This window comes from Amia ocellicauda, chromosome 6 (genome assembly GCF_036373705.1).
Source record: "Amia ocellicauda isolate fAmiCal2 chromosome 6, fAmiCal2.hap1, whole genome shotgun sequence".
Taxonomy (NCBI): Eukaryota; Metazoa; Chordata; class Actinopteri; order Amiiformes; family Amiidae; genus Amia; species Amia ocellicauda.
The window spans coordinates 17,543,868-17,645,517 of NC_089855.1; the positions used below are offsets into that span (position 1 = coordinate 17,543,868).

At 40.2% G+C, this 101,650-nt stretch overlaps 9 protein-coding genes across 18 annotated transcripts; 6 read left to right on the top strand and 3 right to left on the bottom strand.

Annotated features, from left to right (window-relative positions):
- Positions 1–253: 253 nt before the first annotated feature.
- Positions 254–11,263, top strand: rubcnl (rubicon like autophagy enhancer). Of its 6 annotated transcripts, none has more exons than XM_066706416.1 (17): positions 254–370; positions 574–728; positions 1,551–1,619; positions 2,786–2,903; positions 3,411–4,100; positions 5,328–5,422; positions 5,645–5,849; positions 6,024–6,116; positions 6,569–6,632; positions 6,974–7,109; positions 7,555–7,697; positions 8,059–8,123; positions 8,522–8,760; positions 8,993–9,054; positions 9,500–9,653; positions 9,975–10,065; positions 10,620–11,263. In XM_066706416.1, the coding sequence occupies exons 3-17, from the start codon at positions 1,605–1,607 to the stop codon at positions 10,730–10,732; spliced, it is 2,283 nt and encodes a 760-aa protein (XP_066562513.1). In that variant the 5' UTR covers positions 254–370; positions 574–728; positions 1,551–1,604; the 3' UTR covers positions 10,733–11,263. The 6 variants fall into 6 exon arrangements, with proteins under 6 accessions (XP_066562513.1, XP_066562517.1, XP_066562514.1 ...); XM_066706420.1 differs by having other exon boundaries at positions 2,789–2,903; XM_066706417.1 differs by lacking the exon at positions 254–370 and having other exon boundaries at positions 430–728.
- Positions 11,264–13,055: 1,792 nt separating this feature from the next.
- Positions 13,056–20,962, bottom strand: lrrc63 (leucine rich repeat containing 63). Its single transcript, XM_066707596.1, has 10 exons — positions 20,900–20,962; positions 19,996–20,142; positions 18,992–19,471; positions 18,554–18,697; positions 18,075–18,235; positions 16,850–16,948; positions 16,330–16,466; positions 16,097–16,180; positions 14,604–14,837; positions 13,056–14,266 (listed from the first exon to the last, which is right to left on the bottom strand). Exons 2-10 carry the CDS (start codon positions 20,090–20,092, stop codon positions 14,074–14,076), a joined length of 1,629 nt encoding a protein of 542 aa, XP_066563693.1. The 5' UTR covers positions 20,093–20,142; positions 20,900–20,962; the 3' UTR covers positions 13,056–14,073.
- A 2,584-nt stretch (positions 20,963–23,546) lies between these two features.
- lcp1 (lymphocyte cytosolic protein 1 (L-plastin)) lies at positions 23,547–37,736 on the top strand. The gene is made up of 16 exons (XM_066706422.1): positions 23,547–23,669; positions 29,416–29,508; positions 30,044–30,207; positions 30,919–31,048; positions 31,310–31,442; positions 31,619–31,700; positions 33,420–33,585; positions 33,710–33,852; positions 34,156–34,251; positions 34,573–34,768; positions 34,907–34,985; positions 35,119–35,233; positions 35,853–35,986; positions 36,177–36,300; positions 36,445–36,569; positions 36,873–37,736. The coding sequence occupies exons 2-16, from the start codon at positions 29,442–29,444 to the stop codon at positions 37,003–37,005; spliced, it is 1,887 nt and encodes a 628-aa protein (XP_066562519.1). The 5' UTR covers positions 23,547–23,669; positions 29,416–29,441; the 3' UTR covers positions 37,006–37,736.
- A 576-nt stretch (positions 37,737–38,312) lies between these two features.
- On the top strand, positions 38,313–46,929 carry cpb2 (carboxypeptidase B2 (plasma)). Its single transcript, XM_066706423.1, has 11 exons — positions 38,313–38,422; positions 41,302–41,377; positions 41,688–41,812; positions 41,945–42,053; positions 42,944–43,045; positions 43,232–43,336; positions 43,819–43,929; positions 45,287–45,377; positions 45,691–45,893; positions 46,206–46,290; positions 46,612–46,929. The coding sequence occupies exons 1-11, from the start codon at positions 38,352–38,354 to the stop codon at positions 46,797–46,799; spliced, it is 1,266 nt and encodes a 421-aa protein (XP_066562520.1). The 5' UTR covers positions 38,313–38,351; the 3' UTR covers positions 46,800–46,929.
- A 1,114-nt stretch (positions 46,930–48,043) lies between these two features.
- On the top strand, positions 48,044–62,277 carry zc3h13 (zinc finger CCCH-type containing 13). Of its 4 annotated transcripts, none has more exons than XM_066706424.1 (21): positions 48,044–48,231; positions 48,667–48,798; positions 49,586–49,695; positions 49,978–50,092; positions 51,700–51,808; positions 51,933–52,060; positions 52,539–52,577; positions 52,695–52,846; positions 53,265–53,462; positions 53,586–53,756; positions 53,945–54,258; positions 54,572–55,024; positions 55,327–55,605; positions 55,746–56,229; positions 56,335–56,441; positions 58,114–59,442; positions 59,802–60,305; positions 60,452–60,598; positions 60,917–61,117; positions 61,320–61,483; positions 61,708–62,277. In XM_066706424.1, exons 2-21 carry the CDS (start codon positions 48,682–48,684, stop codon positions 61,876–61,878), a joined length of 5,292 nt encoding a protein of 1,763 aa, XP_066562521.1. In that variant the 5' UTR covers positions 48,044–48,231; positions 48,667–48,681; the 3' UTR covers positions 61,879–62,277. The 4 variants fall into 4 exon arrangements, with proteins under 4 accessions (XP_066562521.1, XP_066562522.1, XP_066562524.1 ...); XM_066706425.1 differs by having other exon boundaries at positions 48,673–48,798; XM_066706427.1 differs by having other exon boundaries at positions 48,045–48,231; positions 58,114–59,289.
- Positions 62,278–63,984: 1,707 nt separating this feature from the next.
- cnot11 (CCR4-NOT transcription complex, subunit 11) lies at positions 63,985–67,608 on the bottom strand. Its single transcript, XM_066706431.1, has 7 exons — positions 66,946–67,608; positions 66,421–66,585; positions 66,019–66,171; positions 65,548–65,750; positions 65,119–65,321; positions 64,879–64,975; positions 63,985–64,360 (listed from the first exon to the last, which is right to left on the bottom strand). Exons 1-7 carry the CDS (start codon positions 67,262–67,264, stop codon positions 64,163–64,165), a joined length of 1,338 nt encoding a protein of 445 aa, XP_066562528.1. The 5' UTR covers positions 67,265–67,608; the 3' UTR covers positions 63,985–64,162.
- Positions 67,609–67,829: 221 nt separating this feature from the next.
- On the top strand, positions 67,830–70,271 carry rpl31 (ribosomal protein L31). The gene is made up of 5 exons (XM_066706432.1): positions 67,830–67,961; positions 68,606–68,712; positions 69,169–69,294; positions 69,920–70,032; positions 70,206–70,271. The coding sequence occupies exons 2-5, from the start codon at positions 68,606–68,608 to the stop codon at positions 70,235–70,237; spliced, it is 378 nt and encodes a 125-aa protein (XP_066562529.1). The 5' UTR covers positions 67,830–67,961; the 3' UTR covers positions 70,238–70,271.
- Positions 70,272–71,210: 939 nt separating this feature from the next.
- Positions 71,211–88,750, bottom strand: tbc1d8 (TBC1 domain family member 8). 2 transcript variants are annotated; one of them, XM_066706429.1, is made up of 20 exons: positions 88,381–88,749; positions 84,888–84,998; positions 84,451–84,569; positions 83,671–83,899; positions 83,159–83,399; positions 82,613–82,820; positions 81,429–81,626; positions 80,947–81,099; positions 80,445–80,595; positions 79,932–80,146; positions 79,253–79,370; positions 76,758–77,043; positions 76,478–76,607; positions 76,287–76,385; positions 75,758–75,826; positions 74,966–75,206; positions 74,362–74,427; positions 73,996–74,076; positions 73,561–73,667; positions 71,211–73,226 (listed from the first exon to the last, which is right to left on the bottom strand). In XM_066706429.1, the coding sequence occupies exons 1-20, from the start codon at positions 88,505–88,507 to the stop codon at positions 72,792–72,794; spliced, it is 3,384 nt and encodes a 1,127-aa protein (XP_066562526.1). In that variant the 5' UTR covers positions 88,508–88,749; the 3' UTR covers positions 71,211–72,791. The 2 variants fall into 2 exon arrangements, with proteins under 2 accessions (XP_066562526.1, XP_066562527.1); XM_066706430.1 differs by lacking the exon at positions 76,287–76,385 and having other exon boundaries at positions 88,381–88,750.
- A 2,371-nt stretch (positions 88,751–91,121) lies between these two features.
- Positions 91,122–94,059, top strand: pdcl3 (phosducin-like 3). The gene is made up of 6 exons (XM_066706433.1): positions 91,122–91,229; positions 91,655–91,775; positions 92,029–92,119; positions 92,521–92,664; positions 93,095–93,303; positions 93,596–94,059. The coding sequence occupies exons 1-6, from the start codon at positions 91,224–91,226 to the stop codon at positions 93,736–93,738; spliced, it is 714 nt and encodes a 237-aa protein (XP_066562530.1). The 5' UTR covers positions 91,122–91,223; the 3' UTR covers positions 93,739–94,059.
- Positions 94,060–101,650: the final 7,591 nt, after the last annotated feature.

Below are 101,650 nucleotides of genomic sequence, written 5' to 3' on the forward strand. Positions count from 1 at the left end.
AATCACCCCTCAGGGCTGTGTTCCCTGTATTTAAGCCCTTAGCTAGGCTATCCTGCGCTTGCACCAACCAGTTATATTGACACTATTTAATACTTACATTGAGGATATTACTCTCAATATGAACTTGTATGAGCTCATTTAAATGTAAAAGCTTTACAAATACAGTCGTATTGTGCACACACCTGCACGTCGCAGTTTGTCTTTAGTTTGCAGCAGATGGTGCAGACACGCCCAGGCGTTGACCGACTGAACCGATGCTGGAGTGCAGACGGTTCCCCATTTCGACAGGAAACACTCAACACATCGCTAAAACTGGAAACATTCACAAAATAAAGGACACTGAGACGAAGTCAGTTTAAGAACAGAAAAGGTGCGTGCTTTTGTGTTTTACATCTGTCTCAGCGTTTTTGTATACAAGATACTCGATAAACAACTGGATATACTACCGCATACCGGTTTCCCTGTTGTTCGTTAATATTCTCTGTTGGTGTTAATTTAGTGGACGCGTGTGTCACTCGGCTCTAAGTGAAGTAAATACACAGGCCGTGTCTTTGTGCACCTTGGCTGCTGCAGAGACCTGCCCCTCAGCTGATGGTGAAGACAGGAAGGACAGGTTTGACTGACTGCCATTTGCTGAGGTAACCAGTTTGCCCGAGAGCTGCCGGGACAGACGCACTTAACACCCGCCGCTGCAATACCGTGCCACCCATCTGCCCATACATGCGCCGGTAAGTCTGCCCTCTTTAATCATCGACTGATACTGAACTTTTCAAAAGTTTGGCAGCTCATTTTGTGTAACCCAGCCTATAGAAACCACGTTTGCTTGTTTACTAAACGTAGCCTACTCTACAGTACCGCACCCGTCTGTGAAGAGGTTACATTGAAACCTTTCTTTCTGAAGTGCTGGCCGACCTACAGAATGAGCGCTTTCGTCCACGCTGGGCGGATGATCACTTTCTCTGGCAGAGTCTGCTCGTTATCTCCCCGCAGCCAGAAAAGCGCCGCTTCACGATTGAAAGCTTTTGCGGTTATGCTTAGTTTTGTTTTTGTCACGCCTAAATGTTCTTTACAAAATATAATGTGACGAATGTCGAATAGTTGTAATGTAATGTTTTATAAGTAGATCCAGTAGAGTTGAACTTCGGGAAATCTCATCTGTAAGTTGTTTCAGCTAATCGGAGTATATATGCATGTACTAACTTTATTTTGTAGACTCACGTATATGATCAAAATAAACATTACAATTGGTTCAAAAGTTATATATATTTATTTCTATATAAAGTCTTTATAAGAAAATCATATAACATTGGTTGACAGTGCTTTACCACTGTTCCTTAAACAACCAAATTCATTACCACAGAATTGAGTTTCTGATCTAAACGAAATATGGATGCAGCTTAGTAATGCACTTTTTAATTTATCTTCAATAATATGTTTCATGTACCCTTTTCAAAAAGATTATGAAGCAATACAAAATGTAAACTTTACAAAATATTGAGGATCATGCAGTAAGAATCTCTTGTACTGTTTCCTCTCTGTCTGGTGTTAAGTAATGGATTCATGGCACATCTGGCACACCGAGTCAAGACACTTAAAATAAATCGATGGATCAGCAAATGGTAAGTCTTAAGAGATGTTTATTTTCTGTTATAATTGTATTACTTTAAGGTCCTGTTTCAGAAAGACAAGTGGGATTGCAAATTGCAGAAGTGAATCCACAAATGTGTTTACTTAAATCTGCTCTAATTGTAATTTTTAAAGAGATAATACAATTTTGACACACTGATCTCTTGCATTTTTAAACTGTAAATATTGTTAAAAACAAACCATATAATTACAAAATAGATTTAAGGTTTGTGCTAACTTGAGATCTTGCCACATGGATGTTGTTATGTTGAGCAATTCAGTTACAAAAATAAAAATTTAAACTCATGGCATGTCATCTGCATTGATCACTTTTTGTATTTGTTTCTCTGCTAATTAATTTTAAACTTTTTAAATCCAATTGTCTATGCTTTTCACTTGATCTTTGCTTGAGTCATGCCAACTACTCCAGTGAATACTGTTCATTTAAACCTTCCTCCAGACGATGTGTAAGTAAGTAAGGCAAAGAGTGACTACTCCAAATAGCTATGAACTCAATGCCTCTGCAATGGGCTTCAGAGCAGGGTGTGATGCTGACTGGTTGCCTTTAAGTGTACAAAAACCTTCTGTTCTCTTTGCAAGAAAAAAAGCCAACAGGGTGAAGTGGAACATGACTGAAAGAAATGCAAGTAAGATGTACATTAGCAGGAAAGTGTAGACGATCTAGATAGTGGCTTTAAGATAAGATGTATGTTTATTTTTAAGATATCCTGATTGCAAGTATTTTTAGATATACATATATGGTCTTCTACTCAGTATGTGCTGTTGAATGCAGAAAAGTGCCATGTGAGCTCACAATAACACACGCAGATTGTATATCAAGCACAGTAGCGTTGAAATACAGCAGCAAGTTTATGCATGCAAATAGCCATGGTATCATATTTTCCATATTTCTACAGGAATCCCACATCACAGGGTTTAACCGACTTAATAGCTTTGCTGCTTCTCATGAGAGGGCTGTATCACTTCACTATTCACCCAAATGTCTGCTGCCATTTAGGCCTGGCTAACTGTAGTTGCACAGTGGGTTTATGCCGTGGACTGCAGGTCTCAGAGAGCTAACTTTATGGCAATCATTAAGAATTGTCCAGTTTTTGAATTCCTGATTCCATCTCTGTGCTTCTGTGGCGTTTGCTGTAAGCAGTGCGACCGTGGCAGTGCTGTGCTCTCGCGGCCTGACTGCGTGACGGGACCTCCTGACACTGTCTATAAGAAGCCCTTTCCTCCAACTCAGATGCCACTCACCTCTATGCTAGCAGGTACAATACAGGCAATGGACCTAGTTGTCTTCAAAGAAAAGTATTTTTGTTTGGTTTTGTTTGCATACTTTTGAATGTATTGACTTTTTTACCTCTTCGTTCTCTGATGTTGGCCATATTTACTATTGTTTCAGTTTGCTATGTAGTCTGCATTTATATAAAAATGTATAGCATATTTAAAATGAATTAAAAATGTGTGCCCATGGGTGGGCAGATGTATAGGTTAAGCAGTAAACCAAGATGATATAGAAAGGAAGCATGACATTTATATGGCTTTTGTGGTTCTCTGGCAAGTTTTATTAATGAGACTGTCAAACTAGCAAATGCTCTTTTACATTCCTAGCTTACATTTTCTGTGGAATTCATTAAATGAAAAGAATACCTACTTAACTAACAAATCCAGAACTCGCACAGTGTAAGAGTACTTTCTATTTTCATTCTTCTCTCTCTCTTCCTTTCTTTCATTCTTTCTGTATTGTAAGATTTGTAAGATGTAATTTGTTTCAGGGGAATTCTCCAAACCAGCTGTAATTGGACACTATAGGAGACTATCAGCCACCCCAGAAACTGTGAAGGAAATCCTCATATCGGTCCTTGAGAGCTCGGGGGGGCTGAAGTACAAGCCACTTCCACAGATGTCCCCACCCCGCACCATGCACAGCAGGACCAGCTGTGCACGGGACTGGACTCGCAGCAGCGATGATGACCTCTCTGAAGGCAGTTGGAGTGAAAGTGATGATGGCTACAGTGAGAAAGAGAATGCAGCACTTAAGAAAGAAACCACAACACAGCAGACTTCTTCCCAGTTGGATCCAGATGAAGACTGCTATTATCTCCCAAGGAGCAGCCCAGTCATTTCTCGCAAAAAAAGGTTTGCAGGGCCTAGGCTCATCTCATCACCTGGAGAAAGGTCTGTCTCTCCATCAAAACAGCTGTCAGCTTCTCCACACAGATCCCCCTCTCCGGCATCAGTGGACTCATTTCTGAAGGACAGAAAGACTTGCAACCCCCCCCTTCAGGAAGCCTCTTGCGAGCCTGATAAACCCAGGAGCACCTCACTCTCGGCCAACCTCAACAGGCTTTTCCCCATCGGGATCCAGTTCCCCTTTAAGACTTCAGCATTCGTAGAAGGAGCGAGGCGTTCCCCTGAGGAGGGCTCCAAGCCTCGCTCTCACACCGACTCCTTCATCCACCTTGGTAATTACCTCATGAGTCAAGTATATGACAACAGTTTTCTATTTCTATGATGCATTCGTTAAGTACAGATGAGTTCCAGCTTCAACTTGAATTATTTACTGGTTTTATTCATTTTTGAACACAGTTTTCGCAGATTAAATAGATTGGATGCTGGGATTATGGGACAGGTTAGGAAGGAAGTTATTTCTTGTTTGTTAGTTGTTGTCAAATTAAATTGAAGTGTTTTTTTGTTTTTTTTTCTTCCTCTGTTGTGTTTAACAAACCTACAATGACTTGAATATTTCAGAATGTTGTCATGTCTCTTTTCAGTTAGCTTGTTTTTGTTCAGTTAACTGCTTTTGGACTGCAGTGTCTGATCATCCTGATTTGAAGCCGGTCTGGCATTGTGGCATTGCCCTCTTTAATGAACTATGCCCCTCCCTTGCCCATTTGGAGGAAACCCAGGAAACTGCTGCTTCCTACAGTCCTCATGTACAGCAGTCTCTGTCCCTGGAGAAAGGATTGCTGCACACGTATCCCCACAATGATTTCATCACTTCCCCTCTGGCGATGTGCATCTCTTCCGCTTACTATATGTGAAAGTGGTCACGAAACTCACGCAGAACCCAACCTGGTTTAAGCACCTAAAGAGTTGTGAAGCCACTAACCCTGAGTGATCTGTGTGACTTACATACTTAATTAATAACTTTGTGTAATACTATGACACAATGCTGTTAAATGAAGGAACTGTTTGAGTACATTTAGTTACATAAACTATTTTGAGGTTCTGCTTAAATGAGCCACATAAAAAGGAAATCTAGGATTGCATGAAAATATTGTTCTGAACCCATGAGAAAAAAATGAATTACTGTGGCTTCTTTCACAGGTGTATTCCTGTGTGCACTTACTTTACTACATAACACTACTTTACTACAGGTGTATTCATTTTACACCTGGAAGTGTTTAGGGGGACGTTATCTTTAGGAATTGTGACATTCTGGCCATAGTAAGTAAAAATAAACAATCAATAATTTGCCTGTTGTGACAGTTTCAGTTTGCTCAGCTTCTGTATTTTCAGTCACAGTCATTTGATTTCACATGGTAAACAAGCCATAAATGGGGGAACAATGGAGCGTTTTTGTAAACTTGCACATTTCTGTTTTTCTTTCAGAAGTCACTGGGGTTTACACTGCAGGGTGTGAGAATCGCAGAGGCGCTGTTGAAACTGACCCTTTCTCTCTGTTTCAGCATCTTGGAAGGATGCTGCTGATGTGAGCAAAGAACCTCTCAATTTTGCCAGCTCCCCTGATGACATTCTAAAGGCAAGCAGTGATCTTGACAAGGTGAGACAATGGCTTTCTGTATTACTATTGTCACATTCACTCACCTCCTGAGAGCTTAGATTAGGAATCTTCTTAAGATTCAATACAAGGTGTGACATTGACTCTAGTATCTAAAAATTATGTTGATAAATAATTTTCATCATTATGCGTCAAAACGCAGACTGGACAAAAAGCAAAAGTCTGGCAAGGTTTCCTATAAACGGGTGTGTGTTTGGCCCACAGGAGAACGCCCACTTCATCATTGTGGACATGGTGCTGTCTGCGCTGGAGAGCGTGAAGTGGGCAGTGCAGAGTCACAGGGCTGGGGAGGCTGCAGGAGGGCAGCCAGGCTCTCCCTCGGGGCTGCAGGATGAGGAGCACAACAGCAGCGGTTCCCTCTCCAAGAAGCACTCGGAGTCTGTGGCTTCCTCGGACAGTGGCTATGAAGGTAGTTATTATGGGGGATACAATGGACAGAAATACTTGCACATTAAATCCTCACTACTAAATTCACAAGAGAAGATAACTATAATATTTCAGTTTAAACATTTGCATTATGTTTTATTCCTATATATATTACTAATATACTGATGGATTGAGTTGTTTTACCCTCTTTTTGTAGGGTATCCTGCAACACAGTCCGAAGCCTTTCTTTACTCTCCTGTCTCTGTCCCCCACGTTCAAAAGGAGCCAGAGGATAATGCACCGTACCCAAGTAGGTCACCCGTTTTCATTTGTTTTGGCCAACACTGATCACAATCTTTCAACGAAGGGGACGATCACATCACTCCATTTAGCGTGGACTATAAATGAAGACATAACTAATTTCAATCATGAAAATAGTGTCTATCGCACTCTGTGGCTTTGAAACAAGTCACACTTCAGGGTTATGTGCCTCTTTGAGGGCCCTTGGTTGAAGTTTGCTGATGTCAGTGAAAGCTACAGAGAGCAGTTAATAGAAAATAACTCTGAGGTCTGTATATTCTGTAGTTTTCAGTAACTTTTTTTCTCAGAATGTTTGGTGCCTTTTTCACACACTACAGTATCTTGATAATGACTTTTTGGATGTGCTGCTAGTCTGATACTTCTTTGCAGGCATCAATTGATGATATCCAGTGAAACTTGTCGTATTTGAGGTCATGATCACCTCCACTCTTTCTTTTCTAGATTTAAGTAAGTTCGAGAGAAACACACTCGCCCCAGACCTTGGCACAAGTTCTTCCTTGAGGAGGTATACATTTCATTACTACTCATTTCAGTTAATTAAACTTTCTCTTTTATGTGTATTTTTAACTACAGTGTCTTTTGTGTGTTTTACAATGTCACAGATGGAAAATATGGAACTGGAACTATGTATAAAGAATGAGTAAGAAAACCATATTAAATCATTAGCTGAATATATACTGAACAACTATAATCTACTTAGATTACTTGGTTAACTTATGTTTATGAGCATCTCTAACTATCTGGAGCTGACTTCAGCAGTAGCTCTTCCACACATAAAATATTATTAATAATAATAAGTTAAATGGGAGAAGATTGTGATTTATGTCTTGACTTGTTTTCTTGTAGTCCCTCCATAGCCCCCACAAGCCCCTTCACAGCAGAAGTGCTAGCTCAGCAGCTGGTGACCGTGTTCCGGAAGCAATGGTTACACTTGGAGAGGCAGCCGCGCAGCTCCTCCAGCCCGGGCCCAGCACTGCAGGAAGTGAGTATTCACTGTGGTCTCATCACCCACATACTGTCTGACCTTGGTAGGCTGGCTACAGAAAGCAGCGGTGTCGACTAAACTGAATTAGTTTGGTGATAGTCAGGGGGAAATTATTTTAAGAAGGGAAAAAATAATGAGCAGAGACTAGCGGAACCATGTCAAGTGGTGTTGTTGTCAAATAGCCTGGACTTTAGCTCCATTCAAATGCTGCTGCTTATTTGCACCAGACACATGCTGTTGACTGGGAACCAATGTTTGGGTGTACATCAGTTTTATTTTAATTACACTTTACTGTGATGCTTGAAAGAATAGAAATATATATTTGCAAATTCAAGTTGATGACAAACCTATCCAGATCACCTAGGCTTAATGCTTATATTAGCCATTTCCCTGTATCCAATCTAGGCCTGTTGCTGACTAAGCCCTACATGGTTGTGTTCAGTTTTTCCAGAGCGAAGCAGGCATGCCAGCGGAGTGCAGCGTCTCTCTGGCAGAGGAGATTAAACTGAGGTCCCGAATGCGTGGCACCTTGATCTGGGCTCCTCCTCGCTTTCAGATCATCTTTAACATTCACCCTCCACAGAAGTGAGTTTGCAGGGTTTTTTAAGAATGGGGAATACGGCTGGTTTCTAAGTCTTGACGTAGTCTTATATGTGACCAAACCAAAAGGGGACTTCCTAATACAATGCCAAGGTGCTGTATTTCATGGCACAGAATTGTTTCAGCTTGTCTTATTCATGTTATGTCAACAGGACATATGAGACAATAAAACTGAACATTTTAATGGAAATGCTCATTGTGGGCTTCTGTGTGATCTAAACAATAGTAGAATTGGTAATTTCTTAATATTGGCTGTTGAATGCATATTTAACAATATAATTGCTGTTTAGACCTGAATGGAAAATGCCAGAGTGTGTCTCACAGCCTCTGGTTTGTGTCCCTCCAGGCGCAGTGTTGTTGTAGCATCTCAGCACTACCTCTGCGCCGGCTGTGGCACCGAAGTGGAACCGAGTGAGTATCATTCCAGCCAAGTGCTCAGAGCAGTACTGACGAGTGGTTTTCACAGTGGGGACCAGACCTTAGTAAATTAAAAAGGAACATGTGCCATATTTACAAGCAACAAACAGTCCTTTAATGCACTGTGGTATTTGGGGATTTGAAAAAGATTAACAAGTTGAGACGGCCATTAAAACAAAATTACAGTATGAGGCCTGACCTTAAGTCATTCATATTAGTACTTTCTGAAAATAGAGAAAACCTTACTCCCAATTAGATTGTTGCTTATATATTTTGTATCCTTTATTTAAATACACCCATTCAAGTTCCCAGAAGGAGGAGGGTTAATGTTTCTGAACCCAATCTAGACCTATCTAACTATGTTCCATCCCAATGACTGTGTTTTCAAACAGAGTATATTAAGAAACTGCGCTACTGTGAATACCTGGGGAAGTACTTCTGTGACTGCTGCCACAGTGACTCGGAGTCTTCCATCCCCGGGCACATAGTGATGAAGTGGGACTTCAGCAAATACCCAGTCTGTAACTTTTCCAAACAGCTCCTGGACAGCATATGGCACAACCCACTCTTCAATGTGTCTTGTATTAATAAAGCACTGTACAGCAAAGCAAAGGAGCTGGACAGGTTCAGGGTAAGTGCTTATTAGCAATAAGCCAATTAATCTTTGGTATTCTGGAAACACAGGGTCTTATAATCGTTTTGAATCAGTTTTAGGAATAATACAACGGCATTTCTGTGTTTCAGACCACTTCAGTAAAGTCATGAATGTAACAGTTCGTGACCTAGGGTTCACATACAGCCCCAGTTTAATAACGTGCTCTTGCGCCACATTCCTGTTTATTTCTTTATTCTACTTTTCACAGGAACTTCAAGAACAATTGTTAAGCATTAAGAAACTGCTGGCAACTTGCAGATTATCAAAAAGGTAAATTACTTTTTATCCTAATTGTTTATTCCAAGAAGCTCCTCCTTTCCAAGGTCTTTATTTTTGTTACCATCCGTAAATCAAATGCATTGAGTTATCCTTAGATTAAGGAAGTGTGCTGTTTGCTTTGGCTAAGTTTCATGTCTTCCAGATTAAACTGATTCTGAGGGCATGATAAAAAACTAAAAACAAGCACAACCACTGAAATTTACACTGTACACACTCACTGTACACACTGTACTGTAATAATCTTACTCTGGAAGCTGTGTTTAAAAGCGGTCACTTTAATGAGGTTATTTTAGGAGTGTGATTTTGTATTCTCTGATTAAATCTATTTCAATTTTTCTCCCTAAGCGTGATGTGCTATGGTTAAGTGTTCTTTTGTGCATTAATATTATTCTTGAGTGGGATTGTAGCTTATAATGGCTCGACTTGTTGATCTCAGTGTCCTGCAGGAGATTGAGCAGCTTCCAGAGCACCTGACTCACGAACAGCATCTCTTCTCTTTGGAAGACCTGGTGAATATCAAGCGTGGCCTGCTACAGACCCAGGCCAGAGCGCTGCTGAAACTGGCGTCTGCTCATGTGGAGATCTGTGAGGTAATTAGCTATTCCAGTAACAGTGGGGAAAATAAAAATGAATTTCATTAACCTGTCATACTAACTTTTCTTTGAAAATGTCTTTACGATACATTTTTTTGATTAGGTCATTTTTTCCAAGATGCAAGTCACATGTCACTTTAACTGTGATTTCAAACAGTTTCTCTTTTCTTGCTGAAGATTTTTTATCATTTCCTGTCAGGCCTATTACAGAACTGTGATCTTAGACCTCTGCAGCTGTGTGTCTGTAAGATCTGCACATGCTTGTGCTATTTTAAGAGCAATTTTGTTAAATTCTTAATAAGCTATTTTTCTCCCTAGCTGTGCCTCGCCAAGGGGTTTATCTGTGAATTTTGCAAGAGCAAAGAAGTGCTCTTTCCCTTCCAGAGAGAAACTTGTAAACGCTGTGAAGGTAAGAGTTAAGCAATGAGGAAGAATGTTTTGAATGTTTGGCAATTCTTAATTTGATGTATTTAAATGCATGGAAATTTAAAAGTGCTTCTCAAAAGTATACAACATAAATAAATATCCAGGCCACATAAAGACTATGCAGTATTTTTCTGCAACCATTTACAAATAGTGCATGTGATTTAATATACCCAAAATAGACGATCCTTTTCATAGTTGTAACAGAATCTGCTGACCAAGCAGGACTTCAGATCTCTAACATAGTCTCTGGTTACACTGGTGCACTATCAGAGAGTCTACCTACTAACCAAGTAGGAAAGCAGGGTCATGCGCAGTACACCAGAGATACTAACAGAAATGCAAATGTGTCAATGGCGCTTTGTGTATTAGTCATTTCATTAGGTTGAATAATGTCACTGTTTTTAAAAAGGAATTTAAGTGAAACATGCCCTGAACAATAGGAGCTATCTAAAGTCCTCAGCACATGTGACCAGAATCGCCTGGAGCACAGTCAGGGACATATATGCAGTGTAACTGACCTAGGATTTTTTTCCCCAGAATGCAAAGCATGCTTCCACAAGTACTGTTTCAAAGAGGAAGACTGTCCTAAATGTATACGGATACAGACTCGGAGGAAACTGAAGGACTCTTTCTCTCTGGACGTTAAATAACCCACAATCCAACATGAAAGTCTTCAGGGATGTATGAAAGCTATCCAATTAGTAATGATGAGGAGCATCTTGTTTGTGTAGTAATGCTCCTCATTTTAAACGCATTATGACATCCAACCAGGATTTAAAAATATCTAGTTTTGCCTTTGTATTTTCTGGTTGAATTGCAATTAATTTACAATGAAAATGTATTCCGAATACTGAGTATTCTGAAAGAATGTGGAATGCATTGTGCATCTAATTCTCTAGCAGTGTTATTGCTGCTTTATGTTGTTTTAAACTGTGTAAAATCTTATTAAAGGAACCACTTAATTTGAAATATTTCTTGATAATAAAAAAAGTAACAAATTACACAACTTTCCCATTGAATCTGTTGTTATTAATGTATTTGCACTGAATGGAAACTGATAATACCCACATATGTATGTTTTGTGTTTTGCTTAACCCAATGTCAATGCATTGATCCACAAGATAAAGGTTTTGTATAGATGGAGACATGGATCTTGCATTAAATTAAACCTTCCTCTTTTTAGAACATCATGCGTCAGTGTGTGGGTCCTATGTGTTTCCATTCATTGTTATTTGTACCTTGCACCTTGTAAGTTTATGGATGTGCATCTGTTTTCTCTTCCTTTTAGCACTGAAGACATTTTAAAAAGAGGAAGTTATTTTTTGATGTCAGTGTTGTGGCATAGAATTAGTATGATCTGGGGGAGATGGGTGGCATTGTTGGTAATTTTAATGTTTGAGAATATAGTATAGTTTCATTGTAAGTCTGTGGGTGATTTTGTGCATTTTAGTCACCTAAAACAACCCCAGAGACCACACTAGAAGCATTTCATACTGGAAATGTATGATGATCTATAAGTAATGAGAATGCTTAATGTTTTTTAAAGTGTCTTGGTCTAATTACTGTAGCATTCAACCAAGCATGGTCATTACAGGCCACATTTTCATACAGGACTAGTCTTATTCTAAATACCAACGCTACGTTATGCCATTTTCCAATGAGAAGCACAGAATCACAAGCATATGATGTCTCGCAAGTCTCGAAAGTCTCAGTGTAAAAGTTGTCAAAACGATTACATTTTATTTGGACAAAAATCTTCAAACAGTAAAACTGAAAAAATAGGGTATGGCAAACAATCAAAGGTGACCAGAGATGTTGCCAGGAGGGGGAAGTACTAAGAACAAATATTGCTACTCTCTGTAGTTTAAGGCTCTTCAAATGAATGCATACAAGAAAATATATTTTTTCAGATCGAATATATGTCAGTTTTGTGTTATCTCCACTAGGTGGTGATGTAGGGAAACAAAACCCAAGTTTATTCTTTTATCGTCTGGGGCTTTGTCAGGTGATTATTGTTTTAGATGCCTGCAGCCGACCACATTGTGTCATTAGTCTGCAGGTGAGAACATGCAGTCTGGTTCTCTTGCAGGACATTTATTAACATTATTAGTCTGAATAATATTTTAAATTCTAGTTATTATCTGTAGATACATTGTCTGCAAGTGACAGTACGTTTTGCATGATATATTACTGGATATGTATTGTTATGGTAGTCTGCGGGTTCATATCAGTGATAATTTGTAATCAAAGTAGTAGTACTACACTATAGAAGTAGTGTGTATCGGTAATAGTACGTAAAATGTAAGTAGATTTAGTATCTATAGTAATATAGCAGGTATGTTCAAGTTCATGATAGAATGAAGTATTCATATTATTCTTCAAACAATGGAAATAGTCCATAGAGTAAATAATTTTTTACATCATCTTAATACAAAAAGTATATATAGATAGACGGCAGACAAATGCTACATTTAATTTAAAAACTAAAGTCTTCACTGGAATCTCAAAGTAGCAGTAATTGGTTCAGCTGATTTGTTTAAAATAACAGGTAATTAACACTGCTCTTATCCAAAGTTTCCACACCCCATGTCTTAACTCAGTTGAAACAACTAAACTTGAATCTGTGCTCGGCATACTCTGAAAAAAATATAATTAATAAATAATTATGGTTTAATGTCCAGTATTTATTAAACTAAATGAATCTCCAAGTATGAGATGTATGAATACATTAAACTACAGCTGTATTATAGATTATTTTAAACGTCTGTTAAGATATGGGCAGACCATAAGGAAAGCAATAGAACTAAAACAAAATGCTGATTAGAGTGCTTTGCAGAGTATACCCTTGCCCACACATGGGTCTTGAGCAGGTCCCATAGCGCTCGTTATCTTGACACCTTTGCAAAGCTCAAATCCTTTATCTTCACCTTTTCAGAGTTTCCTGTTCAGTGCTCGACTCTTGCAGGGCTCAGCTGGCTGCTCTCTGTTCAGTCTGACATCTGCCAGCTTTTATTCTACTTAGAACCACATCTTCAGTCATAATTACAAAAGATTGTTAATTATTTTTGCAACCCTACAGATTTCTGAATTCACACATTTGCTGCTGTTGTGATCATAAAAAGACTCCAAAAACAACAGTGTGAATTTGTAATTTATGCACATGCATTGAAAACTTACAATTGTCACCCACTAGTGAAAACATTAGATTACACAATTGTAGAAGTATTAATAATACTGATGTAATTCAGGTTGGCGGAAATTGTATATGGTTAGGGTGTAATGGGGAAAAAACTATGTAATGTATAGTTCCAAATTAAAGAAGATTGGGGAAAACAAAAAACAAACGACCTAAAAAATACCTGCAAAAAAGTTATACTAAACAGTGTTGTGCCTACATGAGCGGAAATGACATGCTGTTCTGAGGAAAGTCAAAGGAAGTACAGATTTCTCTTAAGTTAAAACTTCTGAAATCTCTAAAGCAAATGTTAAACTTCCCGCAGTGTTTTAATGAGGCTTAAGAAAATAAACCCTCAAGGTAAACCCACTGTCAGAACCCAGCAGCATCTATCTGTAATAACTGCCTTTCACACACAACCGCCTGGGGCTGCTGGGAGTTCTCAAAGAGACGTATCCCATAAACCCAATACATATTATTGCCATAAACGTAGAAAACAGACTTTTGTATACAAATACTTTGCACACTTCTGTTTAAAAAGAGAAGAAGAACTGTCTCGTCTAGTATGACTTCCTAATTATGATCTTATCTAAACAATTTATTTATAAAAACATGATTTTTTTTTATTTCTTGGACGACACAATGAAATGATGGATGATCCCTCTGAAGCTCGTGTGCTATAAAGCTGACACTATTTCATCAACAAATATACGCATTTGCCACAATTTTCTATTCATTCAAACAACACATTACCACATACAGCGAAAGGGCTCGTATCTGGTATGAAGGCATTTTTCCCCCTGCTTTTTTTCTCTGCTATGAAGAGGACTCTCCGTAGAGGACCTGGACGAGGTTAGTGGTCTGAGTGCTGAACTTCTTGTAGCAGGATGGAGAGCAGGCAGAGAAGAGGAAGGGCAGTTTTCGGACTCCAAATATCTTCTCACAGGGCCTGATCAGCTTTAGTCCAGGACCAGACATGGGTCCTTGGCAGCAGTCACAAACTCGCACACTAATGAGGCAATTAAATTAATTAATTGATGAAAAAGATATCAAACATACAAAAAGGTACAGTGAAAATTGTACTTATTTGAATAGATTTTTAAACCTATATTTAACTTTTTTGGAAGTTAACATGATTGTCTTGTTTTCCTATTGGACCAGGCTACTGCAGTGGCCCGATTGGTATTGCTACCGGATAAAACTGCAATCACAATCAATCACAGCAATTCAAGAGTAAGAAGAGGTGAGTCACATGATCAAAAGTATTGATCTTTTAAGAATTAGCAAGTGGCTGGGAGAAAGTGGACAAGGATGGAATATATCCTTAGAAAGGTTACAGTGCTTACTTATTTAAGTCTTGCTGAATGTCACTGGGCAGGCTGCTGTGGCGCCGGTGGCTGGTGAAGAGAGTGAGGGCTGCCAGGTGGCTGAGCCTCTGGGGCTGGTTCTGAGTGCTCTCTGCCCAGAAGTACGGGTGCATGTAGTTATTGGTGACTCTCAGCTGCTTCAAGGTGAGCCTCAGGGCCCCACAGGGTAGGGCGGCCAGTTGATTCCCCTCCACGTTCAGATACTCAAGGGCCCTGCAGTTGAAAAGGTGAATTGAACTGAATTTTAAGAACAGAACATATGACAAGGGCAGTTAAACCACAGAGAGGACAAAGGGGAACAAGTCATAAATAAAATACCCAGTTCTTTAACTTATTATAAGCACGGTGAAAGCTTTACAGTTTAGCATTGACTACCGTACAAAGCCATCAAAGCTGAGAGACAGGAAGAGAAACATCCTTGTGTGTCACCAAACATTTCTAAAGCATTGTACACAATCACCACTGCCACAGGGACAATGTTATCATCCTCCCTAAAAAAGAACAACTAGTCTTATACTAGTTGTACCAGCAAATACAGTGTCTGAGAGCATTATATATATGCATCATCCTTGTAGATCGATTCTGACCTGGCGCTCTTGAAAAATATGTATTTGTTTAGCAGAAAAAATAGGGGAGAGACTCGTGGTTGCACTGGACTGACTGCATCCCTGCGCACCGCTGACTGGAGCAGGGACATGGCAGTGCAGGAGTTCTACGTCTTAGAAAGCTTTGCCCAATGTAATGGCAATGCCACATATAGAGCACATAGCAGTGGCACTGTTGCTCCATAAACAGGACTGCAAAAAATGGTACTGTTATCATCAAAGGCCTTTTCTACCTAGTGTTATGTAAACCCTTCAGCACATGTGGGTAAATTCAGTCTCATGCAGCCAATTAATTGACATTCTGCATTTGCACAACATTATTTCCCCATTTCACTTCCTCTCCTTCAGCTCTGAGAAGTCTTTTGCTTAAACAATTACTTGGTATGTATACCTTATACCGAAAGCAGCACAAACAACATGGTGTTTTGTCACTGTCCAGCAGGGTTTAATAGGTCTCTATAAATACCCCAGTTTAAGACTTGGTTTAAATTGCTCCAAACAGAAAAACAATGAGAGCCATGTGAATATTTGGAGCACAGGTGAACTGAAAACCAGAACACATAATCCAAGCAAATAAAAGATACTTTTTTCTTATTGGGATGATCTATTACTGCCAGCAACCACCCCTTACCGAATAATCTAACACTGTTATTCTTATCTCTGGGCCACCTCAAAGGTTTTTACATATAAACTGTCAATGGTTTAATTACTGCACTGTAAATAAACACAATCTTATGTAAACCTGGCTGTGGCTTCTTTCTTGTTCCACTCCACTTATTCAAAACTCTTTAGACAAGTTTTAATCTATATTGCATTGTTATACTTCATTACAGAAACAGTTATTTTCTTTGGAGCCACAAACATTACCTCAGATTCTTTATGTCATTGGGGACAGAAGAAATCAAATTGTAGGAGATGTCCAGAAACTGCAGGCATGGTAAAAGGAACAACCTGCAACAATAAGAAACCAACAGATGCATTTGTATTTAAAGTATTTTGCTTTTTGATGATTTCACTTGTTTAAAAGTGTTATTACAAATACTAATTGTCTGTTTTTACCTGTGATGTCGCTAATAAATGTGAGAAATCCAGACTCTTACCCAAGAGGAAGACAGGACACCAGGCAGAACGACATCACAAAGGTCTTCAGTCGGGAGAGTTTGTGTATGCCAGTTGGGATCTCTTTAATGGGATTGTCCCTTAGTTTTAATACCTCTAAGTAAGGTAAGTCATATACCTGAGAAAGTTTGAAAGAGAGTTATGCTATTTTTAATTTTTTGATAGCTTTTATTGTCTTCTGTTTTATTTTCTATTAGATGTAATATTTCCCACATAATTATTAGAAAAAACAGACAAACAAACAAAAACAACAACAACAATAATACTTATTGTCCATCCATTCAATGGCCAATAATTTCTGATTGAGCCTCTTCAGGCGCAATGTTTTAGGCCAGCTTGGTATTGTTGTTCAGAGGCGTCAATAGCAAGTCAAGGGTGTTTGCTATGTTGACATAGACTTTAGTTCCTAATGTTTCCAGGAAGTAGTTTCATGAACGTCTTGTATGTATTCATCTCGCCCAGTAAGCCATGGGTAAAAACACACACAACCCAAGATCTCACCTCAGCAGGAAAGATGCTCAGATCATTAAAGGACAGGTTTAAATACAGCAACGTTTGTGCCAATGGTGTCAGGTCAGGAACTCGAGCTATGAAATGGGCCTGGAAGAGAAAGGGAATAGTATAATTAGTATTCTAAAAGACTAATTAAAGGAGCATCATTTGTCTTTTTCTTTGACCTATTTAGTTTCCAATTGGTTCCGTTTCATATCCCATTGACTTAAATTATCCATTTCCTTTTCTATTTGTATTGTTTACACTATCTATCTACTGCAGGTAAAATGCAGTCGCTTGTACAGGGGAAATAGTGATGCGATCGATAAAATATTAGATCAAGTAAAACGTTAAACACATAGAAAAAGACTTACAAAAAAACGAATAACAAGAGTATAAACCATTACAATTTACTGTTATTCTCAATAGCAATTAATGTCAACTACTGAAAGGGAAGGGTGTCTAATATTAACACATTTCAAAAGCCGAGGGGTTAGTAAACAAATTGCCATAAATGGAGATTTGCAAGGCGCAGGAAAAGAGAAGTAAGGCCATTTTCAGTTGTCTTTGGATTGGTCTCAGAGGGCTGTATAATATTTTACTTTAGGTCTTTATCACTGACTGGCACTTATTCTCTCAGACAGTCAGACTATACATGACTTCAAAGCAGAGACGAGTGCTTGTTTGTCCTTCGATGACTTCCTCTTTCTATAGCACTGCACAGTGTTTGTTTGGGGTTTTACATTTCTGTTGTTATCGTTTCTGCACTGCGAGGGCTGCTCCCATTTATTAAATCATGATGAATCAGTCTTATGTAACAGCGCTGTACAACAGAACTAGACTTAAGTTGCTCAGGTATGTTACATTACCTGCAGACCTGGCCATAATATCTCACAATATATGAACAGTATAAACACACAGTACACAAGAGAGTGCCATATTAGATTATGCTGAAGGTTATGGGAACTTAATGCTTGTGGCTAGCAAAGCTGTTGTGGATGTGGCACTCATGCCCTTTCAGGTGGTCTCTTCAGCTCGAGCTGTTTGCTCTGTGGGCTAGTTGTGACAGAAGAGGTGGGAGTCCACACAGTGTACATTTCAGAGGATGAGGGGTCGGGCCACTTTCACGATCAGTTAGGCTATATTCTGCCTGCACTCAATATTGATTTTAATAAGTTCATAAGCCAATTACAATATAGAGGGATATAGATCATTCCAAATTGAACGTCTTCACCTTCAGACTCAGCAGAAGCCCTCCTTGCACCAGGCAGTCCAATATCGCCAGCTCTGAGGGGGATATACCGCCATGTTGCTTGTCTTGCAGAAAGGGAGACTGGCTGCAGCGAAAGCCCTGAAAATACCGCGTGGTAACAGAGTTCAGAAGGATTTCTGATCCTAGAGGGAAGAACAACAGAAAGACAACAATCTTTACTATCCCTGACGTCATTCAAGCATTGCTTTTTCCATCTGCAGCCCAAACCACATAATCTTACACATTTAACTGTTTACTCACGCAATAGTAGTCCAGGTAGTGCTAAATGATTAGGTTAAATGTTTTGTATTGAGGGTCACAGAGAGCATTTATTCTTGGGTAAAAAATGTTGCGTTCTGTTCACCATACTGGCTTTCTGAATAGCTGCAGATGATTGAAGTCATTAAAGAAAACTTGGAAAATGCTAATATGCATAACTTTTACTTTCTGCTATTACTTGCCAGGATACTCCAGTGAGGTGGTCTGATGAGCCTGTCTGTCCCCAGGCATGAGCCCCCCACTGGAGTCATGCTCAGTCTGGGACACGGGCTCCTCCTCAGGGCCGGCCTGGGCCCGTGCATGCTCCCGGATCAAAGCTGCTATTTCTTCATGAATGAATACACGCAAAGAGAAGAAATGAAAAACACAGCCTGTAATTATGCTTGTCCTCACATAGAGAATATGCTTAAAATCACTCAGTATTGTCAAAATTTGAATATATGTAGAATCTGAATGAATATGAAGAAGTAAAACTGGCAATATCAAATTAATTTAAAACATAAATAAAAAGAAGCTTTGCCCTGGTGTTTATTGGCAATTGATGAAATCATACACGTTTGGCCTAGTACAACTCAAATGGATTAACTACAGTGTAAAAACATCATATTAGTAAAAATCACCATAAATGATCTGTTTCTGGGGTTTCCTCGATGTAGCCACTGGCACCGACTCACTGGACAGCACATGGGTAGAGATTTCCGATTGCCTCCCTCTGTGGAGCTCAGCTAAAAAGAGCTCTATCAGTTTTTTGTAGTTGTGGCGGGAAAGAACAAGCTGCTTCAGACGTTCCCTGTAAAGCCTTGGGCAGGAAGAGGGATCCTCCAAGAAATCATTCAAGGTAAACTCTGGCAGAGAATAGAAATGAGGGTCTTCCTGTAGCACCCCCAGGAGATGCACCCTTTGCCAGGTCCGAGGAGGTCTGCGAGGGAAGTGGTCAGGTCCTTTAGGAATTACAATCATTTTATTCCCTGGACTGGGAACAGCCTGCCAACCCGTCTCAGAGTACTGTGCACTTGTAGGAGTACAAGCTAGCACCCTTTCTATTTGGTCATCTTTAGTAACTTTTCTTTGAATAGGAGCCAGTGGATCACAGAAGGATGCTGAAAAACAAGAGAGGGGACAGCGAGATGGCTTTTTAGATTAATGAATCATGATACAAAATTTGGTATCACCTCTTGCTTCAAATAATATACATGCGCATATATATATATATATATATATATATATATATACATATATATATATGTGTGTGTGTGTGTGTGTGTGTGTGTCAGATTGTTCATTTATTCTATGAGATTTTGACTGTTTAATAACCACCATATTTCATTATTGTGTTAGAGCCATCCTACTACACATTACATAACTTGTCTAATGGTGTAATCTAAGCAGCATTCTGATCCCAACATGTTTTGAATGAAATGCATGTGCCAGTGGCAGTGGTTAACAAGTGAAAAAGTTGTTAGCTTGAAGTTTTTTTAGTTCCTACAGAGTGTGCAGAATAAGTCATTCATCTTAGCAATGGCGTCCTCATTCAGTCATTCATTCATTAATTCATTCATCTTGACAATGGGGTCCTCATTCATTCATCAATTCATCCTGGCCCTCAAAAACCCCCAGACCTCACCCAGGGACGTAGCGGGGGGAAGCGGAACTGAAGGCCGGAGTGCTGGCAGGGTCTTGGGTGGTAAAGGCCTGCGGAGGAGCTTAGTGTCTTCAGACATCCTGAATGTGTCTGCATGTAGTGTTCATGTCCTAGGAAAGACAACAGCTACTGCACAAAGAGTAGATAATAATAATAATAATAATAATAATAATAATAATAATAATAATAATAATTAGTTATTTCTTAGCAGATGCACTTATGGTGCGACGTACAAAACAAAATCTTTACCATAATATGAGCAAAACTGGATGAGCCTAAAGACTCAACAATGTATTATTGATATTATTATTATTGCTACTACTACTATATATATATTTTTATATAGTGCACTTCATGACACTCATGTTTCTAACAACTGGTGATTATTTAGCAGTCAAATATTATTTTCTTAATTTTACTGAAATATACACACATAAATAATTACAAGCTGCAAGTTTCTGTTTCTGATTATATTATCAGAGGAAATGTACGAATAAGAAATAATACCTATGACTCCTTCACAGTTAAATTGGCAATCCCGTCATTGATCAGAAGCGAGAAATCACACTTGCCAAATTGCCTAATACGTTTTTTAACGAGATTTGTGAAGTATTTCATTCTCTAACAAGCTGACATTTGTTGTGAATCGGACTATGTGTACTACAGCCAACACAGTGCCGTGTGCATCAATCTTATCCGAGGCTATTCCAGGGCCCGTTCACTATATGTTAAGTACATGTATACATTTCACATTAAAACAGGCTCTCACGGAGAAATACGGATTGTTTATATCAGCCAATCGTGGGTTATGTATAAGTTGTATAAGTTCACTTTTCCGAGCTGGTTTATGCTGCACAAGCTGTATAAGAGGTTGATCTGAACTTACGACGCGGCTCTTGTTGTCCGGCAGGATCCTGGTGTCCGGGGAGACGACCCTGGCAACGGCGCGCAGTGCAGTGCGCTCTGTGCTCATGGCCTGGCTGGTGTTGAGAAATGCACGTCTAAACTGCAGACATCTATTACTGCAATCCAAAAATACAAAAATCACTCGTTATTTTAAAAGATATAGTTTTCGAAACTACAACGAAATGCATGGCAACATCTACATACACCGATCAGCCATAACATTATGACCACTGACAGGTGAAGTGAATAACACTGATAATCTCGTTATCATGGCACCTGTCAGTGGGTGGGATATATTAGGCAGCAAGTGAACATTTTGTCCTCAAAGTTGATGTGTTAGAAGCAGGAAAAGTGGGCAAGCGTAAGGATCTGAGCGACTTTGACAAGGGCCAAATTGTGATGGCTAGACGACTGGGTCAGAGCATCTCCAAAACTGCAGCTCTTGTGGGGTGTTCCCGGTCTGCAGTGGTCAGTACCTATCAAAAGTGCTCCAAAGAAGGTGGCCTGGTCTGATGAATCACGAGTTCAAGGTGTTGACTTGGCCTCCAAATTCCCCAGATCTCAATCCAATCGAGCATCTGTGGGATGTGCTGGACAAACGAGTCCGATCCATGGAGGCCCCACCTCGCAACTTACAGGACTTAAAGGATCTGCTGCTAATGTCTTGGTGCCAGAGACCACAGCACACCTTCAGAGGTCTAGTGGAGTCCATGCCTTGACAGGTCAGGGCTGTTCTGGCGGCAAAAGGGGGACCTACACAATATTAGGCAGGTGGTCATAATGTTATAGCTGATCGGTGTATTTTGCAATGCGTTTCACATTTGTTGAGATTCTCAACACTTCATAATAATTTTCCATCTTTGGTCTATGTTTTCTAAATGCAAATATTAAGATTAATTAATAAAAATTCAATCAATGCGTTATTTGACGTATACAGATTTATTTTAAAGACTTCTGCTTATCTAATCATTTAATAAACACTGATGCACTGAAACTTAATTTAAATGGAGCAAACAATGTATTAAAACTAAAAATCGAATTGGTTCTTCAATGTATTGGTGAGTGCACTGTGATGTTCACTTAATTCCCAATAAGATTGCCTTGTCTAGGACCCTGGCATGTTACAGTACATTTAAATACAGTTATCAACCCCATACCACATACATTTACAGTATACAGACTTCATAGTAGAGTCTCCTTAATGCTTTATCACAATCATAATAGGAAATGGTCATAAGTTGATGTTTGGATTTGTAGTGTTAATGCTGTAGTACAAGCAGCAACAGCAACAGACGCAAACACTTTGTCACCCTTAGTTCAACATACACATTTTAACCATTAACAGGAATTTGTATCAAATCTATAAATAAAATGTATTAAAAAGTTATCTCTCAGAATTTTCTCATGCCAGTAATATCAGATTACTTAGTCTAGCGGTAGGGTAATAAAAAGGTTATTCCAATTGTCCATCTTCTTAAAAATGGGATGCTGTCAAGTATACAAGATTAATTATTGTATGTGCATGCGCATAAGAGTATGAAGGGGAGAGAGGGTCAGAGTCTATTTGTGGGAATAAAAGTCACTGTGTGAGTCATTAATCAACCAGAAAAAATGAACTGGCATCTGTTGAAAGACAATCCCATTGATTGTGTTTTTCCTTAGGGTGAGGGAAAAGGATACATTGTCAATGTTGGGTTGATGAAATTTGCATTATCTACCTGATAGTATACTTGCCCTGAAGGTGCAATGAATACATCATAAGGAGCAGCCATTTTAAGCAATGCAACATAACATCAGTGGCTGCTAATGGATTTTGGCTATTTTGAAATTCTGCTACATGTCCACAAAGCAGTCTATCTAGTCAGTAAAGTGATCCTTTCAGCATACACATCAGACTGACACAGATGTAGCACATGTCTACATTTATTACATGATATCTCACATAGATGTATGTCAAAGTCACTTGAAGGTGACCCAAACCATGAACTTGAAAAGTCTGATTGTAAATGCATGTTGTTAATTCCTATCTACTGTGTCTATAAGCTGATTATACCCACATTCAAAGAATTGTTTACGATGTGTAGTATGTATTAGATCATGGTCATGACACTACATTCATTCAAGTGGATGGGTTTTTACATGTATCCCTTGATTTAGTCCGTTCTGATGTAAATCATTAAAGAACTCTGTCCTATGATAGGATTTAATTAACACTGATATAACTGAACAATTCCCGCGACCCTCACCAGGATAAGCGGTTTCAAAAATGGATGGATGGATGGATGGATGGATGGATGGATAATTGAACAATTTTACCATTTGTACCAGCGAGGAAGGTGCTTCCTGAAAAAGATGACCCTCCTTGACACACATATGTGCTCATTAAGACCTCTTTAATATCATTAATTTATCCTCATGTATATCAACACTGTGTGTGCTTCAAAGCACTTCCACTTATGCTGGACTTATGTTTGTCCCAAGCTAACAAAAGTATAAAAAAGTATTTCACAGGTATGAGAAAGCATGAATGCAAAGCTTGTCAAAATGCGCTTACTGCCACCATATTGCCTTATAAAGACAAAAAATCTTTCTCTCGGCAATTGATGTGTCACTTCCTTCCTTCTTACTTTGAATATATCACTTGTTGCGTTTACTTCTACTGGCGGTCCTGCCTGTCACACTGAGAGGGACACAGAGACTTTCAGCCCTGTGCAAATCACACAAGAGCAGTCCAGATCCATTTTAACAAGGTAAATTTTGAGCTTATTGCTTCTTTCCTCACTCCAGCTGGGTTGTGGCATTTGGATCAGTGCTTTGGGTTGTGCTGTTCTCTGCCCTGCCAGGAGTTAGATAAAGCACAGGTTAACTGTAAGCTCAACTGTCAGTTGAATGCTGAAACTTCTGCACAGAGCTCAACAGGAAGACTGCGGTCTAGCTGTGAAACAGCCAAATGGCTGATATGCATGCCGACTGATTTCTGTCCTTGTCCTAAAGGCATCTGTAGAACATCTAACATATGCATCTCTTAGCAGCAATGCTTTTTGGGTGGATTTCTAAATTGTTCAGACTGTAACTTACCAGAAGATTGTAACTGTTTATTTTTTAATTGAGTTGGTGTGGTACGGCTGTGGTGCTTACTTACTTTGGAGTTTAAATGCATTTGCAAAGATTTCGTGGCTCCAGTTATGGCGACAGAACGTGGGATGAGTTTCTGAGTGTAAAAATGTGTATTGGTGCTTTCCTATTATAGTTATACTGCATTTTTTTAAAAGCAAGGTATATAGTGTACATTTTACTGTGCTCTATGGCTATTGTACTGCAATGTTTTTGGAGTTCATATAAGCAAAAATATTTAATTACATATTTCATTTAAAATACTTTCACTCAGACTCTGATTTGATTGTTCTAATCAGCCAAAGAATCCAGATATATTCCTTTAAGATATGCTGTTTTAATTGAATGTGTTCTAAAATAAAGTGCCCTTCTTTAATGTATGCAATTAGCATTGTGGATAACAGACAACGATCGTGCTGCCAATTTAAAGCTCAGGTGTGATAACAGGTCTTAATATAAAGGAATGTGATTTTCCTTATTTACAGGAATAGCCAGTTAAAAGCAAAATAAAGGCTGTAGTCCATTCATGCAAACATTGATTTCATTTGCAGATTTTATATTTGCAAGTAGACTGCATGCCTTGAAATTAGCACGCATTCTTGTACAGGACAGTTTACAGTAGGTGTAAATTCATATTTCAAAATTGCTTCTCTGAGCTCTAAAACCAAATGGAATCTAGTAAAATAATAGTTTTTCTGGTTTTGTTTTTAATTGATTTAATAACAATAATTCACCTTATACTGCAAACATCTCCAGGATAAGCAGTGTAGAAAATGGATGGATGGATGGCTGGAATTCACCTTATGAGTGTGTCTGTTGTAACTAAACCTCTGTCAGATCTCACACAAATTAGTGTAGAAAATACTAAAAGATTTGAAAGCAATAAAACAGATGTGAAATAAATAGATGATAAATTCCATACAACAGAAGTGGAGCACAAAGCCATCTTTCCTCAGCTTATTTCAAGAGATATTTAGGAACTAATGGGAGGACAACGCCCTAACCCATTTTAGGTATGACACCATGAGGAAGTCGGAGGGAAGATTCTGAATTAATCTCAAAACAAAAAACATAAAACAGACCCAGTCCCGGTGACACTTTGATATTTTACATACAAGAGGTGACCCTTTTTTAAGATTTAAAGATTTGTTTTTCGCCCATTAGCAAATGTAACATTAACAGAATCCAGGAAGCCACTACGATATTCTCACACTGCGTTATACCTGAAGACGATGAACATACAAAAGCCAAGCATCACAGATATTGATCAGTGTTGCAACACAGGCAGTGTGTCAGTATCACAACTTTTCATGTCTGGCAACATAGACTATGGAAAACCTATGCCATGGAATTTTTTTGTGCTTGTACTTACTAGCTAAGGTCCGAAATGCTTTTCTCTAGGTTGGAACCGGTGTAGTATTGGACTAATGTGGAGACTGATAAATACTATTGACTATTGATTGCTTAACAAAATAATAATATACACATTTTTATACTACATGTCACACAGAACAGCATTTTATTTTTTACCCAGGAAATGACAGTTATAGATATCGTTTGATAGCAGATAATAATAGTTAGGGTCTAGAGTTGTTACAGGTTGTTGGCTCTGTTAACATACACATTCACTAAAAGGGATCTTACAAGTATCACTTCTGCTATCAGTTCTTTGGACACAGTATTACTAAATAAAGCCTTTGATGGCATTTACCTAATAAAGTAAAATATTAGGAATGAATTGGAACTGTCCCTAATTGTTTATTGCCTAACAGAGCAACCACTGTATGAACAGCCTCCTTTCACTCGGAGCAGTGAGTCTAGTTAAGTGTACATTCCTTGGTTTCCTCTCTAAAGGGCTAACAATGTAATCTTAGAATGAATAGTGTTTACTACCTTGCCAAATAATGGAACTATGATCATTACTGAATCTACATATTTGGATATTATGATTGTTTTTTGATGATGATTATTTTTCATCAATTTGTTTGGGTAGGCATTTAATTGGGAAAGTACCATAGAGTATAGATGTACTCCTGTTTATTGCAGAAAAAGAGTCTGGGATTTTTCTCTGACAGAATACTGAGAATTTAGGGGGAAGACCAGAACTAACTTTTGAGTACAACATATCTTTCTTATAAAACAGTTCTCTCTTTTAGTTTCATGTAGTTTAATTAACAGTGATGGCCATTCCTTGCAGTAATTGATCTTAAAAACATCTCAAGTCATACCCGGGATGACCAACCCTGGTCTTGGAAAACCACAGTGTCATCTGATTTTTGTTTTATCCAAACCATTAACTTCCTTATTGAATAGATTATTGATCTTAATTATCCAAAATGACCATGTGTGATTGATGATTTAGAAGAGGGTTCTGCAGGATTATGGTTCTTCGGGACCAGGGTTTGCAATCACAAACATATACCATTGCCATCTATTCTCAGAATATGTGACATATTTTCCTCTTTTGTAGTGTGTACTTGTCTCAAGACCAGTTTATTTGAGTGATGTCGATGCTTTTATTACAGTGAATGTTAATTTCTGAAGCTGAGATGTACCCTACACCGGAGTTGGGGTTATATTGTTGTTTGGATGTCAAGGAACCTTTTTGTGTGCCACTTGACAAATACAAATAACAAATAGGAAGTTTGATGAATAGGCATAATCATCAATACCGCATCAGAATCAATATGCATGTGAATCGCAAATACTTCCATAACTGTCTAAATATAAATAGGTAAAGACTTGCTTTAATGTAACAGGACTGAGTCTGTTACAGTGACATCATCAGAGTGTTGCAACCCTGTGGTGCTACGTCTTGTAACATAGCAGGCTTGTCACTGAAGGGGCAGTGCGAATTAGGTTTTCGGAAGTGTGCCTGAAATGGCAGTTTGAATCCACACCAGGGTCTGACTGCACAAATGACATGAAGATGCCTTACGCTTCACAGCTTTTGTGTTTTCAGAGGTCAGGTCCAAACAGTAAAGTAGAAATGTGTGATATATTGACTGGAAAGATATCTTGATTTTGTGTAGGAAGACTTATTCTCATTTTGTATATATATATATATATATATATATATATATATATATATATATATTTTTTTTTTTTTTTTTTTTTTTTTATTTTTTTTGTGGTTAAGCACATTCCACATGGGTAGTGCTATGCAGTTCAGTTTAAAATGGCCGCTTCCTGTGATGTGATCACTTCCTGTCAACTGAATCTTCATCAGTGCAACAGCACGTGCCTCCAAAGCGGTATAGATTGTATGAAGCAGCAACAGTACACCAAATTAAAAAGGTGGATTAAGGGTGATTAAATCATCTCAGTTCTGCTGTGAAGCACCTGTGTTTATGAGAGTAACAGGTAATACATTTTGATTGCAACATCTAATAATATTGAAGTAGTGCCAGATGAAATATTACATGTTCCCTTTTGCCACTGAAGGAAATTAGCATAAATGCATGGTGTAGGTTAGAATGGGTGTCACAGGCAGGTAGATGAGTTTGATCATATACAGTGAGGGAAAAAAGTATTTGATCCCCTGCTGATTTTGTACGTTTGCCCACTGACAAAGAAATGATCAGTCTATAATTTTAATGGTAGGTGTATTTTAACAGTGAGAGACAGAATAACAACAAAAAAATACAGAAAAACACATTTCAAAAAAGTTATAAATTGATTTGCATGTTAATGAGGGAAATAAGTATTTGATCCCCTATCAATCAGCAAGATTTCTGGCTCCCAGGTGTCTTTTATACAGGTAACGAGCTGAGATTAGGAGCACTCTCTTAAAGGGAGTGCTCCTAATCTCAGCTCGTTACCTGTATAAAAGACACCTGTCCACAGAAGCAATCAATCAATCAGATTCCAAACTCTCCACCATGGCCAAGACCAAAGAGCTGTCCAAGGATGTCAGGGACAAGATTGTAGACCTACACAAGGCTGGAATGGACTACAAGACCATCGCCAAGCAGCTTGGTGAGAAGGTGACAACAGTTGGTGCGATTATTCACAAATGGAAGAAACACAAAATAACTGTCAGTCTCCCTCGGTCTGGGGCTCCATGCAAGATCTCACCTCGTGGAGTTTCAATGATCATGAGAACGGTGAGGAATCAGCCCAGAACTACACGGGAGGATCTTGTTAATGATCTCAAGGCAGCTGGGACCATAGTCACCAAGAAAACAATTGGTAACACACTATGCCGTGAAGGACTGAAATCCTGCAGCGCCTGCAAGGTCCCCCTGCTCAAGAAAGCACATGTACAGGCCCGTCTGAAGTTTACCAATGAACATCTGAATGATTCAGAGGAGAACTGGGTGAAAGTGTTGTGGTCAGATGAGACCAAAATCGAGCTTTTTGGCATCAACTCAACTCGCCGTGTTTGGAGGAGGAGGAATGACCCCAAGAACACCATCCCCACCGTCAAACATGGAGGTGGAAACATTATGCTTTGGGGGTGTTTTTCTGCTAAGGGGACAGGACAACTGCACCGCATCAAAGGGACGATGGACGAGGCAACAAAGGAGTGGCTCAAGAAGAAGCACATTAAGGTCCTGGAGTGGCCTAGCCAGTCTCCAGACCTTAATCCCATAGAAAATCTGTGGATGGAGCTGAAGGTTCGAGTTGCCAAACATCAGCCTCGAAACCTTAATGACTTGGAGAGGATCTGCAAAGAGGAGTGGGACTTTATTGAGATGCGTTTTTCTGAATTTTTTCGTTGTTATTCTGTCTCACTGTTAAAATACACCTACCATTAAAATTATAGACTGATCATTTCTTTGTCAGTGGGCAAACGTACAAAATCAGCCGGGGATCAAATACTTTTTTCCCTCACTGTAGACACAAAAACAATTGAAGTTATTTCTAGCGGCTCTTAGACGGTTGCAAATGAACAGTGCTGAAGCAGAAGTTGTACCTTAGGGGAAGTTTCAAAATGAAACTCAAGGGGAACTTATGACCATATCTCATGAAATACAGAACATTACTGTTTTAAAGTCAGCAACTCATTATTTTCTTACTGAAGGAAGTTTCTAGGTTAAAAATACTGTTGTTATTTTATGGTTTAAGGACTGGGCAGCATTGTTGTTGTACCCTTGAGAAAGGTACTTTACCTTATCAGCTAAAAACTCATGGATAATTGTATGTAAAAAATAATGGCATATATTGAAACAACTGTAAATTTCCCTGGATTAGGATGTATGCTAAGAAATATAATTAAAAAAAATAATTAAGGAACCAAATTTCAGAAGGGATGTATATTTGAAAAATATTATATTCAATTTCTGTAGTTTTTCCACTAGGTTGGGGGGAGAATATTTTTTGCAGAATTGCATCCAAATATAATTTTTTTTGCTTAAAAAGGATTTGATGTGATTTCAGGTCTCGGTTGGTGAACACATAACAAGATGGCTGCACCTGCCCAAATCTCCCATGACGAAATGGAGGAGCTCAGAGAAGCTTTTTCAAAGATTGGTGAGACACTGAATACATCGCAGGCTTCTCCCCTACCCCGTCACTACAACTACTAGCATAACAGTGGATAACCCCTGTGCTGCTCACTGCAAGGATATCATCCAAAGCATCCCTTTATCTGTTTGTTTGTTCAGGGGTTTATATGTGTGTATATGATCAAATCAAGAGAAAAATTGCTGAAGCTTCTTTTCAAGTTTATTCTATTAGGTCTGTGTTACAAACTCATTTGCAACTAACTAGCACTATAGACATCATGAGTAGCCATCATAAAAAGTTTGGTTTCTTTTTATACTTTCTTTTTTAAACCAGTGCACTGATTCACGGTTGGTGCACCCCAGATCAGGTACCCTCTTTGTGTGTCAGTCGAGAATATTGCCAATTGTAAGTAAGTCTTTTCAGCTGTTGCTTTCAGAGGAAGTGTTGAGGCTTAGGGCTGCCCCCCGATATTTTAGATTTCATCATGTTTTGTCAGGATGTCTGTGAACTCTGGGTATTTTCATATATTTTGTTCGGCTCTGACATACCCTTTTTCCAGATGTGGACGGCAACGGATTTATCAGCGCCAACGAGCTCACTGACGTCTTCAAAGCCGCCAATCTGCAGCTGCCTGGCTACAAAATCAGAGAGCTCACCCAAAACCTCATGTGCACTGGAGACTTGAATAAAGATGGCAAGATCAGCTTCGATGAGTTTACAAATGTGAGTCCATTCTTTTTATTTAATTGGAGCAGCACTGGACAGAGGTCATCAGAGTGGGCTGACAGGTTCCCAAATCTTGTGAAGGGAGAGACCATTTCAGGAGGTGCTGACAAGATGGAGGCCAGGGAGACAAAACAATAATGATAACAGCTTTGACCATAGTTCTGTAAAAACTAAAAGCCTTTGAAATCTACATCAGTTACGACATTGTTGCTACAGTTGCTATACTAAAGAGTGGCATGCAGTCTATGAGTTATTTTAAAAAGCAAACATGAATTTCCCGTCTGTCCTTTTAATTGATGAGTAATTCAGGAGTTTTTGTAAATTTCCTTTCAAACCCTAAAGTTATACCTGTGGGTGAATAACAACACAAAGTAGGAAGTGTTATTATATAGTTGCAATCAAGCTCATAGTATTCAACCACATTGATGGCATGAGCATTGGATGCCTGGGGCATATGGTTCCACATGATACTGTGTCCTCTAGGGGCTTCTAGAGATTCATCGAATTACATCTTAATACTGCCTCCATCCCTGGAGTCTTCAGAACCATTTCAAACATTTCGATACATCTGATCTATCTGTGATTTATTATGAGAATATATTTTCTAAATTCCTCTTTTTTCAAACCACAAAGAGTATGGGATTACAGAGTGTATGAAAGTACTCTCTGTGCTTAAATGATATGAAAGCATACATTCCCTCTTCACAGATGGTACACAGTCTTAAAAGCACAGAAGTTGCAAAGACATTCAGGAAGGCAATCAATAAGAAGGAGGGGATCTGTGCCATTGGTGGGACATCAGAGCAGTCCAGTGCAGGGACACAGCACTCTTACTCAGGTATGTGTGTGTCGCTTTCCATTTCAGTCTTTTATAGACTGACATTAGAAGCTAACAAGCTATTTTCTCCATTGTGAAATGTACCCTCTTTTCTCTAACTCCCAGTAAACTGCAGCTAATGCTCCAAATGTATGCCTAAATGAAAAATAATAATAACAATTGGCCATATCTTTGTGACCAGCTGATTGTTCTACAGAAAAAAGAAAACAAAATCACCTTAATAAGTCAACCTGCATCATTTACACCTTTTTGTATCTCCAGAGGAGGAAAAGTACGCCTTTGTTAACTGGGTAAACAAGGCCTTGGAAAATGATCCTGACTGTAAGCACGTTCTCCCCATGGACCCCAATACAGATGACCTGTTCAGAGCTGTTGGCGATGGCCTTGTTCTTTGGTATGTGTTACCAGTACCTGGTTTCATAGCAATGTTGCACACGGAGCACAGGAGACACAATGTCTGTCACTGCAAGAGCTCCTAAAACATAAAGACTCAGTTCCTTTATTGGGCCATCATGACAAAGTTAATAACACAAACATTTACATGACTTCACCTTTTCCTTTATTTTCCAGTAAGATGATCAATCTTTCCGTTCCTGACACCATTGATGAGAGAACCATCAACAAAAAGAAGCTCACACCTTTCACCATACAGGTAATGGATGCATGAGATTAATATTATTCTATGTACAGTACTGTGCAAAGGTTTTAGGCAGGTGTGAAAAAATGCTGTGAAGTAAGAATGCTTTCCAAAATAGACATGTTAATAGATTATAGTTATCAATTAACTAAATGCAAAGTGAGTGAACAGAAGACAAATCTACATCAGATCCATATTTGGTGTGACCACCCTTCAAAACAGCATCAATTCTTCTAGGTACACTTGCACACAGTTTTTGAAGGAACTCGGCAGGTAGGATGGCCCAAACATCTTTGAGAACTAAGCACAGTTCTTCTGTGGATTTAGGCAGCCTCAGTTGCTTCTCTCTCTTCATGTAATCCCAGACAGACTAAATGATGTTGAGATCAGGGCTCTGTGGAGCCATACCATCACTTCCAGGACTCCTTGTTCTTCTTGACGCTGAAGATAGTTGTTAATGACTGTCACTGTATGTTTGGGGTCATTATCATGCTGCAGAATAAATTTGGGGCCAATCAGATGCCTCCCTGATTGTATTGCATGATGGGTAAGTATCTGCCTGTACTTCTCAGCATTGAGGAGACCATTCATTCTGACCAAATCCCCAACTCCATTTGCAGAAATGCAGCCCCAAACTTGCAATGAACCTCCACCATGCTGCACTGTTGCCTGCAGACACTCATTCGTGTACCGCTCTCCAGCCCTTCGGCGAACAAACTGCCTTCTGCTACAACCAAATATTTCAAATTTTGACTCTTCAGTCCAGAGCACCTGCTGCCATTTTTCTGCACCCCAGTTCCTGTGTTTTCGTGCATAGTTGAGTCGCTTGGCCTTGTTGCCACATCAGAGGTATGGCTTTCTGGCCACAAGTCTTCCATGAAGGCCACTTCTGACCAGACGTCTCCGGACAGTAGATGGGTGTACCAGGGTCCCACTGTTTTCTGCCAATTCTGAGCTGATGGCACTGCTGGACATCTTCCGATTGCGAAGCATGATGTGTCTTTCATCTGCTGCAGTAATTTTCCTTGGCCGACCACTGCGTCTACGGTCCTCAGCGTTGCCCGTTTCTTTGTTCTTCTTCAAAAGACCTCAGACAGCACATCTGGAAACCCCTGTCTGCCTGAGAGAGACCTTGCTGATGCAGTATAACTACCTTGTGTCTTGTTGCTGTGCTCAGTCTTGTCATGGTGTATGACTTTTGACAGTAAACTGTCTTCAGCAACCTCACCTTATTAGCTGAGTTTGGCTGTTCCTCACCCAGTTTTATTCCTCTTACACAGCTGTTTCTGTTTTAGTTAATGATTGTGTTTCAACCTACATATTGAATTGATAATCATTAGCACCTGTTTGGTATAATTGTTTAATCAGACACCTGACTATATGCCTACAAACTCCCTGACTTGATCCCTGAATTGATGCTGTACTTCAATGTATGCATTTCGTAAAAAGCAATTGATTTTCTTATTTTCTCTTAGTGCAAAGATTACATTTTCCCAGACTAATGTCTAGGTACCTTTTATTTATTTCATGTAATGCCCTTAGTTACTCAAAAAGATCACATTTTTGGTAATCGACATAGTGATAGTCAGGAGGTAGTGGCCAATGCATTAGAAATTCATACAACACAGCTTTACAACATCTAGTAGTTCAAAGACCTTAGCACCCGATTCAGAAGAACATACACCCTATGCATAAGTGTACTGTCTGAAGGAGTCTGCTGTACTGTCTTATCAGGAAAATCTGAACCTGGCTCTGAATTCTGCCTCTGCCATTGGATGCCATGTGGTAAATATTGGAGCTGAGGATCTGAAGGAGGGGAAGCCCCACTTGGTGCTGGGTCTGCTGTGGCAGGTCATCAAGATCGGGCTGTTTGCAGACATCGAGATCAGCAGGAATGAGGGTAAACATACACCATGAATGTTTTAGACTATTTTACAGTGGTTAATGTGATGAATGGGTCAAAATGACCAACCTTAGTTGAGGGTCATGACATCCTAAATGTTTGTCACTGTGTGTGTGCGCAGCACTGATCGCCCTGCTGCGCGATGGGGAGAGTCTGGAGGATCTGATGAAGCTCTCTCCGGAGGAGTTGCTGCTGCGCTGGGCCAATTACCACCTGGAGAATGCAGGCTGCCCCAAGATCAACAACTTCAGCTCCGACATCAAGGTCAGCACTGCCACGCGTCCACAGGGATTTACATTCATGTAAAGAAAACTCGAAACACACTTTCTGCCGTTTTTGTCTCAGGATTCTTCAACCCTCTCTACAGATCGCCATTGGCACCTTTACTCACGTTTACAGTATATATTAAAATCTATCACTATCATCAGTGCACAAAGTTATAACTGTATAATCTAAAAAAACTGCTGTTTTTTTATCATACTTGCAAGCATTATTTTATACATTTACACATTCAACAGCCAGCACTTCTGCACAACTGCTAATTTATCTTTCTCTTACTCTCTGAAGGACTCCAAGGCCTACTACAACCTGCTCAACGAGGTTGCACCCAAGGGAGATAATGAGGAAATCCCCCCAATCGCCATTGACATGACAGGGTTAAGAGTAAGTCTACCTGGTCTGAGTAAATGTGTTTCAAATAATATTCCACCCAACAGAGACTGCCACCAGCTTCTGATTCCATCAGGATGGATTACTCAGAAATTATAGACTAGGATATTTTGTAACTTGCAATGGAGATGCCGAATATATATTTTAAAATACTCTCTAAATGTAAAGAAGTCATTGTACAGTGTAAAATGTTTGATGTGGATTGGTTTCTATGAATTTGAACACATATCTGCCAAATCATGTCTGCTTATCTGTTAATCTTAATAAACTATTAAATAAGATGTCAGATCACCTTGTGACTTTCCTTTCCCTCAGGAAAAGGAGGATATAAAGCGAGCGGAGTGCATGCTGGAGCAGGCCGACCGTCTGGGCTGCCGGCAGTTTGTCACAGCTAACGATGTCGTCCGTGGAAACCCAAAACTGAACCTGGCTTTCATTGCCAACCTGTTCAACAGGTACCCTGCCCTGCAAAAGCCAGAGAACCAGGACATTGACTGGAGTGCACTTGAGGGTGAGTGCTACACCTTCCTTATGATATTTCCCCAGAAGATAACTATGCGAAATTTGCTGTTAATGCTGTTTTAGAAAAAGGCATGATTTGTTTGTTTTTTTCAATGCCATCAACATATCAATGCTATGACCTCAAAAGGTGAGACCAGGGAAGAAAGGACCTTCAGGAACTGGATTAATTCACTGGGTGTCAATCCACGTGTCAATCATCTCTATGGGTGAGAATATACAATGATCCCTCTAAATTTACTCGTAAGCAATTTGATAGAGATGTTATCTGAGCCTGATGTGGCCATCTGTGTGCTGCATGTTGTTCTGTACATTTGAGTGACATCAGTGCTGTGTTTTTAGGGATCTGGCAGATGCAATCGTCATCTTCCAGCTATATGAGAAAATTAAAGTTCCAGTTGACTGGAGCCGAGTGAACAAACCCCCTTACCCCAAGCTTGGTGGCAACATGAAGAAGGTGAGACAAGCCATTCTAGACAAGAGAAATGCCAAGCTGTGGCACAGAAGAACACATAATAGAAAGATTAATAAATAGGCATTGAAGTTCATTAAATCCATCTAGGGGCTGGATTAAATCAAAACTTTGACCCACCCACTAATAGCAAACTACACACCTGTACATCATAGCGGTTATATTTATGATTAGAAGAAAGTGGCATCTTACTAAAAATGAAGCCACAACTGAGTACAGTTCTGTATTTTTCTATTAGTGGGTGGGTCAAAGTTTTGATTTCGATCTCCTAACCCCTCTGCATCTTGTGAGTGCAGAACATCATCCCATTCCTCTGTATCAGACACACTTTATATTCCTGCTGAATTGGCTGGTGAAGACATTTGTGCCACAAGATTATTTTGTAAAGCTATTTGGTTAGAAACTATGAACTTTAACTGTAAAATAAGCTGTAAATAGGAAAGGTGGTCACCTGGGGCAGTCACTTGAGATTTGCAAATGTATAACCTTGAACCACAACTAATAGTACTTTATTGATAAACAGTTCAATATACCTCATGTGAAAATCCATTATGTTACAGTAGTAAATCTAATAGGTGCTCTTTTCCTATATTCTGATTCCAAGCTGGAGAACTGCAATTATGCAGTAGACCTGGGAAAGAACGAGGCCAAGTTTTCTCTGGTAGGAATTGCTGGACATGACTTGAATTCCGGAAACCGCACGCTAACCCTGGCTTTACTCTGGCAGCTCATGAGGAGGTAATGTCAGCAAAACAAAATAATAATATTAAGAACAGAAATGTAACTGCTGAGCCAATAGAACTCACAGTTATTGCGAACACAAATAATTTACTGAATTGGTATATTACAACCCAAAGAAAGACCTTTTATGATGTTACAGCACCTACCTCTCAGTGTACTTAATGCATGGATTTAAATCTTCCCTAAGGTACACTCTGCAGATCCTAGAAGATATTGGCGATGGTCGTAAAGTTAATGATGACACCATTGTGACCTGGGTCAACACCACACTGTCAGAAGCTGGAAAGAGCAGCAAAATTTCAGGCTTCAAGGTAAGAAGTGCACCACCCAAACAGCTCAGACTTTACATTACAAAAGACGTGTTATTTCAACTCAAATGTATATTATATAATTTGCTGAATGTGATTCTGCACACAGATGTGGGGTGAACAGCATGATTTGTTTCTTTTTCCCAGGATGGGCAGATAAGCAGCAGTATGCCAGTCCTGGACCTGATTGATGCCATCCAGCCTGGCTCAATCAGATATGATCTGTTGAAGACAGAGGATCTGACTGAGGAAGAGAAACTCAACAATGCCAAGTATGTGGATTTACACACTGAAGGGTCATTTCTGAGCATTGGGGGTCATTGGGGGAACAAGGCACAAGTCACGTATTATCGGTTATGCTAAAATAGTGCTGTGTGAATTAAGATTAACTTGATGTTTGATTGAGTGAAGCCTATACCATGCCATGTGTTCCAGATAGTCTCTTTAGTCTTGTCACTGAATACCCCAAAAATCCATTTGCTTAATTCTTGAATAATTTTAATATTATTATAATTATTATTTTACTTCTGCTCTAGACATAAATAATCCCCCTTACATCTGTGATTTATTTTTAGATATGCCATTTCTATGGCAAGAAAGATCGGTGCCCGAGTGTACGCCCTGCCTGAGGACCTGGTGGAGGTGAAACCCAAGATGGTGATGACGGTGTTCGCTTGCCTCATGGCCCGTGGAATGAAGAGGGCGTGATGAGTCCAGCAGCACACTGTCCCGGCTCACACCTGCACCCTCGGCACCTGGCTCACACTCCCCTGACTGGCTCACACTCCATGGGGTGATCAGTGAATAACAATCACGCCTAAGAATCTAGTGAACACAAACACACACATGCACACCCTCTCACTCACACCTCACTCTCTCACCAAGTCTGGAGCACTGATATACATTTTTGTTTTAAAGGTGTTGTCAGTTTGCTCATTTAAGAGTTTCTATAAAATACAGTCAACGCTTGTTGTGATTACACAGTGCTTTGTGGTTGAAAAAAGTAATATTGTTTTTATTATTTGAAATTAGCAGCATATTAAATCTATGGAAATGTGTTTATTTTGGTCTTTGTCATGTGCACTTCAAAAATCCTTATAATATCGTTAAGGTATCATTAAGACATAGCTGAACATTAAAATCCACTGGAATCTTTGACAGAAAGCAGAAATATGTTTAATACTTTGGAGACCAATGGTGCATTTCATAAAAGACATTTTCCATGAATACTACGTTCACATTAACCAGAAAGGATTATCAAGCAAATTAATCAAGTGAAAGATCATAACTATAATGCTGTATTAGAACTGAGAGTGCCTTCTTTTACAATACATAGAAAAAGAAAAAAAACATTCTTAGTTTTATTTTGCAGCATTCCTGATATTGTCACAGCAGAACTGTTGCCAGCTTTTAATAAAAATACATCAAGTGCTGTTGAATTGTTTTTATCAAAACTGTGTCGTCTTTGCTTTGTTTTTTTTATTTGTTTGTTTTTTAAGCATGTGTGGTGATCATATTACAGCGTATCTTGGTGACAGAGAAAAAGTTTATTTGCTTCCTATAAGACTTAATATACATTTCTCACTTTAAATAACTGCCCTTTAATCTTATAAATTAAACTGATTAGCATATACAATTCATATTATTGACTAGAAATTCTTATCGTTATTCCCAGTATATTTTATGCCATTTTAATGTAGTACATGCAGATGATTTCCCTTTAATGAATTTGACATTATTTCACACACCACTGACATTCAATCTAAACCATATATATATTCATAATCATGTGTCATAATTATATATATGTTCTCATAAACAATACATAACCTAATCTGAACACTCTACTTATAAAACTTACTTGCTTTCATTGTGGCATATGCACACAACTGATACTGTGGCAAGACACTTGCCACTGTTTTCACTCATTTTACAGTATATTACTAAAGTTTAACCAGAAAACAAACAGTTCTCCTCCTAAATCAATAGGATTCTACAAGGAAGGTAACTTATTAGGTTTGAATCAGTTGTTAAAAGTCAGAGAGCTAGTGAAAATGAAGCTTCTTTTGACAGCTGCCTTTTTGTCTTTTTGTCTTTTTGAACATTGCATATTCCTGCAAACAAGGTAAGTCATATTGAATTATCTGTTTTATTTGTTTATTCGAAATAGAATCAAAATTTTCATGAAGTCCTGTACAAGAACTAAATTAGGCTGAAAGACAGTTTTACAACAGAGACATGCTGAGATATAATTTCTTTACATAACTAGGTTTTAGATTTAATTAGGTAGTTTGCATTGTAGATATAGAGGAATGTTAATCATTTTTAAAGGTTGGTAACTAAAGAGGTGACATTCTAATAAATAACTAAAAAGGGTAATGCCAAGTCATTCGATGCACAAAGTTCAAACTCTCATGTATTGTGACACACCATGAGTATCAAAACAAAGCCTGTGCTTTACCACAGCTTGATAGACAGTCACTTTATGTGCAATGGGATGACAGAAAATTGGACAATGATCAATTGTTGACCAAGACTCCAATGAAGGCCTTTGAGTTGATTTAGATTGTAGTCTAGGTTGGGGGTTTCATTTCAGTTCATTTTAATTCCAAATCACACAAGGCAGAGATGTGTAATTCCACAGTTACAACTAATCAGCACAGTTACCTTCCTATACATGTGAGAATGTGATATACATTGAAGACTGCTGGACATTGTGGTTGTGGTTCATCAAGAAAACACATTTTGAGTCCTTCTACAAGGATTGGCGATGATGAGTAATGTTTCAACTGTTTGTCAAAAAAAACAATTCCACTGAAGAGAACTCTCCATTTTAAAAGCTGCAGAACATTTATTTTACATCAAGGATTTCAAGGGGGCCCCAAGTAGATTTCACTAGATAAAGAGTCATCACTGTGAGTGTATAATGAGCTGTAGAGCCTGGAAGTCACGGGTCTATATATAGTGCCATTCACTGTCTCTGGCTGTCAGTCAGTCAGGGCTATGGAATATTCACTTATCATAGAAAAGTGATACCTACAGCTGATTGGCCCCTGGAAGTCTTCTCACTGATTGGCATGTGCCAGTGCTGTTCTTTTATAAATGCCAGCATGAGTGTTGGAGGGAATGGTTGAGTATGTAGGCCTGTGGTGTTTTGTGCTGGTGCTGGTGTTGGTGTGGAGTTCCAAATAATGATCCCCAAATTGACATACAGTGAGGGAAAAAGTATTTGATCCCCTGCTGATTTCGTACGTTTGCCTACTGACAAAGAAATGATCAGTCTATAATTTTAATGTAGGTGTATTTTAACAGTGAGAGACTGAATAACAACAACAAAAAATCCAGAAAAACGCATTTCAAAAAAGTTATAAATTGATTTGCATGTTAATGAGGGAAATAAGTATTTGACCCCTTCGACTTGGTGGCAAAACCCTTGTTGGCAATCACAGAGGTCAGACGTTTCTTGTAGTTGGCCACCAGGTTTGCACACATCTCAGGAGGGATTTTGTCCCACTCCTCTTTGCAGATCCTCTCCAAGTCATTAAGGTTTCAAGGCTGATGTTTGGCAACTCGAACCTTCAGCTCCCTCCACAGATTTTCTATGGGATTAAGGTCTGGAGACTGGCTAGGCCACTCCAGGACCTTAATGTGCTTCTTCTTGAGCCACTCCTTTGTTGCCTTGGCTGTGTGTTTTGGGTCATTGTCATGCTGGAATACCCATCCACGACCCATTTTCAATGCCCTGGCTGAGGGAAGGAGGTTCTCACACAAGATTTGACGGTACATGGCCCCGTCCATCGTCCCTTTGATGCGGTGCAGTTGTCCTGTCCCCTTAGCAGAAAAACACCCCCAAAGCATAATGTTTCCCCCTCCATGTTTGACGGTGGGGATGGTGTTCTTGGGGTCATAGGCAGCATTCCTCATAGCAGGGGGACCTTGCGGGCGCTGCAGGATTTCAGTCCTTCACGGCGTAGTGTTACCAATTGTTTTCTTGGTGACTATGGTCCCAGCTGCCTTGAGATCATTAACAAGATCCTCCCGTGTAGTTCTGGGCTGATTCCTCACCGTTCTCATGATCATTGAAACTCCACGAGGTGAGATCTTGCATGGAGCCCCAGACCGAGGGAGACTGACAGTTATTTTGTGTTTCTTCCATTTGTGAATAATCGCACCAACTGTTGTCACCTTCTCACCAAGCTGCTTGGCGATGGTCTTGTAGCCCATTCCAGCCTTGTGTAGGTCTACAATCTTGTCCTTGACATCCTTGGACAGCTCTTTGGTCTTGGCCATGGTGGAGAGTTTGGAATCTGATTGATTTATTGCTTCTGTGGACAGGTGTCTTTTATACAGGTAACGAGCTGAGATTAGGAGCACTCCCTTTAAGAGAGTGCTCCTAATCTCAGCTCATTACCTGTATAAAAGACACCTGGGAGCCAGAAATCTTGCTGATTGATAGGGGATCAAATACTTATTTTCCTCATTAACATGCAAATCAATTTATAACTTTTTTGAAATGCGTTTTTCTGGATTTTGTTGTTGTTATTCTGTCTCTCACTATTAAAATACACCTACCATTAAAATTATAGATTGATCATTTCTTTGTCAGTGGGCAAACATATAAAATCAGCAGGGGATCAAATACTTTTTTCCCTCACTGTATAAGGATATGTCGTAACATCAAAAACAAATGTTGTTCATGTTGACAAGCCTAATAACTGGTTCATTCTTTATTCTTTCTATCTGACTTCGGGATCATTTTAAAAATATATTGAGTTTTTGGAATCAATAAGCTACTGGCAGCCAAACAAGGAAGATGGAAACCTCTCTTATGCTCCTATGATCTTATCTATGTACTGCATTCATCACAACTGACAAAACCTAATGTATATAGAATGGCATTTCTGATTGAAGCTCATACTAGGGGAAGCACTTGGAGGTGTGTTTCTGTTTTGGTGTTGTTTGACTAACCTCATTTGTCTATGTGATATTTTTCCTGTCACATAGAGATCAAGTCTTTTCAATCACTGCAGGGACACTTCAAGACGTTGCCATTATCAAGAATGTGTCGAGCCTACCCAAGGTACCAAAACTATAATTAGACTTTGACGATGTCAGTGTGAATGACCTAATGTGTTTTTTTTTACATTTGCCTGTACTGAAAGTAGCGAAAGAGAATCAACACACGAATGGTTAAAGTCTTCAAAAAACCATGAGCGAGAGCTAGTTTAGAGGATAGTACATAGTGTCCTTCCAAAACTGATAATAAAGTCAGTAATTTAAGTAAACCCCATGGAGCCATCCCCCCAACATTGACACATTCTTAGCTAAATAAACAGATATAACATGGGGATATGCGTGGGCTGTTAAACACTATGTTGGTTTTGTTGTAGACAGTACTATGGCAGCCTGCTTCACCTGAATACATTGGAGTTGGAGCAGAGGTTCACCTGTATATTTCTGGATCGACCGTGGAGACAATAAAACAACAGTTAAAACAACATGGAATTACATACAAGTATGTCTATTCAGTTAATACAAATACACTTCTCTGTAAAAATAATCGAGATGTTTAAAAATACTTTCATATTCATCTACAGCTGAGATTTTTTGCATTCTTAAGCCATTGCTATCTCTGATGGTTTTGCAGAGTCCTGTTGGAAGATGCCCAACAGCTGATGGAAAAGCAAACCAGAAATGATTCCGGTGACCCACGGAGTTCTAATAACTTTTTGGAAAGATATCATCCACTGGAGGAAGTAGGAAAACTAAGTGCAACTGTTTCTACAGCTTGTGTGGAAATGATTGAAATTTTGATTTATTTTTCTTCATTCATTATACAGTACTTAAATGAAAAACTTAAGTGACAAAAACTTACTGGCTTCCCATATAACCCCCTTTCCCCCGTCTCAGCAGCAGACCAGTATAGATAATGACCCATCTAACCCCCCGAATCCAACACCTACATTGCCAGTACACATATAGATATGTATCCAAAGGGCCACCAAGGAATGTAAAGTAGAGTGTTGTAGTCAATTCTCCACATTCATTCATTTTTAGGGCAGTTTTTTTTCTTTTTACTCCTGCATTACTCATCACAGGATTGCAGAGTCAGAGGGCCAGATTAAATCAAAACTCTGACCCACCCGCTAATAGAAAACTACACAAATGTACTCAGTTGCGGCTTCATTTTTAGTTAGATGCCACTTTCTTCTAATCATAAATGTAACCACTACTATGGACAGATTTGTAGTTTTGATTTAATCTGGTCCAGAGACATCAATTTTAAACATATAAATAAAAAGTTCTAATGTTACAGCAACTCCTAAAAGTTGCATTTCCATTGATATCGAGAGATTTGATGCTAAAGTGAAATTAACAGGAAGTGGAGTATTAGATAGGAAAGCAATATCCTTGCACTTCTCCCCTTCCTCTTCTGCACTTTTGCTTCAATAGACACCAGTTTTACTATATAGAATTGAGGCATGTGTCACTTTTTCTTTTCATCTAAACTTGAATAATAATATTAAAGTAAATCTTACAGTAATCTGTATTTTGTTTTTAAATGTATCAAGTATAAAACACCCTACAAATAATAATTATGTCTAGACTTTCAAGGTAAACACTAAATGTTTCTTTACATTCACAGATATATAACTGGATACTTAAAACAACTCAAGACAATCCAAACATGGTGAAGACCATCCTGATTGGATCATCATTTGAAAAGGAGCCCCTTTATGTTTTGAAGGTAAAAATCTCCAATATATTTTTTAAATTAAACAGAAAGGATTCAAGCTATCAATTTATGTGAAGTGGTGGCATCCATGTTTTGCCAATGTTTGCCTAAAGTTGAAAATAATGTATTACATTATGTCTTCCAATGCACAATACACAAACTTGGTTGTGCTGCTGATTTGCGGTGTGTGTTATTTAGTTGTCAGTAGGAGAAAGCTCCTCTAAGAAAGCCATGTGGATAGACTGTGGGATTCACGCCAGAGAGTGGATCTCCCCAGCTTTCTGTATGTGGTTTGTTCAACACGTGAGTACTGCACCCTCTATGTATGTCAGTCTAAACACTATACCTCTTCATAAGATGATGGAAATTCAGTATGGAAAAATATGTTAGGTACTAATACCGAACAGTCCTTCAATCAGATGGTTTTTGTATTATTTTTCTTCCCGTCATTTATTTTAGCATGACTTCAGATCTCTCTAGAATCTGCATTCTACGAAGGGAAATATATTTAAAAGTAGTGGGCAACACAGTTACATGATGGCTTGACTTCAGGAAGTATTCTTAGTCTAGTAACCCTGACAGCTTGTTCTTTGGAGATTTGTGAGGAATAAATAAATTATTCAGCTTATAAACTATTTGTCACATATTTACTATTCCCTGCTATCTGTTCTTTTTTCAATTGTGACATGCCTCTGAAAGATATATGACTTAACATTGAACAATACATTACAGAACCAATTAATATAGGATATACTTAATTTCTTAATTTTCTCTTTACACTGTAGGCCATTGACAATTACAAACTGAATCCTGAAATCGCAGAACTGCTTAACAACATGGAGATTTACGTTCTTCCAGTCATGAATCCTGATGGGTATAAGTACACTTGGACCACGGTGAGTTGTACCTAGGACAGAGCAGGAGAGTCGGGTTTGGACTGAGACAACACCAATCAAGCAATGTTTTGCTTTAATAATAATTAAACACATCATCAGTGCATACTTCTCCATGTCTCATTTTCGTAGGTTAGGACTTTTAAGCTTAAACTCCTGCTACGAGACCGCAAACAAACACTGGAAAGCAGGACACCATGAATACACTTTCAGTTCACAAATTGTTACATGTTATCAGCAGGTTCACCACTCCATTCTGGGTACAAGGAAGTAGCCTATAACTCCATGCGAACCCTATACAATTTAAAAGGTATTTATTTGCACCAGACATCAGTTATCCAGGGCAACTTCTTACTAGACAGTCAATGCTATTCACGCATTTTAAGTGATTTCAATCGCAATTGCATTAAAAACGGTCTCCTTTATTTAATAAAAAGTTGAGCCATGTATCCTAATAAAACAGTGGTCAGCATAGCACGTAGACATGTGACAATGAAAGAAGACATTGCAAAATTAGGAATGATTCAATTGAAATCGATGTTTTTTACTAAAATAAATGTAATAGACTTTTTGATGTTGTTGAAATCTTTACTCCTATTAACTGAGCTCACCTCAGTGTGCATTAGATAGGTTGGGTACATTGCCATTTTGAATTCTCAGTTACCAATCTGCGAAAATAAGTAGCGAAAATTAAAGCCATAACGTATTTGGCACATCTACATACAACAAAACTTAAAGTAGACGTTTGTTACACTAAAAAACAACAACAACAAAAAGACTAATTATATTTATTTTTATGATATATAAATAGTACAATTTTGTTGGACGTGGTTTTCTTCAAGATAAAATTAAGGAACCATAAAAATAAAATACAAAATGTTGGATTAAAACATCAAATGAATCTTGCGTGCCCTCTTCATAAGGCTCACACACAAACACATGCACATTCTAAAATCACAATTTACTTTTACTTTTGGCACTTGAGTACTCTTGATAGTAGCTACTTTTTTACTTTTACTCAAAACCTGTTTGAATGGGAGACTTTTTATTTTTACTCAAGTATGACTTCCGACTACTTTTTACACCTCTGCTCTCCACCACCATCATCAAAACACCAAATGAGGGAATATCTTTTGGACGAATGGTGTTTATCCCTCTAGTAGAGTTTAGAGACTCATAGAATGTATGCCAAGGTGCACTGAAGCTGTTCTGGCGGCTCGTGGTGGCCCAATATCTTACTGGATCTTCCATTAATCTGTCACCCGTCTGTATATTGTATGCATAGTTCTGTAGACATTTACTGTAAAAGACAGAACAGAAAGTGAAAAGCATGAAGTAACCCCACTCTCCTCTTCTCTAGAATAGAATGTGGAGAAAGAACCGTGCTTTGTACACGCACAGTGACTGCGTAGGGGCTGACCTGAACAGGAACTTTGATGCAAACTGGTGCAGTAAGTAATTATATAAGAAATATTCTCTTTAATCTCCCATAGGTTGGTCTCACTTGCTCACTGAAGCTGTACTAATGATATGTATTTTAAAGGTGACTTGACTTTCTCTCCTCGTCAGATATTGAATGACTGTAAAATAAGTCATGTAAACTTGTGCACTTTCATACTTGCAACAAAAAAAATCTGAAGTAAGACTGAGAGTGAATTACTCATAACTGTTGGCTTTTTCTATATATACTGCATTGGTCTTGAATGAGCTTTGAATGTAGGCCTGAGCTCCTTACACTAAATGTTTGTGTGTTCCTTGTTGCAGCGGAGGGATCCTCTCAATTACCATGTGATCAAACCTACTGTGGTCTCTTCCCTGAGTCGGAGCTGGAGGCGAGAGCTGTGGCCGGCTTCCTGCGCCACAAAAGGGACATCATGAAGCTTTATATCTCCATCCACTCCTATTCCCAGATGTTGCTTTTCCCCTATTCATACACCTACAGGGAAGCAGATAACCACAATGAATTGGTAGGCCCTGAAAGCTAGGTCAACAAAGACATGTGCCCTATTTATGCACAAATTAATAGTATGTTTATGGTTACATTTACATTTCATGGCATAGGCTTTTGTACAATTTTCTTTTTTGAATATACACAGGCTAGACAAAACACTGTCAAATCCAATACAGATGCAACCTTTCATCTCCTTAGGACACACAGATATTGAATAAGAGATTATTGTGCTTTATTCAAAGTTAATAGACAGATTTGTAGTTTTCCAAAGAGTATACAAAGATGAACTTATTAACTAATTTGCAATATTTTCTAACTTTTTTTTCAGTATGAATTAGTAAGAGATGCAGCAGCAAAAATAAAAAGACATTACAGAACCATCTACAAATATGGCTCTGGATCACATACAATCTGTAAGTGAATGAATCTATATCATAGTACTGTCCTATTGGTGAGTTCCCTTAATTGCATGACAAATTGTCACTTTAGTGTATTTGACGTATAATAAATAAGTTGCTGAAGTAAATACTGGTAGATAATAAGTGAAGGGCAGACTTTTTCCTGAACATTGATTCCAATGGAGAGTAATTCAAATTAAGTCATATTTTACATATTTCCTTTTTTAAGGAAAGCAGCCTGTGACTGTATTCAACATGCAATTTCCATATGAATGATTTACAAACTTTTTCCAAGGGCAATTTCATAGTTAACATGACCATATTATTTTTAATCAGATCTCGCCCCTGGTGGATCTGACGACTGGGCCTACGACCTCGGGATTAAGTATTCTTTCACGTTCGAGCTCCAGGACAGGGGCCAATATGGATTTCTCCTCCCACCCGACAGGATCAAAACAGCCTGCAACGAAGCCCTCACTGCAGTGAAGAGTGTTGCGACTGAAGTCATGAAGAAAACACATTGAGCTTCCGTCATCTCTACTGAAAGCCTAGTTATCTCCCTCCAGCCATGCACTTCTTTACATGACTGACAAATTAGGGTTCTGTATTTTGAACTGAATACTTTTGAGGATCAATAAATATTATATTACAATCCACAGGCTTACATATTGTAATATTTTCCAGGTTCTCCAAGAACTGAGACCAATCTACTATTTCAGGTAGAACAAATCTACCTTAATATGCAGTATACAACCACAGCTTACTACATTTAATACTGCATCCCATCATGCTTCACGTTTGGTTAACGTTCTATTACAAGTGAGGTCACATGACATATATATATATATATATATATATATAGTACACTGAATCATTCATCTTCATACTGCGCACTGTATTGAAAAATCAGTATGCAGTATGTTTCAAATACAGCCAGGGTCAACTCCTTCCACTTCCTCCTACATTTTATACCGTTGTCTGCTCCGTCTTACGTAACCACTTTTCTTACTAACATTACAGACACCCCTCATCAACATGCACGCTTTTTTATTTCAATAGAAGCTTCGAACGCTCCTCTTTTAATTATGATGCAAAATACATTAAATCCAGACAACTATAGAACTGTATAACTGCATCGTGTTACTGTTGCAGTGCTTTCAGCAGCGGGTTTCTCTCCCAAGGTGGCATAATATTGGTCGCGTTGCTGTAGCGCAGATTTTGCAGTTCTGCACAGATCTGCAGAGTTCCACCGATCCCATTGGCGGAGCAGCGCAGATCCGCGCAGTTCTGCGGACATCGGCGCAACACGAACGCGACCAATCATCTCCGGCACTGCGCTGCAGCAGATCCATCTTTACAGCAATGGAAGAGCGCATGTTGACAAAGAGGAGTCTAGGCATCCTCCTCACTACGTGCTACTGCCCCCTAGTCTGTGGAGGTGTAAATTACATAATCGTTTTCGAGTTTTAATATTTAATATAATGTAATAAAAGGTGAACATGCTCGTTTAAAATTAATTGATTTAGTTACATTTTAGTTGATTTGATTAGTCTGCTTTTCAAGTTCCACTATTAAAGCTGTGCATGATACGGCTCCACAGACTGTCAAATCAAGCGCAGACCTCAGTGTGCCGGCCTATGATCGTGAGACTCTGCGCAGCTCCACCAATGGGATCGCTGGAATCGTGCAGATCTGTGCACAACTGCGGAAATCTGCGCAACAGGACGAGACCTGCTTTGTATGTGTCGGATCGGCTGCTTGCCAAACATCCAGTTTCCCATAATGCCCTGCGCCTGACGGAGGGAGCTGTGTATACAGCGTTACGAGAATGAAGACGAACTGGGGGGTCTCAGTGTTTGAAATACAAGGGTTTCACTTGTAATTTCAAGGGAGAAGCCCCCCACAAACAAGCAACAACTGCAAATCTGGATACTGCATCGATTGAACACTTAACGGGTAGGTAATTCTTTTTTTAACGGATGCATGGTTTGGTTTTGCACAGCTAATGTGAAGCAGGCCTTGATTCAAGCCTGGCTGCCAGATTGGAGTGCTTGCTTTATGGATAGCAGGATCTGCCGGGCATTGTCGGTTTCCTGCAGTGGTCAGGGGGTGCTGGCCAGTTTAAAGATGTTGGACTCTGAAATGCAAGTGTCCCCCTAGTTCCGAGCACGCTTCTTCAACTTGTGCAATGGGTTTGCTTCAGAATGAGCTGTACTTCTTTGCCTCTTCTCGGTTACTCCACTTATTCATTAAGTCACTCGTGTTATGTTTATACAAGCATATACCAGTGTATCCAAATAAGCTGTTATTGTGTGTAAACACTGATGCACGGCACTGCGGCGTGACGTGTTTGGACGTGTCTGCCTGTGGCTAATGCCGCTGTGTGTGCAGTTGCAGCCCTGCAGAATGTCCAAGATCAGGAGGAAGGTAACAGTGGAGAATTCAAAGACCATTTCTGACAGCACCTCCCGCCGCCCCAGCGTGTTCGAGAGACTTGGGCCCAGCACTGGAAGTAATGCCGAGGTCTGTATCTGTGAGTAAACAACAACACGACCCATACCATCAGCAAAAGCCTCAACTGTAGATACAAAGAAATGAGAGAATGATCACCAGTAATGGAGTACTCCATATTATGTACTTATGTTTTTGTCTTCAGAAGTACCGAGTAAGGCTTTCAGATCTTTTTTATTTTTATTTATTTCCATACTATTCAGTGTTTTTTATTTATTTATTTATTTATTTATTTATTTATAATTTTATTATACAGTAACAGATCAGAGTGAGCCCAGGTATCATTATTGCATTGTCTGCATGGCATTGTTAAAAACATCCTAAATGTGTTTCTCCCAAATTACTTATTTTTCTGTGCATTAATTTGTGAGTATCAAACAATGTGTTCAGTAAACCACAGATCAAATCACAGGTAATGTAATCTCACTTTTCGTAGTTGTATTACTTGAATTTCACACTTGTTTCAGAAGCGGAGCTAATGGGAATTATGAGTTACTTAGTCATTCATTTTCATTCAGGTTAACTACTAATTTGATTTGGTGGGGGGTCTTATTGCTTAAAATTAACTGCATGAGGTAATGTAAGGTCCGGGTTTCTCAAATAACAGCAGTAAGACATTTTCAAAGATACTAAATGTGGCTCATAAGCATAAAAGTTGGACTGTCAATGTACAGAGAATTTGTAGTTTTGAAAATATAAATGTAGCTGTTAGAAAACAATATTTTATTCAAAAAAGACATGCTAAGATTCTGAATGGTGTTACTTTCTGGATTTTTTTTGTTTTATTAATCTTTTTTAGACACACTGTCGAAACTGGCTAAAGACTGGTAACTGTATTTACGGAAATACCTGTCGTTTCACACATGGAACTCAGCCCAGAGGCAAAGGTTTTAGTGGTTCATACAGAAGGTAAGTGGGCTGGTCATTTATCATGGACTGTTGTAACTTCCAGTTCCTGTCTTTATTTATTTTTTGTTTATTGCACCCAACACTTTCACTTTTCTTTATAAAATAAAACAATGAAATCTCTTAAAGAAATTAATGTTTATTTGGTTTTACAGTCCTAATAGTTTCTCCTTCTCATTTGAAATACTTTATCTTATGTCACAACCTGTAGCATGGTAACTATAGATGTACAGTGTTCCCTGTCCATTTCTAAATCACAATTTTATATCTGCCTGTACCCCACAGGTCACCTGAGAGACCAACTGGAGATCTGAGAGAGAGAATGAAGAACAAACGCCAAGATGTGGAACCTGAAGCTGCTAAGAGAAATCCAGAAGAGCCCACCTCTCCCACAGCTCGAGTGAGTTTGTACTCGGACTGTGTGTCAGAGCATAGTGAAGTGTCAGTCAGGAACCTTATGGGTATTTCAGATTGGAGGTGCTTGATTGTGTAATGTATTTTCTTAATCAACGATCATATTTTACAGATGCTTTTGGTAATTTTAGATACTTTTGTGGTCGTGGGGAGTCGGTCATTCCTTAGGCTACATGTTAAGAGTAGAACCCGACTGATACAGGTTTTTTGGGTCCGATACCAATCATTGGGAAGCTAAATTTCCTGATTACCGATATACCTGCTTTTTTGTTAGCATGCAAAACAGTCATTTTCTAGCAAGGATTGCTCAAATCTCTCCCTGTCAGAGAGAAATTGCCAAATATGCACTGAAGGCAGGATTTGTACATTTTTACATAATAAACTTAACATAAATTTTCATCACAAATCAAACATTGTAAAAATCAATTAGAATTAGGTATAATAAAGGAAATATATAAAAACATGCTTGTTCTATACATTAGAACAAAGACCAAGGTATATGAGCAATTTCACACAAATAGAAAAATGTTCTATACATTAGAGCAAATACTATGATGGTGTTAAGTGCTGATCTAGCTTATATAGGCATTTTACAAGCGTCAGGTTCACAAGTCCTGCTCAGTGCTCAATACTGCCGATCACAAAGTGGCAGGTTATAGTACACACAGCACAGCTGTATTTGTTCTTTAACAATGCCCTTGAAAGTGTAACTTATTTAATATATATGTTAAATGCATTGCAATATGAATCACAGCCAAAACACGATGTAGGATTTGAAATAGTTTTATAAATATAATGTATAGTTTCAGTTTTATCCAACATTGTCTGAGAGATGTGTTTTTCACTAATTTTCTTTAGATTTTGTACTGTGATCTGAGCTTGCTTGCTTTGTTTGCTGATATCCAGTCAACATCTTCAGTGAACATTTACTTGTTTTTCTTTATTTAAATTCCTTTTGGGAATTATTAAATGCGATTTAATTAACTTTTCAGTAAAAATGTGGCTATGCCATAGTATACGGTAATCTTCAGTCATTACAAAAATAAACGATCAAACCATGGATACTCAAATGCAGCACAGCTTTCAAAAACACTTTCTATTGGTTTTGAGGGTTTTAGTAAAACACATGTTTATTGGTTTATGAGCCCTGTGTTTCACACGGCGGTCAGTAGTGTGTGTGGCGCCGCTGCGCATGAGAATCTAAAGCACCATACCTATGCTAAAAAAGAATGGTAATGATTATAATTACTGTAAACCCACATAAAAATGTATTTATTATTGTCTGAAGTCTCACAAAGGATTTTATGGTAATTTGAAAAAATATTTAGCCAATAGTTTGAGAAAATATATTGGTGGAATATGTGCCGATAGAGAGATTTATGTAGAAGGCCAATATCGGACGATTAATATCGGTGCTCCAGTATATCTGTCGGACCCTAGTTAAGAGCAATGGTTACTTCATTACAGTGAATTGTATCTGAATTTCACATTTTAAGGCATTGTTTGAGAACTGGTTTGGGCAGAAATGAATTGGAACATGTCCAAAAATATAAATTGACGTTTCCCGTAAACTTCTGTTTTAATCCCTGATAGAGAGACTCTTCAAGAAGCAGACATCGTGAGAAAGAAGATATAAAGATAACAAAAGAGAGAACGCCAGACAGTGAAGACGAGCCTACTGAATGGGAGGCCAACCGGGAAGGTAGGCCAGAGCTGCACACCGCTCCTGTGTAACTGTGTAACTGCAAATAAGAGATTTTCTGGTGTTTGTGCTGTTGCACTTGCACTGAAATACTGTGTTACTTTGCTATTTTTGTTTTCTTCAGACTCGGATAATGGAGATTATGATTATGAATTGTCCCTGGAAATGAAAAGGCAAAAGATTCAGCGTGAGTTGATGAAGCTGGAGCAAGAAAACATGGAGAAGAGGGAAGATATAGTCATCAAGAAGGAGGTAGGCTCTGTGTTTATGTTGTTTTCTTGATAGGTTCTCCACTGGACCCTTGCTTAGATCGCATCAAGCAATATGCAATTCATACTCTGAAAAGATTTGAAGTGCCTTGTCTAGTTAAAGTAATATCATGGTTGTGTGGAATACTGTTGACTTCCAAGATGAGGGCAAAGGAGAAGGAAATTGATTAAATGTATAACTTTAGCACAGAAAATGCAAAGCGTTATGTATTCTGAATAATATTGGAACAAACACTGAAAGTAGGTCACTGTTTCAGGTTATTACATACAATTGTTTAGCTGTCTAATTCGTTAAATTATTCTGTGTAAAATACCTATTTAGGATTAAATAGATGATTGAAGGAAATCATAGCATTTTGACAATGGTTGGGTGGGAAAGTAATTGAAATTATAGTGATAGTGTTTCTACTGCAGGAATTTATAGAGCAACAGAAAATGACACTATAACATTTTTTTAACAGGAACAGAACACCAAGAGCAGGAATAGCAACATTTCAAAGGTAAGGTTATTTGACAGTCTTTAGGCATAGTGGTTGCCATCTTTGTTGGACAAGCTGCCTCATTAGGGAAGCCATACCTCAACGCAGCCAAAAATTGCTTTTTCATGTATTTTTAAGATCTCTCCTGAGCCTGTCAGTTCTAAAGGATCCCCTTCATCAAGAAAATCCAGTGGGTCACCTAAACACAAAGCAGCCACTAAAGGTGCTTCTGCAAGCAAGAAAGAGAAAAAGACGTCTGTGATTTCCTCACCTGTATCCGATCAGACCAGGTCAGTTTTGCCAGGCTGGCCACACCATTCTGCTAAATGCAAATGAACAGCAAGGCTATGTTATTATTGACCAGAAAGCCTCATAAACATGCAGTCCTATTAGTTATTTCCAAATGTAAGTAGTTGTAGTTGATGATACACTGAATGAAAATGGTGGAGTAATAGGCTTTTACTGTTGTGGGTGGGATTTTTATTCCGGGCCACTTGTTATTCCTTACGCAGCAATACTTTGTCACTTTTAAGCAGTGTTTAATCTAGGTGCTGTTTTCTAGGGGGGGAAAAACATTTGGATTAATAACTCCTTGACTGTTGGTCACCTTCCATCTTGTAGGTTTGTTTGGGGAATAAACTAGTTTAGATTCCTGAGAGCTTTGAGATTGGTAAGTTGTTTCATCTCGTATTTGGATTTTCCTTGCAGGTCTTCCAAGGCTGTCCACGGAAAAAAGAAAGGCCCTCGGACCCCCAGCCCACCACCTCCTGCCCAGGAGGAGAACCCTGTTGGCAAGAAACACAAAGGAAAACACAAAACTAAAGAGAAGATGGAGGAGAAACCCAAGGAGCCCAAAGAAAGGGGCCGGGACACGGAGAAGCACAAGGAAAGGAAGGAGAAGCGAAGGTGAGGTGCTGGGAGTTGTGCTGAGATTCGTTCATGCTCCAAGGCATGACTGGACTTCAGTTTTGACTCTTGCTCTCCTAGCTGAGATACTTCTTTTAAAATATTTTCTATTGCTTGCTGCAGGGATCGCTCAGAAAGCTCTCACAAGCTGAAGAGGTCCTTAAGCCCGGAGGACCAATCTGGCAGCACGTCTTCGCCATCCAGAGAGATTTCCCCCTCCACACGCAGGAAATCAGCCTCTCCCAATGCACCCAGACCTGCAGCACAGAAACCCCTGCCCTCCCCATCCCGCAGGTAACTGGCCAGGCCCACAGCCACTCTCTACCCTGACCTTTGCCATTAACACAAACAGGGACTCATCCTGCTATTTGTTAGATTTATACACAAAGATTTAAATAAAACAATATCTTCTTTACACAGACCAGCTCCGGTAGAGTTGTTCTTCAGTGTCTGAATCATGCTTTTTTTTTTTTGTCCTCCAGGTCCCCTGCATCCCCACGGCATCGCCGCACCCCCACTCCCCCCAGGCACCACTCGCCTTCCTCCCACTCAGGCTCCTCCGCTCAGAGACACTCCCCCTCCCCTCGACGCAAGCGCTCGGTGTCGCCCTATCAGCGGGAGCCAGCCACGTCCCCCACCCAGAGACGCTCGCGCTCCCCGGTTGCGCAGAGGCCCTCCTCCCCACCACAGCGCCGGGCCAGTCCCAGCCGGAACCAGTCCCAGGGCAGAGATAAGGGCAGGCCTGAGAGGGAGAGGAGCACCCCGTCACACGACCGCCGCCATGAGCGCAGAGATGGTACCTTTGACTCTCGCACTCGATTCTGCACACTGGGCATGTTTGAGCCTGTCATTTTATTGTTGAGAGAACCAGTAGTCTTCTCTGCTCTTTGAGATGTGTGAAAAGCAGCAAATGGCTTCAAAAGAGCCAAGGTGCTTAGCAATGCCCAGTTCCATATAGTGAGGTAATAAAAGTGCTAAAGAAAGAAAGAAAAAAAGATCAGTAAGATCAAATATCTGCAGACGTTTTCCTCTAGATTCTCAGGAGATTTAAGCAGAGATGAGAGAATGTAGGATATATTATTAATACTTTTTACTTTCTATATGAACAGAGAGCCGTGGGAAGAGAGAGAAGGAGGGCCGTGAGGAGCGCGAGTACGACGCGGAGCCCAGTTCATCACGGGATACCCGGGAGGAGAGAGAGAGCAGAGAGGAGCGGGGGCGGCGTGAGACCCGGGACCGCAGGGACACCCGTGACACCAGGGACACGCGTGAGCACCGCGACAGCAAGGACACGCGGGAGCCCCGGGCGGAAGCACGCTCCACACGCGACTCGCATGACTACAGAGAGCGTGACAGAGAGCGCGACCGAGAGAGGGACCGCGGGGACGCGCACAGGAAGGACGAGCCCTTTCAGGAGGAGAGGAGCTACGGCAGGGGCCATGCTAGGGAGGACAGTAGCCGCACCGAAACCAGGGCCGAGCTTCGCAATGACTCTAGAAATGAACCCCGGAGCGAGAGACCTGGGAGAGGGAGAGGCCGAGGCACTGAGCCGGCTGAGAAGGGTAACCAAAGACAGGGGCCTCCCTGTTTTATGCACAATTGGAAAATTGTATCTCTTGTACACAGATTAGGGCTGGGGGCTGGTTATGGACCATATTTTAAAAACCTGCTACTGCGTTATTGAGATCACGTGTGTTGACTTCATATTACATATTCCACAACGATTTTGTACCAAGATATTATAATAACATTATATAGAAGGACCTCTCTTCAAACCAGTTATAGGAAGTAGGCTTTTTATTTATTTAAAGTAACAAATTAGTTAAAATTGTGTTGATGGGCAAATCCTATGTCTTTATTTCAGGAGTTCGTGGATCAAGAGGGACTCAGTTTGACAGCCACAGCAGCAGCAGCAGCAACTTCCATGACAACTGGGAGTCACGCAGCAGCTACCCCGAGCGCGGGGCCGAGCGCGGGGCGGAGCGCGGGGCGGAGCGGGGTGCCGAGCGCGGGGCGGAACGAGGGGCCGAGCGCGGGGCAGAGCGGGAGCGCTATGATGGAGACCGGCGGGAACAAGCCAGAGACTCCTCATTTGACCGCCGAGGCCATGCAGAACGTGATCGCAGGGAAAACCGAGACCGAGGTAAGAACCCCAGGCATTGTTCTCTCTCGTGACAAACGCTCCACTGAAAGTTTATTAAGAAAACTAAACTTAAACTGTTTTTGTTTTTTAATCAAAATTCCATTAGAATTGCTGATTGCTCAACCTTATTTCTGTTCCAGACACGAGACTGCCCTCACCAACAAGACACCAGGGCCGCAGCGATGACCTGGAGCGAGAGGACAGGAGAGACGAGCGCAGGGCTGACAGGGGGGAGGACAGACGAGAAGACAGGGCCAGGGAGAGGGAGCGTGACCGGGATCGGGAGAGGGAGAAGGAGAGAGAGAAGGAACGGGAGAAGGAGAAGGAGCGGGAGAGGGAAAAAGAAAGGGAGGCCGAGCGTGAACGAGCCAGGGAGCGGGAGCGGGAGAGAGAGAGGGACCGGGAGCGAGAGCGAGAGCGGGAGAGGGAGAGGGAGAGAGAGAGGGAAAGGGAGCGAGAGAGAGTGGAGAGGGAGGAGAGAGAGCGGGAGAGGAAGGAGAGGGAACGGGAGAGGGAGAGGCAGAGGGATTGGGAAGACCGGGAGAAAGGAAGGGAGGAGCGACGGAGGGAGGAACAGAGGGAAGAGCGCACCGTCAGAGATGTGCATGAGGACAGGAAACCCAGGTATGTTCAAGATATATCGAGTCACCTTTTCTATGTTAATAGTCAGAAATCACTTTAATTCCTGAAGGGGATGCCATGTTTGATCCCCATTCGTTCTCTCTCCAGCAGGAAGAGGCATCGTGTGGAGAGCAGCCCCAGCCCTCGACCCTCTCCAAAGAGAGCCAGGGAAGCCAGTCCAGACAGTGAAGGTGACAACAGCACCGAGGAGAAAAGTATGCCTGTTATGTAGTTTTTTTTTGGGGGGGGTTTGTCTGACTATTATAATACCAATCTAAATTGTATTTAATATATATTTTTTTAGATTTAAAAAAAATATTAATTACTTCTGTCCTATCTCTTTGCCCTTCTGCTCCTGAGAGGAAAATAGTACTGAATATTTTAAAGCAGGTGTATTTTTATCAGTGGCCAAACTAGAAGCGCCGACATTTCGAACTACTACAAGCGCCTAAGCCAGACACTAACCGATAGCTCTTTAACTGCTGTGATATGACAATCAAAGGCAAACCATCGTATAAAGTTTTATTCATGAATATCAAATTCAAATCAAAAGCAGAAATGGAGTATTTAAATTTAAATATGATCATAAAACCTTAATATTATTGCTATAAATAACCTATAAATAATAAAAATTTTCCTACACGTGCACACTGCAGTCAATAAGCAAAAAGCTCAAAAAGGGCGATATGATAAGGGAATGAAACAAGTGCAAATGTAAATATTGGAATAATGCTCAAAAGCAATATTTTATAGTTCAAAAATAACTATTACATTCATCAAAACATAATTGTACACTAAAGTAAACATTTTCAACACCATGTAAACTTTGTTTTCAGCATACAGTGCTTGTATTCACTGTAGCTTTGTACTTTAGTAAACTATTTACTACATATTTAGCCTGCATACCTGACAGCTCGTACAGTCCACGTAGGACACGTTTCTGCACTTTCCCTGCATGAGCTCGTTCCTCACACTGCATTGTGACAGCCCTCTGCAGGTGAACACTTTTATTCCACGAATATATAGCATCGCAATAAATGGTCCTCCGCTGATAATGTCCATGAATCATTTATTTTGTGTGCGATATGCCTGTGCTATTGCACTCTGTATTATGTGCAGTAGCAATCGCGTATTGATCAGTAGAGTAAAAGCACTTGGTGCCATTTGGACCTGGTGTTTCACTCGCAGTGTTTTCACAACACTGGCACAAACCCACGAATCATCACTGTCATTCCCAGTTTCACTGATGGCCCCTGAATCAGTCATGTTCATATACACGTCATTTCCAAAACGAGCTCTCTTCAGTCTCCGTTTCAAATCTGTTTATTTGTGGGGTAATCACTGTATCCACTTAATCTGTATACAGTTGTAAGAAAACACCTGTAATGCTGTACAATGTGTGTGTTTATCAAGCGCATGAAAGACTGTAGACAGGTAGAGATCACCACTTGAGTGCCAGACTGACTCTATTGTAAAGGGAAGGCAGAATTATGCGCTATATTTAATTTATTTATTTAAATGACCCGTCAAATTATTTATTTTTGTGTTTATGCAGTTAAAATGCTGTACGCATGTTTAATGCATATACTTAGGAAAAGTCACAAACTGGTATGTGCAGTGTATTTAGGAACACACAGTTATTCAAATTTTAATAACCAAATCAGTCAAATTGACTGGCTCGGCGCTTCTAGTGTTAAAATGATAATCTTTACTTCTCAAATCAAGAACCTCTTTTAATGTTAATCACACATTATATGGTCTACCTGGCCTTCCTCCTGGCAAGTTTTAACTGTTTGCACAGTTATTTCCTATTTTTGTATCAGGGTTGTTTTTCTGTGTGGAAGTGTTTATGTATTGTCAGTGACCTTCCTGACTGTGTACCATCAGATGAGAAACACCGGTTGCTGAGCCAGGTGGTGCGACCGCAGGAACCCACTCGCTCCCCACCACGCACTGTGCCCGAGGAGAAGCCCAGCCGCTGGAAGGAGGAGGATAGGAAGGTGGAGAAGAAAGACAGCATCCGCACCAGACATGAGGAGCTGGATCTGCGGGACAGAGGCGCTGCTACCAGGGGAGAGCGTCCGAGGGAGCACCTCCTGGACATTGTCGCTGCAGGGGTTTCGGACACCCGCAGGACCAAGGAGCCCCTGGACACAACCCCACACCCCCCTGCTGAGGACAGGGAGGCTGCCCACGAGGAGGTCAAGAAGAAGACCAAATCCCAGAAGAAAGGCCTGAAGAAGAACCGCAAGGAGGAGGAAGTCAGCAGCGGTGCGGAGAGGTTCGCCACAGAGCAGCCAGTCGCCGAAGAGACCCCTCTGCTGTCTCCAAGGAAAGTGCCTAAGAAAAAAGCGGTGGAAAAGAAACGCAAGCGCTCACGAGGTGGGGAGTCGGACATCTCGGAGGAGGATACGGCGGCCCAGCAGCTGAGCAAGAAGAAAAGGGGCCCCAGGACACCTCCACTCATGGTACCTTCTGTAGTCAAGGAAGAGTTCCCAGTCCAGACTGTGGAGAAGGCTCCTCCTGTTGAGGTGATTCCACCCATCAAGGCAGACACCACCTTCAGCGACTGGTCTGACGAAGACGTACCTGAGCGTGGGGATATCGTGCCTCTGCCTCCTGCTGAGAAAGTCCCGCAAGAAGCTCCAAAGAAGGCAATCAAGGGCAAGGACAGGCTAGAACCACTAATCGCCCCCCTGTTGGCTCAGGAGCCGCCCTTATTGCTCCAGTTGCAGCAGCAGTTGCCCCTTCAGCCCCTGATGCCCCAGCACCTCATGCGCAAGGCCTCGGAGCAGAAGCGCAGCAGCAGCCTGGGGAGCAACCAGAGCCGCACCTCCTCGCGCCACCTCCGGTCCCCCTCCAACGAGTCGACGCACCGCGGTGGTGAAGACCACAGCGCCCGCAGGAGGAGGCTGCAGGGGGAGTCACGCGACCGGGAGAGGGAGAGAGAGCGGGATAGAGAGCGGGAAAGAGAGAGAGCCTCTGCCGCGGAGCCACCCATAGAGAGAAAGTCCCGTATCGATCAGCTGAAGCGCGGTGAGCCGAGCCGCAGCACGTCCTCGGGTAAGAGACCGGCTTATGCAAACCAGACGGGATCATATCATTCTGAGCTTGAACCTCCTGGGCCTGTAGAGCAGTGTCTCTCAAAAGGTTTCGGCCCGCGGACCATTCAGCTGATGCAAACGGTTCCGCAGACCCCCCAGACCCCCACCCCAGGTGACAACAAAATGCATTTGCTTATCTCTGAATACCTGTAATACCAAATGATTAATTGCCCAAGCAGACTTTTAATTTTAAGATTAAATATCATAAGTAACATATAAATTCATGTCTGAAACAAAAGGTATAAACATTGTAATTTTTCTGGATCAGCCACCTGGAGGACAATGAATTCACATTTTTGATTGTACAACATATTGAGTGTGTCCGTCTGTACTTTACTAGTCTACAGAAATAATTTGATCCTGTTTCTGATTAGCTGTTGCAAATGCTTATTTTATTTGATTCCTCTTGATTTGCTTCTGTCATCTTCGCGCAAGATGAGGTAAAGGAGTGTGTTTGCATTGTTTTTCCAGATCGCCAGGATTCCCGGAGTCACAGCTCCCGGCGGAGCTCTCCGGAGTCGGAACGCCAGGCTCGCTCCCGGGCGGGATCCTACGACGGCAGAGAGCGGGAGAGGGAGCGGGAACGAGAGAGGGAACAGATCGAGAGGGACCGGGAGCGCAAGGATATCCGGCAGAGAGACTGGGAGCGGGAACCAGACACTCGGGAGTGGGGCCGAGGTCGGGAGCCCCTCCGAAACCGAGAGCCAAGAGACCGGGAGAGGGAGCCGCGCAAGAGGGACGTGGACCCGGAGAGGGACAGACACCTGCCCGAGGGTCACGACAGGGACCGGGAGAGGCTGCAGGACATTCCCATTCTCTGCGAGTTGAAGAGAGCGGAGCCAAAGCTGGAGAGAGACTTTGAGCCACTTCTGCGTGAAGTTGTGACTATAGACCCAGTTAGAGTGGACAAGAATGCCGAAATCCCTCGTGTCATGGAGGAAGCACATGAAGCAGCGAAACTGGACAACATGGAAGGTAATGTTATTGAAAGAAATGTTTGTTTTAGAAAATCACACTTAATGCCTTTAGTAGTAGTGGTTTGCATGTTGTTTGAGTACAGGAAGCGTACTATCACAGCTCTAACACAGGATGTCTCTGGCCCTCTGTTTGCATGTGTGCAGCGGAGGATGATGGGAAAGCCGAAGACTCACAGTCCATGGTGTCGGGTGGAGAGGAGTATGAACCCATCAGTGATGACGAGCTGGATGAGATCCTGGCTGACAGCGCACAAAAAAAGGAAGACCAGCAGGATGAGGAGAAAATCCCAGGTATTGGTGGGAATCAAAGCTGTGTAAACTATAGATATTTAGGTCATATTTCCTGATATTTATTTGCATTTTATCCCTGATGGGCTGCTAGATGTGCTGGAAATAATGTGTTCCAGTAGAATTAAATTATTAAACTTCTCTGATCAGTTCCAGGGTAGGCGCTGAAGATTGAGTGGACCCTTCAAACAGAGGCTGTATGCCTGTATACTGGACTAACTACTAGGCTATGAGTACGATTCTCAGAAATTAATTTAAGGGCCAAAGACTGTCACAGTCTTATTGCACCTGTGGATTGCAGCAGTGTTTGATGTGTTGCAGGTCCTCTGGATGTGATCGATGTGGACTGGTCCAGCCTGATGCCCAAGCAGAAGAAGGAGCCCCGAGCGGCCGGGGCTGCTCTGCTCAAGTTCACCCCAGGCGCAGTGCTCCTCAGGGCTGGCGTCTCCAAGCACCTGGCCGGGGCCGAGCTCTTCGCTAAGGTGAAGGAGACCTGCAAGGGAGAGCTGGAGGACCACAAAGGTAGGGAGCATTAGACAGGGCTGGCTATACGATGTGTGAAATCTTGCTATTTATCTGCTCATTCATTTCTGTTTAAATGGTTTTGCTTTAGGTTATCAAGGTAACAGTTGTGCCAGTTAATGTCACTGGAGATTGTGATGGCTGCTGCTGTCTGTCGCTTGACCCAGATGTCTGTATAAGCAGCTTCCTGTTGTCTTCCCAGATGCTGATAAGCTGTTTGAACATGAGCTGGGAGCCCTGAACATGGCGGCTCTGAACAGGAGAGAGGAAAGGGCCGGCCTGCTGAGGAACCTGGGGCCGTGCTGCAAAGCGCTCTGCTCCCGGAGAGACATCACCATCCGTAGACAGCTGCTCAAGAACGACAAGGTGAGCTCACAACCATGTTTTCAATGCAAGAGAGACCCTAAATCACCCCAATTTATGTCCTTTGCTTGCATGTATGCTCTCGGGGAACCAATTAGGTCATAAGTGCACTGTATTATTGCACTTTGTATTGCAATAGAATCGGTTACTACTTGCTTTTTACACAAATTATCACACTTCCTTGTTTAGAGTTCATACGTACATGATATTTCCTTCTGTTTTCCCAGGGCACAACAAAGCAGATCTACACCAGTGCTCCAGTTGTGGACAATGAGCTGCTGCAGTTGAGCATCCGGTTGTTCAAGAAAAAGACTGCATGTCCGCTCCCAAGCCAGGAGAAAGTAGAGAGCAGCACACTCCCTCAGCCAAGCACACAGGCCGAAGTGTGCGTCTCGTAACATCTCAATCCCGCTGTGCGATTGGAAAAGACTTAATAGAGACTGGTGGATACTAGCCTATGGAGAGGATCCTGTGCATTGCACTGAAATTTGAATAGAGCAAAACAATTCTGTTATACTGTCATTTTTAGAGCTTTTTTTTGTATTACTGTTCCATGTCATAGTTCTTTTTAACCAGCTGTACTGAAGTGTTGTTGTGCATCAGTTATTAAGCTGAGCATTAAAACTTATTGCTGTTTGTAATTCAGGGTGTTGGGTTATTTTTGCATAAAGGGGAAAAAACATTTGTGTTTTGTAAACTGAGGATACTTAAATGTTGCTATGGAAAGCAAAATATTAGGTACATAGTTTATTCAAATGTAAAAAGCACTGCCTTTTAATAAACAATACTCACCTGGCCATTCCCCAGTTCACCCTAACTGTTGTGTAGGATTCTCCACTTGGTGTGGAATTTGATTGCAACTGGTTTACTTGCTCTATCAGAGTAAAGATAATGTGCCTTAAAAGTTGTAAAATGTATTCATTGAGCATACGCAGACTCGGCCAAGGCCGTACTAACTACTGTAGCCAGCCCACTTTCCAAATTGGGAATTACTCTTTGACAATCTGTGCCATTGTTTGCATCACACCATATATGGACTGCAGATTGTCTACAAAAACCCTTTTGTTGTCCTTAGCTCCATAGTTTCTAAATCACTAGAAGAAAAATGTGATAAATATGAATAAAGGGATTGAGTTACAAAGCTAATAAGTAATGGATGAATTTGGGTCAGGCCATCACAGGTATACATTCTTCCACGTGAAGTTTACTTACTGCTTTAATTTCTAATGTATATAAACACACAAAGTATTGATTTTGTTACCAAAATGTCCAAAATACAATAAGGCAGCACTATAGGGGCAGGATTCACAAACCTAGATTATAAATGTAATATTAGGTAATTGTCAAAGACTAGTGGTAATTGGGGTGAGTGAACACAGTGGTCGTGGTTTCAGTACTATTGCCAATGCTATGGACTCCGGATCCATTTTAATTGCAGTAGGATGTTCCATTTAATAGTTGATGAGAAACCATGTAACAGTTGAGCACCCAGCTCTATATTTCTGGACATTGTAACACATTGTGAAGCTCAGTCTTCCCCTCATTTATTTATAATTAGTCAGCTCTCATTATACCGCCTTGTAAGAATGATGGACAAAACTGGTGATATAGGTATGTATGTGGTGTTAAAGAGGGTAAAAACAAGAAAACTTAAACCCCTACACTGTTTGCACAGATTTCAAGGGTTTTAATTTAAGCATTATGCTTATTTCTAGGCTATTTTAATAAAGAACTTCAAAACTTCAAAAAATATTTAAGGAAATTTACAGTAGGCTATAGTAGGCCCTGCTGTAGTATTTCTTTACTTTAAACTGATGCACCTGGTGTCAACCAAGCAAAAGTTGTATTTAAAGTTTCTACAGTAGTGTACTGGTGCTTATAAACTTTACTATACATGGCACAACTAGGGATTTTACATTAAATCTACTGTATTTTCACAAAGCAATTACTAAATACTGTACCTTCAGTAGCCATTCAAATGTACAGTACTGTACTTAATATGAAAGCCTTCATTCACTCTTGACATTACTCTGCTGCTTTAAATTTGTTAGGCTTAATTTAATCAGAACCTGCACATAAACCTCTCACTACTTTAATTTGTATTATTCTTTTGGTTTTGTTTATTTATTGTTCATTTTAGAATAGTTTAATCTGAAAGCATTGACGCAATCAATCCGAGACTTTCGCTGGGTTGAAATGCTGTCCATGTTCGGGAACACTGCTGTTGCTCTTTTCAAAAAATCTAAACCGTGTGTGCAAAGCGTGTGAGCCTGTAGCAGGGATGGAGGTATGGGTATGAGTATTTCATTGGTGCCACAACAAAGTAAACCACAATGCCTATTTGTCTGTTTGGTGGTTGGTGGACAGTGGGGGGTGGTATAATGGGTAACAATAACAGTTGTCATATCGGTAGACGTTTGTTCAGGAAAAATAGCAGGCGGTAAACAAGGTTGGTGGTATACAAAGGGAGCACTGTAGTAAGATTTAAGGAAAATAGACATGAATAGAGGATTTGATTATGTTTAATGATTTCCCAATGCTGATCCATCAGCATTAATACCAAAGGAGAAATTAACAAAAAACTGGCAAGTAGCCAGCCAAAAGTGTGTACATTTTATACAAAAAACAAGGTTCAAATTTTAACTTGAAAAGCTGAGCATGTTTAAAAATCCAGAATGCGAGTTATTTGCTGGGTTTGGCCTCTGTTGGGTTCTCTCCAGTGTCCAGAGTTTTAAGCAGGCGGAAAAGGCCAGCAGCTTCCCTGATCCGGCTGAACTCGATACAGAAGGCCTGTACCTCTATAAACAAGTCCTGGACGTTGATGATTTTGTTTCGGATCAAAGACTGAAGAAACACACAGACGAGGCGGACCAAGCGGTTCTGAAAGCAAAATATTTCATTTCTCATGTTATTCAATGTCTGCACTTGAATTAAAATATATATAAATATAAATATATCTCAAATGGGTATGTAGAATTTCTTATTGAAAGAGAGGGATTCTTTTCAATTTGGCATGTTATTTTCTTTAAAGGGATACTTCAGTATTTTGGCATTTTAGCCCAATTTCTTACTCACCCAGAATCATATGAATACAGCTTTTAAAAAGATCGATATGCTGGCTTTTGAGACTGAGCAATTTGTAACCATTTGCTTACAGCAATTGTTCTAAGCTAACAAAATTCTAAATTCAAATTCCTTCAAACTGGAAGCACAGAATTAAAAAGGGATTCATACATTCATACGACTCCTATTAGAAATCAGGCTAAAATGCCAAAGTATCCCTTTAAATGTTCCACATTACATTACAAATTATAGGTGCTTAAAAGAAACCACAAACTGTTACAAAGTGTCGATCAAATAAATTGCCTTTCCTGTACAAACAAAAATATAAATCCTACCTGCATGTATTTATCCTTGATCTGCTCACAGGTTGAAATACAATTTGAAATGTATAAATGAATGAACTCTGGTGGAAGATCAACTGCTGTTGTAAGTCTAAAACAAACAAAAACAGCTTCAATGAATAACATGGACCACAATGGCGGTACTTCAGGCTTGCAAGTTAACCCAATTAGTCCAGGCAAACAATGACTTAAAATACTGCAGTAAACAACACTTTCTGCACAAAGCACACGTACCTGTTGACCACTTCCATGGAATGCAGAGACATGTCCATGTTGACCAGCACAGAGAAATACTCTGTGATCTGACTAGACTGCATCAGCTTCAGCAACATCTCAATGGCGACCAGTGGATTGTTCTCCACCAGGTCAGGCAGCTTTGCAGGGGACAGCCCGATGTGATACACCAGCTTTGGGTCTTTCTCAAGCTCTCCAAGCAGCTGTTGGGAATGGAAGATAATGTATATACACATCCATCTTAATACTGCTTGACACAATCTAAAGCAGTTTCCTAGCTAGAATTTCACACCTGTTAGAACCATCTCCATCCACATTTTCCTTCTGACCAAAACACCTTTTCATTAAAAGTTCTATCTACTTGACGTTACAGAAGTAAAATCTGTATCTGCAGAGATCCTCCCTCGAGTACGAGTGAAAAGAACCAACCTGTGACTGCTGCTGTGCAGACAGGGGGCTCTTGAAGGCCTTGGACATTATCCGTTTGATCTCCACACCAGTGCTGTTTTTCACACACATGGAGCGGTCCCACTGCACGCTGTGGTCGGGCTCAGAGGGGTTCAGCCAGGACAGCTCGTCTTCACACACATGAAGAGGCGGTGGGGGCCGGATGAACTCGGGTCGAAAGTGGCCTGAACATAAAAAAGTGTTAGGGCAAGAATGTAAACATACTTGCAGATCAAGTGGAATGCAAAACAGTGCAAACATGATCTCGCTGTACGACGATTTCTGTTGTGCCATTTTCACTCCTGGATAAGAAAACCATTTGAGTGTCTTCAGATAATAACTCAGATACGAGTTATTTTACAATTACCTAACAAAAGGCTACTACAGATCAGCATCTACGTTTTTCAATCTTTAAAGGACTGTAGTATTTCCAGACATATGGAAGAAACTTACTTTCCAGTGGTGGACGTGGCCCACTGACCAAGGCCTCTGTGATCTGATTGGCCACCGAGCTGTCGAACCCAGAGTTTGAAGAATCTGGATCAGGATCATTAAGGATGCTGGGAAAGCTGGCCTTACTTTGGGTAGGTAACTCTGACTGGCGCTCTGGAGGAACAGAAAAAGATACGCATATAAACACACATTTTATATTCTATTAAAAGGCATTTTAGCCTTAGTACTAGAGTGCTGACAGTAATCACTCATACATTTGTTCTCATGTCCTGCAGCAGGGAAAACAGCAGTCACAAACAGCTAGTGTCTAATATGAAGGAAAAAAAAGTCAGGTTTGGCACATTTGTGTATGCCACACATTGTTGCAGATCATGAACATTTATCATGTTCATGTTCACCTACCTGCCAAGGCCAGTTGAAGCCCACTGATATCTACTGACTGGGGCATGTTTCCCACATCCATGCAGGACACCTGCCTAGGGGTCTTCTTGAACAGTTCTCTGGGGGGTGCCAGCATGAGCTGGGAGAGGAAGAATTTCTCTGGCAATGTTATAGGAGGGAGAAAACCTAAGAAGATTGAAGATACAAAACATGAATAACGTGAATTACTCCCGATCAGTTTAAGACACTAATCACTGCCTGGGTTACACACAAGACGGAAAAGTCGCACAATAAGCCCTGAGGACTGTTTCAATCATGTAAGTACATTCAGAGTAACGCATCCCAGGATAACTTTTAAAAGTCCTGCTCTGATGCCTGACAAAGTTTAGATGCGTCTGTGCCATCAAATACACACAACAGACACACCCCCTTACATTAGTTGCTGACCCTTTGGTATTTACAGATCTCATGTGTTCTCTGTATGCTTTTAAAAACACCGTTCATCAATTGAGAAATATAAATGTTTCTCCAAGTCTACAAACTCACCGGAGAGCTGCTTCTCCTGCTCCTCCCCAACGGGTGCGGGGTTCAAGAGGTGAGCGAAGACGGCGGCGAAGGGGTTTGCAGCCAGCGGCTCGGTGCGATACATCTCCCACAGCAGGTACAGGGCGGTCAGGCGCTGCGGCGAGCTGGGCAGGAGGTCTGGCTGCTGCAGCAGCATCACCAACACCGAGCCCACTCGGAAATGCTCGGCTTTCCCAAAGTAGTGATGGAAGGCAGTGGAAAGACCTTCAAAGGTGTTGGTGCAGGCTTCCTCAGAGATGATCCCCAACAGATTGGAGAGCTCCTTCGGGGCCAGCGTCATTGTTCTCTAACGGGGTTGTACAGAACCAAAACTGGAATTTATTCTTGAATTGTGTTCAAAAACGCGGGCTCATGGTACTAACCATCAACTGCACCCTCCTTGCAGTCCGTAACTATGGCCAGCATTCCTCCGTATAGCCCTTTAGTACCAAAAATATAGTAAACCGCCACAAACACAACAAATAACGGCTTTACAAGCAACCCAAACGTTTAAAAGTAAACCAGAACAAAATCTAAAAATAAAAAAGACCCATATGACACCAATATCCGTATAAAATAAACTTCAGTGTGTGAAACACCAGGGCTCTTTAAATACGGCACTGCTGTCAGTGTTGTGTTTTTACGACAACCAAGGTGCATCATGGGAAAAGTAGTTTGGTTTACGTAATTCACGTTCCCGTAAGATTTAAACCATAGACATTCAAACAAGGACTTCCCTCGATAACTATGGTTTAATCATTGAAGTTGATAATTCATGTTTTTCAGAAATGTTTGATTTTTTAAGTTAAAAGTACATCGTATATTTATGTAATTTACTTTTGCATACTCCGTTTCTTGTCACCGTTTCGTTGTTTTATTACAATCGCCTGTGTTTACGTACAGGCCGGCCTCTGTGCCCCGGAAGCGGTTCCTCTCTGCAGGTTTAGTATTACCCAGAAGCCCTGAAGTCCTTCCTTTCCGACATTTTCCCCGGCAGAGTGAGTACATTCGAGCATAAACTCTCTCTAAAATCCAACTTCATCCTACCCCGAAACACGAGTAAAATTTCAATCTAAGCACACACATACGTAGCATTTACTATAACGAATACATGGGAATCGATATTTTAAAGTGGGGGGGACAAAATTATAGGCAAAACACTTAGGTGCAGTCTGACGTGCAGAGCAATGGCAGCTCTGTTCATGCTGTAGAAGCACGTACCAGATCCGGCTTCTGTTTGATGTATTACATTAATTTACCGCCATATAAATAGTTTCATAGAAGCCGTGACAGTCTTGTTGACTGGTCGTGAAAGTTAGATTTGCAAAGCTATAGTAGTTGGTCTATTGAAACTACTTCAGATGTAAGTTGGCAGATTTGCACTAATTACACGATACGTTTTTTAAATATTTAGTGTGATACGGTTCGTGTTGCAGTTGTGTATTGGGCCAATCCGTCGATTTAAAGCCTTATTTTTAAGCTTTACAGGTAGTGTACATGCTAGGCCCCACGTCACTTCTTGAGTTCTGCACCTGAAAATGCTACAGAAAGCTGCGTAAACACAGGCCAAACGGGTCGTGTCTCTTCGTGCAAACTGTGAAGTGATATTGCGAGTATTTGACTTGTTTTGGTTGGTTTTCAGATGGCTCCAATAAAGAAAGGTGGAGAGAAGAAGAAGGGTCGTTCTGCCATCAATGAGGTGGTGACGAGGGAATACACGATCAACATCCACAAGCGCATCCATGGCGTGTGAGTATTTTAAGTGTGATCATCTGTCAGTATGAGTTATGTAGTTATTGCTTGGGTGGATTGTGGGGCCTTGCTCTTCTAGGTGAAGGAAAGGCACCTGAATGATTCAGAAGCCAGTTGTGTAAAGATTTGTGATCTTCTTTGTCTGATCCTCAGGTAGTGTATTTTTCAGACAATTCATAGTTGGTTTGAAGTCGGTTGATCATTGTGTTCCAAGACTGTGTGTTGTCAGTTATGAGAATTATACATTTATAACATTTCTTCTGTTACTTTACATAAAATAGTGTTTTGGCACATCAGTTCCTAGGATGTGTGTGTGCAATCAGTGTGGCCATGTACATTTTATGTCACGAGTGGTTGGCTTCAATATTTTGCATCTGTTTGATTCGGTAATGTAAATACACAGGATTTGATGCATTTTTTTTAACAAGACCCCTTCCCCATCTCTCCTTCCAGGGGCTTCAAGAGGAGGGCTCCTCGCGCTCTGAAAGAGATCCGCAAGTTCGCCATGAAGGAGATGGGAACTCCTGATGTCCGCATTGACACTCGTTTGAACAAGGCTGTGTGGACCAAAGGCGTGAGGTACGAGGAAATGATGGGGGGTACAGATCTGGAGGCTGTATGCTTCTGAACGGAGCTGGGAATATAAAATTGCTTGTTTTTTCCTAGAATGTTTTCAGCAGTGGGACCTTCAGATATAGATAGTGCTTTTTTGAAACTGAAAAAAAATGCTGGGCTCTAAGCAAAGAGCATGTTTTTAAAATGAGTCTTCGGATTAGGTTTCTGACACTTATTTACATTTTAAAGTCTGGAGAACAATAGGGTTATGTATGTAACATTCTTTCCGATGTTTTATGGTATGCAATTGACTTAAAGCATTGAAATGTGCATCGTCAATCATTAAGTTTTATCCCCATCGTAAACCTATTTTCTTATGAGAAATGAGAAACTGAGAACTATAGATGTGCATTGCAAAGGTTTTCATGTATTTAATAGTACTATTATTACTACTGTACAACACCAACTGTAGATATTATTTGGTAGTGACTTCTCTTCCTAAACCTGAGTGTTGTATAAAGGCTGTGAGATGGGAAGCAATGAACAAGTTTGGAATTATACTATGTGGATACTTTTCTGCACAGCAGTATTTTGCTGAGGTTGAAATAACATTTGTATGTTACTGATGCAATTCTTTTTTTAAATTCAGGAACGTACCATACAGGATCCGTGTTCGTTTGTCAAGGAAACGCAATGAGGATGAAGATTCTCCCAACAAACTGTACACCCTGGTCACATATGTTCCAGTCACCACATACAAAGGTAAGCTTAAATACACCAGAAACTGTGAGGGATGCAGTAAATCCAGTGGCAAAATGACCTATGTTTTGATGATACCTTGCCTCAGGAATGCACACTGGCTATAGGGATACGTTGGATTATTTTAGAAATTAATGACAACTAGGACTAATTGGTATTTTTTCACTCTCTTTCAGGCCTGCAGACGGTCAACGTTGATGAGAATTAAAATGTTCTCTGTTAAAATAAATTTGTAAATCAAATCTTTTTGTTGTGTGGCTTTTCAAAATTAGCATCTTGCAGTTAGGGGTATATACTTTTTCTGACCCCCCCCTTCAGATTGTTACTCCTGATAAACTTTCAATGATTTGTTTGTTGATTCAACACTAGTGTTTTAGGTAGTACTCTTTAAAAATTAAAACCGATTGTGATACAGTAAACATTTCATAGTGCTGGGTTTAGTTTGAACTGTGCTATGTGAAAGATGCATGATTTAAAGTTTGTATTTACTTGGTGATGTCTGGGTTTCATATAGAAATTATGGGTTACAATTACAACATTAAAAGCGGTCATTCTGACTATAGTGTACATATCAGTGAAACCTGAATTAAGATTAAACGTGTTTAAATTGATAGATATAGGGAATTGCAGAGCCTCTTCAACCCTGAGTCATTACGTTGCACATAGCAGGAGTTGAATTATAATTTTGCATCAGTTACCATGAATACAAGTATTAGTGTGAAAGGTCAAAAAGACCATTCGGGGAAGTACAGTTGAAATAAGGATGTTTTCAAGCTGCTGAATATCTTTTGCCTGGAAGCCACATCATGATGCCCTTAATTAAAAGCAAATACAGCAGTAAAATGCACTATTGTCACTGCATGGATCAGAGAGGCTTTTACTTGGTAATATGTAAGCAAACCTAATACTCTAACCTACATTAAATCACAAATTGACCCAGCTCCTAGTAATGCTGTTAGCCATATTCTTCATGATGCATTTTTTGCTGTGAAGAAGCAACTGTCAAATTGAGCCTGAAAAGGAGTGGTTTGCATGGCCGATACGGCAAAGTTTGTTTCTTCTTAAGCTTTTGTCGAAAAAGTCAACACATGTATAGACAAACAAGTGATAATACACAAAATGCTCCCAATATCCCAAAGAGCAGGCATCATTCACTTTACAAAAGGAAATTCACACAAAAAGGCTGAAATGTTTTTTTAATGTTACATTTAGTAATTGGCAAAGACATTTTTTATATTGAAAGGAAAAACACAAAGCATAAATATAAACTGCAATTCAAATCATGATTGTAGACTTACAGATCACACAGGACTGAACTGGAACGAGGGGTGGGGACAGGGATTGTTGTTATGCATGGTGACACTCAGGATGCAGTAAGCAGGTGGCTTAAAGTATTTGTCAAGTCCTGATAGAGAGGCTATACATTCAGATTTTGTATTAAGATTTTGATAAGCCTTTTTTGGGATATTACATTCTTGAAGCATGTTTGGATGAGGCCCACCCCGGTTAGAGCTTTGGTATGGTTTATAGAAGCCATTCTCTCCCCCTCAGTTTTCTACAGAAAGTTTTCAGCTGTCTCTTGTAAGTCTTCAGTGATTATACAATTTCCATTCAGAATTCAAGTAAAAACAAACATCCATCACAAAGTTTTTTTTTTCTCCCAATCACAGACTAGCAAAATGTAGTTAAGTACTTTTACAGAAATAGGAAAACTTTTACAAAGAGTTCTTTAAGAACTATTTTAACATTCTCAGAAACAAACATAATTGAGAAATATCATTTCAGTTCTCCTATGAATTATGGATTTTATGGACATTGTTTCCTTTTTAAGAACAAAAGTTTAAAACTTGTATTATACAACTGCACATACTTGCCCTTCTGATGTGCAATTAAGGGATACATTCTCATTTGGGTTAATGTCTTACCAGTTTCAAATCACCCCCTTGTGAGCATACATGCTCAATGTATTACACTTTTAAATTTAGTATACTTCATTTCACATGCCATGTAGGTAGGAGATGGTAACAATCTGTCATTGAAGTCTAATCTTCACAGCCTTCAAACCTTGCGAGAATTAGTCAAGTTGTTATGAAACAGTTTTATGACACCCACCTACCTCCACCGGCCGCAGTGCGTCAGAGCTCAGTAGCAGTTTAAGTGTTCAACTCGCCCTGGGACATAAGCCAGCAAAATCCCAGCTAACTTTCTACCTCGCATGATTTAGGCATTTTAAGAATTCACTTCGCTGATAATTATTCCACTGCAATTTATATATAAATAAATGTTACAACGGACAAGAAAGCATCCTTACTCCTTTCCTTTACATATGCCAATCGAAGGTAAAACTAACTTTTTAAAACTTATTTAGCTTGGTATAGAATTAAGAACCACAGTAGAAAGAGCAAAAATGATTGATAAATTTGCTCTGCAATCTTTAGGATGCTGGTTCTGGATTCCCCTTCTACTTTTTAAATGTGAGAAGTTAATACACCAAAAATTTACCATTGGAAGAATTACAGTTTTGGCTTGACCAACCAGATCATTTCAATCAATATAAATATAAAAGTATTTGTAGGTTGGCAGTAATATACAAAGCTTTCTTCTTATTGAACAGTTGATAAACACTGGCAGTCAGCTTAAAGGGAAGGGTTAAAAATGAAAGCTGCATCACATACCATAATCTTAATAGGATATCAAGCAGGTAAGAAACTCAGATGGAGAGGATATAATTGCACCCTTCAGCACCACGCAGTTGCCCATAGTTAGGAATCCTGGATCATCAGAAGACTGATTCTTTCATGATACTGATTCAGTTTTGCACTGTTAATTTTGGCTTTGAGATCCACGGGCCTCTCAAAGAAGTTGACCAGCGACTGCTCTGTGAGAAGCGAGGCCACAATCTGCTCAAACGTCACGTTCCACTCCCCTTCCGCCTGGGAGCTCTGTCCACCTGGGTCTGCGTTGTCCATATGGAAAGTCTGCTTGGGGGCCTCTGCCCCTCCTTGGGTGAGACTTGCGTCATCCACTTGCACCGCGCACTCCTCGGGTGTGTTTCCGGGACACTGGCTCCTCTGGCCCACCTCCCCAATCTGTAGCACCAGGCTGGTGACGGTGGCGATGGCCTGGAACAACTCGTTTTCATTGGGTTCCCCTTGGAACATGCTGTACAGTGTTTTACAGAACTGAATGAACTCCCTCTGCAAAACCAATCACATGGAAACACTATTTGAATGTCCTGAACAACAAAAATAATAGGCAAATTAGCTTTTAACCGGGGTTGGCAATGGGATGTCTAAACATACTGGATGTATAGTGACATTCAGGGGGATCGGATGACTAAAATCAACCTTAACTGCTTTTGCTGCAGTTAAAAAGAAAATAAAAATCAAACTTGGAACATACAATTACCCACTCTTGTATCCACTTTTACATTCAGCTGCTGAAATTATCAGTTAAACCAATTAAACCAACAGCAATTTGCCAATACATGCCAGTGTGTTCTTGGGTTTACACAGGTCTGAAATCCATTACCTGGTTCATCATTGGAAGAGGTTTGTCCGCATCCTTCTCCTTGTCTTTTAGAAGGTCTTTCAGCATTTGCTTCAGCTGTTCTTGATAGTCCTTCATCTCCCCTTTAAGTAAATGGTAACAAAGGAGTTTCTTGTTAGTGATCAATATCAGGACTATTAACAGATGGGACAAGAAAGTTCTTGATGTTATTTTCAAGTTTCCACTATTTCTCTGCTGAACTATGCAAAAACGTGGCAGTTTAAAAGTTGAGGGGGACTCCATTATGGCCAGGATTCTCTGGTCCTATAGGGCACCATTTGGCCTTTCTTAATATAATATTGGGCTGATAGACTATTTTCTATTGAGACATATTCATTACATTCTGTGTCAGAGTCGTCACATGTTGAGTTTACGCACTTTGTGAGAGGGCAACGAAAAAGGGATACTTGCCATTAGAAATATCCACGTACAGAGGCCTAGTAGTGGACAACAAGGGTGTCTTCAGCGGAGATGGGTCATCTTCCTTTTCTGTGAGAGCTAACATGCCAGATGATTATTGACCACCGTCAACATCAAAGCTAAGGTGGGATGTATTTATTTTATATACAAATAAATGGTACTGGAATGGTCTTCAGAATAATAGGTGGATGATTATTATTGTACTTGTTGTCATTCTGCATATAGAAGAGTGTAAGTCATAGTTGGGCTATTACTCCACTTTTGCCATTGTTCTTTTTACCTTCACACAGGGCCAAGGACATGGGTATCATGGCACCCTGGACTTATGTTTGATTATCATTATCGTAAACCATATTGTCTTACCAGGGGGTATGTGCAGCCGGTATAACAGTCGGATTTTTTCATTCAGTTCTTCACAGTACATAGTATCTGTAAGAGAAACCAAGACGAGCTTTATTCCCTTTTATAGATTTTTTGATGTTATTACATTTAAAAAAAATAAAATGGTTAGTCATTTAATACACAGAACGGCGGTGAAAGCATTATTGTGGGACGTCATTGAGGCTTTGGTGTTCAAGCTCCTGCATATTGTTATTGATTCTCCTGAAAGCTTTATAGGCCTAGTGCCAACCTTCATGTTGAAAGGAATTGGATCATACAATATCATTATTACAGGAATAGTTGCGGTTCACTAAATTCCTCTTGGACTTGGACTCTCTGAACCGAACTAGAGTGCAGATTTAAAGCATCAATCAAATGCTCTTAATAAAAAGACAAAATGTACACTGCCTCAAAGTGAAATTGCAGCCAGTTCTTCAACACAGAATTTCTGATTGTTTTAAGAATACACAGTGGCTTATGAGGATGTGATTGTGTTCAAACGTGCTGCATACCTCCCGTCTCAGTCTGTAACGTGGGGAAACTGCACTTGACCATCCCCAGTGTGTCTTCAGCTGCCGGTTCTTACCTAGCCAAATGGCAAACGGCTTGAAGCTGATGAGGGAGTCCCTGTGTTGGTCCAGCAGTGTGAAGGTGCGGTGGGCTACGGCATCCGTGTGGACCCCGCACAGCCAGGGGGACAGCAGCTGGTAGAGGCTCTTGAACTGCGGACGGTCGATCCTGTACTGCTCCACGTACTGCAGGCTGGGGTCATGGAGCTGCAGGGCCGTCACCGTCCTCCCCCAGTAGCAGTTTATAAAGTACTGGGTCTTCAACACAACCATGAAACACCCTTCAGAAAGGCAATGCCTACCCACCTCTTTAAAACAAGGGTTATATTCCATTCCATTTGATATGAATGTGTCTGGGTTCCACCCCCAACCCCCAATGCCATTCAGCCTGGAAGCTTTAATCCTATGGTCTCCAAAGGACTGAAGTGTAATACATACACAAACTGGGGTGTAAATTTCAATTCATTTTCACTTACTTAGCAAAGGGATATTTTTCAATGTCAGACTGATGAATTATAAATGGCAAACTAGTTTAGTTTTCAGTTCCTCATTGTACATTTATTCAAGACAACAAGACAAGCTGTAACAAATACTAAATAATGAAACTTGAAATGGACTATGGACCATGTACAAATAAGGGCTTATCAAAATACCCAATTCACTGCAACATTATTGCAGATTTTATTCTTTGTATGCTACCCTACCCGACTGCTTCCACGACAGAATACCTAGTATTAGAGACCCTGATGTCTGCAAAACATTTTACTTTATTTCAGGCTAGTGGCTTAAATAGTAGTTGTTGCTCAAACCTTAAAAAGATCGTAGACATCTCCCAGCTCCTGCGATGCGAGGGAAACATCTGGAGTCACAACTCGTAGCTGGATGAAAAAAAAGAGACAAAATACCTTCTGATATTACATATGTAATAGTACTATTTATACAGGCAAGGTAAACACTATAATTGCATTATATTGAGAGTTGTGAACATCTGTGTGTAGAAAATAAAATGGTACATTAATAATACAAATAATCCTGACAGAGTTAAAAGTGATAAAGTGATTGTGAAAAATGTGATTTGACTATTCCCCACCCCCCCCCCCGCCAATTAAGAAGCAAACAAAGCAAATCTCCACTATTTATACCCTAATGTGAAGTGAATTCCCAAATATATATTTTATAGAATAAGACATTTTCAGAAGCTTAATTTACAAGTTAGTTGCGGTTGCTGTAATGTTTAGAATTTGGGGAAGTGAACACTCGAAAGCAGACGGACAGCTGCATGTTTAGATCTCTGAAGCCTCGGTGAAGGTGTGCTGCATGTGCAGTGGGCTCACCCACCGCGTTCTCCTTGGTCATGTCCTCGTGGGCCTGCAGCACCTGCACTCTGTGTCTGCACCGCAGCTGTCCGATCTGCTTCACTGTGAGGCCTCCAAACTTCTGCACAACAGACAGCACCAGGCAGAACTCAAGATATTTACATTCTTTATACAATTTCACCCCCTTTAGTAATAATGTCCTTTATAATTCACCTCATAGGAGTCTCTGATGAGGTCGGCTATCTGGGTCTCCTGCACAGAGTCTTGGTCTGATTCCACACCAGACTGGGGGCTCTTCGCTGGGGGGGAGGGATTCTCCTCGTTCTTTACATGCTCTAAAAAACTGCAAGCATGCAAAACAACACAATTTGAAACAGTGTTGAAGATTTCATCACTTACATTATTGCATTGGCTTTTTCCAGAAGTACTAGGAATGACAGACAGAAATGGAAGTTTTGGAGTCAAAGAAGGCCAAAGGTCATTTGCCATGTACCTGGACAGAATCATCATGACCTGCCCATCGTCGGTGCTGCTGCAAAGGGCTGCCGCGTTGGCATCCAGCACCGCCAGTCCCAGCTGGAAAATGGCCTTGATGCCATCATAGAAGAAGCAGTCCACCACGCGGACAGCACTCTCAAAGGGCATGATGCTGAGGAACAGGGTGAGGAACCAGGAGAGGGAGATGGAGGAGAGTGGGGAGAGGTCGGGGATGTGCTCGGCCAGCTCGGGCAGCCGCTCCTTTATCAGCTCTTCAAACACTGACTGATCTACCTGGGCTCCTGGAAGCACAGGGGACATGCATAAGGGGCAAGAACAGACATGGGGCAGTGCAGGTCAAACCACCTTGGGTGTTTGCGGTTTAGACGTTGTACACTTATCCACGTGAAGGACTGGGACAAGCAATGGGACCACTGCCAGCAATAGTTTGTCAGTTGGAGATTGGTTGTTAAGTTGTGTATTGTGATGTTTTAGAGAACAGTGTATTAACAAGATTTATGGCAAGTGGCATTCATCTACTAGCATAATTATATAAAACCACCAAAGCAGGAATGTAACAGTGGTTGAAGGAGAACAGCCTTGAAAATACACTCACCTAAAGGATTATTAGGAACACCATACTAATACTGTGTTTGACCCCCTTTCGCCTTCAGAACTGCCTTAATTCTACGTGGCATTGATTCAACAAGGTGCTGAAAGCATTCTTTAGAAATGTTGGCCCATATTGATAGGATAGCATCTTGCAGTTGATGGAGATTTGTGGGATGCACATCCAGGGCACGAAGCTCCCGTTGAATTCATTGTCATGTTCAGAAACCAATTTGAAATGATTCGACCTTTGTGACATGGTGCATTATCCTGCTGGAAGTAGCCATCAGAGGATGGGTACATGGTGGTCATAAAGGGATGGACATGGTCAGAAACAATGCTCAGGTAGGCCGTGGCATTTAAACGATGCCCAATTGGCATTAACGGGCCTAAAGTGTGCCAAGAAAACATCCCCCACACCATTACACCACCACCACCAGCCTGCACAGTGGTAACAAGGCATGATGGATCCATGTTCTCATTCTGTTTACGCCAAATTCTGACTCTACCATCTGAATGTCTCAACAGAAATCGAGACTCATCAGACCAGGCAACATTCTTCAACTGTCCAATTTTGGTGAGCTTGTGCAAATTGTAGCCTCTTTTTCCTATTTGTAGTGGAGATGAGTGGTACCCAGTGGGGTCTTCTGCTGTTGTAGCCCATCCGCCTCAAGGTTGTACGTATTGTGGCTTCACAAATGCTTTGCTGCATACCTCGGTTGTAACGAGTGGTTATTTCAGTCAAAGTTGCTCTTCTATCAGCTTGAATCAGTCGGCCCATTCTCCTCTGACCTCTAGCATCAACAAGGCATTTTCGCCCACAGGACTGCCGCATACTGGATGTTTTTCCCTTTTCACACCATTCTTTGTAAACCCTAGAAATGGTTGTGCGTGAAAATCCCAGTAACTGAGCAGATTGTGAAATACTCAGACCGGCCCGTCTGGCACCAACAACCATGCCACGCTCAAAATTGCTTAAATCACCTTTCTTTCCCATTCAGACATTCAGTTTGGAGTTCAGGAGATTGTCTTGACCAGGACCACACCCCTAAATGCATTGAAGCAACTGCCATGTGATTGGTTGGTTAGATAATTGCATTAATGAGAAATTGAACAGGTGTTCCTAATAATCCTTTAGGTGAGTGTAGATTTAAATGCCAGATCTGAATCTCATAGAATACCTGGACTGGCAAATCAGGAGGTTCCATCCAACACCTTCTCTTGCTGCACTAGAAACTGCATCAATGGAGGTGTGGCATAGTATTCCTCTAAATCATCTATCAAAAGGATTTCAGCAGTCACTAAGGCAGAGACCTATATTCTACAAAATGCATTGTAAATAGCTGTAGATTGTAAATTCTGTAAACACTTCAGGTAGTTTAGTATACATGTATATAAACACATGCAAAATTCCAAGTGTCTCTACACACAGATGTACATATACTGTGTACACAGAGAAAGTGGGGAAAAAAAACAATTCAATATATAATGTTAAATGTTCTTTGCAGTGGACGAATGGTAATTATTATTTTTTCTTCCACAACAGCCTTCTTAACATAATCCCCAATATAAAAATACAGTACAAATGGCGTTCGATTAAGATTAATGTAATGATAAATCAGCTTTTAGGAAGCTAATGTCTTTGCAACTTGAATATGGATTCCTAGCGTTATAAAGCAGGTTAAAACAGATGTATAGGAGTACAGGAGTATACGCAACATCTTCATCAAAAGATAAAAACATCTTCGTATTTCAAACCGAAAAATTAATAGTCAACAAGATAATTACAAATCAAAAGTGATCGTCAGTTGTTGGTCTTTCACATTTTTCCTATACCTACCACACCATCACCCTGATCAAGAAACAAACCAGTTCATGTCAAGTGTTTCAGCCTGTCCATACCGATGACTCTGCAGGTGAAGTAGTCTGGCAGCATCCTCTCACAGATGGCCACCAACAGCCAGAAGGCCTCCTCTTCCTTTGTGTAGAGCAGCAGCACTGAGGCCAGGATATTCATGGACTGGGAGTGAGACAACAACACGCACGAGACACTGAGAACAGGGACGGTCACAAGTTTAATGGGGTTTGTGTTTGCTTTCTGTTGCATTTTACAGGTAGGCTTCTAACTGGCAAACCTTTTCTATCCTATTACTCTGAGGATTGAGACACATACTGTAACAGCCAGGACTTCTGATAGCCTTCATCTTTTAATAGCATTTAACTCACACTTATAAATAACCATTTGCTCATAGAACGTCTACAGTTAGTACATACATTGTGGTTTCCTCGGATGCTCAGTGGATTTAAGACCCCTTCCATTTCATAAAGAAGACAGAACAATTCTTATTATTGGTCCTGTAAGCAATCAATGATGCAACAAATTACTTGTGAAGAAAATTATTAGAACAATTACATGTCCCTTGACCTGAAAAAGTACAGTGTGCTTGGTGAGAGGTCAGCATTTTAAAGATACATGGATGTGGAGGAAAAAGACCCGAAACAAGGGGGAGTTTACTGTAAGACAGGCCTTAGTAGGTGGGCCAGTGAACATTGCTCCCAGCTTTCGGTGTGAGGGACGTACCTGGCAGTAGCCGATCTTGGGGTTCCTGTAGGCGTAGGCAGTCAGCACCCTCCGCAGGGCAGCAATGGCGGCATCGCTCTGGAAGGCGGGGTGCTCGGGCAGGGAGCGGTGCAAGTCCCTTTCAATCTCCTCCGAGGCCAGGTTGCACTTGCCCAAGGATTCTGACACCAGGTTAGCGTAGTAGTCAGGTTGGAAGGAGAGGTCAGAAGCAGAGTCTGCATTGGCACCAAAACAGACACCCCATTGTGTGAAACAGAGGAGGCATGACAAGAATGTGAAGGCTGTTCTCCAAGGCAACGCCATGCACAAACCATGCGTGCAGTCTGTGCTTTGAAATTCTCCATGTTTATTTAACTATTACCCACTTAAGAGGAGTTCAAAGCTTTTGCCAAATCAGACATGCTACTGGGGTTTCACATTGAAAAGTCTAAACAGGGAAATTAGTTCTCAGTAGTAAGAGGAGCCATTTTAACTGACTTTGCGAAACACCCACCCATGGACCCTGTCCCTCACCTGAGAAACTCAGCCAGAGCTCCCCCCGCAGTGACTCTGGGATCCCCATGGCTACCAGCCTCTGGATCTTCTCCGTGCGGAACATGTACACCCCCCGGCCGTACTCTTCGAAGTGGTCCTGCCACAGCCGCTCCTTGGCCTGCTCTATGGGCTGCAGCACAGCACAGACACACAGCCTTCACTTTCAAAATCAGGTTTTGTTTGCTGTTCAGGAATCCCCATCTACTTTGTATACCACAGTCCACGGCATAAACAGCCGAGCTACAACACTGCAGGGCATTATAAAGCAACTCTCAGAGAACACTGTGGGCTCACAAACACCCAGTAAGCCACAGGAGTCACTTCTGTGCAACAAGGCACTGACACCCTGGCCAACTTCAAGCTAACTTTAACTCTTGCATGTTTCAGACAATTCCATGCCACCAACTGACCAATACAAGTTGGCTATGAAACAAAGGAGATCGCAGTCTCTGGAATTGAATGCTTATTGTTCTCCACTTACGGGTTTGTTGTTTGAAGACTCTGGCTGCGTATGATGAAAAGCTGACATTAAGGCCTCTGTGTTCAGTGTGGTTGGTTTCCCAGATGGTTCATTGTCTTCACAGTCCGAATACATTTTGTCATAGTAGAAAGTGTAATATGGTGTAGGAGCAATCTAAGGGGCAAAGATATGCATTTATTTTTCAAATACAGCAGTAACATATCCATGTCACTGTTTTCATTACATTAAACTGCTGGCCAGTGCTTGCTGGAGAGGGAGCCAAAGGGTGTATTTCTCGGTAGGTGTTTTCTCTCCTGATGGTCATGCTGCATTGCGATTTACAGTTTGGCAATGAAATTAGGTGATTTAATTGGTATACACTAACTTTTTCTGTACAACTGAAACAAAATAATGTATATACATCATATAGATGGATAGATATAGCCTAATTAACTAAAAGTGTACATTCCAAGCATTTTCATTATTAACTAGCTGCTCAGTACCAGGGCTTTCTTGCGGTTGTCCTTGTTGCGGAACATGGCCTGTTTCCACTGCACACTCCTCAGCCGCTTGGTCATGTTCTCCGCCAGCACGTCTCGCTCTCGGAGCTCGATGAACTGGAAGGCTTTCTTACTCCGAATGCTGACGATGATGGGATTGGGAAGGAGGCTGGTGCTCTCCGCTTTCTCTATCGAGATCACCTGAATAAAACAGCATTAGGAAGTTTAGGCACACAGTGAGGGACTAGACCTAGTGTGTGTGTGTGTGTCGTACAGGGCACTCGCCACTTTCCCCTTCTCCTCACAACGAACAGAATAACAGTACCATCCCTAACCACTTTCATTTGAGGATTGTCTAACACCTACCACCACATATATTAGAGAAGTGGTAGCAATTGACTGTCCTGTTAATTAGAATTAAGTTAAGGTGCATTTCATACAGGACAGTTAAAAGGACAACATTTTTCACCAATTCTGATCAAAATGTCTGTAAACTAATAGTAATCCTTCTACTAGCCAAATACAGAAAAGAAAGTGTTATATAGGACACGTCTGAATATCCGTTACATTCGGGTTCTCTTTTTTTCTCTATATATGTAATGTGTGAAAATATATGAATCTGCAAAATATATATATTTATACACATATGAAACTACAAGACTAAGATTAACATTGTATTTTTGGTGGTATTTTCTGTTCTAAATGCACATGATTTTACCACTAGGAAGTGAGTGAACATCTAGTTTCTCACTTCCCTTAAAACACATTTGATTGCAAGTAAGCATTTGAGGACTGGAATTCTTAAATGTCTTACTTAAAAATGATTACATTTTGCAATCAAAGGGTCAGAAGCACATCAAATAAGGAACAACAAGTAGAGAAGGACCTCTTGAATTTATTTTGACATCCATTTCATAAACATGTTTTTCTTTTGTCAAAAATATTCAGTAAAATTGGCAATGAGACTGACAGAGAACACTAGCAGCATTTGTCAGTCAAATTCAAGGGCAGTCAAAGACCCGAAGACTGTATAGGTATTTGTTTGTTTTCAGTTCAATCAAGTATTTTCTTCAGCAAAGTTAGAAATGGACAGTTGTGGTCCTTCAGGCCTACCAGATGTTCAAGATTTTATCCCAAAAGAATGCCAAAATGAACAGCACCGTGAAGCACAGCAAGTGTGCAGCTACCTCTGTGAGGGGGATGAGCAGACTGCAGCAGCCCTCCTCTCGACTGCAGAAGCACATGTAGCTGTCAGAGGCATAGAGCGTGCCGGCCGTGTGACAGCGGCTGTGGGGGGTCCACAGAGAGCACTCCACTACTTCATGCAGCCTCTCTCGCCGTGGCAGTCGGAACAGCGCCAGGAAGTATTCCTTTTGAGCATGCTCCTCCAGCACTCTGCGCACACACACACAGTGAGGAGGGAGAGAGACAGGGCATGCTTAGGTCCTTGTTCTTAACTTTCATTTACTAAAAACAGTTGGATATAACATGCTGGTTCATACATAACAATGCATAATGGAGATACTAGCCAATCAGATGTTCCGTACGATTATAAAAAAATTAAAAAATTAAAGTCAACATAAAATGCACTACACTTAAGAGTGTCACATTCTAAGACACATCAGCAGCCCTGTAACAGGAACATGTGCCACCCTCCCTGCACTGTAAACCACAGGCCAGCCATGTCCACTCTGTATGGCAGACCCCAGTCTCAGCTCTGTGCTCTCACAGACCTCTTGGTGATGTGCGCAGGCTGCTGCAGGTCCTGGTCCAGCTCAAAGCCCTCATTGTCCAGCAGCCGTCGCAGTGTGATGTCAGCCAGCTGCACCATCATCTGGAAGGCCTCCTCTATGCTCAGGAACATGGAGAAATCTCTCTGGCGGCTCCTCGTGGTCACCCGGATCGCGTCCGTCATGAAGCTGGGGGAGGCTCGCTCCAATCTGGTCACGTCTGCCCAGGGGATGACCATCTTCACTGCATCGGGGAAGACACCAACACCACACTCTTCCTCAGACTGCAAATACATGGACTACTCTGTAAGCTATATAAACAATAAAACTTCTGGCTTCATTAGATAAGATTAGCAGGATTTTTGGAACAGGTATTTGCTCCTTTTACTGTACATCTTCACATTTAGCAATACAGTTTGAACCCAAATGGCAGCATCTCGTCACAGTTTGCTCTGCACAGTAAGAGAACAGTGCCTGGGAGCTGAAAGCAGAACTGGACAGGACTGTGGGCTGACCTTCCTTGCCCAGCAGGAAGGAGTAGAAGGCCAGGTGATTGATGCTGAGATACAGCCAGCCCTGCCGGGGGACCCGCCCCTTCCAGCAGCAACAGGAGTAGTAGGTGACCAGCTTCTCAGAGCTGGGCAGGCCAAACCGCATCTCGAATTTCAGCAAGGCCTCTCGGAACTTCTCTGGGTCTTCCTCCTGGACTGCTTGTCTACTCCTCACCTCCTCTGCTATGAGCCCCTGTGGGAAGATTACAGGCACTTAAATGTTTGGCCCTGAAGACCTGATGACGTGAGAGCATTCATGCATGGGAACAGAATCTTAACAGGCTAAACTCCTCCCCCAAGCATTTCCTCTGAAATCTAATCCCAGACTCTCCCCTAGAATCCTCTAGGTCAGTGGTTCCCAAACCAGTCCTGGGGGACCCCCTACCCTGCTGGTTTTTGTTCCAACCAAGCTCTCAATTACTTAATTGAACCCTTAATTGAACTAATAATTTCCTAAATCAGAGACTTTTAATTATTTTAAACAGTAGGGGTTTTAAGTTATATAATATAATATATATAATATAGAATTATATTAAAAAACGTACTGAAGAAACAACTATTTGTATTAATTTAAAAAGTAAAATCTAAGCAGATTGTTACTTCAATTAAGTAATTGAGAGCTCGGTTGGAACAAAAACCAGCAGGGTAGGGGGTCCCCCAGGACCGGTTTGGGAACCACTGCTCTAGGTGGAAGGCATCAGTACCACAGTGCCCACTTTGTGAGAAAGCTGGTCTGGGTCCTACCTTTACTTTGCCTTTGACAAAGCTGGTGATGTCATCCTTGTTTTCGAACACTGACAGAGTGTGGAGGAGGTTCAGAACCAGCCACTCCCAGTGCCGGTTCACCTCCTCCGCAGTGGCACCTTCCAAAACAAGCACAGGGCGAAAGTGTTACTGCACAAATACATGTTAAGTGATTGTTAGAGCTTTATTTTTAAATATCAATTAAATTAATTTATTCACTTTTGAGATTAAGGAGAAAACTATGTTATAGGAGGATGGGCTTACTAATCTCCCTTATTTCGGTTAGGGACTAGGACATAGCAGAAACCGATCCAAATGGAAAATATGCACTACATCTTGCACAACTTGCAATATGACATTTATATAGACAAGTCTGTCTGTTTTGTAAAGGAATGGCTGAGGGACACAGCCTGGTTATGGGGATGCAATGAACTTACCGCTGGCGATGGCCCAGCTGACTTGCGACCCTGGGACCTGCAGAAGAATGCGGAAGGGGGCGACACGGGCATTGGAGTCCAGCACGGTGTCCAGAGCTCCGACCAACAGGCCTGCGGGAGAGCACAGAGCATGGACACGTCAGGGGGTCTACAGCAAACACATTAAGACACACGCCTGTACCACACAGGAGCAGCTCAACTGCAACAGGACTTGACAGGAAGAGAATGAAATCTGACTCTTATTAAATAGATGCTGTAAAGCCAGCCTAGGGTCAATTACAATCGCTGTGCTGTACTTTGATCAACGTTATCCGGTCACACTCTTATTTTCAACCACCACAGATCAAAGCCACTACCAGAGCTCCTTCTGCTGACCGCATATACATTAGGAAGCAGTCTCAGTAGCTGTCTGCTGGCAACATGAAGTTACCTTTCCCTAGCTTGCCAATCTGGCCACCAAATATCTAGCAACAACTGTTTTAATGACTACATTTGAGCTCTTCATTTTCATAACTCCTCCGACACTAGATTTGAGCAGATCATCATTATAAAATAAGTGTTCATGGCCACATCGGTTTGAATACAATACAAATTGTTCAGAACAAATATAAATCAGTGTTATTGTAAGCGTCATTATGAGCAAGATTACTGCTGTAATTGTAAAGGTAGCTTTGTTACAAGATTTGTTGCTTGCTAGCTAATCTCACAAGAGGCCATTAAATCCACCCAAAAACACTAACTAGAACTGGCTTGTTCTTGCTGTACACTTGGCTGAACTCGTGCAATGATCAGCTGTCAATACTGCAGCTGTGCAAAAGGCCAAATTATTTCCTACCGCTTCATATGCCAACAGTTGCAGAAGTTGAAGCAATAGTGAAAGGAGTCACACTATCTCCCAGCATCCCCAACAGCTTTCACTACAGCTCGACTCTGTAACTAGACACAGGCTGCTGCTACAGATGGCTGAGGGGAAGATATCAAGTACAGTGCAGGATTTGTACAATGCTAGGAAAAGCAGGCAGCAGGGCACACTGTGAGACAATGAAGCCATTTCACATCACTACAGTAGTTCTTTTTAGAATTAATCAGGGTCATGTTTTCAGGGTTTAGTTATTGCTCCATCTAATGTATCAGTTATAATTCATTCACAGACCAACTGTTAAACAATAACCTCCTGTTTCATTTTAACCACTGTTTCCCTTTTTTAGGGCCTTCTGGTGAATAATTTTATTCCCTCGTGATAATATTTCAGGGGCTTACAACAAGTCTTATAAATGGATAGATCAGACTTTTCAGTTTTCTTACAGACCCCTGTACAAGGTAAGGATAGCCTGTGTATATAAAACAACCTTAAATATAAAATGATGATTCCGACTGACTTTTGAGTTTACAGGCAGTGGGAGATTATGTTTAAGAACACAGAGGATGGCCAAGATTCAAATCTGGATTCTTCTGTACACAACCATGCATGAGTACTGAATGTAAATTACCAGGGACATGCAAATAACCAGATCTTGGATTTTTGCTCGTGTTCTGCAATATTTAATATACTCTTACACAATAATGGAGTACCGATTGTAATGCGAGTCTCTCACACACTCAAATCGGTGTTGAGAATCTCAGAGTGGAACACGTATGAAAGTATGATACGTAACCACCTGAAGTCTTGCTTTAGAAAGTCAATGTTAAGGAAGAGGAAGTTGACTTTGGTTAATTATAAATCTAGAGACCTATACAGTGGTTTCAATACTGACCTACAATCCACCTTGTTTTCCACAATTTATAAATATGCTCAGTTATGTAAATGTTTTTAATCAATATTCATTAATTCCACTATTGATTGGGGTGCGTAAGGTTCTGTTTAAACTAAGCAGCAGATGAAAGAATATCACAATTTACATGTCAAGAAATTAAAGAACTTGTGGTATTTACATTTGCAACAGATTAAACCCAACCAGATTCACAATCACATGTAGACCAATGTGCAACAAACCAAACTAAGCATTTCTGCACAAGTATTTATCAGCTATTTCTGTCGTTTTCTCACTTCCCCTGAAACAAAACTCCTCACTATAGTCACTAACACTTCGGACAGCTACATCCTTTGCGTTTCAAACGCCCCCATAACACATCTGACACTGCAGCGCAGCTTGTAGACTGTAGAACATGCTCTTTTCTTAGCACCCAGGCAAAATCAGAAACTATTTTTGCTCACCTGTGAAATCAAGAAAATGCAGAACTCACCAAACCATGTGTTAGAAAAGTGACTTCCAATTCATATTGTAAAGTGATACCATTTGTATTTGTCAACAAAAAAAAGCTTGATTCCGTTTTCTAAAATTATGAAGATAGGCCCTAGAATGAGTGTCTCAAAAGTGGATCACAAAAGCAAAAACAGCACTTCAAAGTTTAGGGCAGGCAATAAACGTTTTAGGGCTACTATCTGTCCTCAGTGTAGTGTTACTTGCTGTCCTCCTTGCCAAAAGACACGCCCGTCTCAGCCTTTGTTATCTCAACTACTGTTAATTTAAACATACAAGTTGTCTTGCACAATCCATGTTTTCTTCACAGCAGTATGCAATTTCACCCTCTAAAACCGTTGCATGGTTACAATTACAATAGATTTTCTTTTATCTAAGAAGAACCCAGTTTCATGTAACCCATTTGTTGATATGTTCAGTTAGAAACATACCAGAAATCTGTGTCACATTGTTTTTAGTTTTGTTTTTTTTCCCCCATTTTCTAATGTTGTGAGGAAAAACCCTGTTGGTATCCACAGATGATCTGCTTTACATTCTTGTGAAGGGTTGTTTTTACTAAATATAAAGCCAAATATTTTCAAAGATGAATTCCACAATAGTCTGTAGACAGAAGATATAGACTACATTCATATCATTATTGAACGTAACCAATAAAACATTTAATAGCCTACACTGCATATAATTGCAGTTTGTTTCAGGGTGTTTTTCTATTATTATTATTATTATTATTATTATTATCATCATTATCATTGATGTTGAAAAGGGTACAATATGATAAATATAGATTATTAAACTACACACAAAAAAATGTTCAACAAAAAATCACAGATACTGTACGTACTATTAAAATCAATTAAATTGTAAAAAATTAAAATGCTGGGGGGGGGGGGGGCAGTAAGTCTATTAATCCTTTCAGTTTTAATGATTGGGATCAAAACCTTTTATCTTTCTAAACAAAAACAAAAAGCATGCACATATTAATAGCTAACTATTTTTTGTTGGTAACTCATTAGCTACCTTAAGTGTAAATACCATGCAACCTGTACTGACGGACCTTAGCTTTATTTATGCATGCTTTATAGGAAACGTGCACGGTCTTTAAATCTGTACAGCATACGTACAGATCTTGCTTGATTGAAATGCATAGGTAAATCTTACATAAAACCTGAAACTGCCCAAGCAAGCAAAAGCTTTTTTTTTCTAATCCTTAAAGTCGGCAGACTGCTCCTTACCTGTGAATTTCCCCCCGGAGTCTCCATGTCCCCTCCTGCGCTGCAGAAGGAAATACGTGTTGGATTTCTCTGTCACCCAAAGCTTCAGAGCATTTTTAAGCAGAACCTCCTCGGGATTCAACCACATTCTCCAGCCAACAAAACAGACATGGACATACAAATATCACTCGTAATGTGCACAGTACGCGCACGCAAGCTCGTATGGCGTTAAATTTCAGTTACGGATGAAAACAAGTCTCCGGATCATCCATGATCAGTTTCCAGCGCCCCGCTTTACGTGCTGGAGTCATAATTGTCCCCAATGTAAATACACAGCGCATCTGACTTCCGCATTTGTCCAGCCTATCCCACAGTTCCGCGGGGGCAGAGGAAGTGTGAGCCCCCTGCCCCTGTGATGGGCAACTGCGGGATTTATACTTGGTGTTTTGTGATGTCGAGATTTAAGGGAATAGGAAAATAAAAGCCATGAAAACGGTATTAATGCCCGTTTCTGATTCGAGTGACTGTCGCTGAATGGGCTGTTTTAACACCTCCAGCTCCAACTGTCCATACAGCTGTTTGTCCATGTGTGTTCTTGGTGATCGTGGAAGAGTTGGTATTGTGAATCTTTCTATAGCTTATAACGAAACATTTTATTGTATTGCAAGATAATGATCAGAAGAGAGGTGCCCAAACCAGACACCAGGTCTTATTTTCATTGCAGCCAAACTTATTATTATTTCTTTCTTTTGTAATGCCCTCATTGCGTTGAAAAATACTGGGCTTAAGAAGCTTATGTTGTTGCCAAGACATTGAGAAAACACAGTCCTGCTCAGTCTGTCCTCAGCTCATTAAACTGCTCTCTCCAACCTGTCTGAGCAACCCTCAAGAGACTGGCAATCAATGATGCGTAGACACAGGCACCTTGGATACACTCATTACATTGTATTGTATCAAACACTGCCATTATAACCATTATTAATTCTTTAAGAGCTCAATTGCCACCTGACACCTGGTCATAAAGCTCACCTAAATGAGAGGTCACCTGGTACAAGGTTAATGCTGTCCTAATGCCAAAGTATCCTAGTCAGAGCTTGAATTAATTACAAAAGGGGAAAAAAAAAAACCTTATCAGACAAATATTTCAAATTGTTATAAAGGGTTTGATTAGCCAAGGTGAAAGAAAATCAAAAGATGCAGCCCCCGCCCCCCAGAACAGGACTGGGAAAACCTGGTTTAAAAAGTATATTTTCCAAAATTGATTACACATTTGATCAGCCTAATGCAAACGACTGACTCCAGTGTAAATGCTGCACTGCCGCTCTCTGGTTTACACACCTCCCCCATTGTAACTGTGAATAGTTGTGAGCACCTTTCACTACAGCCGTTTACTCTACCTATTTTTAACCAATGTTTTGCATAGTATTTGTGTTTGTATGCAGTCTGGTTGTCAGTTATAATGGACTGGTACACCAAGGCCTTGTATATAAATCTGCAACCCCCGAAAGGTCGTGCGTTAGCCTTTTCATACAATAATGTGCTAGCGCTGATGTGGTTGTGACCTTGACCACATACTAAAAATGTATCTGTAAGTCAGTCAGTGAATACAAGCTTTCCATCTATACTGACAAATAACGATTAACAGTAATTGCTATAACTGGGAAGCAATGTCAGTGATATTCATTGGATCAGGGATCATAATGACCCATGTGTTACTGCAGACCAGAGTGGTTGTAATACTCCAATGTATATTTTATCTATGCTTCCTGTAAACAAATAATAACACAAAAATCAACAACATAATAATAGGAAACACTGTAATAGGCCTATTCATGTTTAAAATATATTAAACTTGTCTTACCACAATATGTTTTTCTACTTGACTATAAGTAATATTATAGTTGGATTATTTGATCATTGTCAGACATAGTTTTCTGAATTTCCCCTCTAATAAATCTTATACTAGTACTTGGACGTTTTTATTCTGCTCTGTCTTATTCTAATGTCGTGTACACAGTCGTGGGAAACAACATGTAGGCCTATATTGTAATAAATGTCACAGTGACCATATTCTACAGGATTTATTAAATTGTAAAACAGAAAATGAAAAAGTGGCGTGCATATCAGCTCTTACACATATATACTAAATAAACGATAAGAACATATTTCACAGCCTAAAACTTTAATGTGCCTTTAATGTGCCTTTGTAAATTTATTACAATATTAAAATAGCTCAAAAAGACCCCCTCTGGACATATATGAGCTACTAAAAAATGTTGTTCATTGTGATTGACTAGAGCTGCAGAAACTGTTACAATGTACAACAATCAGAACACTATTATTAAGGAATAACCAAAGGGAAGTGTAAGAAAAGAGAAATATAAACGTTCATAATCTGCAATTATCAAGGATATTTGTTTCTCCCACCAAAGAAAGTCACAAGGTGGTGTCCATCAGATTGTGTGACGTTTATTTACAACTGCTATGTCTCCTCCTGCTCAGTCGCAGCTGCTGTTTCTACATATGGATCGGCCGGTCTCTCTCCTAATAAGGACATTGTTAGGAGGCAGACGGGAAACTGGTGTCACATCTATAGTCGTCCCCACAAATACGCTTTTATGTTAGGATACAAAATCTAATTGCATACGATATCGCATTATTAGTGTATACTCATTAGTGGTATTTAGTGCTTTAAAAATATTATATTGTCGAGAGAAAGGGGGTGATTTAAACAAGAAGAGATGTTGGGCGGAACTAAATGCGTGGTATCCGTCGGACACTTGGGACGGGCGGACTGCGCACTTCCGTGTGTCTAGGTGGGGTGTCAACGTGATTTCATTCGGAGCTTCTGATAGAAAGAGAAAATGCAGGTATATTCTGAATAATTTGGAAATAATTAAGCAAATTGATATATTTTTAGTATTGTCTGCTTGTTAAAGTATTTAACTAAAGTAATGAGTGCAACTAATTATATAATGCTTTGTGGTTTAAAATACATGAACTGAAAGTTTCTGATGTCCATAAAAGGAAATGTAGAAAACGTATAGTTTGGTTAGTCTTGGGATATGTTTCTTTGTGTCATGTTTACTGTGTTATATTAAAGATTTAAGTTGATAAAATGAGGCTCTTAACATCTGCTAACAAACCCGTTATTCAAAGTAATACAAGTTCTGTACTGATGGGTTTCGATTTAATAGTTAAAACAAGCAAAACTGAAATGGAAATGAAGCATCACGTTCTGGCAGTACTTTTCTATTGTGCCAACAACAGCTGGGTTTCTGATTTGTTTCTTCAGGATCCAAATGCAGACACGGAGTGGAATGACATCTTGCGGAGGAAGGGCATCCTGCCTCCAAAGGAGAAGCCGGTTGAGGAAGAGGAAGATGAGGAGCATGTGTCACAGCAGCAGTCAGTGGGTGAGTTCCAGCACATTTCTGCGTGTGAATATTTTGGAAGATTGCATTGTCCTGTAGTCACTTCAGTCTTACTGCTCAGGCTGTACCATGAGATCACAAAGTGATGTCTGTGTGGCAGGAGACCTAATATTTGTATTAACATTTGCAGAGAGGAGACACAAAATGAAATTGGATTACACTGCATTAATTATTCTGTCAATTAAAGAGAAAATACGTTTTTTTTTTTTTAACTATATACTGTTTTGTCCAACAGTGAAAACCTATGAGGACATGACTCTGGATGAGCTTGAGGAAAACGAAGATGAGTTCAATGATGAGGACGAGCGAGCCATTGAGATGTACAGGTCTGTATATCAGCATGGTTTACCTCCAAAGAGTAGACATGGTAAAAATAACATTGTTCACACCTAGCAGGGGTTGTAAGATCTCTCACTATCAAGGTTGCTTATACTATTTTTATTCATATATATATATGTGTGTATATATATATATATATATATATATATATATATACATACACACACAATACAAAAATAATTATTGAAAAAGAGATTAAATGTATAGTCATAGTGTAATCAGTTATGTAGCTGTACCAGAGCAGTCATCTGCACAAACTGAAATGTATGTAAGTACATTTATTATTTAGGAATTATTAGATTTTCTGCTTTACACTTAATTCATGTTTATTTTTCAGTCTGTATTTAAGGATTAACTTTTCTAATTTTCCTGTTTTCAATATTTTCAGACAACAAAGGCTAGCTGAGTGGAAAGCTAAGCAGATCAAAAATGCATTTGGAGAGTTAGTGGAGATCTCTGGTCAGGATTATGTACAAGAAGTAAACAAAGCTGGCGAGGGGATCTGGGTTGTGCTGCATCTTTATAAAACAGGGTATGTTCACTGTCATCTTTAGTATTCTATTAATTAACAACACGATGTGTAAAGGCAATGTCATTGTGTCGTATTTTTTTTTTGTTAACAAAAATAAAGTGAAGAGACAGACTCACAGACAAAATTACCTCATGAGGAAGTCTTGTTTCTGAAATGGCTACATGTTACATGTGATATTGGGAATAGTTTGATTGAGCCAAATACTGGCTAATTAGTCTATATTCTGAACATCACACAAACCTAGAAAAGCATAAAGTGTACAATGAAATGGAAATGGCCGCAGAGTCTGATTGAGTTTACTGAAAGGCTTGGATTTCATTTCTCGCTGCATTGTTTATTATTTAAAAAACATATCCAACATTCAACCTTGCAATAGGATTTTGTTATTTTTGGTTTGGTAACCCTGGTCTTTCTGTACATTTTCTTTCAGCATCCCTCTCTGCACCTTAATAAATCAGCACCTAACTGAGCTTGCAAGAAAATTCCCACAGACAAAATTTCTCAAGTCAATCTCCACAACCTGTATACCCAATTACCCTGACAGGAATCTGCCCACTATATTTGTGTATCTTGAAGGTGATATGAGGGCACAGTTTATTGGACCACTGCTCTTTGGGGGCATGAATTTAAAAATAGAAGGTAAGTTAATGTTATCATTAACATATTTCAAAAGTGTCTCAATCTTTTAAACTAAAACCAACTTATTTCTACTTTGTACATAGACATATTTTTAATGCTCAATGTATAATGTATAAATGAGTGCATTTTAAGGACCAGTATTAGTATTAATGATGCCCACCTGATGTGAAAATCCCCTTGCAAACTACATGTACAGCACTCCTGTACTTCTCTGCAAAAATAGCTTCCTGTGGAAATAGTGTTGTAGGATCTTAAATATAATGTTGCTAATTTATTTAATTTATTTCTGAAGAACTGGAGTGGAAACTTTCAGAAGCTGGGGCTGTGAAGACAGACTTGGAGGAAAATCCTAGGAAACAGATTGAGGATAAGTTGATGTCATCAATCAGATGCTCTCTCCCAACAAGAAAGGACATCGACTCAGACGAAGATTAGTTACTGAAGGCTCTGAAGCCCATCGTTGGTGTTTCCACCCAGTACAATGTTGACCTATTTTGCATGTTTTCCTTCTGTGTGGTGTATCCGCATCACCTAGACACTCTCCACGGACTGGCCTTGTCTCCGAAGAGAGGCGTCTACCAGGGTCTTCCTTCTGGATAGGATGCACATCGATGTTATGAGGGATGGGAGGATTTCACACTGACCTCATGAGCTGAAACATCATGTCATATTTGGAAATCCTGTGTATTTTTTTAAGATCAATGTCTTTTTAAGAAAAAACTAATGTTACTATTAAAATAATAATACTGTAAATAATACCATTCTTCTCTGGTATGTGATTTTTAATTCTTCAACATAAAAATGAAGATCAGGTAATCCAAATAAAAAAGGTAGAATATTTGCACCATTATTTGTATTATTATTGGTGTTTCAGAAATGTGCTCAGGCAAGAAAATACATGTTTTTCATTTTTTGCTGTAAATAGCTTCAAGCAACATGTCTTTTATTGAATAAGCAAACAAATACTCTTAATATGATTCTGCAAACCATCCAAAGGCAATAATCTAAATAAAAAAAATTTGACAACCTGGAACTCAGGGGAGAAAACCAGCAAAGAGATTTTTTTTCCCTCATCTTGAATATATAAAGTCTGGAATATGTAACTGAATGAAGGTAAGCATTACTGTAAATAGTGATTACACTGTGTAACAATTTTTTTTTTTTTGTTCCTGGGTAGTAAGTGTTATTTCCTAATCGCTTATGCCTCAAAAGTATAGAAAATGGCTATTATTCCCCACAAACTTTGCTTTTGTGAGAAAGATAGTGACATTTTGCAATCAACCTATTTCCAATGAGAAAACGGGTGAATTTGTGTCTTTTCAATCACATAAAGTTAGAAAAATACAACATATGAATCCAAAATAACATGTATTTATACTAAAGTAATACAAAAATGACTACAAAAGATTGTAGTGAGTATTTTTTGAGATTTATGATTAATCTTCATATTTGATAGCATAAATACTTTTCTAGTGGTTGTGATATGTTTGATGTGGGTTTACCACAAGAAACCATAACAATTCTCAGTAGGCAGATTCATCTCACTTCTAAAGTGAATTTGTAAATCATATTTGACAATAATAACAGTACGTATTCAAATATCTTTACAATTCTCTGAAATGTGCAGAACAAATCAATTTAGTTTATTTTCAGAGTAAAAGCATCAATATCAGGAACCCATAAGAATATGTACATTGATACAATAACACAAGACAACACAATAGGAAATACATTAAAAAAAAACATTTTAGGGATTAGAATATTTTTTCTATTATTAAGGAAAAATGTCCATTCATTTTTTTTTAATGCAGGCAGTTCAGTGTCTCTCAAGAGGTAATGTGTTGAAGAAAATTACCTGTGGAAAGAGTAAGAGACCAGAAAGAAGTGTTTGATTTTAATTCCTTAATAATCACAGGTGTTTCTTGATTTTGTATACCCTTCTTTGGCCTTTTAGTTTTTCTTTTCAGATGGTCCCATTAAAAGCCTCAAAACACATCCCATGCTTGCATATACACCATGTTTTACATGTGAACCTTTTTTTTATTTTTTATGTGCAGTAATCATGTTTTGGTTCAGAGCAGAATTCTGTAATGTAAAAAACCAATACATTTTATCATGTTATTCTTCCAGTAGCTCTAGTGTCAAAAACATTTAATTATATATATATATACACTCACCTAAAGGATTATTAGGAACACCTGTTCAATTTCTCATTAATGCAATTATCTAACCAACCAATCACATGGCAGTTGCTTCAATGCATTTAGGGGTGTGGTCCTGGTCAAGACAATCTCCTGAACTCCAAACTGAATGTCTGAATGGGAAAGAAAGGTGATTTAAGCAATTTTGAGCGTGGCATGGTTGTTGGTGCCAGACGGGCCGGTCTGAGTATTTCACAATCTGCTCAGTTACTGGGATTTTCACGCACAACCATTTCTAGGGTTTACAAAGAATGGTGTGAAAAGGGAAAAACATCCAGTATGCGGCAGTCCTGTGGGCGAAAATGCCTTGTTGATGCTAGAGGTCAGAGGAGAATGGGCCGACTGATTCAAGCTGATAGAAGAGCAACTTTGACTGAAATAACCACTCGTTACAACCGAGGTATGCAGCAAAGCATTTGTGAAGCCACAATACGTACAACCTTGAGGCGGATGGGCTACAACAGCAGAAGACCCCACCGGGTACCACTCATCTCCACTACAAATAGGAAAAAGAGGCTACAATTTGCACAAGCTCACCAAAATTGGACAGTTGAAGACTGGAAAAATGTTGCCTGGTCTGATGAGTCTCGATTTCTGTTGAGACATTGAGATGGTAGAGTCAGAATTTGGCGTAAACAGAATGAGAACATGGATCCATCATGCCTTGTTACCACTGTGCAGGCTGCTGGTGGTGGTGTAATGGTGTGGGGGATGTTTTCTTGGCACACTTTAGGCCCCTTAGTGCCAATTGGGCATCGTTTAAATGCCACGGCCTACCTGAGCATTGTTTCTGACCATGTCCATCCCTTTATGACCACCATGTACCATCCTCTGATGGCTACTTCCAGCAGGATAATGCACCATGTCACAAAGGTCGAATCATTTCAAATTGGTTTCTTGAACATGACAATGAGTTCACTGTACTAAACTGGCCCCCACAGTCACCAGATCTCAACCCAATAGAGCATCTTTGGGATGTGGTGGAACGGGAGCTTCGTGCCCTGGATGTGCATCCCACAAATCTCCATCAACTGCAAGATGCTATCCTATCAATATGGGCCAACATTTCTAAAGAATGCTTTCAGCACCTTGTTGAATCAATGCCACGTAGAATTAAGGCAGTTCTGAAGGCGAAAGGGGGTCAAACACAGTATTAGTATGGTGTTCCTAATAATCCTTTAGGTGAGTGTATATATATATATATATTTCAAAAACTGATGGAATTCTCTCTGTGTCTGGGGAAGTGTGCACTATGGTTCAAATAACAAGGTGAACAGTCTGCCAGATAATCAGAAGGAAAATAAAAATCCTACCGGGTTAAGATATTCTTTCTTTCTTCTCTGAGAGAGCTTTGGAGCGAGACGCATTAAAGGATGCACAGGAAGGGACTGAAACAGAAAAGACATTTAGTGGTACAGCACACATACTGTAATTCCTGCCTTTCTTCCATTCACTGCCTCCTACAACCCACTACTTTGTCTGCTTCCATCCATAGTTAACAAGGGCTTGAACTGCCCCTTGCCCCATGCAGAACACCCTGAGAACTTCCTCTTTAGCCCTCTCAGAACCTCTTGAACAAAATTCCACATTACTTACTTCAGTTTGCATCGCCTGACTTGAATCTTGAGCTTTGGAATAATGAAATAAGAACTAGAAAGACGAAAAGGAAAACTTTGAGTAAATGCACAATTCTGAATAATAAAATGTATAGAAAGGATATTGTGTTTAGTATCCTTACACTGTGGTATTAAACAGACAACTTACTCTTTTGTATATGTCTTGAATTTGCGCCTAAGGTGAAAACAGAAATTAACTTGTGTTAAAACATGCAAGAAGAAAACAACAATTTACATTTTAAAAAGTAATTGTGTGTATTCTGTACCTCATTTTGATTTTGTGTCACTATTCCACAGAGGTTTTCCAGCAAACTGGAAATCTATAAAATAACAAAACACGATAAACACATATAGTGATATACAAAACATAGTTCAGCCACTAAAACAAGTAAAACATATTGATAAACCCTTTGAATAATGGGATCTAGAGGCAAATAAATGCCTTTTTTCAAACATTATCCAAGTTCTCCTATTACAATTCAGGCCTATAAGATCAGGCAGGCGAGACGATAGAGGAATTAACAGTGAGGGAGAAGTGTTTCTGAGGCAGTAGAGACAGTGATGTCCTGTCCACAGAGCCTCAGTCCATGGCAGCTCTCTGTGGAGATGGCAGAGGCATGCAGGCTAGGCAGGAGCTCTCCTCCATTGCCCAGTAGTGCAGAAGGCTCTGGGTATATATGTATATATGTATATATATATGTATATATGTATATATATATGTATATATATACAATGAAACACATTTGAAGGTCATGGAAAAACCTAAAACAAATAGTTTTGTTAAACATATACAGATATGTTAAAGATAAACAGAAGATAGCAGAATTACCTCAGGAAAGTTCTGTGGAGGCCACTGGCAGTAACACAATGCCAGTCTCTGAGAACAGAAAAACAAACACACAGAATAAATAAATAAATAATCTAAAGGCATAGCTGTTTAACCTCCATGCTGAAATACATGAATGGTAAAATGAATATCAAACCAATAAGAAACCCATGAAACATTAATGGTACAAAAGTAATGTATGATCTTTGCATGTGCCGTGGCTGAAGACTCCAAAGCTTGTCTGTGATTCTCCTGTTTTAATGAACTTCTGGGAACTATGCTTACCTGTTCCATATTGTCTCTTACAATTCAATTATTCACTTCTGGCCTTTGTTTAATGTTTAGTTTTTCTTAAGGTTTTATGGTACCTTACGAGACAATCTCTAACACACTGGAAGTCATTATCAAACCCTTTACAATTACCACTTTGTGTAAGCATCACTACTGTCCTACCATCACAAACAGGTTTCTCATAATTACCTCAGTTAGGGGGCGCTCTTCTGAGCAGTCTGTGGACAGCCTGGGAAAGCCTATCAAATGCAGAATGGGAAAGCAGTGCAAATCATTCCAGATGGAAATCAAAGCAGTGGAGAAAGGGTGCCCTTCAAAGTGAAAATGGTTTTGTCTGTTTTTGTCAGCTCAACACTCTTATAGATGAACCAAACAATTTTGAAATGGCACAGTTTTCTTTTCCATTGTTTTCAATGTATGCCATTATGCAATAACAATATGGGATTGGACATAGCTAGTGGTTCCTGCCTAGTTAATGATAAGACATACACATCTATCACACACATACATACACTACATAATAATAACAACAACAATAATAATATGAAGAATAGATTATTTTGTATAAAATTGCCCACATATCCAACCTCTGTGATTATATCCTTATATGCACATAATTTCCATTGCTTTGTTCGGAATGTGACATAATATCTTAATAAATATACAGTCTTAAAGGTGCGACAAATGCAATAATCTTTGCAATACGATTATTGAAGTCATTCACACACAGTAATATAAGTAAACTACACGACTTTGCGTAATGCATGGCATGATTAAGTAATAACAAAAAGCTGGAACAAATAATAATGCATTATAAGTACAACCTCTCCCCCGATATTACGCGATCCGTTACATCATTGCCAACGTCCAGACACCAGTCTCCACTGCATAAAACACAAGTCCTGAAGTTATAACGTTTACTTTTTTTTTTGCTTCATTCTAGTAGAAACTCCCATCTCCAAAAGCATGTTTTTTAAACCAAACCGTTCATATTACTTCCAATCTACGTGTAACATGTGTGAGTGACAAGGTGGCCCATGCCGCTGGCTGCAGTTCTCACCTGAGCTGGCTGGCAGGGCGCAGAGGCAGCAGAGCAGGAGCAGAGGCGCTCGGCGCAGGCGGGTCGTGTCTCTCATGGTGCTGGTCTGCGCTGGCAAGTGCTGGACTCGCTGTCTGCCCTGAAGTCTCTCCCAGACACCTTTACAGGAGTCATTATAAAGCCATCCCTTGCGGAGAGGTGACCAATCGGCACCCTGTGGGACTCCCATGCCCCTCATTATTGTCATACAGTGTACATCCAATAATTGGTGCACTTAATATAGTCTCGTTCCTCACAAAGCGTGAGTACATTTCCAATACAATAGGCTGCTCTTTCCGAATAGACGGGAAACCAGCCTAAATCAAAACTGCGTCAGTGTGGGGGACATGTCTATATTAAAGTTGCACTCTGCTGTTGCTCAAAAGACATGCACACAGCATCGACGACATTAATAACTATTTACTCGGATATCAGTATTGGTTTCCTTATTCATTTATCATATTGTTATTTGAATTGGCTGATGGCATATTTCATTCCTGCTTTGGTTTCGTTCAGCTGCTCCAAATCGACCCATTTCTTCCATTACTTTGGAAAGTGTTAAAGAAAGCACTCCTTGTTCTGACACATCTCTGACAAGAATGATCTGTCTTTTTTTGGCACTTGCTTTCTTTTCAGTTTGTGTCAGCATCTGACTTAAAGTAGGCCTTTCAACACCCAAAAAATAAATAAAAAATAAAATCCCACATGGTTTCACTCACAAACTAGATAGCATACATTAGCATCCCGTTCTGAAAGTCAATCCAATACCAGCCAGGTTATGTGGTTGAACCAGAAAATTGTGCAGCCCAGAAGTGGCGCTGGTATCATCCTGTGATCTGTCCCTCCAGCACCCGTACAGACAACTGGAAGACCCTCTGGTATGTGACACATGTGTGGTTGCAGCAAGAGATGCAGGGGTTGGAGCTGCAGGATACATATTGTTTAACACATACATCCCCCCTGATTAGGCAGATGACAACAGCTTTGTCTGATCTTTATCTAAGCTCCCTCAGTACTATTTTCAGTGGGAAAACATACCCAAATGCTCGTAGATACTAGAAAGCCAAAATCGGTTTTGATTTCAAGGGGTCAGATGTCATGTTATGGCATCTGAAACATCAATAGGTTGTGGATCAGATCTGGAGGAATTTGACTGTATTCCAAGGGCTGAATGATAAGGATGAACTTGCAATGAAGTTACAATCCTAATCTAATTAAACAATTTATTACATACAAGAAAATTTTAAATGTATTATTATTAGAAAATAAAAAGTCTTGCCAAGGATCCACACAAATAATCCTGTTAATCCTGATAAATCTATTACCAAGATGAACACTCATAATCTTGCACTAATGGAGGGTTACCATTTTATTTTACTTTTAGAGAAGTCCCCTTTTTTACATAATACATAATGCTTTAAATGTTTAATTTGCTCTGACAGCACTGTAATTACTGTATTTGTAAACCAAATAGGCCTACAGCCTAGGTTCTCTGAAGATAAGGTGTACTCTTTAGCCCTTACTTACAATACTGATGCTCTGAAGTGTAAAATAATAGGTCATTAGAGGCAACATTTGATGTCCCTCTTGCAGTTCATTTTAGCCTGTGGCTTATTCACACAGGAGTCACTTCATTACTATAAAATCTATGAATTAAGTATTTACCACATATACCAATGGGTGTAGTTTTACTGATTTATTACATTAATATGTAAAATTAAGTTGTATTCATTTTGTTTTTGTGTGCATTTCCCCCAATATGTTTTAAATTGAGTTGCTGAGCACACACACACACAAAATGTCATTACTGCCTTAAAGTTTCAGGCATTATTTTGTGCAATATATAAAATAAAAGTGTATCCTATTTTGACAAAACCTATGAAACATTCAATGTGTTTCAAATAAAATATATAGACAATGGAATTGGGCTTAAAGGCATTCAAGACAGAAAACAGGAGACACACAGAGAGTCGTCACCATCTGGAACAAACTCCCCAGCAATGTGGTTGAAGCGACAATTTGGGAACATTCAATAATAGACCTTGGATCACTTAGATACTAATGGACACCAAACGAGCACGATGAGTCGAATGGCCTCCTCTCGTTTGTAAACTGTATTAAGTTAATTTGTTGTAGTAGTTGGATTGCCTTATTCACTCCAGTGTCATCTCTTTCTGCACTGGTGCTGGGGTTTAAAAACACAAGCTTCTCCAATGTCAGTATCTGTATATGATCATTGTATTTCACACATTCGCACTTGTTCCTATGATAATGTTGCCTGCTAATATAAATGGTTCCGCATATAGGCTCTCCAGCAGGGCTGAGTGTGCTGAGC

Coding starts and splice junctions, on each gene's coding strand:
- lcp1 (XM_066706422.1), top strand. CDS start 29,442: ATGGCTGCACCTGCCCAAATCTCCCATGACGAAATGGAGGAGCTCAGA. Junction 30,208..30,918: donor GCTTCGATGAGTTTACAAAT/GTGAGTCCATTC, acceptor CCCTCTTCACAG/ATGGTACACAGTCTTAAAAG. Junction 35,234..35,852: donor TTGGTGGCAACATGAAGAAG/GTGAGACAAGCC, acceptor TCTGATTCCAAG/CTGGAGAACTGCAATTATGC.
- tbc1d8 (XM_066706429.1), bottom strand. CDS start 88,507: ATGTGGTTGAATCCCGAGGAGGTTCTGCTTAAAAATGCTCTGAAGCTT. Junction 79,371..79,931: donor CCAAGATCGGCTACTGCCAG/GTACGTCCCTCA, acceptor TCTCACTCCCAG/TCCATGAATATCCTGGCCTC. Junction 76,386..76,477: donor TCATCAGAGACTCCTATGAG/GTGAATTATAAA, acceptor TCTGTTGTGCAG/AAGTTTGGAGGCCTCACAGT.
- pdcl3 (XM_066706433.1), top strand. Junction 92,120..92,520: donor CGAGCCATTGAGATGTACAG/GTCTGTATATCA, acceptor CAATATTTTCAG/ACAACAAAGGCTAGCTGAGT. Junction 92,665..93,094: donor CTGCATCTTTATAAAACAGG/GTATGTTCACTG, acceptor ATTTTCTTTCAG/CATCCCTCTCTGCACCTTAA.
- rubcnl (XM_066706415.1), top strand. CDS start 2,711: ATGGCAATCATTAAGAATTGTCCAGTTTTTGAATTCCTGATTCCATCT. Junction 2,904..3,410: donor ACTCACCTCTATGCTAGCAG/GTACAATACAGG, acceptor AATTTGTTTCAG/GGGAATTCTCCAAACCAGCT. Junction 10,066..10,619: donor AACTTGTAAACGCTGTGAAG/GTAAGAGTTAAG, acceptor TTTTTTCCCCAG/AATGCAAAGCATGCTTCCAC.
- cpb2 (XM_066706423.1), top strand. CDS start 38,352: ATGAAGCTTCTTTTGACAGCTGCCTTTTTGTCTTTTTGTCTTTTTGAA. Junction 43,337..43,818: donor GTATGTGGTTTGTTCAACAC/GTGAGTACTGCA, acceptor TTTACACTGTAG/GCCATTGACAATTACAAACT. Junction 43,930..45,286: donor ATAAGTACACTTGGACCACG/GTGAGTTGTACC, acceptor CCTCTTCTCTAG/AATAGAATGTGGAGAAAGAA.
- zc3h13 (XM_066706424.1), top strand. CDS start 48,682: ATGTCCAAGATCAGGAGGAAGGTAACAGTGGAGAATTCAAAGACCATT. Junction 53,463..53,585: donor GAAAGGAAGGAGAAGCGAAG/GTGAGGTGCTGG, acceptor TGCTTGCTGCAG/GGATCGCTCAGAAAGCTCTC. Junction 60,306..60,451: donor GAAACTGGACAACATGGAAG/GTAATGTTATTG, acceptor GCATGTGTGCAG/CGGAGGATGATGGGAAAGCC.
- rpl31 (XM_066706432.1), top strand. CDS start 68,606: ATGGCTCCAATAAAGAAAGGTGGAGAGAAGAAGAAGGGTCGTTCTGCC. Junction 68,713..69,168: donor CACAAGCGCATCCATGGCGT/GTGAGTATTTTA, acceptor CTCTCCTTCCAG/GGGCTTCAAGAGGAGGGCTC. Junction 69,295..69,919: donor GTGTGGACCAAAGGCGTGAG/GTACGAGGAAAT, acceptor TTTTAAATTCAG/GAACGTACCATACAGGATCC.
- cnot11 (XM_066706431.1), bottom strand. CDS start 67,264: ATGACGCTGGCCCCGAAGGAGCTCTCCAATCTGTTGGGGATCATCTCT. Junction 66,172..66,420: donor GCTTCAACTGGCCTTGGCAG/GTAGGTGAACAT, acceptor CTGTTCCTCCAG/AGCGCCAGTCAGAGTTACCT. Junction 65,751..66,018: donor GCCACGTCCACCACTGGAAA/GTAAGTTTCTTC, acceptor TTTTATGTTCAG/GCCACTTTCGACCCGAGTTC.
- lrrc63 (XM_066707596.1), bottom strand. CDS start 20,092: ATGTCTGAAGACACTAAGCTCCTCCGCAGGCCTTTACCACCCAAGACC. Junction 18,236..18,553: donor CACCTCACTGGAGTATCCTG/GCAAGTAATAGC, acceptor TCTTCCCTCTAG/GATCAGAAATCCTTCTGAAC. Junction 16,467..16,849: donor TGAGCATCTTTCCTGCTGAG/GTGAGATCTTGG, acceptor AAACTTTCTCAG/GTATATGACTTACCTTACTT.